Genomic DNA, 115,191 nt, shown 5'->3' with positions numbered 1-115,191 from the left:
AAAGTTAATACTACAACAAATACAACTCGAACAACAACCACAAAGGAATTTGTTTTTGTTTGTAAACCTTAGTGTCAACGTAAATGTAAACAAAACAAGGAAATGTCTATAAATTATTGGAATTTAAAAAACTAATATTTTTTCACATTTGATTGAATATTTTGGAAAACATGAATGAAAACTCGTTAAATTTTCAATTTGAATGTTTCCATATCATTCCACTAAATGCATAATTTCTCGCAGAAAGTAGAATACTTGCAAAAATGTTTCGGGTCGCTGGTAATTCATTGAAAAAAGAGAAGATGTTTCAATCATTTGCTTTTGAAAACAAAAAAGCACATGTTTATTAGGGCTTTATTCTTTTCAAGTTTAACAAAATACCACACATATTAACATATATTGTACCGCCTCTATAAGCGATGTTTTAGTGTGCGGCATGTCGTTCGGACCTGGAGGAGGTTACATGTCAATGATATGAAGCCGTCTTTATGGGAAATAGTTTTTTTTTCTGATGAATAAATTTGTTCTTCAAAAATATATATCCCTAATATACATCGAACATAGAAATAAATACATAAAATGTCGAATGGAATTTGACACTAACACTACAACCCAGTTCAGTCAGCTGGGTATTGCTGCTACCTTTTCTTGTTCTACCATGCCTGTTCGGTAACTTCCCAAGTAAAAAGTACTTGTAATTTCTTGCAAGTACTTGCAACTACAACAACTCAACAACAACCACATAGAAATTTTATTAATTTTCTCGTTTAGAGTTAAGCTTGATGATCGGAAATTATTTGCAAGTGAAAAAGGAAAGCCAAGGACTCGAACCCACATAGTCACCAAATTACGTTATTTCATTGGTGGTAAAGCAAATCTTCGGACTTATCGACTATGTAATGGCTTCTCTGTTCTAGAACTTATCGTTTTTCAAATGCAAATGTGTTTTGTACATTTACGCGGATACTTGGCCACAGAAATGTATTTTCTTCACGACAAACGCTTTTTTTGCGCTGCCTTTGAAGTTATGAGTTTTGGCTTTGAACGCTAACACGCCGTGACAACATTTTTTGATATGTTTTTAAGGACGTGGTTTCAAATCCCAGCCGTGCTCAGTCTGTTTTTTATTTTTTGAAATTTTGCCTGTAAGGGCGAAGATCATTTTTAATGATTTTTTATTAATTTTCTCGTTTGTTTTTGTTTGTAGACGTTAGTGTCAACATATATTTACATATGTATGTAAACAAAATAAGGAAATGCCTATAAATTATTGGAATTTAAAAAACTAATATTTTTTCACATTTGATTGAATATTTTGGAAAACATGAATGAAAACTCGTTAGATTTTCAATTTGAATGTTTCCACATCATTCCACTAAATGCATTATTTCTCGCAGAAAGTATAATTCTTGGAAATAAGTTTGGAGTCGCTGGCAATTCATTTAAAAAGGAGAAGCTGTTTCAACCTCTTGTTTTTGAAATCAAAAAACACATGTTTATTAGGGCTTTACTTTTTCAAACTTATCAAAATACCACACCATATTAACAAATGTTCTACCGCCTCTATAAGCGGTGTTTAGGTGTGCGGCACGTCGTTCTGACTTGGAGGAGGTTACATGCCATTTATGTGAAGAAGTCTTTATGGGAAATATTTTTTTTTTCTGATGAATATATTTTTCTTCAAAACATATACTTACTTACTTAGCTGGCCCATTACAGAACATTTGTTCTATAGGCCGAACTAAGAAGAGATCTCCATTCCTCTCTATTTGTTGCTTTGCACTCTGGAATACCGCGCCTTTTCATCTCATCATCCACTTGCTTGCGCCATGTATTCCTTGGCCTGCCAATTCTGCGTGCACCGCCATGTGGCATGTATTCATACGCCTTTTTAGCGGGTTCATCATCGCTCATTCTTATGATATGGCCTAGCCATCGCAATCGCTGCATCTCGATACGTTTAACAATATTGATGTCGTTGTATAGCAGATACAGCTCGTGGTTCATGCGACGTCGATATTCACCGTCAACGCAGATTGGTCCGTAGATCTTTCGAAGAATTTTTCTCTCAAACACACCAAGCACTGCCATGTCTGCTTGCGCAAGTACCCAGGCTTCGGAGCCATACATCAGCACGGGTAGTATCAGTGTTTTGTAGAGCGTTATTTTTGTTTGACGAGATGTGGCTTTGTTTTTAAACTGCTTACTTAATCCAAAGTAGCATCTGTTGGCCAATACAATTCTTCTTTTTATTTCACAACTGATGTCGTTTGTTGTGTTGACGGAGATGCCGAGGTAGACGAAGTCTTTTACTACCTCAATATTATAGGAACCAACTTCCACAGTCGGTCCGAGCTCAATGGACGCATTGCGCGTCGACACCATCAACTTGGTCTTCTCACCGTTTACCGCCAGACCCACTTTAGCAGATTCTCCTTCGACCTTTATAAAGGTATCAGTTACTTCTTTTACTGATCGACCCATGATGTCTATATCATCAGCATAAGTAAGTAACATGTGGCTATTGGTGTAGATTGTGCCACTTCTTTTGACGTTTGCCTCTCGTATAACCTTTTCTAGCAGGATGTTGAAGAGGTCACACGAAAGGCTGTCTCCTTGTCTGAAACCTCTTTTGGTACCAAACTCTTCGGAGAGGTTCTTTCCTATTTTAACTGAGGACCTCGTGTCAGTTAAAGTCATTTTACAAAGCCGGATGAGCTTTGCGGGAATACCAAATTCAGACATGGCTTGGAATACCTTTGAGCGCAGCGGGCTGTCAAAGGCTGCTTTATAATCGACAAAAAGGTGGTAGGTGTCGATCTGCATCTCTTGGGTCTTCTCCAGGATTTGCCGCAGGGTAAATATCTGGTCAATGGTGGACTTGCCAGGTCTAAAGCCGCATTGGTATGGTCCAATAATCTCGTTGACCAGTGGCTTTAGTCGTTCGCACAATATCCCTGACACGATCTTGTAGGCAATAGGGAGTAGACTTATGCCCCTATAGTTAGAGCATACAGTCTTATCTCCCTTCTTGTGGACGGGGCACAGGATACTCAGGTTCCAATCGTCGGGTACTCGTTCTTCCTGCCAGATGGTGCTAACTAGCTGATGAATACACCTTATCAGCGTGTCGCCTCCGGTTTTGAACAGCTCGGCTGGTAAGCCATCGGCTCCTGCTGCCTTATTATTCTTCAGCCGATTTATTGCTGTCTTTACCTCATCTTGGCTGGGCGGTATACATTCAATACCATCTTCTGGGATTGGGACTGTGGTATCTTCGTCGTCTTCGCTGCTATTGGATACCAACAGATTTGAAAAATGTTCTTTCCATATCCTGAGTACACTATCTGTATCAGTTACCAAATTACCTTGCTGGTCTCTACAGGAGGATGTGCCTGTACCAAAGCCATCAGTTTGATGCTTGACTCTTTGGTAGAATTTTCGGACTTCATTCTGGCTCCTGTACATCTCGATTTTTTCACACTCCCGCTTTTCCATCTCTCTCTTTTTCCTGCGGAAAAGACGTTTCTCCTCTCTCCTTTTCTCCTTGTATCTCTCTCGTGCGCTACGCGTTGCTACGGATTGTAAAGTAGCCTTATATGCCGCATTTTTCTCTTCGGTGGCAGCACGACACTCCTCATCATACCATGGATTCCTTGGTGGAGGTCTCTGGTATCCAAGTATGGATTTTGCGGCTGTTTGCATGGAGTGGGCAATGCTTTGCCATTGCGCTGATATGTTATCGGGATGAGGAGGGCTTTGATTAAGCAATTGGGCTAGTTGAGTGGAATATGCTGTGGCTATCTGTTGTGATTGCAGCTTACCGATGTCTAACTTTCGTGTTGTGTCTGTTCGTACTTTGTTTGCTACGTTTAAGCGGGTGCGTACCTTTGCTGCAACAAGGTAGTGGTCCGAATCAATGTTTGCGCCTCGGAACGATCGTACATCCAACACGCTCGATGAATGTCTTCCATCTATCACAACATGATCAATTTGGTTTCTTGTTTTCTGATCTGGAGACAGCCAGGTGCCCTTATGAATATCGAGATGAAAAATATATGTCCCTAATATACATCGATCATAGAAATAAATATAAAAAATGTCGTATGGAATTTGACACTAACATTACAGCCCAGTCCAGTCAGCTGGGTATTGCTGTTACCTTTTCTTGTTCTACTATGCATCCAGACATAGACCTCTCTACTCTTTTCGTCCTTCACAAAATTTCAAAATTTTTCTCAAAAGTTCAGTTTCAGAACATTTCTCCGACCGCTTTTACATTTTTTGTAACAGGTTGTCCTCACGGCCAATACATTACTTTTCGGGGAAGTGTTCATACCCAAGGCACATTTATAGAAGGTACTTCTACCTTCAATCAGCTGTATTTTTACTTTTTTTTGTAAATTTTGTTTTCAAAATGTAATAGGGTCTACTCATGAAATTTGAAACTTCGAAATTTGCTACCATAAAATACTTATTTTCATCCTAAATGTTTAATAAAAATGACCTACGACTGTTCTGAATGCTTTATGTTACAAATTTGTTATATTTTAGAGAATTTTCAAAATGTATTTATCTTTTTCCTGGGAAATTTTTTAGAACGACCCTATTATTCAATATTTTCTTTGACATTACATTTTCAATAACAATAATGTTGTTTTTGTAAATTTGTTAGTTGTTGTAATGCATGCATCTACCTTATATAAATGGGCCCTGATACTTCCTGAGATACATGGTACAAATACACAGGTAGCCGCATCGGCAATTGTTGGCAACATGAGATGTCAAAATTTGACATCAATTCAATGCAATTGACACATTTGGTCTGTTCCTGTACTGCAAGAATCTACTAATTTTTACTATTTTTTCCGATAACATAAAGGAAAACATGTTATCGTAGTAAAAAATAGTAGCTTCTTGCAGGTTCTGGAACAGAGCAATTATGTTACCATCAGCTGGCATGATAATGCTACCTGTATTATTGTACCATACTGAGATAATAGGTCTGTACGATAACTCAAAAGTTTGTGCAAATTTGTAAAAAAATTTTTACAAAATGCTGTTCGATAACAAACTTTTTCAGTAAAAAAGAAATGAGAAGTACTTGCAAGTAGTTGCAAGAACTTGCAAATACTTTTTACTTGCGAAGTTATCGAACAGGCCTAATACCATGGCACAATTTCACAGGTAGTGGTATCACACCAGCTGTTCGAATATGAAAAGTCAAATCCCTTTATAATAAAATTATTTTTGTTGTATATTCCCCAACAACATAAAGAAAGTTTTGACATAACATATTCAAAAATTTACGATGCCACTACCTGGGTAATTGTGTCATGGATAATACCCTAAAGGCCTGGGTACATAAGCTGCCTCGCCTGCTTACCTTGCTTGCTTCTGATAAAAGAATAAAAAAGAAAAGGGCAACCCAGTTCGAAATTTGCTCGGCCTTCTTTATTCTTTTATTTTTATTATGTCAGATATGAAGCAGGAAAGCAAGCAACCAGGCGAGGCAGCTTATGTACCCAGGCCTTAACGTCCTAGGCACATAAAAAGCATGGCATTCTTGCTGAAGTCATATCTGATAAAAGACTAAAGGACAAGTTCGACCTAATAAAAAGATTTCGGAATCACATTTGAATTAGGTGGAACTTGGTCTTTAGTCATTTACCAGATATGACTTAAGTAGCATGGCATTCTTGCTAAAGTCATATCTGGTAAATGACTAAAGACCAAGTTCGACTTAATAAAAAGATTTCAGAATCACATTTAAATTAGGTCGAACTTGGTCTTTAGTCATTTACCAGATATGACTTAAGCGTTCGGCACATACGGTGCGTTGAGCGTTGCGCTACAACAACCACATGAAAAAGTGTAAGTGAAGCCAAGTTTTTTGAAAAACAACAAGGCTGGCGCATTAAAGTTAAACATAATTTAACTTTTTTGGGACAATGCGTGTCCCAACGTGTCGCTAAACGGACCTTATGTGCCGAGGGCTTTAAGCAAGAATACCGTATTTCTTATGTGTCGAGGCCTTAAAGGCCTGGGTACATAAGGTGCCTTGCCTGGTTGCCTTGCTTTCCTACTTCATTTCTGACATAATAAAAATAAAAGAATAAAGAAGGCCGAGAAAATTTCGGACTGGGTTGCCCTTTTTTTTATTCTTTTATCAGAAGCAAGCAAGGTAAGCAGGCGAGCCATCTTATGTACTCAGCCCTTAAAACCCTATCCGGCACCAATTAAAATAACTGATGAGCACGATAACTAATTGGCCGAAACATTCGGTCCACTCCCTCTGGTACCTCCCACATACATTTTTACAAAAGTATAGTTTAAGAACATGGCTCAAAACGCTTTTGATTTTTTGCCAAAGGTTGTCCTGGCGGCAGCTTTTACGACGGTGCAATTTTTTGTGGGCAAGCCCACACTTATTTCGATAATGGCTAAATTGTCGAAAAAACCCCTGCCAAAGCCAACTGAAATTACTATCCGATAGCAATAGCTCTAAAAAATCCTATGGTGGAACATTGGAATTTGTTTTCTAGGGGAAGCCAATTGTTCCAGAGATATGATTCCGTTCGTCCACTACTTTTGTGCTATGCGAGTCCAAAATGTAGTTTGCCCTTGCGAATCTTTAGATATTCCTGTCTCTTTGCTGTCTATTGACAATCTGCTGACAAGACTGGAGATATTGGGATTCTGCCTCCCGAGTATTGTCAGTATGCGTGCAGGATCCACATGGGAGGCGGCACCCATGCAGACCGAATTCTTCTGCTGTAGATCTACATCACACTAAAGGCCTTGGTACATAAGCTGCTTTGCCTGGTTGCCTTGCTTTCCTGCTTCAATTTCGACATAATAAAAATAAAAGTATAAAGAAGGCCGAGCAAATTTCAAACTGGGTTGCACTTTTCTTTTTTATTCTTTTATCAGAAGCAAGCAAGGCAACCAGGCGAGGCAGCTTATGTACGTAGACCTTAAAGGCCTGCGTACATAAGCTGCCTTGCCTACTAACCTCGCTTACTTCTGATAAAAGAATAAAAAAGAAAAGGGCAACCCAGTTCGAAATTTCCTCGGCCTTCTTTATTCTTTTATTTTTATTATGTCAAAAATGAAGCAGGAAAGCAAGGCAATCAGGCAGAGCAGCTTATGTACGCAGGCCTTAACAAATTCCTAGTTGGCTTCGTTCCCAGAGTTCGTGCAAGTAAAAATTTGCAACGATTCCTTTGTCCCGGTCCACACTAGCGAGAATTGATTTAAAAAATTTCATGAAATTAGGCGTTCTTAGGTCCCCACTACAGCAATTTCATGATTTTACCCTACTATGGAACTCGATCTAGAAACGCCTAATTTCATGAAACTTTTTAATGAAATTCACGCTAGTGTGGACCGGGACTTATTTTCACAACAGATGACCTTAACTCCTCTGTAGAGGGCACCAAATTGCGTGTATTTCGCCTCAGACCACAATGTCATGTAGACAATCTTCGATAAGCAGCCATCGATTATCACTGATCTTCCCATCTTCCCCGAAGTTCCTCTTGTACTAATTTCCTTGCGACTCAGTTTAGCTCATGAGGCTTTCTTGGGAGTGGTATCTTTCCTCCTCTCCATCTCTTGGTAACAGGCAGAGGAGGTTGAAGGTCTAGGTTCCCGACTTGGGTTAGGTCTCTTATAGTACGTTTACATAAAACCGGATTTAACAAACCCACTGGGTTTCAAATGTCAACTTCCTTGCGTATACGTCAAATAAATCCTCATTAAGAAGGTTAACCCTGAAAAAGGCTATAATATAAACATGGCCTTAGCCTAGGGGTGCGGTTCCTTCGTTGATCTAACTATTTTTCACCATGGGTTGGTTTTGGTAGGAACCACACGCCCAGGTACAGAGGATGGTCCTGGGTCAGATTTTCCAGCTTTCTGTATTCCTAGTTTAAGCTTTTTTTTAGATGTATCCCCTTTTTCCTAACATTCTTCGAGGGGATTCCCTCTGTGCGTGGTGACAAATCCTACCTTTGAAGAAAGAAGTAAATTATTTGTGGGGCTTTGGGTCAAGTCAACGTCTTTCTTAGGTTGGCTTTGGAGGCTATGGAAGTCTACATTGACATTGAACTCAATTTTGCCTCTTCGGTAATCGAGATGAGAGAGTGCATAGTTGGGACAGGATTTCTCTTGGACAAGTGGGGGTGAGCACTTTCGAACTTGTTTACCACCTTGAGATTAATCCTGATTAGTTGGCAAACTCTCATATTCAAATGGATGTGCAGGGTTACAAGTTATTTGCATTGCTTAGCCTTGTCCGTCCCCAACTGAAGCTACCATCCGTCAACCGTAGGCTGCGTTTCTCTAGTTGAGGTTTTTTCAGAATGATTTACTATGGGCGTTGCGTTGTTGTCTTCGTTGGATTTTGGGATTTTTCCGGGTTTTTAATTGTTGAACCCATACGTCATAGATTAATGGCCCTCCAGTATCATGACAAGGACTTGACAACTTAGTCTATACTACGTTGAGACGTCCTGGTATCACCGAGGCTCCGTTCTAATAGAGTTGGTACCATAACTGCAAACATTGGATAGGCATGTGTTCGGCTGACACCCCGGCGTTGGAGATCTCTAATTTGTCACAATTCCCCCCACTCAACATTTCCAGAATATTGAGTAAAGGACATTGTGGATTTAATCCTACAAATTGCGCCTAGTTATCTGTCCCTGAGTAATCGGTAGGTAATTGGAATGAGGCCCCCATTTGAAATACCGCATTTCATAATCCAACATTCAAAGTAACGCTACAACTGCAATCACATTAATATATGATCGGGAAAAGCTTCTCTTGCGCCATTTGCACATATCCATTTGTACTATTTGCAAAGAGCGAGCCTGAATCGGTGAGAAGAAAAACAATAATAGTACGTTTATATAACCGGATTTAACAAACCCACTGGGTTTTAAATGTCAATTCCATTGGTTACATGTCAAATAAATCCTCACAAAGAAGGTTAACCCGGCAAAAAGTCTCTAATGTGTACGGAGTTTAACTTGTCAATAGCCAGCAATAACAAAGTCATGTTCATCCTCACACGATATGCTGTTATCTACTAGAGTTGTACAATCTAGTTCATTTGAAAGATCTAGTTCAATAGCTCAGCTCTTTTAACTGAACTAGTTCAGTAATCTAGTTCATAGTTCACTATCCAGTTCAATCATTCGGATCAGTAGTGGGATTCTGTAACTTTTTTTTCTACCGAACCGATATTGATAATTAACGAAAATTTTCGGTTGAATTACCGAAAGTGCTATTCTGTATTTCAATGTTATCGATACAAAAATTTTACCGACGAATATCGGTAGAATGACGGAATTTTAAAGAAGATGCAGGTCATTTCAAAATGGAATGAAAAAAAAATCACACTTTAAACGACATAATGCTTATTCAAAATTAACATAATTCAAAATTCTAATGAAATTATTTAAATCACAATTGTATATAAAATGATTATTTTTCAAATTACATGTAGAAAAATTCAAACTAAAAATTAAAAATCGTAGTTAAAACTATAAGGGTGCCACCGTGGTGCAATGTAATGCACTACCGCCTTGCACACAGAAGGTCGGTGGTTCGATTCCCCGGCCAGGCAACATCAAACATTTTTCAACGGTGGCAAAATACCCCTCAGTAATGGTGGCGACATTTCCTGAGTATTTCAGCCTTGTAAAACTTCTCTACAAGTGGTGTCTTTAGACGCGCCGTTCGGACTCGGCGATAAACAGTAGGTCCCATATCATTGAGCTTATATGAATCGGGGTGCACTCATTGATATGAGAGAAGTCTCCCTTGTCCCGTATGGGATGTTGTGGAACAATGTTGTTGTGTTAGTTAAAACTATAAATGTACGTTTACATATAACTATATTTAATTTATTTATTTTTTTTTATTTATTCCAGTGAATTTTTATTGTCAAATACATTGGGTATACGTACATATAAATTCACATAACCCGACAAGTTATAATGTAAACGTGGTGTAATATTCGACAAATTGGTTGAATTGTTTTTTGTTTTCAGAATTTTTATGATGTGGAGGGGTATTTTTAATAAGATCGAATATAGAGTGAAAAAGAATATGTATAATTGTAGCATTTAATATGTGTATTTTGAACAGGATTTTTTAAATTTTTTTATTGATCTGTTATTTCAGAATTACGTATTATCAGGGAATATGACGATCATGGTGATATTCTTTCTTTTATTGTTGATGCTAATCGAAGCCACCAATAAATTTTTATATGGGTAGAAACTGTTACGGAATATATCCTTAAACATATTTTGTTCGTACTGAAAATAGTTATTATTTTCTCAGAAATTGTTCGCGCAATTCTGGAGGTTTCCAAATGACCCCCAATTTCATCCATTATTTTATAAAATGTATCCATTTCCAATTCGTAAAGTGTCATACGCTTCCTATTAATTAGACTGAAAGTATCCACCATATGTCGCAGAATTTTCTTTTTTATGCGTAAAGAAACATATATCTCAGCTTACCTTTTTATTACCTTTTATTTTATTCCAAAATCATTTCTTAAAATATTGATTTTTATTGATTTTTTTGTTTAAAATATGAAAATTCTTTTATGTCGGTAGACTTAACGACTCCTTTTTTTTCATCGGTAACTCACCGATGATTTTCGATAATTACCGACATAAAAATCGGTAGAATTTGTATACAGAATAGCACTTACCGACAAATATCGCTAACTATCGACATTTGTCGTTAATTCCATCGGTAGAGAGTTACAGAATCCCACTACAGAATCGTTCACGGGCTCTTATCATTCGCTTGATACACCAAATAGGAACAAACATTAGAATAGTTAATTAAACTACAAAAATATTACATTTAGATAGTTTTATTCCATTCATAAAGAAAGATTGAGTTTAGAAAAAACCTCCTTCGGAAAAAATTGTAATTAGAATTTCATTTAAGTGGCTGGCAAAAAAAAAATCTTATAGCCCCGGCAAATACGGCGCGACGCACACGTCACGCGTTGAAACAACAACCACATGAAAATAGTGTAAGTGATGCCAAGTTTGTTCTTGAACTTTTCATGTGGTTGTTGTAACGCAACGCTCAACGGACCGTATGTGCCGCGGCCTTTGCGTTGTGCGTTAGTAGAAATTATAACTGCACAAAAGCTTTATGTATGTTTCTTGTTTTCCTTTTTTCTATCGATAATTGATTCGATATATCGGAAATTAAGCGCTCGATAAATCGGAAATTAAGCGCGTTACAACAACCACATGAAAAAAGTGTAAGTGAAGCCAAGTTTTTTGAAAAACAACAATATGGCTGACGCATTAACGTTAAACATAATTTAACTGTTTTGGCACAACGCGTGTCCCAACGTGCCACTAAACGGACCGTATGTGCCGAGGGCTTTACTTTCTTTCGGTCTGCGCTCTGTGAGCTATTGAACTATATTGTCTGATCTAGTTCATACGCTCTTTTTAATGAATCGTTCAATTGAACTAGTTCGTTCATGAACTATACAACTCTATTATCTACCCCCTTTATTTACCTGCCCCCTTTTATTATCGCTTACATACGTGTAAATAATATTATCCTATCCTATTATTTTCCTGTAATTATACAATTTTTATTTATACAATTTATTTAGTTTGTAACAAAATGCTTTGATATAGATTAAGTCTTACTTTACTATTTTTATTTTGTAGATGCAATAAAAGTCCCTGAAGATGGAATTCAAGGATTTTCGAAATATTGGAAAATAAATAAAGAAAAATTACGAAAAGACCTCAAGCTCGAAAAACGCTTCCTTTTATTAAAACATCAAAAGGTCGAAGAAAACAACTATAACAATAGGCCTAGAACTCAATCAATTAAGCGAACAAATAAACAATCCAAAGAAGTTTTCTCTTATTCCAATTTTATAACCGTAATAGGTATGTACCTTGAAATTTTGTGTGCTTTCACCTTTCTTAAAAGGCCTTTTTATTATTAATACCTGTTTAAATTCGCCACCTTTTACATTTATCTAGCCCCATACATACAGACAATTTCACATATCCAATATTTTTGTATCGCAAAGATACATCCCAAAACAAAACGAACAAGTCTCTCTCTGTATATATAAGTGGCGCGAGGCGGAGGCAAATCAAAATAACGAAAAACAAGGAGAACAAAAAACAACTTGTGCAGAAATGAGAGTGAGAGTTGTTATGTATATCTATTCGAAAAGGGTTGCCATTTCGTTAATAGGATGCATATAAAACGGGTATAATTAATAAATTTGAATTATGAAAAAGGAAAAAGACAGACACATAAAGGCCTCGCTACATAACCTGCTACATTTCTTGCTTAAACCATGGTATAAGTAAAGAGGTAGATTTAAATGAAAAAAATCTATAGAACCCTTGTTTTTCTTGAATTCCTAAAACTTCAAAATAAAAGCAACAATTGGGTTTGTTTACAATGCATTTTTTGAGCATTTTATTAAAAACGCGAAAAATGAATGAAGAGTTAAGTTTTCTCCACATAGTCGAGTTGAGAATATGATAAACTGATTGTTTCAATGCAAATCTCACCTATTTCTTCCATACAAATGGTCTAAAAACAATTTTAAAAATCATTGAATTCGATTGATTTTAAAATTGTTTGGTAAACACCACACACACATACACAGTTTGTTTATATTGTTTTGAAGTTTGAAGGCATACTCGAATGAAAAAAATTTAAATTGACATAAAGCTTTGGCTAACCTTTCTTATTAAACCATGGCTTAAACCGTTTTTGATAAAAGAACAAAAAGCGGAGGACAATCTGGCTTAAATTTGTCTCGGCCTATCTTTATGCCGGGCATACACTATTGGGCATGCAGGACAGCAACCAATGAACCCTTGTGTAAGTGTGTGATTGAATAGTGTGTGGCATTCCTTCAATCCATATTGCAAAAATGATGAATTTTCCTCCAGAACTCGATTTTGGGTTGAAGTTTTCCAAATTGTTAATTTCATCACAAATAATATTTGTTGTTTTCAAAAATTATTTGTTTGTTACTTGAAAAATAAACAAAATTCATCGGATTGAAAGGGGTTCTTTTTCAAAATCAAAACTATTTTGATTTCAATCCTGCCAAAACTACTCCCAAATACATTGACAAAAACTTCAAAATTTACTAATACTATTACAAATGCTGTCCTGCATGCCCATAGTGTATGCCCGGCATTATTCTTTCATCAGAAATGACTTAAACAAGAATGCCATGCTCCATATGTGTCGAGGTCTTAACCCCCCGTTTACACATGCATACACAGATTTCGTTCCGATTCCTAAACGATTTTTCGGAGAGGAAATAGTTCAGATTTTGTACCGATTTCAGAACGAATGTCGGAAAGAATTTTCCTTTCCGAATTTTCCAAGGATTTTCTTAAGATTTCGTTACGAAATCGGACCGAAATGGAGCCGATGTCGCTCCGACATTTCGTTCCGAAATTATGTCAACCACTTCATACAAATTTCGTTAAGATATCGTTACGATTTCGGATCAGATATCGGACGTATCGTCCGAATTTTGTTCCGATTTCTTTACGATGTCGGTACGATTGGTTTGCTGGGACAGTTCGAAAAATACCAATACACTCACACATATTCACTGCCACACCAACTAACAACCTCACTGCCGATAAAATTTCCTTGTCAGTAATCAATTGGCCTGTTCCAGTACTGGAAGAATCTACAAATATTTACTATTTTTTCCGATAACACAAAGGAAAAAATGTTATCGTAGTAAAAAATAGTAGCTTCTTGCAGGTTCTGGTTCTGTAAGTGCTTTGAAAGTAACTTCAATTTTTTAACGAACGTTTTCACATGCAAGTGTCAGTTCGAAAAAATTGAAGTTTCGACTATAATATGTATACACAACTGTCTGCAAGATGAAATGCCTTACTACTGGTACAGTTCTCGTATCCATATATGAGTCATTGGTAGCCTCCCTGTGAGGTAGCTGTAGATTAATTTGGTTGAAGTACATTTCTGGCATGAGTTTGGTTGTGGATTCGTAGTTAGTCGGAGACTAAAACATCTGGTATCTAGCTTCACCCCAGTGAATGAAAGACTTGCTGCAATTCGAATAAAAGCTAAATTCTTCAACATCAGCTTTATTCGCGCTCATGCTCCCACTGAAGAAAAGGACGAACAGACCAAAAATATATTTTACGAGCGCTTAGAAGAAACATGTGACCGTTGCCCTGCCCATGACATTAAAATCATTCTAGGCGATTTTAATGCCAAAATTGGAAAGGAGAATATCTTTGGCCCAACAGTCGGGAAATTCAGTCTCCACAGTGAAACATCTGACAATGGTATGAGGCTGATAGACTTTGCAGCTGCAAAAAACATGGTAGTTAGCAGTACCAGATTTAATCATCTAGATATACATAAGGGCACCTGGCTGTCTCCAGATCAGAAAACAAGAAACCAAATTGATCATGTTGTGATAGATGGAAGACATTCATCGAGCGTAGCCACGAGAGAGATACAGGGAGAAAAGGAGAGAGGAGAAACGTCTTTTCCGCAGGAAAAAGAGAGAGATGGAAAAGCGGGAGTGTGAAAAAATCGAGATGTACAGGAGCCAGAATGAAGTCCGAAAATTCTACCAAAGAGTCAAGCATCAAACTGTTGGCTTTGGTACAGGCACATCCTACTGTAGAGACCAGCAAGGTAATTTGGTAACTGATACAGATAGTGTACTCAGGATATGGAAAGAACATTTTTCAAATATGTTGGTATCCAATAGCAGCGAAGACGACGAAGATACCACAGTCCCAATCCCAGAAGATGGTATTGAATGTATACCGCCCAGCCAAGATGAGGTAAAGACATCAATAAATTGGCTGAAGAATAATAAGGCAGCAGGGGCCGATGGCTTACCAGCCGAGCTGTTCAAAACCGACACGCTGATAAGGTGTATTCATCAGCTAGTTAGCACCATCTGGCAGGAAGAACGCGTACCCGACGATTGGAACCTGAGCATCCTGTGCCCCGTCCACAAGAAGGGAGATAAGACTGTATGCTCTAACCATAGGGGCATAAGTCTACTCCCTATTGCCTACAAGATCGTGTCAGGGATATTGTGCGAACGACTAAAGCCTATGGTCAACGAGATAATTGGACCATACCAATGCGGCTTTAGACCTGGCAAGTCCACCATTGACCAGATATTTACCCTGCGGCAAATCCTGGAGAAGACCCAAGAGATGCAGATCGACACCTACCACCTTTTTGTCGATTATAAAGCAGCCTTCGACAGCCCGCTGCGTTCAAAGGTATTCCAAGCCATGTCTGAATTTGGTATCCCCGCAAAGCTCATCCGGCTTTGTAAAATGACTTAAACTGACACGAGCTCCTCAGTTAAAATAGGAACGAACCTCTCCGAAGAGTTTGGTACCAAAAGAGGTTTCAGACAAGGAGACAGCCTTTCGTGTGACCTCTTCAACATCCTGCTAGAAAAGGTTATACGAGAGGCAAACGTCAAAAGAAGTGGCACAATCTACACCAATAGTCACATGTTACTTGCTTATGCTGATGATATAGACATCATGGGCCGATCAGTAAAAGAAGTAACTGATACCTTTATAAAGATCGAAGGAGAATCTGCTAAAGTGGGTCTGGCAAAGCCACATCTCGTCAAACAAAAATAACGCTCTACAAAACACTGATACTACCCGTGCTGATGTATGGCTCCGAAGCCTGGGTACTTGCGCAAGCAGACATGGCAGTGCTTGGTGTGTTTGAGAGAAAAATTCTTCGAAAGATCTACGGACCAATCTGCGTTGACGGTGAATATCGACGTCGCATGAACCACGAGCTGTATCTGCTATACAACGACATCAATATAGTTAAACGTATCGAGATGCAGCGATTGCGTTGGCTAGGCCATATCATAAGAATGAGCGATGATGAACCCGCTAAAAAGGCGTATGAATACATGCCACATGGCGGTGCACGCAGAATTGGCAGGCCAAGGAATAGATGGCGCAAACAAATGGATGATGAGATGAAAAGGCGCGGTATTCCAGAGTGCGAAGCAACAAATAGAGAGGAATGGAGATCTCTTCTTAGTTCGGCCTATAGAACAAATGTTCTGTAATGGGCCAGCTAAGTAAGTAAGTAAGTACATTTCTGGTGATCAGTGATTATTAGGGCTATAACCAAAAAAATACCACCACATAGCCGTGTAGAGCATGGAAAACTATTATGAAACACGGTGTCAATTTTTCTCTATCGGGAAAAAAGTTTCCGCACCAAATGCATTGAAGTTCAGTAATGCATTTTTTAATTTTATCTGTTATAACAACATATTTGCTTTTCATTAAAATTTTTATTTTTTTGTAATCTAATTTAAAATCATTATCAAACCGTTCTGGATCAATTTGTTCTCAAATCGCGCCATTTCGGAGCATATTAGGAACTTTTGGCACTATCGCAATTTTTGATTTTTCTTTATAAACTCGTGAATTTTATGTTTATATTTTTTGTACCTATCGGACAAGAGAATATGGGGTGATTTGCAACGAATTCGCGAAAGTTACAGGCTGTTTTTGTTGACTTTGCCTGTGAGAATCGTATTTGTTTTCTACAAAAATACAACACCAGTGTGGGGAATTTTTGTCTTAATAACGAAAACGCGTTTCTAAGATCGATTCGGTGAAAAAAGTTCCGCACCGACTGCGATTACTAAAACCCTTTTGATATTTTTTTCCTTAAAATTTTAAATTTGCTTTGTTTGAATAAATATTTATAGAAAATAAATACAATTCTCACAGGCAAAGTCAACAAAAACAGCCTGTAACTCTCGCGAATTAGTTGCAAACGACCCCATATTCTCTTGTCCGATAGGTACAAAAAATATATGCATAAAATTCACGAGTTTATAAAGAAAAACCAAAAATTGCAATAGTGTCAAAAGTTCCTTATATGCTCCGAAATGGCGCGATTTGAGAACAAATTGGTGCAGAACGGTTTGATAATGATTTTAAATTAGATTACAAAAAAATAAAAATTTTAATGAAAAGCAAATATGTTGTTATAGCAGATAAAATTAAAAAATGCATTACTGAACTTCAATGCATTTGGTGCGGAAACTTTTTTCGCGATATAGAAAAATTTACACCGTATTTCATAATAGTTTTTCATGCTCTACACGGCTATATGGTGGTATTTTTGATATTTGCAAAAAAGTGCAAAAAGTTTTATCCCTAATAAAGACTCTTTCTAACTGTCCTCTATAAAGATTCCGTCCAATAATTGCCTACGAAAGGCAGCTTAATTTGGGAATACTCCTTGCTAACAATTGGTCTGTGGTATGTTCCAGAACTGCAAGAGTCTACAAATTGTAAAGGAAAAAATGTTATCGTAGAACAGAACAAATATTTTCCTTTATGATATCGAAAAAGTAGTAAAATTAATACAGCTTTGCTGTGTTCCAGAACCTGCAAGTTGCTACTATTTTTTACTACGATAACATTTTTTCCTTTATGTTATCGGAAAAAATAGTAGAAATTAGTAGATTCTTGCAGTTCTGGAACAGACCACTTGTTTCTGTATGTCGAAACCATGATACAACAAGTGAGAAAAGGCTATAGTCGGTACGGGGCCGACTATGTGATACCCTACACCACCACCACTAATATTTAATTTTATATTTGACTACTGTCGACATCACCAACATCAATAGGCTTCTATCTCTGTGAGAAAATTTCGTGATGATCCGATCAAAATTCCGACCTATAGTGTGATTGCAGAAAAAGTGGGAAAAAGGGATGCATTAACGACTATTGCGATATCTCTATTATTTGACTACCTACGCAAACCTACTTTGCATAATTTCAAAGATGGGATTTTCTACTTTCTTAGTCAGGCTTTGCTTTTAGAAGGTCCCCAACCAAAGGTGTGATATCCGTCATTATTATTAAAATCGCAAAAATTAGAAGTTGGGTTTTATTATCGACTATTGCGATATCTTCGTTGTTAGGCCCCCTACGACAACCTACGTTACATTGTTGTAAAGGTGCTATTTTATATATATTGACTTTTTCTCCAAATAAAGTTTTTGCTCATTCCGACCCCTAAATATTATCCGACCATCATCGAAATCAATAGGCTTCTTCCTCTGTGAGACCCTCATTAACCCTCGAAATTTCGTGACGATCCGATCAAAATTTGCGCCCAGTAGCGTGATTTCCAAAAAAAAATGGAAAAATGGGATGTATTATCGAATATTGCGATATCTCCGTTATTTGGTCACCTACGCCGACCTAGTTTGCATCATTGTAAAGGTGGAATCTTCTACTTTCATAGTCATGCTTTGCTTTTGGAAAGTCCACTGCCAAAGCTGTGATATTCGTCATTATAACTAAAATCGCAAACATGAAAATTTGGGGTTTATTTGCGACTATTGTGATATCTGCGTTGTTTGATCACCTACAAGAACCTACTTTACATTGTTAGAAAGGTGATATTTTTTGCTTTCATTGTCAGGTTTTGCTTTTGGCATACCCCTTATAGAAGCTGAGACATTAGCTTTGAAAAAAACGTTGACTTTTTATCCACATAAGTTTTTTGTCCATTCCGACCCCTAAATATTATTCGACCCTCACCAAAATCAATAGGCTTCTTCCTCTTTGAGATCCCCATTAACTCTCAAAATTTCGTGACGATCCGATCAAAATTGCGGCCTGTAGCGTGATTTCCAAAAAAATGGAAAAATGGGATGAATTACCGACTATTGTGATATCTCCGCTATTTGGTCACCTACGCCGACCTAGTTTGCATCATTGTAAAGGTGGAATCTTCTACTTTCATAGTCAGGCTTTGCTTTTGGAAAGTCCCCTGCCAAAGCTGTGATATTCGTCATTATAACTAAAATCGCAAACATAAAAATTTGGAGTTTATTTGCGACTATTTTGATATCTTCGTTGTTTGATCACCTACAAGAACCTACTTTACATCATTAGAAAGGTGATATTTTCTGCTTTCATTGTCAGGTTTTGCTTTTGGTATACCCCATATAGAAGCTGAGATATTCGCTTTGGAAAAAAACGTTGTCTTTTTATCAACATAAGTTTTTTGCCCATTCCGACCCCTAAATATTATCCGACCATCACCAAAATCAATAGGCTTCTTCCCCTCCGGGACTCCCATCAACACCCAAAATTTCGTGACGATCCGATCAAAATTGCGACCTGTAGCGTGATTACAAGGTTTAGATGGACAGACGGACAGACGGACGGACGGACGGACTGACGGACGGACACACATAGCCAGATCGACTCAGCTCGTCGAGACATTCATTTTAATATATATAAGTATGGGTCTACGACCATTATTTCGATGCGTTACAAACTTTTTGGCCAAAACCAACTTATAATACCCTCCCCACATAGTGGTGTAGGGTATAATAAGAAGGTAGCATTATCAGCCCAGCTGAAGCCCAGCTGATGGTAACATAATGTGTCAATTGCATTGAATTTATGTCAAATTTTGACATCTTATGTTGCCAAAAACGGCAGTTGCTGCTACCTTCTTATTGTATCATGGTCGAAACGAACATACATATGTGCGAATAAAGCACGCCCAACCTTTTGTTTGCTTTTCAAATTTGTTTTTTTTTTTTTGTTTTCAAGCAAAAGCAAAGGTAAAAATATTTCGATAACAAAAGTTTGGGCGTGTTTCATTCGCAGACATTTTCGTTTCGATATACAGAAACCGGCTGTTAGGGCCTGTTTCACTATGTCGAAAGAAAATGATTGCGAACGAAAAACACCTATACTTTGGTTTTCATTGCAATATTGCGTTTGCTTTAAAACAACTACAAGATTTAAAAATCATTAACGATTTTAGTTGTTTTTCTTTCGTTTTCATTTTCGTTCGACATAGTGAAACAGGCTGATAGATTCTTGCAGGTTCTGGGACAGAGCATCTATTACCTATAAATCGCCAATAAATCTCCACATACCAGACTTTCACATGGATTGGATTGGCAACCCCCCGTTATTGTAGTGGCAGAGAGCAAAAAACCCAATGTTATTGTTTTGCAAAGCCTAAATGTATCTGTGTGTGCGGTGGAGAGTATCTCATATGCGAAATGAAATGGTTGCCGCAATTGTTTTGTATTTCGAGCGCCGACTGCAGCGCGGCCAAAATGTTTGTTTTTTGCAAATGTTGGACTGACTTTTTCGGTTAAAACGCAATAAACCTTGAGAGGCATACGCAAACAACACACAGAAATATTAATAACGGTGGATATTTTGTGCGCTCGGATCAATTAAAAAAAGGAGAAATTTTATTTTTTAATTAAAAACCTCTCTAATAAATGAAGGAAAAAAATTAAATTAAATAATAACGCAAGAAATTAAACGGTTTAATTAAATCAAGAAAATAAATTAATTACGAAGTGCAGTGTTTACTTCAAAATAATTAGTTGAATTGAAATTATTTATTTGTGCATAAATTTCATTGCTACACATCAAGTGCGCGTTCGTGCGTGTGTATCTGTTTATTTGTATCTTTTTTGTATGTGCCATGCAATTCAAAATAAATATGGCTTAAAAATAATTAAATGAATACCGAAAAAAAATCATAACAATATCAAAGTAGCAGCAGCAGCGCACCAGCAACAACACCAAACGTCAACGAGACGACAACACAACCCATGTACACATATTCGCGGTTTTTACCCACCACACACCCCACTGTCACACAGTGGGTTGAAGAGCTTTCTGTCAATGTGTGAGTGAGTGGTGTGCGTTTTGTTTCAATGTTTATTTTTTTGTATATTCAACGTTTGATTTATTATTTGCTGTTTGGAAGAAAGAATTAAAGAAGAAGCATAAGCAAAAAAGAGTGCAAAATAATAACAGAGCGAATGAGCAAAGCAGAGCCACAAATTTCACACACAAAAACATCATATGTTCTCTCAGTTTGTTTGTATTGTGTATCTTTTGGATAATTTCTCTGTTTTGCTGTGGTGGGGGGAAGATCTGCATATCAAAAATACACATACCGTCATACAAAGTTAATAAAATAAAAAATATCTGTAATAAAGATAAACAATATTTAGTATATACATACATACATATGTATGTAAATTAAACTTAATAATTGTTAAAGTAATAATTTTAAAAAGGAGAAAACAAATGAAATATGAATTATTTATAGGCGATTGATGGAAGAAGTCTAGATGGAAGAATAAATTAGAATCGACTTATAGAAGACGGGTTTATACCTAGATAACTGATAGATGGAGTAATTAAAGGAAAGTGATAGAAAAAAGTTTTTAGGCGATTTGTCTTTGTAGCCGAAGAATAGATGGAGTCTTTATAGCCAGGTGATAGAATTGTGAGTCCTTAAGGATGTCTCAAAAAGAGCGTTTATAGCAGACTGAAAAGGACCCACTCAAGAATGTAAAGGAGCTTTTTAGGAGCCGGTAGGTATTTAAGTGACAGTATATTTAGGTGACTAATTGGAGCAGCCTTTAAAAGCGACTGATAGAATGTGATTCTGTTTAGAAGTATTTATAGGCGACTGATAGATGGAGCCCTTACAAGCCTCTATAGACGATTGTCCGTAGGAGTGAAAACGAGCCTCCAAAAAGGTAAAGGATCTCAACAGGCGTCGACAAAAAAAGAAGTGTCTTCAGGCAAAGGTATTCTCTACAAAAAGGGTTCTTACGAAGCACCCTTTCCCTGGGAAAGGTTCTTACGAAGCACCCTTTCCTTGGGAAAGGGTCTTACAAAGCACCCTTTCCTTGGGAAAGGGTCATACAAAGCACCCTTTCCTTGGGAAAGGGTCATACAAAGCACCCTTTCCTTGGGAAAGGGTCATACAAAGCACCCTTTCCTTGGGAAAGGGTCTTACAAAGCACCCTTTCCTTGGGAAAGGGTCTTACAAAGAACCCTTTCCTTGGGAAAGGGTCTTACAAAGCACCCTTTCCTTGGGAAAGGGTCTTACAAAGCACCCTTTCCTTGGGAAAGGGTCTTACAAAGCACCCTTTCCTTGGGAAAGGTTCTTACAAAGCACCCTTTCCTTGGGAAAGGTTCTTACAAAGCACCCTTTCCTTGGGAAAGGTTCTTACGAAGCACACTTTCCTTGGGAAAGGGTCTTACAAAGCACCCTTTCCTTGGGAAAGGGTCTTACAAAGCACCCTTTCCTTGGGAAAGGGTCTTACAAAGCACCCTTTCCCAAGGAAAGGGTCTTACAAAGCACCCTTTCCTTGGGAAAGGATCTTACAAAGCACCCTTTCCTTGGGAAAGGGTCTTACAAAGCACCCTTTCCTTGGGAAAGGGTCTTACAAAGCACCCTTTCCTTGGGAAAGGGTCTTACAAAGCACCCTTTCCTTGGGAAAGGGTCTTACAAAGCACCCTTTTCTTGGGAAAGGGTCTTACAAAGCACCCTTTTCTTGGGAAAGGGACTTACGAAGCACCCTTTCCTTGGGAAATGGTCTTACAAAGCACCCTTTCCTTGGGAAAGGGTCTTACAAAGCACCCTTTCCTTGGGAAAGGGTCTTACAAAGCACCCTTTCCTTGGGAAAGGGTCTTACAAAGCACCCTTTCCTTGGGAAAGGGTCTTACAAAGCACCCTTTCCTTGGGAAAGGGTCTTACAAAGCACCCATTCCTTGGGAAAGGGTCTTACAAAGCACCCTTTCCTTGGGAAAGGGTCTTACAAAGCACCCATTCCTTGGGAAAGGGTCTTATAAAGCACCCTTTCCTTGGGAAAGGGTCTTACAACGCACCCTTTCCTTGGGAAAGGGTCTAACAAAGCACCCTTTCCTTGGGAAAGGGTCTTACAAAGCACCCTTTCCTTGGGAAAGGGTCTTACAAAGCACCCTTTCCTTGTGAAAGGGTCTTACAAAGCCAACTTTCCTTGTGAAAGGGTCTTACAAAGCCCACTTTCCTTGTGAAAGGGTCTTACAAAGCCCCCTTTCTTTGTGAAAGGGTCTTACAAAGCACCCTTTCCTTGCGAAAAGGTCTTACAAAGCACCCTTTCCTTGGGAAAGGGTCTTACAAAGCACCCTTTCCTTGCGAAAAGGTCTTACAAAGCACCCTTTCCTTGCGAAAAGGTCTTACAAAGCACCCTTTCCTTGTGAAAGGGTTTTACAAAGCATCCTTACCTTGTGAAAGGGTCTTAAAAAGCACCCTTTCCTTGTGAAAGGGTCTTACAAAGCACCCTTTCCTTGTGAAAGGGTCTTACAAAGCACCCTTTCCTTGTGAAAGGGTCTTACAAAGCACCCTTTCCTTGTGAAAGGGTCTTACAAAGCACCCTTTCCTTGTGAAAGGGTCTTACAAAGCACCCTTTCCTTGTGAAAGGGTCTTACAAAGCACCCTTTCCTTGTGAAAGGGTCTTACAAAGCACCCTTTCCTTGTGAAAGGGTCTTACAAAGCACCCTTTCCTTGTGAAAGGGTCTTACAAAGCACCCTTTCCTTGTGAAAGGGTCTTACAAAGCACCCTTTCCTTGTTAAAGGGTCTTACAAAGCACCCTTTCCTTGGGAAAGGGTCTTACGAAGCACCTTTTCCTTTTTATAGAGGACTGAAAAGGACTCGGTGTAGAGAACTGAAAAGGTGTCTTTATAGAGGACTGAAAAGGCGCCTTCATAGACGACTGAAACGGAGACTTTAAAGATTATTGAGAAGGAGCAAAATTCATTTTTTTCACAACATTTTAAAATTTTAAAACCTATTTCTGAAGTTCTGCATGCCACCTTTTAAACTAATTACTGTTAACTTCCATATTGTAAAAATTCATTTGCATTGAATAACAAACATTACAAAACTCCAAGTAAAAGTGGGCGTTATTTTATGCACCTTTTAAACATATTGTTGTTATTCAATGTTGAATCGTTGAATCAGACGCGTCAAAGTCAGCGAGAGTCAACAAACTGAAAACATATAAAAACCAAAAAAACAATGTAACTAACCATTGCCAATGCTCTCCTCCCATCCTCCCCAACAGCAGAGATTGGTTAGTTGGTCTGTCTACTAAATGCTTTATGATACAACTTTAAAACCTTTTAGTGAAAATAACCAGGCAAAACAAACCCAAAACTACCCACCAGCCAATATCCATCCCCAGCATATCTCATCACTGTCATTAACAATAACGTTGCAAGCATCAACATCATCGTCGTCATCGCCATCACATCAGCAACATGAATAACGTAAAAAGGGATTATGTATTTTTAAAAACCAAACCATATTGTATATTGATAGTCATCAGTTCCAGGGCAAAATGGACTAAGTCCAAAGACAATAATAATAATAAACAATAATAGGTATAATTTTTGGACGATAAAATTCTTTATGACTTTCTCACAGATTTATACAAATTCATAGTGATTTGGGGGGAAAGTATTTGAAACATTTTGGATTTAGTACTTTTTGTTAAACATAAACATGTATTCCACGTATATAGATATAACTACCAATCTACAGTAATCCCCTCACCAAATGCACCTCCACGAAAATATTGACAACTTCAATTCAATAAATGGAAAAAAGTGTTGTAAACAAAATATCAACGACTTTTCTTTCCACTTTTATTTTAGAGCCAAAGTGTAAAACGTAACATAATGTCAACATCAATAATATTGAATAACATGCTCAATCAAATCAAAACCAATTATTGTGTTGCGAAATTTAAAAATAATCTCCACCTTTTAAAATGCTCTTTGAAATAAGTGAAAAGTGAATTAACAATAATAAAATATTAAGGATCTAATTTGTGGATTATAGAGAGAATTCAATAAAGTGTGGATATTTATATTGGATTACATTTTTGCGGAATTGCAGTGCATCGCTTCTGAAGGATATAAGGTAAGCAATATAGATTAAAAAAACAGCGATAAAATGTCCCAAAAGAGATATTTTATTTGTGGTGTCAATGATTTATGATCTTTTACTCTTCCTAAAGTGGGGTACTTACTTACTTAACTTCTCTCTCGCTTTCTGGAATACCTCGCCTTGTCATCTCTGCATCCACTTGTTTGCACCATCTATTATTTGGCCTGCCAATTCTGCGTGCACCACCATACGGCCCGAATTTATACGCCTTTTTAGCGGGTTCATCATCGCTCATTCTTATGATATGGCCTAGCCAACGCAATCGTTGCATCTCGATACGTTTAACTATACTGATGTCGTTGTATAGCTGATACAGCTCGTGGTTCATGCGACGTCGATATTCACCGTTAACGCAGATTGGCCCGTAGATCTTTCGAAGAATTTTTCTCTCAAACTCCCCAAGCACTGCCTTATCTGCTTGCGCAAGTACCCAGGCTTTGGAAATATACATCAGCACGGGTAGTATCAGTATTTTGTAAAATGTTATTTTTGTTTGACGAGTTGTGGCTTTTTAAAAACTGCTTATTTAAGCCAAAGAATCAGTGGATCAGTAAGGACCACGTAACATACCATCAAAACATTCTACAGGTAACAACGGGAGAGTCAAGGGATAACATTGTATAGGACCGTATACCTGAAACATTTGTAGCTGCCTCATGCGAGGCATTAATTCCAGACAGAGACTCGTGGATCGGCGGAAATCTAGCACAAATGCCGTCTGGAAACTGTTGTTATACAGACGGCTCCATGCTAGGTGGGAGAACGGGACTGGGTCTCTTTATTGAAGAACCAGAGACCGAAATATCTCTTCGTTTGCCGGATCACAATACGGTCCATCAAGCGGAGATCCGAGCGATCACAGAGTGTCTGAACTGTCTTAATGCCAACACGAGACCAACTACTGTAAACGTCCTTACGGACAGTAAAACTGCAGTTAAAGCAATAACATCCAAGACAGTAAAATCACAAACAGTCTTGGATTGTAAAAAATTCGATCAACAGCTATACTCAGCATGGCACGGTGCGTATAATATGGGTACCGGGACATGAGGGGAATAGAGGTAATGAGATAGCAAATTCTCTGGCAAAAAAGGGAAGGGAATTAGCAACCGTAAACTTAGCGAACGCAAAGCCACTAAACGCGTCTCGGCTAGAGTTAAAAATTTGGGCAAAAAATGCCCACTTATCCCTATGGAATAGAGAGGAATTAGGGAAAACCACAAAAATCCTATGACCAAAATGAGGAAAAAACTAAAAACCTATTGCTGGTAGGTAAAGCTGAGTTGAGTAGACTTACAGGTGTTCGTACAGGTCACCTGGGTTTACAAGCTCATCTGCAAAAAATTAATTGTGCAGACAACTGCGTATGCAGGGCATGCGGAGAGGATGATGAAACATTGGAGCATTTTCTCTGCCAATGCCCCGCTTTCGCAAACATCAGATCCCAGTTTTTAGGGAACGACACAATACCAGATCTTAATCAGGTAATTGTAGACGACCTAAAACAATTACGGGATTTTGTTAAGGGAACAGAGTTCCTTAAATAAATTATAGCAGAGTCCTCTTCTTCAAAAAACTTAGACTAGAGCGCACAACAGGCCTACTTCATGGCTTATGTGTATGTCCACCAGGACATGTGGCGATTACTCGCCCCTCTTTTCAACCAATTGGCCAATACAATTCTTTTTTTATTTCACAACTGATGTCGTTTGTTGTGTTTACGGCGGTGCCGAGGTATACGAAGTCTTTTACTACCTCAAAATTATAGGAACCAACTTCAACAGTTGGTCCGAGCTCAATCATTGCGCGTCGACACCATTAACTTGGTCTTCTCGCCGTTTACCGCCAGACCCACTTTAGCAGATTCTCCTTTTACTGATCGTTACTTCTTTTACTGCTCGTCCCATGATATCTATATCATCAGCATAAGCAAGTAAGAAGTGGCTATTGGTGTAGATCAGCCAAGATCACCCATATACGTTAACATGACTGCAACAACAACATACGTACTCTTTATTCTCATCTGTCGTGGTTTTGCAAAGGAAAGACACACTCAGAGAGACTAATGCACAAAATATTTTGAGTATCAATGGTGTAGATTGTGCCACTTCTTCTGAAGTTTTCCTGTCGCATAAACTTTTCTAGCAGGATGTTGAACAGATCACACGAAAGGCTGTCTCCTTGTCTGAAACCTCTTTTGGTACCAAACTCTTCGGAGAGGTTCTTTCCTATTTTAACTGAGGACCTCGTGTCAGTTAAAGTCATTTTACAAAGCCGAATGAGCTTTGCGGGGATACCAAATTCAGACATGGCTTGGAATACCTTCGAACGTTGCGGGCTGTCGAAGGCTGCTTTATAATCGACAAAAAGGTGGTAGGTGTCGATCTGCATCTCTTGGGTCTTCTCCAGGATTTGCCGCAGGGTAAATATCTGGTCGATGGTGGACTTGCCAGGTCTAAAACCGCATTGGTAAGGTCCAATTATTTCGTTGACCATGGGCTTTAGTCGTTCGCACAATATCCCTGACACTATCTTGTGGGCGATAGGGAGAAGACTAGTTGGAGCATAAAGTCTTATCTCCTTTCTTATGGACGGGACACAGGATGCTCAGGTGCCAATCGTCGGGTACGCGTTCTTCGTGCCAGATGGAGCTAACTATACACCCTATCAGAGTGTCGCCTCCGGTTTTAAACAGCTCGGCTGGTAGGCCATCAGCTCGTGCTGCCTTATTATTCTTCAGCCGATTTATTGCTGTCTTTACCTCATCTTGGCCGGGTGGTATACATTCAATACCATCTTCTGGGGTAGGATCTGTGGTATCTTCATCGACTTCGTTACTATTGGATACCAACAGTTTGGAAAAATGCTCTTTCCATATCCTTAGCACACTATCTGTATCAGTTACCAAATTACCTTGCTGGTCTCTACAGTAGGATGTGCCAGTGCCAAAGCCATCTGTTTGATGTTTCACTCTTTGGTAGAATTTTCGGACTTCATTCTGTCTCCTGTACATCTCGATTTGTTCACACTCCCGCTTTTCCATCTCCCTCTCCTTTTCCTGCCGAAAAGACGTTTCTCCTCTCTCCTTTTCTCCCGATACCTCTCTCGTGCGCCACTCGTTGCTACGGATTGTAAAGTAGCCCTATATGCCGCATTTTTCTCTTCGGTAGCAGCACGACACTCCTGATCATACCATGGATTCCTTGGTAGAGGTCTCTGGTATCCAAGTACTGATTTTGCGGCTGTTTGCATGGAGTGGTCAATTTTTTGCCATTGTGCTGATATGTTATCGGGATGAGGAGTGCTTTGATTAAGCAATTGGGCCAGTTGAGTGGAATATGCTGTGGATAGCTGTTGTGATTGCAGCTTACCGATGTCCAACATCCGTGTTGTGTCTGTTCGCACTTTGTTTGCTACGTTTAACCGGGTGCGTACCTTTGCTGCAACTAGGTAGTGGTCCGAGTCTATGTTTGCACCTCGGAACCATCGTACATCCAACACGCTTGATGCATGTCTTCCATCTATCACAACGTGATCAATTTGATTTCTTGTTCTTTGACCTGGCGACAGTCAGGTGTCCTTATGAATATCGAGATGCTTAAACCTGGTACTTCTAACCACCATGATGTTTTTTGCAGCTGCAAAGTCTATCAGCCTCATACCATTGTCAGATGTTTCGCTGTGGAGACTGAATTTCCCGACTGTTGGGTATTCTCCTTTCCAATTTTGGCATTAAAATCGCCTAGAATAATTTGAATGTCATGGGCAGGGCAACGGTCATAAGTTTCTTCTAAGCGCTCGTAAAATATATCTTTGGTCTGTTCGTCCTTATCTTCAGTGGGAGCATGAGCGCAAATAAAGCTGATGTTGAAGAATTTAGCTTTTAACCGAATTGCAGCGAGTCTTTTATTCACTGGGGTGAAGCTGGAGACCAGATGTTTTAACCTCCGACCAACTACAAATCCGCAACCAAACTCATGCTTTGTGTCATGGCAGCTATAATACAGTGCGTCGCCTTTAGGTGTTGTTGTGACGCATATACCAATCCATCGTATTTCCTGTATGGCAGTAATGTCGGCCTTGTACTTTTCAAGTATGGTAACATGGGGCGCCTTCGCCACGTTTTTTTCAAAATGTTCTCATATCGACATCATTAAAGTTTTTCCAAATATTATTCTTGGTAAGAATATTAGCATATCTTGACTATAAGTTTTGATATATAAATGATTATAATTTAGCTTTTAAAATATTATTTTTGAGAATTTACAAAATGTCTAAAAGGTGGCGAAGCCTCCCCACCCATGGGGTAGCTTCGCCATCGACATAGGACATATATCAACGGACTCTAAAACTGGAATATACCATACTTCCTCCTCAAATATCAACATTATGCATAAAAGGAATATGTTCTCTATTTAATAATAAAAAACTATTCTAAAATTTACAAAAAGAAACATATTTTAGTCGTTAATTGAAGTAGGTACCTTGAATTAAGGCGTAAAAATGAAATTTTTGCCAAATTAGATAGGTTTAGCACAATATTTGATTTTAACTTCACATTATAGCGTGGTATATCAATAGCATAAACAATTTAAGTTAAACCTGACATATTTCTCACACTAACCCACAACACCCCTATCATGGCGTAGCCGCCCCACCCCCTACATAGTTCATAATATGAATATATTGACATTTGTAATTACTTTTATCATGCAAATTATTTGGATTTATATTCTTCAGTAGTTGTCTATTAACGGTATAAAATATAATTTTGATATCACAAAAGGTATACAAGATATCACAAAATATACCTACCATGAATATTTTTCGCAATACCCCAAAAACATGAAACCGCCAGCATCAGCAATCATATATTTAATAGAATTGCCAATTATTGGGAGATGAAAGATCTTCGTTAAGCTCACAATTTTCCCTTTAAGGGCATTTCTCTAGCAGTTATAGTTATCCAGAAAATCGGCGCTGGCGAAGGCGCCCCAGTGGCGAAGCCGCCCCATGTTACCATACATCTGCCAATGTTTAAACTGCACCTTCTCTATAAAGAATGCGAACATTCCAGGTGCATATTCGCAGATCACGGTCCTTAAAACGTTTGCGGTGTTCGTCAACTTTTTCTTTTCTTTCGTTTTTATACCCTCAGCATTTATGCTAACGAGGGTATATACATGGTTTTAGACCCCAAGTATGTTTGGACGAAATCCGTTTCAGACAATTTGAAGTCGATTTAGCAATGTCCGTCCGTCTGTCAGGCTGACTGGTGCGCACGATAACTCTCGAACGGATCAACCGATTCGAACCACTCCTTCCGGTACCTCTCCCACAAAAGTTCTAAAATGTTCGGAAAATTTGTGCGCACGATAACTCTTTAAGAGAGTAACCGAATGCAGCCTTTATAGATGCCAGAAGGCAGTCTTTATAGACGCCTGAAGAAAGTGTTTATTGACTACTGAAGGGAGTCTTAAAAGACTACCGAAAGGAAGTCTTTATAGAGGATTGAAGCGAGTCTTAACAGACTGCAAATGACTCTTAGATAAGACTTTATAGACGACTGCAGGGACGTCTTTGTAGACGACTGAAAAGCGGGTCTTTATGAACGGCTGGAAATGATTCCTAAAAGAATCGGTGCCTTATAAGATGGAAATGACGTTTTGTTTAGAACTGTACACCGCTTGAGGTCTAGAAAACAGAAGTCCTCATGAGGTTATTTATAGTCAGCAGTAGAGTTGTGTCGTTCATGAACGAACCGGTTCCGTGGAACGATTCCGTGAAAAGAACGAACGGATCCGTATCCAGCACATTCGTTTATGTCGTTCATTTAGATCCCTGATGACCAAGACATTACTGCTTACAAAATTAGCAGCAGAACCACCATAATTAGTTTTACACACAAAATCTACTTACACCAGCTGCGTTAGCGCAAGCATCACAAATTTGTACACACAAAACAATCAATGATTCAGTTAGCTCATATCGTTCAGTAACTCATGTCGTTCATCTCGTTATGTTAGCTTCTCTGGTTCTCTTTGCTTCTTTCGTTCATATTCAAAATCACCACCACCATTTTTTGCACACAAACAAACACACACTAGCTGCTGACACACACAAAACAATCAACCATTCAAAAGAAAATGATTAACTAAAATGTTTTATTGAATGAAAAAGAGCCAACGAACGAATTGAAAGACCCGGATCTTTTTGGTGAACGGAATGAAAAAGATCGATCCGCTCAATGAACGAGATTGCCCAACACTAGTCAGCAGAAGACCTCTTTATGTATTCTTTGGAAAAGAGTAAACCTCTTGAGGCTTTCCATAAAAACCAGAAGTCCTCTTGAGTTCTTCCATAGACACCAGTAGGGGAATTCTGTAACACATTTTTTGAGTTACCCACAAATGTCGGTAAAATTAAAACGCAAAATTATGAATGAAAAGTATCAGTAAAAGTTGACAACTCTGTTGCTATCGGTAGGACTTAGCGACAGCTTTATTTTGGTTGTTAACTTACCGAAAATTTTCGTTAATAACCCAAATTAAAAGAATTTTAATTTTATCGATTTTTGTCGGTAAGTCAAGAAATGAGTTACAGAATTCTACTACAGAAAAACTCTTGAAGACCTCTTGAAGCCTTTTATAGAGAACTGAATGTCTTCTGAAGTCTTCCATGGATACCAGAAGCCGTCTCGAGGTCTTAAATAGACAAAAGAAGACCTCCTGAAGTCTTCTATAAGCAACAGAAGACATCTTGAGGTCTGCTATAGATTTCTTGAGGTCTTCTGTAGACAACGGAAGACGCCTTGAGGTCTTCTATAGACAACAAAAGACCGTTGAGAGAACAAAAGACCTTTCAGTCCTTCTATACACAACAGAAAACGTCTTGATGGCTTCTACAGCCACTACATGACCACTTGAGGACTTCTATGGATAACAGAAGACCTCTCGGGATCTTCTATAGATAACAGAAGATAATCTATTGACAACAGAAGACTTCTTAAGAGACTATTTGAAGCATTCTATTCCTTTCCGGTCAACATATCATCTTTGAGGTCTACTATACACAACAGAAGACTTCTTGAGCTCTTCTATAGACAGAAAACGTCGTGAGTTTTTCTATAAACTGTAGACCTTATTAGTTTAACTACAGACAAAATACCTCTTAAGGTGTTCTATAGACAGAAGAGCTTTTCTATGTACAGAGACCTCCTGAGCTTTCTATAGACAAAAAACCTCTCGAAATTCCTTTTGAAGGCATCGCAAGACCTCTTTAGACATTCTACAGTTAAATGAAGAAGACCTACGATTCGAAATCAAATTCTTTAGAATTAATGACATCCGTCCACATGTTGGGCGCCATTTATTTGTCATGTTACACATAGTTGTACAAATATATGTCGTAAGATGAAGATAATTGCTGAGACTGTCAGGGATCCGACATTTTACGCCATGCAGCAGTACAGAGACGTCTAATCGGTCGATACTCCAACTCCTAAGAACTTAAGATGAAAACTTCAACTAGGAAAATTCTGCTTTTTAATATTAGGTATTTGTTCACAGGACATTTAGGTTCTATTATTGTTATTGTTTTTTTTTTTTTTGTACTGTTATGGGCTGAGGGTATTTAGCTATCGACTGTTTATTTTTTCTCCTTTTACATTGAAGTTTCAAACATCCAGTGGCTCAGTAAACGAACCACAACAAAAAAATGATGACAAGGACAACTGTGACAAGTTATACACGACGACGAGTGCATAGAATTCCCTTACCACAACAGGCCACAAACTCAAACGAAGAACAACAGTTGCGCAAAGCATGAAAATAGAATGAAAACATCAATAACTTTGCCACTAAGTATCCGTGGAGTAGAGAGGTAACAGATAATAAATAACAAGAATATTTCCAATGAATATTTCAAAAAAACAGGGTGAGTCAAAAGGATACGCCGATCTTAGACGATTTTCAAGTCAATGAGAAAAGTCTTTAGATGGCAAGTGAAAGGAATACCTCTGCTGGCAATTGATATCAGTCACTATAGACAACTAAAAGCAGTTTTATATCGTATGTACGTTACCTTTCTATTGACGAATGAATGCTATACTTCCCATAGCGGGTGAATAAGAAGTCCTAATAAGGTGTTCTGTTGTTTCGTATAAAATGGAATATGGACTTACCTCCTGTATGGATGTCAGTGTGGAAGGAAAGATCATTAGGCATCGCATCCTAAAATATCAATGTCAAAGCTCACAATTTCCTCCCATATCTTCTGAGTGACTTTGCCCCATGGTCGGAATCCTCATAAGGCATGCAGACAGGTGTGATGTCAACTTCATTAAAATCAGAAAGAAGAATTAAATTGAAATTATTTTTTGGGAACACGGAAACGTCCTTGTCGCATTTACGCGATTTGCCGATCTCCCCATTAAGTCTTACGGTTGCGATGTCACCAGCTCTACTGATATTGCAAAGAAGTATTAATAATATTATTAAATTTATGGCTTCTTTCTCTAAGACGAATTGAAATCAAATATGTGCGAATTACTAAATTCTGACCTCACGTTGGGCGCCATTTATTTGACATGTTATTCATAATTCTAGAAATTTATATTTCGAACCCTTAAGGAAATGAAGATGATTACTAAAATTGTCATGAATCAGACATTTTACGACATTGCAGCTTTACCGATACAAACTCCTTTAATCGATCGATACCAGTAAAGTTTCCAATACCAAAATTGTAGCCCTCAAGAAAATCGAAAAGGCAGCAAATTCTTCTATAGGCAAGAGAAAACCTCTTGACAACAGACGACCTTGTGAGATATTTTTTTAGACTTCTTGAGCTATTCTATAGGCAAAACAAAATATCTCTTGAGGTTTTCCGTTGACAACTGAAGACAACATGAGGTCCGGTATAGACAACAGAAGACCTCTTGAGGTTGTCTAAAGATAATCGTGTGCTCTTCTATAAATAATAAGACCCTTGAGGATTTCTGTAGACAACAGAAGACCTATTGATGCCTTCTTTAGACAACATAAGACCTATTGAGATCTTCTATAGAGAACAGAAGATCTCTTGAGGCCTCCTACACAGAAAAAAAATCCGGCGATAAAAAAAAATTATCATATTGACGAAGTTCGATAAAATTGTTTGATCACAAAGTAAAATACAACTGATAAAATATTTCACATATTGACTAAAATATTTATCGATTTTTAGATTGAACTGATGAAATGGAATATGTGGAATATTTTGATAAATATTTTTGTCAATATGTGAAATATTTTATCAGTTGAATTTTTACTTTGTGATCAAATAATTTTATCGAATTTTGTCAATATGACAATTTTTTTATCGCCGGAAAATCGATAACTTTTGATTGAATCTTTGAATTTTTTTATCAAATGGCTAAATTTTTTTCTGTGTGTAAACAACAGAAGACCTCTTGAATTCTCCTATAGTCAATGACAATGACCTCTTAAGGTCATCTACAGGCAACATAAGACCGCTTTATGTGTTCTATAGACAGCAGCACTTGAGGCCATCAACATGCAACAGAAGACCTTTTTTGAAGACTTCTATAGACAACAGAAGACCTCTTGAGACCGTCTACAGACAACAGAAAACTTTTTAAGACCTTCAATAGACAACAGGAAACTTCTTGAAGTCTTCTATTGAAACAGATGACCTCTTGAGGTCTTCTATAAACAGCAGAAGACCGCTTGAGTTCTGCTATAGTCAATAAAAAAGTAACCCTTGAGATTTTCTGAGGTCTTCTACCGAGAACAGAATATCTCTTGAGGTCTCCTATAGACAACAGAAGACATCTTGAGGACTTCTATAAACAACAGAAGAACGCTTGAGTTCTCCTATGGACATCAGAAGAGATCTTGAGGACACATACAGACAACAGAATAACTTTTTTTGAGACTTCTTGAGGTCCTTTACAGACAAAAGAAATCTTCTTGAGTTCTTCTATAGTAAGCAGAAGATCTCTTTCGGTCTCCAATTCACAACTGATGGCCTCAAGTGGTATTCTATAGAGAGCAGAAGACCTCTTGAGACCATCTACAAGCAACACAAGATCTTTTTGAGGACTTATATAGACATCAGAAGACCGCTTGAGGTGTTCTATAGACAACAGAAGACCTACTGAGGTCATCTAAAGGCAAAAAAATGCCGCTTGAGGTGTTCTATAGACAACAGAAGACCTCTTGAGGTCATCTAAAGGCAACAGAAGACCTTTGAGGTCTTCTACAGACAACAAAAGACGTTTTATAGACAACAGAAGACGTCTTCAGGTACTCTTTAGATAACAGAAAACCTATTGAGGTCTTCTATAGACAACAGAAAATATCTTGAGGCCTCCTATAGACAGCAGACGACATCTTGAGGTCTTCTATAAACAACAGAAGACCGCTTGAATTCTCCTATAGTAAACAGAGTACCTCTTAAGGTCATCTACAGGCAACAAAAGACCGCTTGAGGTTTTCTATAAACAGCAGGAGACCTCTTGAGGCCTTCCATAGGCAACAGAAGACCTCTTGAGGCCTTCCATTAACAACAGAAGACCTCTTGTTGATGTCTTCTACAGAGAACAGAATATCTCTTGAAGTCTTCTATAGACAACAGGATACCTCTTGAGGCCATCTACAGGCAACAAAAGACTTTTTTAAGGACTTCCATAGACAAGAGAAGGCCACTTGAGGTCTTCTATAGACAACAGAATACCGCTTGAGGTGTTCCATAGACAACAGAGGACCTCTTGAGGCCTTCTATAGACAACAGAAAACGTCTTAAGATCTTCAATAGACAAAAAAAGACTTCTTGAAGTCTTCAATGAAAACAGAAGACCTCTTGGGGTCTTCTATAGATAACAGAAGACCTCTTGGGGTCTTCTATAGACAATAGAAGACCTCCTGAGGCCATCTACAGGCAACAATAGATTTTTTTGGACTTCCATAGACAACAGAGGACCTCTTAAGGCCTTCTATAGACAACAGACGACTTCTTGACTTCCCCAATTGTCATCAAACCACCATCGTATTAGACAAGTTCAGCGGCCGTCTGAGCTTGAATATATTTCATCACTGCTTCTAATACTCGGATTGAAATTCGAAATCAACATTTATTCTGTGGTCCTAGAGACCACTTTTCAGTTTATAATATCGGAATTGTCAATGTTTGTAAGGGTTATGTGTTTACTTACTTACTTAGCTGGCTCATTACAGAACATTTGTTCCATAGACCGAACTAAGAAAAGATCTCCAATTCTCTTCGTCCACTTGTTTGCGCCATCTATTCTTTGGCCTGCCAATTCTGCGTGCACCGCCATGTGGCCCGAATTTATAAGCCTTTTTAGTGGGTTCATCATCGCTCATTCTTATTATATGGCCTAGCCAACGCAATCGCTGCATCTCGATACGTTTAACTATATTGATGTCGTTGTATGGGAGATACAGCTCGTGGTTCATATGACGTCGATATTCACCGTCAAAGCAGATTGGTCCGTAGATCTTTCGAAGAATTTTTCTCTCAAACACGCCAAGCACTGCCTTATATGCTTGCGCAAGTACCCAGGCTTCGGAACCATACATCAGCGCGGGTAGTATCAGCGTTTTGTAAAGCGTTATGTGTTTGTTTTCTCTAATTTATTTTCGGAATGTTGCTCATTACACCTATTACGAACTCTTAGCTTTTCGAATAAAGCTGAATATGAACTCCCCGCTAGCATTGATTTCCGTGTGGAAGGGATGAGCATTAGCATACAGTATGACCTGGTGGGTTTGGATCCTCATCTGACATCATGTAGACAGATGATAATATTAGGGGTTACGTTTGTCATCCTTATAAAAATTAGAAAGAAAAACTAAATTGAAATTATATTTTGGGAACACGGATTTATCGTGCTGCTCGTTCAATCTTACGACCCACATTGGGCGCCATTTATTTGACATGTAACTCTTAATTCTAAAAATACATCTTGAACCCTATAGAAGACGACAGCTAAGACTGTCAAGAATTCCACATTTCGTTTGGATTACTGAGTTCCGACACCACGTTGGGCGCCACTTATTTGACATGTAACTCATAATTCTAAAAAATATCTTGGACCCTATAAAAGATGAAGATGATTGCTGAGACTGTCATGGATTCGACATTTCGTTCAAATTACTGAGTTCCGACCCCACGTTGGGCGCCATTTATTCGACATGTAACTCATAATTCTATAAAATATATCTCGGAACCTAAAGTAGACGTAGACTATTGTTGAGACTGTGATTGATCCGAAATTTTACGCCATGCTAGGAATTTCAGAGGCGAACTCGTCTAATCGATCGACACCGATAGAGTTTCCAATGCAAATATTCCCGCTCGTAAGGAAATTATCGCAAAAGGCAGGAAATTCAAAATGGCGGAAATATGAAAATCCTCGCCTGACTGAATTGTCGGTGTAAATAAGAACACATGGTGGAAGTTGTTGCTTTCTGGCCCCAACATTGGGCGCCTACAGTTTCATGAAAAAATCCGCATAAACCATTTTATCAGTTTTTTTACTCTTATTCAATTTGCTATTATTGAGTTCCGACCCCATGTTTGACGTATTCAGTTCCTTCTTAGTAAAGAGTCTTAAGTAGAGTTTTAAAGGTGACGTCCGGAATTAAAAACTTATATTTTTCTTTTAAGAAAAAAAAAAATAAGTCTAAACTAAGTTTATCTTCAAACATTTCCATCACCCTTTCCTTTAAATAAGAAACAAAAAAAGAAACAACAAAAACCATTATCATGTTATTGAGTAGCAGCAAATGACATTTATAACTCTCCCTTTTTACCGGTGAAAAGATACGAACACAGAGACCTCGCAAGTTCGTGCGATTTGTGTGTTGTTGTTGTAGTTATACATAACTGACGTGCCAAGTAATGCCAGGCAAAGCAACACAACAAAAAAGACCATCAGCAACAGCAAAAACAGCATCAACAACGAAAATATATCTATAAATTTTTACTTTGTAACAATCCTGACAGTTGAGAACGGTGAAAGTTTCTAGAACTTTGACAACGAGAGACCAACCAACAACAAACCCGCCACATACGAACAGCTGGTAAGGTAATAAAAACAAACAATAACGTTTGTTTTGAAGCAGAATTTTGAACTTTCTTCTCTGTTAAAATAACAACGTCAACGTTCGTTCGGTGGCAGCAACCAACGTCAACATTGAGTGGGCGGTGGGTTTTGTATGGGAATGACCATCAAAAGGGTGATTTGGTGATTTGTTTTATTTTCGTGCAGACCCTAAAAGCGAGAGAGAGAGGATATTAGAAAAGCTCTGCCGTGTTACTTTGCAGACCAAATGCTCTGTTGTGTCTGACTGTGTGGAATGTTTTTTTTTTTATTTGCATCTAATGTGTGTAGGTAGTAGACCTTTTGACGAGCTATGTTTGTCCTTTCTCAAACCTAAACCTACCTCAAACTCTTAACAATTGCACCCATACAGAGAGACTAACAGATAGACAGCAGCCATAGAGACATTATGGAATTTCATCATCTTATTGGAATAAATTATTCGATTAAAATGAAGGAAATTAAGTTTGTGTCCGGTTGAAGAGATGATTATTGTTTGTGGAGGGGATTATTTCGGAGCCATGACGCTAAGGCAAGGTAGCGTTTGAAATATAATATTGTTTTTTCTCTTCACAATATATTGAGAGAGCGTCCAATAGTCAACTAGAAGGCTCTATTAGACAATTCATAGGCCCCTAAAAGGCTTATAGCACCTTTGAATTGGCAATAGACTATTTATAATGCCCATCGGTAGTGGAAAAATGTCGCCGACGAAAACGGCATGACAACGTAGCATAGGTATGTGTATGGAATCAATTCCTTTCAAATTATGAGGTATTTGTCGATATAGCAAAGAAGTATTATATCTTAACCCACGTTGGGCGCCATTTATTTGACATGTAATTCATTATTCTAAAAACATATCTCGAACCCTCAAGAAGATGAAGATGATTGCTGAGACTGTCATGGATTCGACATTTCGAATAACTGAGTTTCTACCCCCATGTTGGGCGCCATTGATTTGACATGTTACTTATAATTCTAAAAATATATCTCGGATCATAAAAAAGATGAACATGCTTGCATTTCGTTAGAATTATTAACTTCCAACCTAACGTTGGGCACCATTTATTTCACATCATATTCATAACTCTAAAAAATAAATCTCGCACCCTAAGGAAGATGAAAATCAATACCAGTAGTGTCCCCAATGCAAATCTAGAGAGCAGGAAGCTAAAGTAGTGCAAATATTAAATTCCTCGCCTATCTAAATCTCCGGTGTCGGCTGCTGTCTCATCTTGGGCGCCAACAGTTTCTTTAAAAAAGTTCCTTATGGAACTGGAATTACTTAGAATTACCAGTTTCCCACGTTGTACGACATTTCTTTGACATGTAACTCATGATTCTAAAAACATATCTCGAACGCTCAAAAATATGAAGCTGATTGCTGAGACTGTCATGGATTCGGCATTTCGCCCCCATGTTGGGAACCATTGATTTGACATGTTACTTATAATTCTCAAAAATATATCTCGGATCATAAAAAAGATGAAGATGCTTGCAGAGACTATCATAGATTCATCATTTCGTTAGAATTTTTAACTTCCAACCTAACGTTGGGCGCCATTTATTTTACATCTTATTCATAACTCTAAAAAAATAAATCTCGCACACTAAGGAAAAGGAAAATCAATACCAGAAGTGTCCCCAATGCCGCTCTCAAGGATGTTATCGAGAAGGCAGGAGCCTAAAGTAGCGGAAATATGAAATCCCTCGCCTATCAGAATCGTCGGTGTCGATTTCTTTCTCATTTTGGGCGCCAGCAGTTCTTTTAAAAAGTTCCCTATAGGACTGTGATTAAACGCCGTTGGCACTAGAGCTTTTTGCCGAGTTAATCTTCTTTATGAGGATTTATTTTGATTGCAATGGAATTGACATGTGGGTTTATTAAATAGGATTATATGCAAATGCACCATTACTCTCCAATGGAGGAGATTTTATTTATTACAGCAAATGTATGACTTATAAGAGGCTTTATTCAATTTGCTAGTTATGAGTTTGTTCGAATTACTGAGTTCCTATCCCACGTTGGGCGCCTTTTATCTTACATTATACTCAAAATTCTAAAAATATATATCGGACCCCAAAGAATTTGAAGATAATTGCTGAGACCGTCATGTATTCGACATTTTACACCCTTGGCGTAGATCTTCCCATGCAAATATTGCCGCTCTCAAGGAAATTATCGAGAAGGTGGAAATGTGTGTGTGTAGTGGTGGAAGTGTGAAATCCCTCGCATGACTAAATGTCGGTGTAAATAAGAAGGCATGCTGGAAGTCGTTGGTCTCTGGTTCCATATTGGGCGTCTACAGTTTCCTTAAAAATAAATCTCTATAGAACTGGGATTACTCTCAATTGTAAACAATTTTCTTTCTTAGCAACAAATTCATGAGTTAAAGTTCATGAGTTCTGTTTGCTAGTTGTGAATTCGTTCGAATTAATGAGTTCCTACCCCCACGTTGGGCGCCATTTTTTTGGCAAGATACTCACACTTCTAAAAAATATATCTCGGACCCCAAAGAAGATGAAGATGGTTGTTGAGACTGCCATGGATCTGACATTTTACGCCATGGCAGTATTACAGAGACGAACTCGTCTAATCGATCGAAACCTATAGAGTTTCCAATGCAAATATTACCGCTCTCATGCAAAAATTGAAGAAGGCAGTGATAGAAATATAATTTCCCTCTCCTGTCTAAAACGTCGGTGTAAATCAGAACGCATGCTGCAAGTCGTTGGTCTCTGGCCCAACTGGGGCGCCTACATTTTCCTTTAAAAAATCACAACAACATTTTTTCAGTTTTAAGAGGCTTTATTCCGGCCTCCTGTTGGGCGCCATCTATTTGTATTTAATTAATTTTTAACATATATCACGCAAAGCTAGATATTTTTACTGTAAAATATTTGGATACCCTACTGAAGTTGCCTTCAGTAAGGTGTGATCTTACCCTCGAAGTAGTTTTTTAATTTTAATGGGATTTTCTAGGCGTAGTTTTCCCTTGTTCGTGGGAAACAGATTTTTGAGATAGGCAAAATATCTTTCTACCTAACACTTAAGGTGTAATTTTGACCTAACTCAAGACGAAACGCTTGCTGCAAGTTTTTGGCCTTGGGCCCCACATTGGGCGCCTGCAAACTTTTTTTTTTGAAATTTCCTATTAGACTGTTGTTATTTTCCATTGCTAAGAAATTTACTTTCCCAGGATTTATCCACATGAGATGGTTTAATCAATTTTAGAATTATGAGTACCGGCTCACTTTGGGCGCCATTCTTTAATTGTTTACTCTTGTTCGTTCAGCCAGATGAAGTTGTCTTTGGTAAGGTGTGTTCTTACCCTCCAAGTTATTTTTTGGTAGGATTTTAATAGTGGGGTCTATGATCAGTTTTTCTCTTTTTCTCTCAGCCTTTAGGGTATATAAACTTTAATATGATCGAAAATGTGCCTCATCGAAATAATGATTTTAGACCCCGAGTATATTTTAATAACATTCGTTTCAGACAATTTGGAGCCGATTTAGCGTTGTCTATCCGTCAGTCTGTCTGGCTCGGGTATGTCCCCCAAAAAGTAAAAAAAAAAATCCGCTAAACAGATAACTCTCGAAGGGGTAACTATCCTCCATATATTACTTCTTCCAGATCAAGTTCTCATAGGGGATAGATCGGACCGCGCCTTTGGATAGCTATGAAAAAATTTCAAGAATATTTGCAAAAGTTCGCAGGAGGTCTTCTGTTGTCTATTTGAGACCACAAGAGTTCTTTTTGTCTATCTATAGAAGACCTCAAGAAAAACCCCATGAGTTGTTCTGTTGTTTATAGAAACCTCTGTGTCTCAAAGACAATCTCAAGATGTCTTCTGTTGTCTATAAAAGTCCTCAAGAGGTCTTCCGTTGTCTATAGAAGACCTGTAGTGCGATTCTCTACCTCTTTTTTGAGTTACCGACAAATGTCGGTAAAATTAAAATGCGTATAATTTCGGTAATAAACGATATTATTCGGTAAGTTAGCGACCAATAAAAAGTAGTCGTAAAGCTCTACCGATAGCAATAGTGTTGTCAACTTTTATTTGCACTTTTCATTCATAATTTGGCGTTTTAATTTGACCGATTTCTGTCGGTAACTCAAAAAATGAGTTAGAGAATCGCACTACTGATGGGTTATTCTGTGTCCTATAGAAAACCTCAAGAACTGTTCCGTTGTCTATAGTAGACCTGAAGAAGTCACTTGTCGTCTATAGAAGACCACAAGATTTCTTCTGTTGTCTATAGAAGATCTCATGAGGTTTTCTGTTGTATATAGAAGTCCTCATGGGGTCTTCTGCATCTTTTAGATAACCTCAAGAGATCTTCTGGTGTCTTTAGTTGTCAGTAGAAGACCTCAGGAGATCTTCTGTTGTCTATAAAGCCCCTTGAGGCCTGTTCTATTCTGTGTTCTATAGAAAACTTCAAGAGGTCTTTAGTTGTGTGTAAAAGATCTGAAGAGGTCTTCCGTTGTCTATAGAAGACCTCGTGAATTTTCTGTTGTATCTAGAAGACCCCATGATATCTTCAGTTGTCTATAGAAGAATCCATGAAATCTTCTGTTGTCCTACAGAAAACTTCAAGAGGTATTTCGTTGTCTATAAAAGATCTCAAAGGGTCTTCAGTTGTCTATGGAAGACCACAAGAGGTCTTCCATTGTCCATAAAAGATCTCAAAAGGCCTTCTGTTGTCTATAAAGGACCACGCGATGTCTTCTGTTGTCTATAGAAGACCTCATGGGGTATTCTGTGTACTATTGAAAACTTCAAGAGGCCTTCTGCTGTCTGTTAAAGAAATCAAGAAGTCTATAAAAGATCTCAAGAGGTCTTTCGTTATATATAAAAGACCTCATGAGCTTTTCCGTTTTCTAAAGAAGGCCACATAAAGTCTTCTGCTGCTAACGAAGATCTCAGGAGATCTTCTGTTGTCTATAGAAGACCTCAAGAAGTCTTATGTTGTCTATAGTAGACGTCATGACTTCTTCTGTTACCTTAGGGGATCTCATGAAGTATTCCGTTGTCTATAGGAGACCTCCTGAGGTCTTCTGTGTCCTATAAAAAAATTCAAGAGGTCTTCTGTTGTCAATAGAAGATCTCATTAGGTTTTCTGTTGTCTATAGAAGTGCTCATGGGGTCTTCTGCATCTTTTAGAAAACCTCAATAGATTTTCTGGTGTCTTTAGAAGACCTCATGAGGTCTTCAGTTGTCAGTAGAAGACCTCAGGAGATCTTCTGTTGTCTGTAAAAGCCTCTTGAGACCTATTCTATTCTGTTGTTTATAGAAAACCTCGATTCCTATAGAAAACATCAAGAGGTCTTCTGTGTCCTATAGCAAACCTCAAGACGTCTTCTGTTGTCTATAGAAGACCTCAAGAGGTCTTCCGTTGTCTAAAAAAGATCTCAAAAGATCTTCCATTGTCTATAAAGGATATCGTGATGTCTTCTGTTGTTTATAGAAAACCTCGATTTCTATAGAAAACCTCAAGAGGTCTTCTGTGTCCTATAGCAAACCTCAAGACATCTTCTGTTGTCTATAGAAGACCGTTGTCTAAAAAAGATCGCAAAAGGTCTTCCATTGTCTATAAAGGACCACGCGATGTCTTCTGTTGTCTATAGAAGACCTCAAGAAGTCTTCTGTTGTCTATAGTAGACGTCATGACTTCTTCTTTTGCCTTAGCGGATCTCATGAACTATTCCGTTGTCTATAGGAGACCTCCTGAGGTCTTCTGTGTCCTATAAAAAAACTTCAAGAGGTCTTCTGTTGTCTTTAGAAGTTCTCAGGAGGAATTTTGTTGTTTATAGAAGATCTCAAGAGGTCTTCAGTTGTCTATAGAAGACCTTATGGGGTCTTTGGTGTCCTGTAGAAAACCTAAAGGCAACAAAAGTCTTTTGTTGTCCATAGAAGACTTCATGGGGTATTCTGTGTCCTATAGAAAACCTCAAAAGACCTCATTGGCTCTTCCGTGTAGTGTAGAAAACCTCTAGAAGTCTTCTCTTTTCTATAAAAGACAGCAGGTCTTCTGTTGCCAGTAGAAGACCTCGTGGTGTATTTTGTGTATATAGAAAACCTCAAGAGGTATTCTGTTGTCTATTGAAAACCTCAAGAGGTCTTCTGTTGTCTATAGAAGACTTCATGGGATTTTCTGTGTCCTAAAGAAAACCTCAAGAGATCACCTGTTGTATATCTTCTTCTTATTTGTCAACCCGTATTCGGAGGTTAGCGATCATACAATTAGAATTAAGGCCAGAACAGAATCAATCGTCGCTTGCTTCCCAAATGTCAAATTATAAAGGAATGCCAGAGCCTCCTAAAGGAGAACGCATGCGGATTTGCAAAGAGGCTCTGGTATTCCTTTATAATTTGACATTTGGGGAAGCAAGCGACGATTGATTCTGTTCTGGCCTTTATCTTAACTATTTGTTGATTTTATTATACAATTAAATGACATTTAGGAGGGTTGGCGTTTTTTATTTGGGATGATGACTTCTATTTTGTTTTTCAAAATAGTCAGGTCTAATCCCATAGTCACATTTTTTTAGAAATTTTTTTATTCAATTATCGAAAGGCTTCGGTTTCTGGAGGGTTCAAAAGACTTTGATCTTCTTGCAAACCCGTCCATTACTTAATGTTATTAATCCATGTTGTTTCTTTTCTTCCTCTTAGTCTTTTTCTTTCGATATTGTTTTGAATAATGACTTGGATGAGCTAATATTTTTAATAATTTTTAATTTCTCTTTCGTTGTCTATAAAAGACCTCAAAAAGTCTTCCATTGTCTACAATAGATTTCAAGAGCTCTTCCGTTGTATATAGAAAACCTAAAGTGTTCTTCTGTTGTTTATTTTTTACCGAAAGGATATATTTTATCCGTATTTTTAGCTTGAAGGTACTTAGCTGTAAAAGCCGCTTGATTCTTTTTCCTTGTTAACATGTACCAATAAATGTTACAGTTCCTTGTGTTGTTGTAGAATATCAACATTTTCTTTCTTGCAATCCGCCTCTGTATTCTTTTTATCCTTCAAAGGTCAAATACATACTTGTGAAATTATCTTCATATTTCCCCATTACCTTTCTATTATCAAGAGCTGCAATAACATCACCTCTGCGTTGTTTTCAATCGTTGGCAGCCTTTCTCTCTTTAAAATAGTGCTCTTTTTGTTTTTTTTTTAATTTAATCGAACTTAGAACTTATCTTATTAGTTAAGCCTCCTTTGAACTCACTCTCTAGAGATTGGTCTAATTCAATTAATTTATATTAAAAATTATATACTACATACATATGTATGTATATACATACAGGCAATATTTAATAGACACTTTCTAGACATTGTATTTAGTTTTGTTTTGTTGATTCTTGTTGTTATTCTCCAAATTCGCAATATGTGTAACATTGTTTGCTGTTGTTTACTTGTCTGGGGCTGGCTGGCGTTTGTGTATCTGGCAGCGTAGCCGATGATGATGATGACAACCCCAAACCGCATTCCCACGTTCAAGCTGCTGCTGTTGTAATATGTACCTCCTCTCCTATCATCTGCTGTTGTTGCTGGTGTGTTTGAGAAGCTCCCAACGCGCGCTCTTTTCATGACATTGACATTGAAAACCATTGACTTTGTTATTTTGCTTGTCTGTGTGTACTACCTTCTTAAATTTCGTTAAGATTTCTATAGTATTACATTTTATTTAGTGTATTTTTTATGTTTTGTTCTTCTCCTTTTTCTTGAAAGTTTTATGGAGTAGCAGTAGTAATCAGTACATTAAACATTTGGGTAATTCCTGACATTTCTTTTTTAGTTTTGTTGCTCAAAAACTGAAAATAAAATGTCAAGTAACAGTCATTTGAAAATGCGGTTAGAGGTGCAATGGTTGTGGCTTGGGGATGGTTCGGTGGCGCAAAATTCAATACCGAAACCGCACAAGTACACAACATTTTAAGTGGTTAATATTACATACAACATAATTAAAATGGACCTCCATTTTATTTCTTATGTATGCGTATAAAGGAAAGATTTGTGTAGATGATAAACTTCTTCTAGAAGTGTCAAGTATTAGATAAACGACCTTCCAAAGCCCTTCTACGAAGGTTTTTATCCTATATAAGATATGTGCCAAGAGATCTTCTGTGTTCTACAGAAGACATCAAAAAACCTTCTGTTATCTATAGAAGACCTCAAGATGCCCTCTGTTGTTTATAGAAGGTATCAAGAGGTCGTCTGTTGTTTACAGAAGGTTTCAAGAGGTCTTATGTTACCTATAGAATGCCTCAGGATGTCTTCTGTTGCCTACATAAGGCCTCAAGAAGTCTTTTTTATACATAGAAGGCCTCAAGAGGTCTTCTGTTACTTGGAGAATGCCTCAAAAGGTCTTATATTGCCTATAGAAGACCTCAAGAGATCTTCTGTTACCTATATGAGTCCTTAAGAATTCTTATTTCACCTACAAAAGGCCTCAAGATTTCTTCTGTTGCCTATGGGTTAGGTTTTAGGAAATGCGCGGCTGCTATGCTGGCAGCCACTCCACTCGGAGACCTTATGGTCCATTGTGATCATCCTGATTGTTCGGGGCTGTGTTGATTGGGGAGATGATTATTGAAGATTGCTATTGATGAAATGATTATTGGTGTGATATAGTTTTGATAGTTGTGTTGCAGTTATAGAGTTGATGTAGAAAGGGGGGTAATGACTTGATGACTGGTGTGTTGATGATTATTGTTAGCGTGATGATGGATATTGGTGTTTCAAGACTATGGTAGTGTTCGTTAGTTGTTGTAGAGATGATTATTGATGTGAAGAGTACGGATTCCGGTTTAAGATTGAGGAACGTTGTTTTGTGTAGAGGTGGTGTTTGTCGTGTTCTCAGTTCGTTGAAGCCATCTCAGGCTCTTGGCAAGGTGTAGCAGATGTGACGGCTCTGTTTGGCAGAATGCTGTTAGAGATTGGGTGGTGTGTACGCCCACGATGCGCAGTATTCTTTGAGTCTCTATTTCTTCCTCATCCTCGCACAGCCTACAGTAGTCAGCCGTATCGCCTTCTTCCCATCTGCACGTCATTGATCTTATTCTGCAATGACCCGTGATGATCTCCACTGCTAGCTTTAGATCGGATTTATTCATTGTGAACAGTGAGGCGGTTCTTGACTTGGACGGAATTGACCAAATCGCCCTTGATGTTCTGCAGCTTGACGTATTTTGTCATTGTTGGCAGAATTTAACCCGACATTTCTCTCCTATTTTTCTCCTGAAGTGGCACAGTGGTGGCTTGATGGAGTTGTCGATTTCAATGTTTTGTGGCTCCGATCCGCAGCGTGCCAGTTCGTCGGCTGCCTCGTTTCCCTCGATGTTGCAGTGCCCTGGGACCCAACACAAGGTGACGATTGATTTTAGTGGCTCCAAAGCGTGTTTGCAGTCCAGAACAGCCGCGGACTTGATATAATGGGACCTGAGTGATTTTAGGGCCGCTTGACTATCAACATAAATAGTCACCGGTCCAACTATGTCCCCTCTCATGTTGTTCATCAGTTCCGCGGCCTTTCTGATCACAAAAATTTCGGCATGGAAGACACTACAATATTCGCTCAACTTGTATGAAAGTCGTAGATCAAGGGAATTGCTATAGACACCTGCTCCTTTGCCTGTTTCCATCTTAGAGCCGTCAGTATAGATCTCTATAGCGTCTAGAGGTGGGCTACTGTGTGTCCAATCATCCCTTTGGGGTATGTGCACCTTTGTTGCCTCGAAGCACATTTGTGGTGATATATAGTCACTAATGTTCCCAGAGACCGTTGATAGTCCGAATCGATGTTGTATTGCAGTTCGTCCGTGCTCGGAACTTCGCCATGAACCTAGCTCGTTCAGACGAAGTACACTCATTGCTGCCAGTTTCTGCACTACAAGGTACAGTGTAGATCTAGTAGCACATTTAGGGCTGCTTGTGGAGTGCTCCTCATGGCACCAGTGATTAGTAATGATGCCGCTCTTTGGACGCTGTTCAGTTTGTTTAAATATGTCGTTTTGTTCAGAGCATTCCGCCATACCAGAGAGCCATATGCAAGAATTGGGCGTACAATGGTCGTATATATCCAGTGGATGACCGTTGGTCTCAGATCCCAACTCTTGCCAATGGAATTTTTGCAGGAGTATAGAGCTATTAGACCTCACTTGGTGCGCTCCTCGACATTCCTTTTCCACGTGAGTTGGTGGTCCAGAATAATTCCGAGGTATTTGGCTTCCGAAGAGATTTCAAGAGTAACTCCGTCCAGCACTGGTAGGGCGAATGGTCTGACCTTCATTTTGTTTGTAAACAGAACTAGCTCAGTTTTCGATGGGTTCACACCTAGTCCATTGTTGCGTGCCCATCTTGATAATTTGACTAGAGCTCCTTGCATAAGTTCTGATAGTGTCTGCGGAAACTTCCCGCTGAACATGTCTGTTGCCTATAAAAGACGTCAAGAGGTGTTCTGTTGTCTATAGAGGATCTGAAGAGGTCTTCTGTTGTCTATAGGGGCCTGAGTAGGTTTCCAATTGTCTTATTACAGTGTCTGTATGTACATTCGTTAGCCTAATGACTGAGGGTAAAAAAGGGAACTGCTCCAAGAAACCGCCATTAAAATGTAAACCCACTTCTAGGGTAGTCAGGAACTCATAATTCTTACACTGAATAAACCTTCCAATGGGGAGTAATTTCCGTTCTATAGGAAACTTTTAAGGAAACAGCAGGGTCCCAATTTGATTTTGCAGCCTTCTCCTTAATACCCTTAAGAGCTGCAATATTTGCATTGGAATCTCTACTGGCATCGATCGATTAAGGTGTGAACAGAATGAAATACGCCGCTTGTTTCACGCTCAGTTTCATGTCAAAGATTAAAAGCCAAGTACTACCTAATTCAAATGCTGTCTAATTAATTTGAATTAGGTAGTAATTTGCCTTTAGTCTTTTACATGAAACTGAGCGTGATAAAGCGGCGTATTTCATTGTGTTTCTACCTTTAGAGTTCGTTTCTGTAATGCTGGCATGGCGTAAAATTTCGGATCCATGACAGTCTCAGTAATCATCATCATCTTCTTTAAGGTTCAAGATATATTTTTTTACAATTGTGAGCAACATGTCGAATAAATGGCGCCCAATGTGGGGTCGGAACTCAGTAATTTGAACGAAATGTCGATTCCATAACAGCCTCAGCAATCATCTTCTTTAGTCACCGATATTATATTTTTAGGATTATACGTTACATGTCAAATAAATGGCGCCCAACGTAGGTCGTAAGACTAAACGAGGAACACGGCAAATCCGTTATAATTGGCAAGTACATTACCGAGTTCCCAAACTATAATTTCGAATTAGTTTTTCTTTCTAATTTTTAAAAAGATGACATTACAAACGTAACCTGTAATATTATCATCTGTCTGCATGTCTTATGAGTATCCCGAAACACCAGGTTTTACTGAAGGAAATTGCTAGCATTCACATTGCTATTTTAGGATTTGATGCTAATGCTCATATCTTCCATACGGAAATCGATACTAGCTGAATTTACCATATTCAATTTTATTCGAAAAGCTAAGAATTCGTAATAGGAGTAAGGTAGGAAATAGAGTTGTGCAAATTGAACTACCTAGTTCACAATCTAGTTCAATGGACACCGGTCGTTTCTTTGAACAAAATGCGTATACTAATTATTTCACGTTAGTTTGTATGATGTTACTCATACGTTTTTGAACTAGGACAGTGAACTAGGTCGTTCAATTGCCCAACTCTAGTAGGAAACATTCCGAAATTTAATTAGGAAAATCACATACCCATGACCCTTACAAACATCGGCAACACCGATATTACAAAATGAGGATTATATGAAAAGTGTTCCCTCTCTAGGATCACAGGATGAATGAGGATTTCGAGTTTCTATATAGTCCGTAAGAAGTAGTGATGAAACATATTCAAGCTCTGACGGCCACAGACCTGTTCCACCACGGTGGTTTGGCGACAATAGAGGAAGTGAAGAATTCTTCTGTTGTCTATAAAATACCATAATAAGTCTTCTGTTATCTTTACAAGGCCTCATGAGGTCTTCTATTATCTTTAGAAGACCTCAAGATGTCTTTTGCTGTCCATAGAAAAACTCAAGAGGTCTTGTGTTGTCTGTAAAAGGCCTAAAGAGGTCTTCTGTTGTCTATAAATGACCTCAAGATGTCTTGTCCATAGGAGATATCAAGATATTTTGTCTATAGAAGGCCCCAATAAATCATCTTTTCTCCGTGGAAGACTTCAGTTGTCTGCTTTTGTCTGTAGAAGACCTCAGGATGTCTTCTTTGCCCTATAGAAGGCCTTTAGAGGTCTATCGTTGTCTACAAAATACCTCAAGAGGTCTTGTTCATAGGAAATCTCAAAGTCTTCTGTCTATAAAACGCCCCAAAAGTCATATTTTCTCCATGGAAGAATTACAGTTGTCTTCTTTTGTCTGTAGAAGACATCAGGATGTCTTCTGTGCCCTATAGAAGGCCTCTAGAGGTCTATCGTTGTCTATGAAAGACCTCAAGAGGTTTTGTCATAGGAGACCTCAAGATATCTTAAGGTCTTCTACCTATAGAAGGCCCAACAAGAGGTATTCTGTTCTATATAAGGACTCAAGAGGTCTTCTGCTGTCTTTAGACCTCAGGACGTATTATGTTCTCCATAGAACGCCTAAAGAGTTCTTCTGTTGTCTATAGAAGGCCTCAAGAGTTTTTCTGTTCTTTATAGAAGGCTTTAATAGGTATTCTATTGTTTATAGAAGACCTCCGATGTCTAATGTGCCCTAAAGAAGGCCTCTAGAGATCTACGGTTGTCCATAAAAGACCTCAAGAGGTCTTGTGATAGGAGACCTCAAGAGATCTTAAGGTTTCTGTTCTATATATGAGGACTCAAGAGGTCTTCTATTGTCTATAGAAGGCCTCAAGAGGTCTTTTGTCCTCCATATAAAGCCTCAAGAGGTCTTCTGTTCTTTATACAAGGCTTTAATAGGTATTCTATTGTTTATAGAACACCTCCGATGTCTAATGTGTCCTAAAGAAGGCCTGTAGAGGTCTACCGTTGCCTATATAAGATCTCAAGAGGTCTTGTCATAGGAGACTTCAAGAGATCTTAAGGTCTCAAGGAGTCTCCTTGAGTCTCAAGAGGTATTTTTTTCTCTATATGAGGGCCTCATAGGTTTTCTGTTCTCTACAGAAGGCCTTCAGAGGTCTTCGGTTCGATAAAGACGGACTCAAGAGGTCTTCTGCTCTGCATATAAGGACTCAACAGGTCTTATGTTGTCTATGAAAGGCATCAAAATGTCTTCCATTGTGTATATATTATATACTCAAAGTCTGGAGTTTTAATTTAATTCAGTTTATTATTTCATTAAGAAGGATTGCGATGTACAAGTTGCAAGAGTAAACTTAGAACTAACTAGTAAAAAATAAAGAATGTAAAAAGAGAATAGAGTTGCCATCTGACAGATAAAATAAAAGTGATGTCAATATCGAAATTACATATATAACATCTTTCCCCTCTAAGGAGAGAATAAGACCCTTGGTCTTCGAACCCTTGTCGAGCGCCGCAAACCTTGACCCCGTTCCTCCACATTTGTAGCAGTTGATGATGGCGATGGTTCAGTGAATCCTAGAACCGGAGTGGATGACGAAGAAGCTAGGGTATCCTCATATGCCTGTGTTGAGACAGATGGAGTTGCAAAATGTTCGGTCTGCTCTAGCCCATTCTCTGGACTAGCAGTCTCCACGTTCTCTTCCTGTTGTTCGACTCCAGTTTCTTGTCGTTCGTCGGTGACATTGCTCGATACAGCTCCGTTGCTATATGGTCGACTCGCCAAGTTTTTCTTACTGTTGACTAGTGTGTGGCGACCGCAAGCACTAACATCATGCTGGTCTGTTCCCCGAACTTGATCGATATGTCTCCTATAATACTTCCCCTGGAACAAAATTTCATAGTGGACATCTCCCAGACGTTTAGTCACCTTGCCTTTAAGCCATTTGTTGATGCGTGGATTTCCGGAAAGAAAGTACACAATTTGATTCCTTTCCAGTTCTCTGTACTTACAGCTGTTCTTCAGGTATTGTTTGGCTGTCACTTTACTATTAGTTTCTTCTGGCCGCACTAGATCCAGACGTGTTCGTAGTTGGCGTCCTAAAAACAACTGTGCTGGCGACTGTCCTGTCGTAGAATGGGGTGCATTTCTGTACTGCCTCAGGAATTCGTTTAAATTCTCCTTCAGAGTCATTTTCGTTGTACACATAGCCTTTAATGCATTCTTCACAGTTTGGACACTTCGCTCTGCTTGGCCGTTAGTTGCTGGGTGGTAAGGGGCAGTGAATTTGTGATACTTCACGCCAATTCGTTGTATAAAATTCTTGAATTCTGCAGAAGAAAAATTTGTTCCATTATCCGAAACTAATATTGATGGCACTCCATATGTAGCAAACACTTCATCAAGCAATGTTATGGTTGCAGCTGCGTTCATTGATTTGGTAACCTTTACCTCCAACCATTTAGAGAATGCATCACTAATAATGAGTAACATCATTCCCTCAAAGGGTCCCGCATAGTCTATGTGGACTCGCTCCCACGGAGCATTGGGGTACTCCCAATGGTGATCTGTGCACTTCTTCGGAACATTTGCATATTTTGCACATCGCTCGCATTCCCTCGCAGTACCCTCAATGTCTTTGTCGATGCCGGGCCAGTATATAAAGGACCGGGCTATGCCTTTCATCTTAACCATTCCTAGATGGGCACCATGCAAATCTTTCATTAAATCGCCCCGAAATCTAGGAGGGATCACGATCCGGTGTTCGAACGTTAAACACCCAGATGATAATTTGTAGTTCATTTCTGGTGACTTGTAACCAGTTTTTGACAAACACTGTCCACTTTCCAATAACTTTACAATCTTACCAAGATGTGGATCCTTTCTCGTTTCCTGCGCAATTCGTTCGGCAGTTACTGGTAATTGATTAATTTGACGAATCATGAAACTGTCGAATTCATCAAAATCGTAAGCTGTGGCCTGACGAAGACCGAGCTTGTTAACTTTGTTTGATGGTGTTACTCGAGACAAATAATCGGCATTAATGTTTTCTTTCGAAGTTTTGTGGACCACCTCAAAATCAAAATTAGAAAGGAAGTCGGCGTAGTTTGCCATACGGGATATGCATAAAACAGGCAGCGTCTTACTCGGATGGAGAATTTGTACCAGCGGTTTGTGGTCAGTAATCAGAGTCCAATGACGGGCATACAAGTACTTAAAAAACTTTTGGACGGCCCACACTATGGCCAGCGCCTCTTTATCAATTTGCGAGTATCGTTGCTCCGTCGCGTTCATGGTGCGGCTCGCGTAAGCAATTGGACGTTCCTGTCCATTAGGCAGACGGTGTGACAGAACAGCTCCCAGTCCCGTTTTGCTGGCGTCCGTTGCAAGAAGAAGAGGCAATGCTGGATCATACGGCATCAGCACTTGTGGCGATATCAACATTTGCTTTATTTTTGTATATGCTGTATCTGTATTTTTATTCCAATACAACATACCTTTTTTCAAAACATCTCGAAGAGGTCTTTCCAGCGTAGACAGTTTTGGTATGAAATTCGAATAATACGACGCCTTTCCTAAAAATAGTTGTAATTCCTCCAACGTACTTGGTTTTGCCGCATGCATAATTGCTTCAATGTGCTTGTTGGATTTATGAATTCCTTTGGCGTCAATTTTGTGACCCAAAAATTCAATCGATGACGTCACAAACACGCATTTTTTCTTATTTAACTTAAATCCAAATTCCTTCAATTTGGATAAAGCAATCTCAAGGACTTTCAAAAGTTCATCTACGTCTCTGGCGAATACCAGGATATCGTCAAAAAAGTTAAGAATATTAGGAATACCCTGTATAGCCGTTTCCATTGTCCTTTGCCAGATGGCCGGAATGTTAGCAGCTCCATAAACTGCACGAGTTGGGCGTATCAGTCCGTGTGTTGGAGTATTCAGCGTCAGGACATTGGCAAATTCGTCGTCAAGGACCAAGTGTGAATATGCGTCAGTAATGTCCAAATGGGCAAACACGGTCGAGCCCTTCATCCTGTTGAAAATATCCTCCGCTTTTGGAATGGGATGTTCGTCTATTACCATCTGTGGATTTACGGTTGGTTTGTAGTTACCCGTGATACGTATACCTCCATTCTTCTTCGTTACTACATGTGTAGTAGATGCCCATTCTGAATATTCTACTCTTTTGTAAAAACCCGCTGCAATTTTAGCATCTATTTCTTTGGTATATGCATCCCGTAATGCGAATGGTATTTCTCGGGGTCTTGCAAATTTTGGAGTAGAATCTTGCTTTAACTGCACTTTAATAGGTGGACCTTTGAACTTACCCGCGACATCACTGAATATATCTTCATGTTTGGCTAATATCAGTTGTAGTCGTTGCTGTTGATGTTCAGACAGAATAGGTTTTCTTACTGATACGGAGGCTACCTTCTCTCCTGCCGCTGCTGACAACTCCGTCCCCACTGGTGTCTCTGTAGAGTCATGGAATAATTCTGCAAAATTTATTTCTCGAACAAAATGTGCGATCCACTCACGACCACACAACGTGTCAAATTCTCCATCCACTACATATAAGTTCAGCCTACGACTGGTTCTGCCTAAAGACACATTCACAACGGTCCGTCCGACGCACGTAATCTTGTGCCCTGTATAACTTGAGAATCGCCGGTCAGATTTTTTAACACTGGTGTCTGCTTAATATTTTTTAAATTCTTCAAGCTAATAATACTGCATGGAGCACCAGTATCCAGTTCCATATCCACTTTCTGGTCGTCTATCTTCATTGTGATCATTTTCCGATCGAATGGCCCTTTCGTTTTGACTGTTGCCACCAGATACGTATGTGCTTCCTCGCTCTCATCGGACGACACCGACTCATCTATCTGTTTTGTGCTTGCCGCATGTAAAACACTTTGCATTCTTGAATTTACAATCCTTCCGTACGTGTCGACCACCGCAACCATAACATCTCACCTCTGCCGTTTTATTCGCCTTCTGCTTGACACCATTTTTCGTCTTTACAGGTATAAATCCCAATTTGCATGTAGGTTCTGTCGTAATATTCTCGCCTGTATTTACTACAGTCGCTGATACTTGAGTTAACTCCCTTTCCGTGGCACACTCATATGCCTCCGCAAAACTCTTTGGTTGCTTGGCAATAATCTCGTCACAAATATTGCGAGATTCAACCCCGAATATCATTTGCTCTATCAGCATCCTATCCAGGAATGCCCCATACTCACATGATGCCGCTGCTTGCTTCAAGCGCAATGAAAAATTTGCCAAAGACTCCCCCACGTCCTGGCGTATCTGTCGAAATCTAAAACTTTCCGCATAAATATTTCTCCTTCCGTCGAAATGATTGATCAGTGTTGTTTTGATTTCTTCGTATTTCATTTCTTCTGGCTTCTTGGGACTAATTAGAATTTTGAGAGCTGTATTTAGCTCGGCACCCATGTGTACACGCGCATAATTATGATAATCTTCTTGCGCAATCTTGCTCAATTTCAACGCCCAATCGAATCTGTCGAAATAGTCTCTAACTGTTGAGCCATCTGCGCTTTTGTATTCGCTTATTGCAAAACGTGGTGGTCTCGTTGCATTTACAGTGAGTGTCAAAAATATTCGGTTTTCAATTTCACCAATAATAACACCTCAGTATTTTAGAAGCCCATACCCAATATTCAAAAAACCAAATACTTAAAAAAATGTTGGTCCTGTGGCAATTAAAAAATGTATGTAACATGGATCCATGGCAACCCTATAAGCGAGAATAACAAAGAAGAAGTTGTTAACCCTGTTTTCTATGCGTCAAAAATATTCGGTTTTTGTAACTTTTGTTAAATATTTTGGCAAAAAAGCGGCCAATATCGAACTTTTTCTGCAATATTAGTATAAATTTCAATAATTGCGAACAGAATCTTTGTTCCTGTGTGCAAAAATATCATATTTCATAGCAAATTATCAAAATTTAGGGCTAAGGAAAAACGTTATCCCAGAAAGGAGAAAACTGTTTATATTTTATTATAAAAACGGCAGAAACAAAGGGAATTTTTGGTTATTTTTGAATAATTAGTCGAATATAGTTGAAATAATGTGCAAAAGTCACGAAAATACAGAAATAATCGATTTCGTGAAACACATAAGCCAGTCAAACCAAGGACTGGGAGGGAAGGTGGAGGAATCTCCTGAAAAATTACGGCTAAACCGCCCTTAATTTTCTTGAAATTAGTCACCGAGGCCTAAATGACTTTCAGAAGATAAAAAATATGCACTTACATTCCAAAAAAATCGTAAGGATAAAGCCTTTCATGGCCTTGTAACACATCACACGCCATCGGCTTATTTACATTACCAAAAATCTAGTTCAAATTTCGCCTTGATGTACCTTCAAAACTTGATGTACATCAGAAACTTGGTGAAATGGAGTTAGTTTTGAATGCCTAAGCAGGAAAATCAGTATACCACCAAGTTTCCGGCCTTTCTGTGTACTCCAATACAAAAAGTACAAAGGAGCTTCCAGGAGATATGTATTTATCAAAGACTTATGATCTGTTACAAGGCCATGAAGGGCTTTACCCTTACGATTTTTTTGGAAAGTAAGTGCATATTTTCTATCTTCTGAAAGTCATTTAGGGCTCGGTGATCAATTTCAAGAAAATTAAGAGCGGATTATCCGTAAATTTCCAGGAGATTCCTCTACCTTCCATCCCAGTTCTTGGTTTGACTGGCTTATGTGTTTCACGAAATCGATTATTTCTGTATTTTCGTGACTTTTGCACATTATTTCAACTATATTCGACTAATTATTCAAAAATAACCAAAAATTCCCTTTGTTTCTGCCGTTTTTATAATAAAATATAAACAGTTTTCTCCTTTCTGGGATAACGTTTTTCCTTAGCCCTAAATTTTGATAATTTGCTATGACATATGATATTTTTGCACACAGGAGCAAAGATTCTGTTCGCAATTATTGAAATTTATACTAATATTGCAGAAAAAGTTCGATATTGGACTCTTTTTTGCCAAAATATTTAACAAAAGTTACAAAAACCGAATATTTTTGACGCATAGAAAACAGGGTTAACAACTTCTTCTTTGTTATTCTCGCTTATAGGGTTGCCATGGATCCATGTTACATACATTTTTTAATTGCCACAGGACCAAAATTTTTTTAAGCATTTGGTTTTTTGAATATTGGGTATGGGCTTCTAAAATACTGAGGTGTTATTATTGGTGAAATTGAAAACCGAATATTTTTGACACTCACTGTATGTCGTCTGACGTCACAGACTGCGGCCGCGATGTTTGCACCGCCTCCGTCACAGCCGTACGAATTGCATCCGCCAATGAAGCAAAAACTGCATTCATCTGCTCCTGGTTCATAGGGGGTTATCATGAACGAAATTTCCCCGTGAGTTTTGTTTTTCCGCCGTTGCAACTTAAGGGAGAAAGTGAAAAAATTCACGGGGAATTGCCGTTCATGATAACCCCCATAATGTCTGTCCACTTCTGACACCACTATTATATACTCAAAGTCTGGAGTTTTAATTTAATTCAGTTTATTATTTCATTAAGAAGGATTGCGATGTACAAGTTGCAAGAGTAAACTTAGAACTAACTAGTAAAAAATAAAGAATGTAAAAAGAGAATAGAGTTGCCATCTGACAGATAAAATAAAAGTGATGTCAATATCGAAATTACATATATAAGAGTATAGAAGACCTTAAGAGGTATTCTGTTGTTATAGAAGAACTACTCTGTTGATATACGAGACCTGAAGATGTCTTCTTTTGTCTATAGGAAACGTTTTGTCTATAGAACACCTCAAGAGTTTTTCTGTTGTCTATAGAAGGGTTTAAGAGGTCTTCTGTTGTCTATGGAAGGCCCCAACAGATCTTCTGTTGTCTATACTAGATCTCAAGAGGTATTATGTTGTCAATAGTAGACTTAAAGGGTCTTCTGTTTTCTACAGAAGGCCTCAAGAGTTATTCTGTTGTCTATAGAACACCTTTAGAGTTTTTCTGGTGTCTATGAAGGATCTAAAGACGTCTTCTGGTATTTATGAAAGGCATCAAGTAGCTTACTGTTGTCTATTGACAACCTCAAGAGGTCTTCTGTGGTCTAAAGAAGACTTCAAGTGTCTTTTTTTCTACAAAAGTCCTTAAAATGTTTTTCTGTTCCTTTTAGAAGGCGTCAATAGTTAGATACTCCTACAAATACATAAATAACACATGTTGAAGTAATAAAAAAAATTCCCGCCATATCGAAATTTTCGTCCCAGTTATGTTGGCAAAACCACAATTCTCCTTCAAAGTCCCATCTGTTTTATTTCTCCCACAAATTAATAAAGGAGAGATTTCTAAAGCAGGAGGAGGCATTGTGACTCACAAGAGAGCCCATGTGCTCTAAGTGAGCGTAAATTTGTTATCGCTCACAGCCTGTGTAGATGCTAACACGTTGTGAACAACAACAAATTTACGCTCGTTGAGAGCACAAGAGAGACCCAAAAATGTTCTCTGCCTCACTCTGTTCTAAAGTCCCCATTGCTGCGACATTCTCTTTTGGGGATTTTTCTCTCAAATCAATTGTCATGCAAAAATATACATATATGGGAGAGTTCGCTCTCTCTCTCATCGTGTTAATGCACTTTTAGCAGTTTGCAGTGAAAATTTTGCATTACAAATTTTCCGTTTATTTTCTTTTTTGGAGAGAGTAAGAAATAATTGCAGCGCTGTATATGCTATATATGTATTTACTCCCCCAAACGCAGGCAGTAAGTAACAAAATGCAACAACCGATATGAAAGTGCATTTCGTTGTCAGACAAACATCCTTCTCCCAGCGCCGCCATCATCATCATCTCCACCCACTCGATACATGCTTGGATGAAGGCATATTACAATAATGTTTGTTGTGGAAAGTTTGATAGATTTTAGGACCTCTTAAGCGGAGTACACATCAGCATACACGAATGACTGGCAACTAGGTGTATATTGCTAATATCAAGGTCGAGATGAATTATTATTTTTTTCTAATATTTAAAATTGAAGAAATTGAAAAATAATGAATCACCTGCCTCAACCCTGTCCGACATGTAAACCTGGATAAACAATACCGGCATCAAAACAAAGAAGTAAAAAAGGCTTTTAGGAAGCATAAAGGAATAAACATACATACATGGACGAACTTTCAACATTAGCTAAAGCCGCAGCATATAAAATCGCAATAGGAAGCCTCGTCTCGAACCTCAGCTGCAAGTGTAATGATGTCTTCTCTGAATTCTGAGCTCCTGTGGGACCCTTAAAAATCGTACTCCCTTTTGTCTTTTTAAACACAATTTTAAATTGCTGGAATTTGGAAAGTTATTTTACCTCACATTCCCATTGATGATGCATCTTTGCAATGCGTGGCAGCATACACACTTCTATATCTACATATCGTCACCATAAATGCCCGAAGACGTAACCCACAAAACCAAAACTTTACAGGAGAAGCAAAAAACGTTATACAATTAAAAACTCTTTTACGGAATATTAATCATATGAAGGCGGGTATATGGGATATTATCGATCATATACGAAGGGGAATAAGTAGTGAAACCAAAACCTATGAATTGCTTAGTTTCGAGATCCTCCATTACAACAAAATCTGCAATATAACCCCATTTTCCTAAATGTCATTTCTTGAATAGGATCTTTGTTTTTGAACGTAGAAGCTTGAAATTTTGCCAGAGCATGTATTTTAGCTTTATGTATCAGATTACGTCAAAAAACGAATTTCGATTTTCATGTCGGTTACGTCTTCGGGCATTTATGGTGACGATATATACAATTATAACGATTTGTTTAACAAGTAACGAGTGCACATATCTGCCTGCAACATAGTTGCCGTTCAGGTTTTGTCGGTTTAATTCCAGGTTAACTGAAGGTCGACAATTGCCTTCTTTTATTACTAAAGTACATACTTATGTTTGTAGATATGTATAGTAGTATGTTTGTATGTTCTTATACATACCGATGATACCTTTCACATGGCTTCACCATTTATCCTTACATGTTGTCATCGTCGTTCGTAAACCATCATTTTGTGGTTTGGTGCATAACTCTGTTTCCCGGTAATTGAATTGTGAAACATGATTTCACTGTTGGCTGCTGATTGGCCTCTCGCTTAATGCGATTTTTCACAGATATTGGGTCGGTTAAAGAATTTAAACAGCAAATTCATCATTTAAGATCCATACAATGTCTAGCATTTATAGAAGACTTTCTTAAGGTCTGCAAATAATACCAAAATTACAGTTTTTGGGTCATAAAGAGAAAGTCGATGGTGAAGGCCATAAAAGGAGGCTTTTTATATCTGTCCATTATAAAAAATAAACTCAAAACCATGTTTCTTTCATTCCTTTACTTCCCCGGAATAACAACTCCTTTGGTCAACTACATTGTACTAACTAGTTTAATTTATTGTGTTTACTATTGTTTTTCTTTTTCTTCATTCTTTCTTATAAATTGAATTATAAATTGAACATAAAATTGAAATCAGAAAATTAAATTTCTACAGGTTTTATTGTTATATATCTAGATAATATGAATGCCACCAGTATGGAGGCACAAACAAAACAAAATGCAAACGTATAAAATGATTCCTCGGTAAAGATATCGGTAAACGATGGTATATCACCATAGATCTTCTCGATGACAGCCAAAGTGCCGGTATGTTTGCTGCGTTTTACCATTGTTGTGCAGTGAAAGTTTTACTTCTTCTTTTGAATCTTTTTGCCTGCACCAGCTATCTTTTGTTTTTCGGCCTTGGTTAGTACCTTGCCGGTATCTTCTTCTTCAGGTGCCGCTGAGGAAATGTGACGATTACACAATTGCAATATTTCTAAAGTATTTAAATTGGAACTTAGCAGGCGAACGTCTTTTACTTTGAGTTTTTCTGGAATGATAGAATGAGAGAGAGAGACAGGAAAGAAGATTAGATATGCTGAATGTATTAAGAGAAATTTGATTCTGCCGTTTTTATAATAAAATATAAACAGTTTTCTCCTTTCTGGGATAACGTTTTTCCTTAGCCCTAAATTTTGATAATTTGCTATGACATATGATATTTTTGCACACAGGAGCAAAGATTCTGTTCGCAATTATTGAAATTTATACTAATATTGCAGAAAAAGTTCGATATTGGACTCTTTTTTGCCAAAATATTTAACAAAAGTTACAAAAACCGAATATTTTTGACGCATAGAAAACAGGGTTAACAACTTCTTCTTTGTTATTCTCGCTTATAGGGTTGCCATGGATCCATGTTACATACATTTTTTAATTGCCACAGGACCAAAATTTTTTTAAGCATTTGGTTTTTTGAATATTGGGTATGGGCTTCTAAAATACTGAGGTGTTATTATTGGTGAAATTGAAAACCGAATATTTTTGACACTCACTGTATGTCGTCTGACGTCACAGACTGCGGCCGCGATGTTTGCACCGCCTCCGTCACAGCCGTACGAATTGCATCCGCCAATGAAGCAAAAACTGCATTCATCTGCTCCTGGTTCATAGGGGGTTATCATGAACGAAATTTCCCCGTGAGTTTTGTTTTTCCGCCGTTGCAACTTAAGGGAGAAAGTGAAAAAATTCACGGGGAATTGCCGTTCATGATAACCCCCATAATGTCTGTCCACTTCTGACACCACTATTATATACTCAAAGTCTGGAGTTTTAATTTAATTCAGTTTATTATTTCATTAAGAAGGATTGCGATGTACAAGTTGCAAGAGTAAACTTAGAACTAACTAGTAAAAAATAAAGAATGTAAAAAGAGAATAGAGTTGCCATCTGACAGATAAAATAAAAGTGATGTCAATATCGAAATTACATATATAAGAGTATAGAAGACCTTAAGAGGTATTCTGTTGTTATAGAAGAACTACTCTGTTGATATACGAGACCTGAAGATGTCTTCTTTTGTCTATAGGAAACGTTTTGTCTATAGAACACCTCAAGAGTTTTTCTGTTGTCTATAGAAGGGTTTAAGAGGTCTTCTGTTGTCTATGGAAGGCCCCAACAGATCTTCTGTTGTCTATACTAGATCTCAAGAGGTATTATGTTGTCAATAGTAGACTTAAAGGGTCTTCTGTTTTCTACAGAAGGCCTCAAGAGTTATTCTGTTGTCTATAGAACACCTTTAGAGTTTTTCTGGTGTCTATGAAGGATCTAAAGACGTCTTCTGGTATTTATGAAAGGCATCAAGTAGCTTACTGTTGTCTATTGACAACCTCAAGAGGTCTTCTGTGGTCTAAAGAAGACTTCAAGTGTCTTTTTTTCTACAAAAGTCCTTAAAATGTTTTTCTGTTCCTTTTAGAAGGCGTCAATAGTTAGATACTCCTACAAATACATAAATAACACATGTTGAAGTAATAAAAAAAATTCCCGCCATATCGAAATTTTCGTCCCAGTTATGTTGGCAAAACCACAATTCTCCTTCAAAGTCCCATCTGTTTTATTTCTCCCACAAATTAATAAAGGAGAGATTTCTAAAGCAGGAGGAGGCATTGTGACTCACAAGAGAGCCCATGTGCTCTAAGTGAGCGTAAATTTGTTATCGCTCACAGCCTGTGTAGATGCTAACACGTTGTGAACAACAACAAATTTACGCTCGTTGAGAGCACAAGAGAGACCCAAAAATGTTCTCTGCCTCACTCTGTTCTAAAGTCCCCATTGCTGCGACATTCTCTTTTGGGGATTTTTCTCTCAAATCAATTGTCATGCAAAAATATACATATATGGGAGAGTTCGCTCTCTCTCTCATCGTGTTAATGCACTTTTAGCAGTTTGCAGTGAAAATTTTGCATTACAAATTTTCCGTTTATTTTCTTTTTTGGAGAGAGTAAGAAATAATTGCAGCGCTGTATATGCTATATATGTATTTACTCCCCCAAACGCAGGCAGTAAGTAACAAAATGCAACAACCGATATGAAAGTGCATTTCGTTGTCAGACAAACATCCTTCTCCCAGCGCCGCCATCATCATCATCTCCACCCACTCGATACATGCTTGGATGAAGGCATATTACAATAATGTTTGTTGTGGAAAGTTTGATAGATTTTAGGACCTCTTAAGCGGAGTACACATCAGCATACACGAATGACTGGCAACTAGGTGTATATTGCTAATATCAAGGTCGAGATGAATTATTATTTTTTTCTAATATTTAAAATTGAAGAAATTGAAAAATAATGAATCACCTGCCTCAACCCTGTCCGACATGTAAACCTGGATAAACAATACCGGCATCAAAACAAAGAAGTAAAAAAGGCTTTTAGGAAGCATAAAGGAATAAACATACATACATGGACGAACTTTCAACATTAGCTAAAGCCGCAGCATATAAAATCGCAATAGGAAGCCTCGTCTCGAACCTCAGCTGCAAGTGTAATGATGTCTTCTCTGAATTCTGAGCTCCTGTGGGACCCTTAAAAATCGTACTCCCTTTTGTCTTTTTAAACACAATTTTAAATTGCTGGAATTTGGAAAGTTATTTTACCTCACATTCCCATTGATGATGCATCTTTGCAATGCGTGGCAGCATACACACTTCTATATCTACATATATACAATTATAACGATTTGTTTAACAAGTAACGAGTGCACATATCTGCCTGCAACATAGTTGCCGTTCAGGTTTTGTCGGTTTAATTCCAGGTTAACTGAAGGTCGACAATTGCCTTCTTTTATTACTAAAGTACATACTTATGTTTGTAGATATGTATAGTAGTATGTTTGTATGTTCTTATACATACCGATGATACCTTTCACATGGCTTCACCATTTATCCTTACATGTTGTCATCGTCGTTCGTAAACCATCATTTTGTGGTTTGGTGCATAACTCTGTTTCCCGGTAATTGAATTGTGAAACATGATTTCACTGTTGGCTGCTGATTGGCCTCTCGCTTAATGCGATTTTTCACAGATATTGGGTCGGTTAAAGAATTTAAACAGCAAATTCATCATTTAAGATCCATACAATGTCTAGCATTTATAGAAGACTTTCTTAAGGTCTGCAAATAATACCAAAATTACAGTTTTTGGGTCATAAAGAGAAAGTCGATGGTGAAGGCCATAAAAGGAGGCTTTTTATATCTGTCCATTATAAAAAATAAACTCAAAACCATGTTTCTTTCATTCCTTTACTTCCCCGGAATAACAACTCCTTTGGTCAACTACATTGTACTAACTAGTTTAATTTATTGTGTTTACTATTGTTTTTCTTTTTCTTCATTCTTTCTTATAAATTGAATTATAAATTGAACATAAAATTGAAATCAGAAAATTAAATTTCTACAGGTTTTATTGTTATATATCTAGATAATATGAATGCCACCAGTATGGAGGCACAAACAAAACAAAATGCAAACGTATAAAATGATTCCTCGGTAAAGATATCGGTAAACGATGGTATATCACCATAGATCTTCTCGATGACAGCCAAAGTGCCGGTATGTTTGCTGCGTTTTACCATTGTTGTGCAGTGAAAGTTTTACTTCTTCTTTTGAATCTTTTTGCCTGCACCAGCTATCTTTTGTTTTTCGGCCTTGGTTAGTACCTTGCCGGTATCTTCTTCTTCAGGTGCCGCTGAGGAAATGTGACGATTACACAATTGCAATATTTCTAAAGTATTTAAATTGGAACTTAGCAGGCGAACGTCTTTTACTTTGAGTTTTTCTGGAATGATAGAATGAGAGAGAGAGACAGGAAAGAAGATTAGATATGCTGAATGTATTAAGAGAAATTTGATTCTATATAACCTCATCTATTATGTTGTCTCCAGGAAACCTCAAGAGCTGTTTTGTTGTCTCCAGGAAACCTCAAGAGCTGTTTTGTTGTCCCTTAAAGACCCCAGGAGTATTCTGTTGTCCCTAAAAGACCTCAGGATGTTTTCTGTTGTCTCTACAATACCTAAAGTGGCCTTTTGTTGTCCCTACAATACCTTAAAAGGTCTTCTGTTGACTCTGGGTACCTCAAGGGGGGTCCTCTGTTGTCTGTAGTAGAGCTCAAGAGGTCTTCTGTTGTCTATGGAACACATAAAAAGTTCTGCGGTCTACCGGAGATCTTTAGAAATTTTCGATTGTCTGTAGAAGACCCCAAGAGGTCTCTTATTGCCCTTAGATAACCTTAAGAGGTATTCTGTTGTCCCTAGACGACTTTAAGAGGTCTTATGTTGTCTCTAAAAATGTCATAGAAGACCTCAAGATGTCTTCTGTTGTCTAAAGAAGATTTCATGATGTCTGCTGCTGTGTATAGAAGACCTCAATAGGTCTTCTGCGGTCTATAGAAAACCCTCAAGAGGTCTTCTGCTGTCTATAGAAAATCTCACGAGGGCTTCTGTGTATATAAAATTTCTGCAGATCTTCTGTTGTCTATAGAATACCTCAATAGGTCTTCTGTTAACCGTAGAATATCTCAATAGCTCTTCTATTGTCCCTAGTTGTCTTCTGTTGTCTATAAAAGACCTCAGGAACTCTTCTGTCTACCAAATACATCAAGAGGTATAATGTCTAAATAAGACCTCAAGAGGTGTTCTGCTTGTAGATGACCTCAAGATCTCTTCTGCCTATAAAAGACATAGTCCTTTTTACCAATTTTTAAGGCTTGAATTATCCATTACCCCCACAGAGTTTGAATCTCATCTTCGACATCTTATTGTGCCCTTTTTATTTAAAACTGGCCTCGTCAACTTGACCGGATCCACGGAGACTACTCACAGCCTAAGCCTATATGAAGCGACGTGGTGTTTCTGACGCACTATAGCCGTTGGCATTACAGATCTTTGTATTTTGATAGCAGTCTTCGAAAGCAAACCAGTTCCATCAGAGTCAAAGACATTTATTTCTAGAAGTGGAAGGCATTTCTATTGGTTGAGATTATCAACTATATAACCTACCAATGACTTTTCCAAATTTGGGAGCAACGGCATATCTTTCCTTTACCGACAGTATTCGGAAAAATGTGAAATAATTACCACAGATAGTGCTTTTTATGCAGATTCTAACGCTGTTTGTTGGGGAAATATGTATACTTCCCGAGATATGGGCCTCTGAAGTTCCGAAAAATCCCTTGTTAAAGGTCGGCTACTTAGAGAAAAAAATTAATGTAAAAGAACATTTTATTCCCGTTCCCGAGATTGGCTCCTGTCCATAGGAGAAAGTCTCAAATTCCCAGCTGAAGGCCGGCTATTAAAAGAAACTTACGATTTTTGAAAAAAATTGCAAACTGTCGTTAAAGGAAATTTGTTCCGTTTGCTGATAAAGTTCCCTTCATCTGAATGTTTTCAGAAAAAAATCTACCACTTTCTAAATAAGTCCTATTAAAATTTAAAATATCAAAATGTAATTAAATTATAACAACAATTTTCAGTTTTACTCACCTTGTGCCGATTCTATTAAAGAAAATTTAACTTCTGCAGGCTGGCGATTGCATACAATATCAGTTTTCACCACACACTTGGGATTTGTTAACACCACTCTCGGAGTAGATAATAGAAAAAGGAATTCTCTAGAAAAAAAACGTATACATTAGGAAGATTGTTTACAAAATGTAAAAGTGGAAGAAGCCATAAAACTATTTTTAGATAATAAAAACCCCACAATTTATTTTTGTTTCTTTTTAGGTCATCATCTTCTTTCTATTGATTGCTGTTAACTAGGACAAGTAAAGGCCCCCGAGGCGGCCTTTATTGCAACTAACAAAAACAATGACCCCAACACCAACAAAAATGTCCACAGAACGAGAGCTGGCCAGTGGTGGGCCAGCTCAACTTCATAACCTACCAATGAATTTTCCAGATTTGGGAGCAACTTTAGCCGTGGGAATTATCAGTAAAGTATATGGTAAGTAGTTGAAGAAATACTGTTTCCAATTACAATTATAAAATTTTCTTAAAAAAATCGCTTTTGTTAAAACACCAATGCCGTGTGTGTCCACTTGTATTGTCTAGAATCTTTTGACAGTTGCTTTGGGGTAACATAAAAAGAAAATTTAGTTTTTCCTCCATATGTCATCGATTTTTATTGGCGCATGCGTTTTTCTTTCCCTCCCGTGCAATGTTGGGAAGGAAAAATCGGAAAATGCAAAACACCACCTCTTTCCGCAACCACCCCCACCCCACACTTATTCCTTACCTCGTTGATTTTACATTTTCGGCAAAGGGATCGAATGTGATTGTTACGCGATTAACACCGTTTAAATTAACACGTTTCAATTCTTTACCAATGGCCGATACAATACCCTGTGAACGTTTCAGGGCACCACTATAATAGATGGACATTTTTATTGTTTTCTTTTTTATTTAATTAATAATTTTGCAAAATTAACTTTTCGGTCTGCGTGCTGTTTTGTTTTGTAACTGGTTCGCTCTCTTGTCAGTGATGACACTTGCCTTGACATATGGTTATCGATAACGAAGGAATATTTGTTTCCTGGTTAAGGTACTTGGCCACACCTCAAATTTAAGCGGCTTTTACGTCTAATGTCATGTTCACATGAGCGTTTCAATTACGTTGTTCGCCTGTCGAACGACGTACACGAAATTACCCGTTTCCACGACACCATTCATAATTAACAGAAACATAAACAAAATTTCTTTCATTTTTGTTTCCTTTGGTCTGTTCCAGTACTGCACATTTCTACACATTTTTACTATTTTTTTTCGATAACATAAAGGAAGAATCGGTTATCGGAGTAAAAATGTGTAGAAATGTGTAGTACTGGAACATACCACTTGTTTCCACGTAAATTTGAACCGAAACACACATAAAATATACATTAAAAGAACAGGAAAAGCAATAGACTTTCCTTCAAATGTATATTCTATATTATACTACACACTTTTCATTCATTTTTTCCATAAATTCTAAATAATTTTGTAATTTCCATTTTTTTATAAATGTTTCTATTTTCAAAATTAAAGAGAGGGAGAGACATTTCAAAACAAATGCTCTGTTCCAGAACCTGCAAGAAGCTACTACTTTTTATTACGATAACATTTTTTCCTTTATGTTATCGAAAGAAATAGTAAAAATGAGTAGATTCTTGCAGTACTGGAACAGACCAATAGTTTGTGTATACAGACTTTCAGTTATTTGTTTTCTTTTTGTTTCTGATTTTTTCGCGATTTTGAACTTATTGACAAGAAATGTGTGTGGAATTAAGAAGGAAACATAACTTTTTTCCTTCCGCATCTATATAAAATGTTTAGTTCATTATTTTCCATTTATATTTTTTCTTTTTTCTAAAAATTTTTGTGTTTTCAACAAATTTTTCAATTTTGAATTAAGACATGTCATAAATAATTTTTTCGATAAATCCTCTCATTTGTTAGGGATGGGTCTTTTTTATTCGTCGGTCAGAGAGTATTTCTACTCGAACAACGTAGAAAAATCGTCGCTCGTTCATAGAATTTTGTGTGGGGAAATAAGTAATTTATTCGTAGTTATGGGTCCAACAACGAATAGAGAACGAACGACGTGTTCTGAGCCACCACCAACTTGTCAAAACTTTAGTAGACAATAATTGATGATCAAAAATCTTCTGATATAGGAGAACAATTACTAATGTAGTAGGAATAAAACTTACCATAGTATTTGTGAACATTTAAAAATGGGATTACCAAGCAGGACTATAGGAAAAATTTGGAGTTTTAATTAACTGACATAATTTCGCATATGCAATTATCTAATGAAGTGCGATATATATACTAGTTCCCAAGCTTTGCCTTCGTCTGCCACACGTGAAACGTAGCGTAATGGTTGAATGCGTGGGACTTCGGTAGACTCCTAATTTTTCAATGTATATAATAGGTCTAATAAGCTCAACTCGCAAGAGAATTAATTAAATGCGTCATTTATGTTGTTGATTCCATAGAATATCTGTCAAATAAATATCAAAAATTCCCAAACACCTGTTTTAAATGCAAGTGTAAAATGAGTTTAATGGAGCAAGGCTCGGATTTTTCGCACTTTTGGAAGAAATCTCATCAAAATTAGTGTACGTTTCACAACCTGCAAGAATCTACAAAATTTACGGCGTTTACGAAGTTTTACAATTTATTTTTATTGTAGAATTACTGCGTTGCATTGGCAGTAAAACATCCAAATCCAATGGAAAATTTACAATTTTCTTTTTAAGTTCGTTCTTTCACAATATATAAATATTTTAGCTCTGTTCCAGAACTAAAAAGTTTTTACAATTTAAACCACTTTTACACATTTTGCGTTCCCGTACACAAAATTTATATGAAAATCGTTTACGACTTTTACCACTTTATAAAGTACGGGAACAGGCCAACTGACAACATTGAAAAGCAGAAAATTTGCGTTCATTTTGGGACACATATGAAAGGTGGAGGATGTGAAACGATTGGTTTGTTCCAGCAATGCAAGAATCTACCCCACGATCAGTTTTGACTGTCAGTTTTGCTCAAATAATCGGTGGCTTGCCAGTGTGGCGGTTCATTTTTGTCAGTCATCAGGCAACCACAAAATATTTTGTGGTTGCTGGACGGTTGGACAGTTATCGATAATTGCGAAAAATCGACATCAAAACTGATCGTGTGTACTCCGCTTAATTTATACTATTTTTTCGATAACATAATGCAATCGAAAGTGGTAAAACTTGAAGATTCTTGCACGTAAAGGAACAGAGCTATTATTTATAAACACCACGATTATCATTTGCAAACCTCGACTTAACGCATTTTACAATTGCACTTAAACAGGTGTTTTTTGGAGTTTACGTCATTTATTTGACAGATATTGTATGGAATTGACAATTTAAATGATGTATGTTTTATAAAACATGTTATATGTAAAATGCGTTTAATTTGCTTCTCATAAACCACTTGTTTCGACAAATCAAAATAATTATTTGTTGTACTTTTCATTTTGGTTGTACTGCAGCCATCATGCCTGTTCCAGCACCTGCAAGAATCTTCAAATTTTTACTACGATAACAATTTTTCCTTTATGTTATCGAAAAAATTGTATAAATTAGTGGATTCTTGCATTGCTGGAACAGACCAATCGTTTCACATCCACCACCTTTCATATGTGTCACAAAATGAACGCAAATTTTCTGCTTTTCAATGTTGTCAGTATTGGTTTATATATTGTGAAAGAACGAACTTATAAAGAAAATTGTAAATTTTCAATTGGATTTGGATGTTTTACTGCCAATGGAACGCAGTAATTTTACAATAAAAATAAATTGTAAAACTTCGTAAACGCCGTACACATAAAAATCCAATGAAATTTGCAAGATAAAACGTGAAAATATTGAAAAAAGAAATGAAGTCGTGAAAAAAGTGAAGAAGAAAAAAGGCCAGCAAGAAGCAGCAATTCACACACACACAACCAAACCACGTACCGCCACCACCACCTTTTAGAAGAAAGAAAGAAAAACACAAAAACCACACGACGGCCAAAGAAGTCTCACCATCTTGGAAGCAAAAAGCAAGCAAAGCATACAATTTTACAAGAAAATTCAGCAATTCCAAGCGATTCTCCTCGACAATTACGAATTAAAATATATTTTTAAAGAAAGATAAGCATTTACATAAAGTGATTCTTAGTGTTAGATAATTATTAAAAAAAATATTTTTTAAACAAAAGAAAATATACAACACATAAGCCAGAAGAGAGTGTGTAATAAGAAGATATATTAAAAAAAACGTGCCTAAAATTGTGTTCTTCATTTGCTGCTGTGTTTCAAATACAAGGAAAAAATTTAGAAAAATTCTTCTAAGCCCCATAGAATTGTAACCAAAACCACAACAAAAAGTTGCCATTTGTGTAAACGAAACCAAACGAAAAATCCCAACAACAACAAATCAATTCTCTACAAGAAACAACAACAAAACAATTGATACAACAAAAGGCTGATCCACCAACCAATTCATTAGTTTATCAAAACAACCAACCAACCAGACGGAGATACCAAGTCTACTTATTCTATATAAATTCATCAAGAGTATTTAAAAAAAAGCTAACAAAATGTATCCCGTTGGACAACGTAAGTTCTTTATTCATCATCTGTTGGAGTAATATTTAAGATGATGGTGTACAAAAAGAAGGGGGAAACAAAAAGACAATGCAAGGAAAAATAAGTAATTTTTAAAGGAAGCTTGTGTGTAAACGTCATAGGTCATACGTGTGAATGTTCTTTCATGCACACACAAAACTTTGTGCATGAGTGTGTGTGCGTTGCCTTATTCATTGCATTTCTTGTTGGTGAAACTTGGCAGCACTTTATTACTTGCTGCTGAATGCACGAGGAGGAGATGTATACCTCAACGAAATTCATGTTGTTTTGTTGACATTTTTTCAACAAGTGATAAACAAAAATAAAAGTTTTGTTTTTGCAATTTGCAAAACATAACATGAAAATATTGTATTTTTTGCTCCCACAAATAGGTACAAATATGAGAAAGGTTAATTTGATAGACGTATACGGCCAAGTGACCAAGTAGGGTTAAAATAATTTCTAGAAATTTCTTTCAACTAACTACAGTAGATTTAGTAGGTTGTAACCCTTCGAAGCAGCCGCATTTCCAGAACTGGATGAAACCAAAAACGTACTTACTTTTAAAACAACAACAATAATCTGCTCAACTTTGCGAAAAGTGGGGATATGTGGTGTTGTTTGACTGGAAATTATGAATAGACATCGGATTTTGCATATTTTTCAAAAATGTAAATATAAATGCTCTGTTCCAGAGCCTGCAAGTAGCTACTATTTTTTACTACAATAACATTTTTTTCCTTTATGTTATCGAAAAAATCGCAAGAATTAGTAGATTCTTGCAGGTTCAGGAACAGAGCCAATTATTTTGATATTCTTATATCTTTGAATTTTTGAAAAAATATGCAAAATCCGATGTGTGTGAAAATTCGCCAATTTATATCTGCATTCGTTAAGCAATTTCCAATTGAGACAGTGAGGTTGTATCTCAGACATACTAGCCCTAATTTGCATAGGCCATTTCTTAACGAATTCATTGCCATAACCCCGTTTAAGTGGAGTAGGGACGAGATCCTTATGTCTCTTTCCGGTAGCTAGTTTGGTATTTATTTCGTTGCTATACCTGCTTGGTACTTTCTCATCTCAAATGCTGACTTTGAGTCCCGCTGTGTTTCGTAGCATTCCTGAAAATGCCTCCTATTTTTTTTGTTTTTTGCTTTAGGTTACTTACCATCGCAGTTATTTATCCGAACCATTTTAGGTCTGTGGAGAATTCTCCAAGGTTATGAGACACGCCTGACAATGCTTTCGGATAGAGAAACCCAACAATGTCCCAAACTTAAGAAGGATCTGAAGAAACCTCTGCTTGATATTGTTTTTCTATATCTACTACCCAAGATGTAAAATATCGAGAATAATCTGGCCGCTAATATCAGGAAGCACAACATTGTCTTTACTTTTTTTCCACCTCTTAAAAATGGAGATCAGAATTGGAACTGTCGCCAAAGTCACATACGATCCAGAAATTGCAAGTGAAAGGACACAAATACTGATTTCTTTTTGAGAATTGTGACAATTGAACATTTATTTTATCAGTGCTTTAATATTAGACACACAGACTAGTGCCTACAGTCTGGGTCCACAAACCATTTTACGTCAACCGAGTATCCAAAGATCTCCAGGATATAGAGACATACGAGCCACTCCAAACCTAAGGAAATTGCTCACTAAGATATAGAGATCAATCTTACCGATGTCAGAAAGCAAATCTTGTGCCTCCCTTCATTTCTTATTCAAACTGAGAACTGCTATCTAACCAAACCTCTGCCAATAGCCCAACTGATGAGAAAATTGGGCAGCTAAGTGCGAGATGTGCTTGTTCTAAAGCACAGGCGCTCCGAACATTTTAACCAGTGCAACATTAATTCGAACCATCTTTGGTCCACAGTAAAGGGCTTATCTGCTTCCAAAATAAGTCTTCCTGCTATCGCCTTCAATAACTTCATGTTCTGCCGTCAATTAATTGATCATCGATCTTAGCAGAACAAGAGTCGTTATGCGAAGATGCAAGAATCACATTTCTGACATCATGAATTCCACCCTTCCAAATGATATCACGCTAATTGCCAATTGCCTTAATGGTAGGAAAGCCTTTGCCTTATTCCAAGGCCAAAAGTCCAAATATCGGAAGATAAAAATTTTAATGCCACATGGCGTGGACATTTCACTCATTTTTCATTTTGTTCAAACATCTTCCGAATCTCCTCAAGTCACCAGCAAACATTTCGATGGTGTCGTATGCAGATGACTGTTCCATCATGGCATCAGGTGAAAATATTCATGACGTGTTGCTCAGATTTCCGACTATCTAGCCATCGTCGATAATTTCTTGTTTTGTTCCCTACAAAGCCATCCATTGCGGGGTCATTTCATCCATTTTGATCAAACATTATTTTGCGAAGCTCCTCAAGTCACCAGGAAACATTTCCATGGTGTCGTACAATTTCATCATGGCATCAGGCGATAACACAATCCTGTTTTATTCCCTACAAAGTCATCCGTGTCACATTTCACTTCCTGGTTTTCTCTTGAGTTCGTTTAAACACCTCTTGTGGTCCTCTAGAGACAACAGTAGACCTCTTAAGGTCTTCTAGAGACAATAGAAGACCTCATAAGATCTTCTAGAGACAACAGATAACCTATTGAGCTCTTCTAGAGACAACAGAAGACCACTTGAGGTCCTCTAGATACAAGAGAGGACCTATTGACGTCTTCTAGACGTATTGAGGTCCTTTAGATACAACAGAGGAGCTCTAGAGGTCCTTTAGGGAGAACAGAAGACCTCTTGAGGTCTTATAGGCACAACAGAAAACTCTTAGGGTCTCCTAGAGACAACAGAAGATGTCTTGAGGTTCTTTAGATACAACAGAGGACCTCTTGAGGTCCTCCAGATACCAGAGAAGATCCCTTGAGGTCCTCTAGATACAACACAAGACCTCTTGTTGTCTTATAAAACAACAGAAGAATCTCAGCGTCTCCTAGAGACAACAGAAGGGGTCTTGAAGTCCTTTAGAGACAATAGAAGGCCACTTGGGAGCAAGTTGAATGTAGTGGCTGGATTTGGAACTTTTTCCACAGAAACTTTTCAAAAATTAAATTTTTGTGGAAAATAGCCGGCCTTCGGCCGGGATTTAAGACTTTCTCCTATGGACAGATACTAAACAGGGCTAACGCGATCATAATTTTTTCAAAATTATTTTTTGTCAAAAATCATATGGGTTTTTCAGAATTTTCGAAAACTATATATCGGGAAATACGGACTTCCCGCACATGATTTTTATATTGGCGTAGTCAGCATTTCAAGACCTACCTGTGGACAAGATTTCAGAATTTTCTGAGTCCAGCGACTACATTCATCTTATGCCCAAAAGATCTCTTGAGGTTTTCTATGGACAACAGAAGAGCTCATGAGCTGCCATAGACTTGGCCAATGGATGTGGCGAGTATCCAACTTGATTCACACAAGTAATTATATACCTATTTTCAATATTTTTCCCTTCTTGTAATTATATACTTCAGGAAAGAACCCTCGAAGAAGTTCCTTGTCCACGGGATGTGGGGAAACCCATGCTGGGTATACCTTCCTTGATGGAATCTCCGCTACAGAGAACGCAGCAATTTTTGCCCCCTCCCAAAGGTCGTTGAAGCCATTAACGGTCTTCTTAAGGTACTCTTGCGAGCTCCTGTTGAGACATTTGATGACCTTAAATCCCTTCTGAAGGAAGGCACCGCCAAACTGACGTTCACCCTGATCTACCTCAGTGGACACAATGGCTCTACGAAGACGAGTATCGAAGAGCAACCAGTGACTTTCGCTGATTTTTCACGAAGGGGTCAGCTCTGTCGATGATTGCAACCAGGAGATCGTCATCGGTTGTCACTGTGGCCGTTTTGTCGTAGGGTTTCTTACGTCCTTGATCACGGGCCTTGGTAGCAGATTTTCCCGAGGAAATGGACCCCTTCTTAGTACTGGTGCTACTTCCCTTGGCTTTGCGATTAAGAACGCCAGCATAGAAGTCCGCCGAGCTGTTCTAACATAGAATATCCTTTTCTGATGTTTTTCGACCGAGACATTCGTTAAAGTTGATAACTATCAGCCTTATTCTGAACGTAAATCGTCCATGATTTTCTGTCTCTGCCGTTTCAACTTCAAGGATATAGTGAGATAACTCCCGTGGAATTTTCATTTAGAATAAGGTTGTATGTTTCTGGGAATTCCAGAAAATAAAGGTAAAAAAGGATGTCACACGAACATTTTGGAAAAGTAAGTGTCCCGTCTTTAATATGTGCATTGCACCGTGGTGCAATGGTTAGCACGTACGCCTTGCACTCAGAAGGTCTGCGGTTCGAATCCCAGGCCAAGCAACATCAAATTTTCAACAGTGGCAAAACTCCCCCTCAGTAATGCTGGCGACATTTCCTGAGTATTTAAGCCTTGAAAAAACTTCTCTACAAGTGGTGTCGTAAGACACGCCGTTCGGACTCGGCAATAAAAAGTAGGTCCCATATCATTGAGCTAATATGAATCGGCGTGCACTCATTGATATGAGAGAAGTCTCCCCTGTCCCATCTGGGATGTTTGTGGAACAATTATATATTATTGTTCTCCAGCGCGACGCATCATTCATATTGAGTTTTTCAACAACCGAAATACTTCGAACATGTGGGAAGGGTTTAGGGTTTGATCCGGTACAGTTTTGTAGAGCTATTGATCTGATAAACTGAAACACTGATCGAATTTGGTTGGATAGGATAGACAAGAAATTTAATTAACTGATTTACTGACCACTCAGTATAAGGTTTTGAGTTGCTATAAGGTCTTGAAGCTCAAAAAATGTCATCTGTGTGCGAGTATACGGACCTTGAAAAGAAAATTTTGAATTATATATCGTATTAATTTGTATATTATAGTTTCCAATTATCGCATTCGATATCGAATTATTTTTTTTGAACATGTACCAGCTTGATGAAAATTAAAAGTCCGACCGAATTACATCGATATCGAATGCCACACATGCCTCAATTAGCTCCACTTTGTCTTTTTGTTTCCCCATCCTCTGTACATTTCATATAAAGAATTTCATAAATGTTTAACCATTAATCACCATATTTTCTTCCTGTTCATCCATATGCACCATAATGTCTAATCAACCATAACATAACGGGGTTTAAATAAATATTTTTATTTCATTGTTTTATTTTTCTTTTAATAATTGGTTATTTTGTTTTTAATTTTTTTTTAACATTTTTTTGTTTGTTTTTTTTTATTATTTAACATTTTTTGTTTTTTATTTTATAATTTTTCTAATTTTATTTCTCAATTATAGAAACACAATGGACTACTCCCACGCACACAAGGCCTCAGAGCCCATCTCAACAGCAGACTAGCTTCGATACACTCACATGTAAATTATCTAATTTGAATATCCTTCTATTTCTTCCTACCTTTTTTGTCAAAATTGTCAATTAGAGTATTGAAATCTGAGTTGAGTTGTATCATTGAAGAAAAAAAAAATAATAACAAAGGTGGTGCAAGTAAAAACAAGGGCAATTTTTGCAATGTTGAAGGAAAGACAACCTTTTTGAAGGAAATTTTTTCAACATTGTAAACCTGTCATAATGGTCTGTTTCGCTATAAATCGAATTGGACGAAATTGAGCAAATGGCTGCAAAGATCACTTTTCGATTCAAAATAAAAATAAATGAACCGTTGGCAGTATCTCCATTTCGTTCTATTCGATTCATAGAGTAGTAGACCTCGCGTTTTTGTTCACCGCCTCTTTTTTCTAGCCAAGTTTTAAACTAACCCTCTAATAAGTGTTTTTCTTTTTGTTTCATTTTTAGTTTTTGTTGTTTAGTTTGTAAAATGTAATGATTTTCTTTCAACCGAGTTATTAAAACTAATTGTCGACTAACCAACCAACCTTTTCTATCTCTAGCTTAGTCAGTGTTCACACACGGCAGCCTTTCCAAAAGTAGCTTTAGATGTCGTTTACAGAGGCGATTTTTTTTTTTTACTCATTTGTAAAGGCTTCTGGCAGCTCATTAAATGACAAAACAATCCGCTGAGATTTGTGTTGCCAGGTAGCATTTCCTTTTGGGGTATAAAAAATGCAGCTTCTAGACGTATTGTTTCTAGTATGTAACGCTTTTTATACCCTCCACCATAGAATGGAGGGTATAATTTAATTTGTCATTCCGTTTGTAACACATCGAATTCCCTATAAAGTATATATATATATTATTGATCAGCGTAAAATTCTGTCCGTCCGTCTGTTGAAATCAAGATACAGCACGCAATTTTTAAGATAGATCTTTGTAATATGGTATAGAAGTTTATATTACTCCTAGGATGTTTGGTATTGCAAATGGGCTATATCGGCCCACGTTTTGATATAGCCTCCATAGAAAGGTACCACCTGATTTTCGGTATTTTGAAGGTTGTGGCCTCAATATCCCTCCGAAATGGCTAAAATTTGGTACTTGGTTTTCGTTGGGGTAATTTGTCCGTATAGGTCCACGCCTTCATAAAGCCACCATAGAACGGTACCTCCCGGTTTCCGGTATTTTGAAGGTTGTGGCCTCAATATCCCACCAATAGAGTGAAATTTGTTTTTAGTCTTCCATGGGGAGAAGCGAATTAATCAGCATAGAAGCGTACCCTCTTGATTTTCAGTATTTTGAAGGCTATTATCTTACGTGGCTATTATCTTACAGAAATATCGAAAATTTGGTATTATAGTCTTCTTTGAGTCTAAAAACTTTCCCCCAAAAATTTGTAGGTATAGATCGACGTTTTGATATAGCCCCCATAGAACGTTACCCCCCGAATTTCGGTATTTTGAAGGTTAGCCACATTGTTTTAACGTTATTTATGAAATTTGGTATTTAAGAAACTAATGACCTGTTTCTCTAAGACGATTCGAATACAAATTCGTTCGAACTACTACCAAACGTGTTTTTTTTTGAAAAATATTTGAATTGTTTTTATTTTCAATCAAACAAACATTTCCTTCAACAACAGAAGTTTGGTAGTAATTCGAACGAATTTAAATTCGAATAGTCTTAGAGAAACCGGCCATAAATGTTCCATTTTACTTCAATATATCTCGTGGTGGAGTGTATAACAAGTTCGGCCCGGCCGAACTTAACGCCGTTCTTACTTGTTAGTATTAAGAATGGGTTGAAGATTTATTTCTATACAAGAAGTGCATTTCTTCTAGAAAATCCTTTACAAAATATTCTGATGTCCTTCTTTCAATTTTCTTCAACATCGATGTCCTTCAGACGGCCTCTAAATAAAGAACTTACGGAAATACATTCTTCTGGAGCATTTTTCTGGAAAATCTTGGGATGTTCTTTTAAGTTAGATTACCTTTTTACGATTTTTTCTATATCTATAGCCTTCAGAGGATCGCCAAATATAGAACTTGTAGCCTTTTCTGATTTCCTACTTGGATGACAGTCAGATGTTGATGTTCTTTAGAGGATAATGTAACAGATATTCAGACCTCCTACTATATAGATAACTTTATGAGGGTCTCTAAGTATAAAAAAAATCATATCGTGGAAATCATGAAACTACAGAACTTTTAAAATTGACTTAGAAGTTTGAAAAACCGTTAACTCTATTTGAACAAAAGTGAAAACTATTTCTCAGGAACATCTCGGAAGAGCAAGTGGAGACTTCTTGCATATCAGTAGTGCTTCTCTATTATGACGATGAAGAGTCCAAACGCGAAACATCAAACCTATTATGAGATTGTCATGGCCGAAATATTCAGCAAATGTGGCTGAAGGGATTATGCACCGCCGTAAAATTATATATTATGAGAAACATTGAATCACTGACCTCTTGTGTGTAAGGAAGGCATGTTAACGATTGGACCATGTGATAAGCAATGGAAATCCAGTTATTCAGATGTGCAACGAGGGCTTGCATCACGGTGATACCCAAAAAGTTTATGGGATCTCTTTTTATGACCGAGTCCGAACACGATTTTTCGAAAAAATTGACTTTTCATTACCGAAACAACCAAAAAAATATGTGACTGGCATTTTGCTGATGGGTTTAGCCACCGTCGTATGAGAATCGAATCCAAACTTTGACAGATTGTGGATTGATGCATGGAGTATATACTAGCTCCAGTTAACTTCTCGGGGAGAGAGCAATATTGCAATATTCATCATAGCAATCATAGATAGATCTCGGAGTCGGTGTGGTGCTTCAATATAGAAATATTGTTAGTCATTTATTTTACTAGGATTGTTCTATCCCGATGCAAACATTTTTTAAGCAGAGCCTTTGCATCCTTGCAAACAAGCCACCTGATAGCCCGGAGGAATGTTTACTACTACGGTGGCTCCCAAAACGTACTACGAAAATGATGCCAACAAATGAAATCCAAATTCAATGGTGCAGATTAACAGCACGATGCGTAGCGTTTGCCTCTTCCCTCATCTTACTGAATTGTTGGATGTGGAATCAGAAATTCAAACTGAAATTTAAGTCTGCCTAAATACCCGTCCCTTATGAGGTCCACAGCCAGCCTAAAATCCATGCCTCCATTCTCCAGTTAGTTAGACTAGTACTGGTCCAGCCAGATGCAAGTAGGTGAAAGAAGCCTTGCTGGAAACACCTTTCTGGATAATATTTCAGATATGGAGACCACAGCAAGATTTGCCCTTCCCAAGTTTCACAAAGGCTATTAAGAACTTGAACAGCTCTGTCGATTATTGCACTACAGTGTGTTGCGTACTTGTGCACGTGCCTTAAAGGTCGCTTTCCCTGAGAAACCATAGTCTTCTAGAGCAAAGGCTGCAGAACTTCGGAATAACGAACCCATGTCACAGTTTTTGCTGTGAAGCTTTGTTATTTTTCTCATAAAACGGGTTTGAGCCGAGCCTATCCTGATGGCATCTGTGAGAGACTGAACAACTATTTAACCGATCTTACCACCTTTTTCCATTCGAGGAATATGCAGATTTCCGCCACAAAATCTACAGCCACTCTGTTCACCACATGGGCAGCGCAGTTTGGACGTGAGTTGAATGTCGTGGTCGACGGTAGCAGAATTCCGACCACAAATTGCCCTAAAATTTTAGGGGTCACATTCGACACTACATTCACGTCGTGCGCACATGCCACAGCTATCTGCGACAAGTTGAAAAGTAGGAACAAGGTCCTCAAGTCCCTGGCCGGCAGCACTTGGGGTGCAGATAAAGAAACCTTGTTGGCCACGTATAACGCGATAGGTCGGTCTGTGGTAAGCTATGCGGCTCCAGTCTGGTCCCCGAGATTGTGTGATTCGAACTGGAAAAAGATTCAAACTTGCCAGAATGCCGCCCTGAGAACGGCGAAAGGGTGCCTCCTCAAATCTTCAGTGGACCATCTACATGAGGAGGCAAAAATTCTTCCTGTAAAGCAACACAATGAGATGCTTTCGTTGCAGTACCTGCTTGGATGTTATCGTGTGAGCCATCCCGGGCCTACCCACAAGATGGTGAATCTTGTGGGTAGGCCCGGCCCATTCCGGGAGATCAGGAAGGATATTCATGCTCTAGAGGGAGAGGTCCAACGATACAGGAGAGAACCCCTAGATCAACAAGCATATCAAGCAGGATTGAATAGCATTCACACGGACGCAGATGCCAAGGCCTTAAGCAATTATAGTGTGAATAAAGTACTTGGAGTCCATCCTCCATCTATTGCAGCTGAGGAGCGTCAGCTGCCACGACAAACCAGAGTAGTTTTGGCTCAACTACGCTCGGGATATTGCAGTCGCCTAAATTCGTATTGGGCGGAAATCGATCGCGCCGTGCAAGACATATGCCCAGTATGCGGCATGGGCCCGCACGACACACAACACCTTTTTAACTGCCCCGCCAAACCTACCCATCTAACTCCAGTGGATCTGTGGCTACATCCCATCGAAGCAGCCACTTTTCTGGAACTGGAGATAAACCCAGAGCCAGATTGAAAAGAGGAACGAACATATAAACATAACAAAAAAACACTGTTACAACAACAAGATGGTCTCCCTTTACTGATGTCGTTTGGTTTAAGGGCAGTTCGCTTCAGTCTTCTTCATTCTCTTTTCGGTTTTTTCGGCTTCTGAGCAGACATTGACAGTGTTTAAGTCTGCTTGGATTCGCCTTCATTAGTCAATGATCATGTGGCATACTGTCCTTACAAGTTTCTTACCAACATGTGCCGATATCAAACCAGCTAGTGCTGGGCTTGTTGTCCGTGGAGCATCTGGGCCCATGCTCACTTCCTTCATGTTAATCTCATCTTCTCTAGTATACTTGGCTGGGATCACCATGGTGTCCAGCTCGATCCGGGTCAGATTGCGTAACATGTCCTCCGGGAAATGTCCTGGTTCTGCTCTTCTCGAAAAAATCTTTCCAATTGGTCTAGGAATTCTCTACTTTGTCGCTCTAACCTATCTTCAATAGTTTTTAAGAGTCCCGTATAGGTCGTTCCGGTCCAAAACTTCGATCCTGTCAGACATAGAACGGTTTGCACCAATCTTGGCTTTTTTATTGCCCATTGAGATCGCTGGTTCGTCATATTTCCCATCATTGGTTAACTTGTAGCAGGCGGTAGGTGCCAATGCACCTCACTTGATCTCGACGACAAATGGCTTGTGATCTCACCAACGCTTGCCGCTGGTATTGGGTTATTTCGGCCCTCTACCGTAACTTTATTCCGTTTATTTTTCTTCCTCATCGCAGTTGCTTAGTTAATGGTAACAACCCTTATCCGTAGAGTGGAGAGAAAAGAGGAGCAGACATCGATGTGGAGTTTATAGCCCCACAGTTAATGGCTCCTGCACTAACCTTGATTGCCGGTGTAGCAGAGGTCTGCGAGACGATCAGCCGTGACAGCGATGATTTCTTCGCAGCTGGTGGTTGCTCCTCAGAGGACCTCATCCTCTTCACCACTACGGGTTCGGGGGAGTTGGTCTCTGAGGTACCGCTAGGCTTTGAAGATGTCGCCACTATCACAGGCTTATCATCCCGTTTTGCGAGCTTCCCCCTGCCCAATAGCTGACCCACCTCCATCACCTTGTTTATAGGCTTAGAAGAAGGGGCAGCCGAGGGGTTTGGGAAGGCATCTGTTTTTCTGCGCCTGGTTTTTGACCTTACTGGCCTTTTGGACTGTGATTTTGCCAGGTCACCGGCGGCTTTGGTAGGAGGGCATTCTGTCGTCACTTCCATGTGGGTTACTACAGGATTCCCTCCCTCACACGACGTGGGAATTTCATTAACCGGAAAATCCTTAATCGTTAAGTGAGGATATTTTCTTTCGAACCTCCTCACAAACTTTAGGTTTTTCCGAATTAATTTAAATTCCCTATCGGTGATTAATTTGGGATCTTTGTTGACATATCGCTTGCAATATGAAATCGTAAAACGAGAGTCCTTTCTATCCATTGCCTCTTTGCTTGCGCTTTTAAGGTTGAAGGTTTTTGTGACTCATCCATGTTGTCCATGGTTGCGTCACACTCTCCGACAACTTCATCCACCGCAGTTTGCCTAAGAAGCAATGGTTTTTCTCCTGAACAAATTGGAGGAGCGACCTTGTCAGGCAGAAGTGGCGACTCAGCTTGACCGGCGGAGGGAATAATGGTGGTTTCCATTAATTCTTCCTCATTGGTTAAGGTTGAGTCATTTACCTCGTCGACCTGTTCGCCATCCAATTTTGTTGGTGAGAGAAAGTTTTCCTCAATTTTGGATAAGGGGACCCTACTTTGTCTATTTAGACTGTCATTGATAATGTCTAAAGTAGGGCTGTCGACTTTGCCCCTAGTTGGGGTACCACGCGAAGTGGAGGGGGAATTTACGAGAGAATTTATTTGCACTTGTGGCGGTGAAGACTGAGGGTGCCAAGGCATCCACACCAACATCAGTCGGAGTTTTTTGTTTTTAGGGGGTTTTTTTAAAAGTTATAGAATCAATGAGTTGCGTAGTTTACTGGAAGGTCAGGAGGTCAACCGTGGCATTGCCTCCTTACCACGGTAGGGGCTTGACAGAAAAACAGGTTCGTTATTCGTTGATTCGCCCAGGTGTCAACGAGGCTCCGTTCGAATACAATTTTAGGTACCCCACTGCAAACCTTAAACACCGATAGACACGAGTATTACGCATAACACCCCGGTGTTGGGGGATCTCTAATGGGTAGGAGATCACTACCTGGATAACCTTTGGTCAGTCGCACTTTCCCGTTCTCAAAAAGTCATGTAGAACGGAGCTCTGCTAGTCCGTTTAAGATGCCATGTCGAGTATCGAGAAATTGCGATCTAAGCCCCTGTATCGCGTCAAGATTGTTACCCCTGACAGGGGTATGCCTTATTTTAACCCACCCTATGAAAATCTAACTTAAAATTCCTTTTGTAATTATTCTTAATTTGAGCTTAGACCTGCGAACGAAAATGAGCAATAACCTTTTTCATAACCATAGAGGTGTTCTCCTGTATAATTTAGTCAATCTGTCTTGATTCTCAATGATAATACAACGTAGACAACTTTTTTTTGCATGTGTTTTGTTGTTCTTTATATGTAGTTACTTTTTGAGGTTATGCCTTAACCTATAAAAACAGACAAATTAATAATTCGATGTTTTTCGTTCTCTTTTAGCACCACCAGCACCTGGTTCATCTGTGAATCCCACCGCTGTAACTAGCCCAAGTGCTTCTATTGTTGCTGTAGGTGGTGCCGTCGGTGGAGCCTCATCCACTCAGGCAGCTGTTGACTCTGCATTAGGTGCTTCATCGACTGTGACGCCAGCAACAGCTGCTGCGGCTGCCACTCCCACTCAACCTGAACTGCCTGTATTTACATGTCCTCGCCGACCGAATTTGGGCCGTGAGGGCAGGCCCATTGTACTGCGAGCCAATCATTTTCAAGTTAGCATGCCACGTGGTTATGTACATCACTATGATATAAATATTCAACCGGATAAATGTCCACGTAAAGTTAATCGTGAAATTATCGAGACAATGGTAACGGCATATTCAAAAATTTTCGGTGTCCTCAAGCCGGTATTTGATGGTCGTAATAATTTGTACACTCGCGACCCGTTGCCAATTGGTAATGATCGTTTGGAATTGGAGGTGACATTGCCGGGTGAGGGTAAAGATCGTATATTCCGTGTAACAATAAAATGGATGGCCCAAGTATCGTTATTCAATTTGGAGGAGGCTTTAGAGGGTAGAACACGGCAGATACCCTATGATGCCATCTTGGCTTTGGATGTTGTTATGCGGCATTTGCCCAGTATGACATATACGCCTGTGGGTAGAAGTTTCTTTAGCTCACCGGATGGCTATTATCATCCTTTGGGTGGTGGTCGTGAGGTGTGGTTTGGTTTTCATCAAAGTGTCCGCCCATCACAATGGAAAATGATGTTGAATATTGATGGTAAGTGGGGGAGTACTTCCTTCCTTTTCCATGAAGTTATAACTTAATAATGCTTTGATTTCCATTACAGTTTCGGCCACGGCTTTCTACAAATCCCAGCCAGTTATTGATTTCATGTGTGAAGTCCTTGATATTAGGGACATTAATGAACAACGCAAACCCCTCACCGATTCGCAACGTGTCAAGTTTACCAAGGAAATCAAGGGTTTGAAAATCGAAATCACCCACTGTGGACAAATGCGACGCAAATATCGTGTCTGTAATGTCACAAGAAGACCAGCACAAATGCAATCGTAAGTTAGGCATAACGATATCTTACAAAGTCATTTACGATTGTGAAATGTATTTATTCTTCCTTTAGATTCCCTCTACAACTCGAAAATGGACAAACAGTCGAATGTACTGTGGCCAAATATTTCCTCGATAAGTACCGCATGAAATTACGCTTCCCCCATTTGCCATGTCTGCAGGTGGGTCAGGAACACAAACACACCTATTTGCCATTGGAAGTGTGTCACATTGTGGCCGGCCAAAGATGTATTAAGAAACTCACCGATATGCAAACCTCAACAATGATCAAGGCCACTGCACGTTCGGCCCCCGATCGTGAAAGAGAAATCAATAATTTGGTGAAGAGAGCCGATTTCAATAATGACTCATATGTCCAGGAATTTGGTCTCACCATTTCCAATTCTATGATGGAAGTTCGTGGTCGTGTATTGCCGCCACCCAAGTTGCAATATGGTGGTCGTGTTTCCAGCATGACGGGACAAGTTAGTATAACCATTTGTTAGATTTTAAACTATGTTTTTATGTATTCTTCATTCGTAGCAACTTTTCCCACCACAAAACAAGGTGTCCTTAGCTTCGCCCAATCAAGGTGTTTGGGATATGCGTGGCAAGCAATTCTTTACCGGTGTTGAGATAAGAGTTTGGGCCATTGCCTGTTTTGCTCCTCAGCGAACCGTCAGAGAAGATGCTCTGCGTAATTTTACCCAGCAATTGCAGAAGATATCGAATGATGCTGGTATGCCCATAATTGGACAGCCGTGTTTCTGTAAATATGCCACAGGGCCGGATCAGGTGGAGCCAATGTTTAAATACTTGAAACAATCGTTTGCCAGTTTACAATTGGTGGTTGTGGTATTGCCGGGCAAGACGCCAGTTTATGGTGGGTTCCAACAACAATTCTTTTTGCAGATAACAATTACAACACAAAAATCTATTTTTTTCTTGCAGCTGAAGTAAAACGTGTTGGTGACACCGTATTGGGTATGGCAACACAATGTGTCCAGGCCAAGAATGTCAACAAAACATCACCCCAGACATTATCCAATCTTTGTCTCAAAATCAATGTTAAATTGGGTGGCATTAATTCCATTCTCGTACCCTCCATACGACCAAAAGTTTTCAATGAACCTGTCATTTTCTTGGGTGCCGATGTCACCCATCCTCCGGCCGGTGATAATAAGAAACCCTCAATTGCTGCTGTTGTTGGTTCTATGGATGCTCATCCATCACGTTATGCTGCCACCGTACGTGTCCAACAACATCGTCAAGAAATCATCCAAGAATTATCGAGTATGGTTCGTGAACTACTAATTATGTTCTACAAATCAACTGGTGGCTATAAACCACATCGTATCATTTTATATCGTGATGGTGTCTCGGAGGGACAATTCCCCCACGTACTGCAGCATGAATTGACAGCTATACGTGAGGCATGCATTAAATTAGAGGCTGAATACCGTCCAGGTATTACATTTATTGTTGTACAAAAAAGACATCATACAAGACTATTTTGTGCCGAGAAGAAAGAGCAGAGTGGTAAATCGGGTAATATACCGGCGGGTACGACGGTTGATGTTGGCATTACACATCCCACAGAGTTTGATTTCTATTTGTGCAGTCATCAAGGTATTCAGGTGAGTTTGATTGTTGGACAAGTTTTTTGGAATAATTGAAGAACAAAATACAAAATTGAATCAATTGGTAATCTTTCCTTTGTTTTTTTTTTCCTTTTCCAGGGTACCAGTCGACCATCTCACTATCATGTACTATGGGATGACAATCACTTCGATTCCGATGAGCTACAATGTTTAACATATCAATTGTGTCACACCTATGTCCGTTGTACCCGTTCTGTTTCTATACCAGCCCCAGCCTATTATGCTCATTTGGTAGCTTTTAGAGCAAGGTAAGTTGAAGATTGCTTTTCAGAATACTGCTCTATATTATTACAGAAAATGGTAAAGTAAAAAAGCTAGGTCATTCATAGTTGGGTTAGTAAAATCTGATTCAAATCTGCCGATTTGGTTCCAGCTTTGCACATCGACATTTTTTGTCCAAACTTAGATTAAGAAGATAGGAAATGTCATTCTCCTACTGGCCCTTCTTCCAGGGAGGTTGATAAGAAAGGAGGTTTTGTGATGTGTTGAATCAGTGCTGTCTGAAGGTAGCCTCCAACAGAGCTGACACTCCACATATCTCTTCAACCTTGGAGATCTCTTGAACCCTCGATATGCTAGTGGCAACCAGCAGAGAGTAATCTCTAATGGATGTTTGCTCTTTTTTTCCTCTAGATACTGCGGATCATTTAGATCACCCGTGCACTAAAAATCGATCATGTAGTTCCCCTAAAATAAACTAAAAGAATAATGTTACGGTACAGTGCCTAAATAACCCAATACAAGCGGCAAGCGTTGGTGAGACCACAAGCCATGTTTTTGCCGATCTCTAAGGGCAATATACGACAGACAGGACCAAAGTTTTGGGCGGAGACGACATGTGCGGGACTCGTAAGACTATTGAAGATAGCTTAGAGCGGCAAAGTAGAGAATTCCTCGACCAGCTGGATAGACTTGTTCCAGAAAAACAGACGCAATCTGACCCTAACTGCCTCCACGGTGATCACGGTCAATTCTACTAGGGAAGATTAGAGTAACATGCAGGAAGGGAGAATGAATTCATATGCTAAACTGGCAGCAATCCCATGTGCCAGTTGATACTATATCGGTACATTCCGGTAACCGGTAATAAACTTCAGAGGCAGAATACAACAGGGCCATTGACTGAGATGGAAAACTCAAGAAGTCTCTAAGAACAGTCATTGACGCTAAGGACTGATCTGCCTGAGAAGTTAAAGATACAAAGCATTACAAACGTGCTGTCTTGAATCTTCGCCAAATTCGAGGGACGAAATTCGAATTTTCACGCAGAGCAAGAGGTCTTCTTCATAAGATATACCTCAGGTGCATGAGAAAAGAACTTAGCTTCATATACCTTGATAAGATTATACATTCAGACCCTGCAGCTGCTCAAACCAAATCATTAAAAGAAGCTGCGACGACAATAAAAAAATGCAATCCCACGGCAGCGGGTTCTTTCGTACCGGATTGACCCGAAACCATTAGCGGTATTCACTCATTGTGGTAGATTTAATTTTTTTTTTTTACAACTCTTGTTAATGTACTATATAACAGGGTTTTTTACAACGAAGTGTGAATGTCTTTTTTGTGAATATCAAAGCATCTTAACGTCGTCGTAAGTCTACTGTTTAGTTTCAGTTTTATTACACTTTTTTCATAAAAAATTGTTTTTTCTTGGCCTCCATTCTTTTATTCTTTTTATTTTTCCCATTTTTCTACCAATAAAACAAAACTCCGACATACATAAATAAAACTCACAACAAAGTGACGACACAACAATCAGCTGTTCTAACCCTTGGAATGTTTACAATACTTTTAGGTCGAGTAAATTAACAACCCTGTGGTAAATTAAACTTTCATGTATTTTGTTGTTGTGGTATTGTAAACACTTGTAAATCTACAATATTAACAAGATGTACAAGATCTACAATGCCACTTTACCAACATGAGTGAATACCGCTATTGTGTTTCGGCCAGCGGCTGCCAACCCAGCAAAAAACCTATGCTTATACGTAGGTTTCTAGCTGCTACAACAACAACAACAATAAAAAAAATGGAAAAGACAAAACCTACTTCCTGCAGCAACGTGGCTGAGTCAAATTCTGTTCCGAAGCCAATCCCAAACCAGAAAGGAATGAGAAGAAAGCTAAAGAACTTCCTCTAAACTTAAAGGCACCTGTAATGGAGATCAATTGATGAAGGCGTCTGCTTCTAAGCCCGACCCAAACCCGGAAGGCAAGCACAAAGCGGAGGGGCAAGGTGGTTGGGCCGACGGCCAAACCATAATCTTCTGAGAAGAAAACAAAAAAACTGTGAAACGGTTTCGCTCTTCCGACGGCCCTCAACCTTCGCCCAAGAAAACGATAATATCCCAGGCAGTCAACCCAGCGACCTACTATGCAGCTGTCCTTTGCCAGAAAGCCAAGGAGTAAAACCCCAGTACTGAGAAGGAAAAGCGACCACTGAGGATCATAAACAAGAGCGCAAAACCCTTACGCCAAACTCTATTAAAAAGGTTATATATTTTCGGTTAAGTGCAGTCTAAGGGCTATTTGATAGTTTTGAAATTTTCATCGAAGGTAGCTGATGACTACGATAACTATCGAAAGGAGTGATTACCGAAATTATATTGTGTTCTAAGTTGGTCCATTTTTATTTTAATACAAGGCCACAAGGTCTATAGAAGACCACAAAGTCTTCCAATAGAAGACCACAAAGTCTTAGCATAGAAGATCACAAGGTCTTCTTATAGAACACCACAAGGTCTTCTAACAGAATACCACAAGGACTTTTTATAGAATACAGCTAGGTCTTCCTATAGAAGAACACAAAGTCTTAGCATAGAAGACCACAAATTCCACTTATAGAATGCCTTATGGTCTTCTTATAGAAGAAATCCCACACAGTTTTCTTATAGAAGACCATACAGTCTTCTTTATCCAGTTTAAGAGCACTTCTCGGATCGAGTTGAAATATAAATAGCGGGTAGTCGTTGTCGTCATGACTTCAACAATATAACTTTTTTGCCAATACTTCCTGAGATGTGGGCTAAGAAATATGCCAATATTTAGGGCCACTTTTCATACAGCATTCTCACTAAAGAGTTTAGTAGTCTTTGTTGTAAAATTACGCTATAAATTTATTTACCATACTTCCTTGATACTATCCCGTTGTAGGCTGAGGGTATTTAACTGCCGGCTTGGTCTTGAAGGAACTCAAATTTTTACCATCCTCCCTCACGATGAACCCATCAATTTAATTCACATTTTTCCTTTATATATATTTTTTTTTTCAGATATCATTTGGTTGAAAAGGAACATGACTCTGGCGAAGGTTCCCACCAAAGTGGTTGTTCTGAAGATCGTACACCCGGAGCAATGGCACGAGCCATTACTGTGCATGCGGATACCAAAAAGGTTATGTACTTTGCCTAAATTGATTTCATTTTTATACTTTATTTTGAATTCTAAAGTAAAAGCTACTCCCCAAGCAAAGCGAATGGAGAGCTATAATCCCCCCAAAACTCTCCAGTCTCTCTCCCATTCTCTCAAATAAACAAAAACAAGAAAATACACTGAGAACCCCCTCTTATGAAAGAACAAAATGCCAAAAAACAAGAAAAAAGAACTTACACGAAATTTTTCCAACAAAAAAATCTTCTATTAAGAAATGTGAGCAAACTAGCAAAGTAACCCACACATACACACAATACTACAAACACAAATCAAAGCATTTTTAAAAAAAGCTAAAATTACACAAAAAAATACAAAGTGACAACTATCAATCAAGTGAGAACAAAAGAAAACAAAAAACAAATACGTTAATTGCAAATAACTGAAAAGGATCATCTCTTTCTTTTTGGAGACATATGTTAGATAATAATAATTATATTCTAATTATTAATTCATTTATTTTAATGAAGCAACAAACAACAAAAACCAAGCAAGAAAAAATACAAAGAAATTATTTATAATTTTCCCTAGAACTGTAAGTTTTATGTTTATTTTATAATATTAATACATAATAATAAAAAATACTAGCTTTTAAACAAAACAAAATATCGAGAAAAACATTGAAAAGAAATCTTAAAAAATACGGATTTGCTGAATATTGAGAAATCAAACATAAGAAACTTGTATATGATGAGAAAAAGGTTTTCATTAAATCTTGCAATTCTATGCAATATCTGGACTATCTAAACAATAAATTTACAAAACAACAACAATATATGTGAGAAAATATTTAACTTAATTTTACTTGAAAAGGGATCAACATTTAGAAAAAACTATAAGTGAAAACGAAAAGGCAAAAAAATACACAATTTAGTAGTTTTAAATGTTCATTTTTTATTTAGTTTCAAATATTAAAAAAATGTCTTTCCCTTTTAAATTTGAATATGTTTTTATTAAATTACTCGTAAACAACCAAAGCTTTTACTTAGAAATTTTTGTTTGTTTGTTTTTTTTTTTTAATTATTGCGTTTTTCTTTCTCCTGTCCATATTTACATTAGACAAATTTCATTGCGGCAATTGTCAGTTTTTGTGTGAGAGGATGTTGAGAGGCAAATGCTTACCATATGCCTCTCCTCTCTCTCATTCAAACCGCCAATTGCCGCAAGGAAAATTGCCTAATATAAATATGGACTTAGGAAGAAAATACGCAACAAATTTGGAAAATGCATAACATTTTGGAAGATGTTATTTTACTGTTTCTTTGTTACATAATTTCATTTCATCCAATAACCACAGCTACCTACTAATAACAATAGTGAGGCATCAAACTAAAGTTAAAACAATAGATGGATGTATAAGTGAAAAGGGTTAAAGATCCTCATTTGCTTTGGAATTAAGCTCAAAATTTTCTTGATACCAAAATTAACTTAATTCCTCCTCGTCTGGTAATTAGCAGAAGTCTTGGATTCCTGCTGCTATAAATAAAAATAATGGAGATTGCGTTCGGCGTAGTAGACATCAACTATACATATAATTAGGAAATCACTAGAATTTTACTGAGGGATCTAGCCTCTGCCGAAATGAAGTGATTTGCCAATTTCGGTCGTTTTTTTTTTCGTAGTAGATGAATGACAGTTTCGTGGGTTAAAAGATAGACTAAATGTAATTCAAACTTTTTTACAGAAAATATCGAGCATCCTTCTAAAGTTCCGGAAATTAAAAAACAGTTTGAAGAAATTTGAAGAAATGAGTTTTACACTATGCTTGGTTCGATTCCCAGACCATATAACATTATATTTTGAAAGGCAGCAACAAATACCCCTTCAGCGTAATGTAGTCGACATTTCCGAAGTGTTTCAGCCACGTGGAAGTTCTTTAAAAATGGTGTTTTTCAACGGCACCAAAAATACCCCTTCCGCATAATGTAGTCGAAATTCATGAGTATTCAAGCCATGTAAACCTTTTCTACAAGTGGTGTCTTAAGACACGCCGTTCGGATTCTGTGGTAAAAAGTAGTTCCAATATCATTGAGCTAATCAGGGCATTCAAGAATAAAAATTCAGTGTGGATTTTTATCCTTTTCCCTAATTTCACAATTTGGGTTATTCTGAACGAAAATTCCCCGTGAGTTTGTTCACTTTCTCCCTTAAGTTGAAACGGCGGAAAACCAAAACTCACGGGGAATTTTCAGTCAGAATTACCCCTTAATTTGTATACCCTCAGCATTTATGCTAACGAGGGTATATACACTTTCATACGGGCAAAATGTGCCTCATCGAAATAATGGTTTTAGACCCCAAGTATGTTTGGACGAAATGTGTTTCAGACAATTTGGAGTCGATTGAGCAATGTCTGTCTGGCTGGCTGGAGCGCACGATAACTCTCGAACGGATGAAACGATTCCATTCAAATTTTGGCTTTGGTAATATTTTGCCCAAACTTAGTTTAAGTTCGAAGATGGGCAATATCGGTCCACTCCTTCCGGTACCTCCCCCACAAAAGTTCGGAAAATTTGTGCGAACGATAACTCTTGAAGGGAGTAACCGATTTGGTCCATACTTTGCCCATCGTAAAATGTGTACCATACTTAGATAATGTTTTAATATAGACTCAATCGGTCCACTCCTTCGGGTACCTCTCACACAAAATTTCGGAAAAGTTCAGTTTAGGGCCATCTCCCGAATCGCTATGATTTTTGTTTTAGAAACTTGTATTCACTGCCCTTCACACGACGGTACAAGTTTCATCAGGGGCAAGTCCATACTTCCTGAGAAAATAGCCTGAAAGTGGCAAAAAACCCCTATGACACCGAGGTGGTTGGAGCGCAAGAAAACTCTCGAGCGGATCTGCCAATTCGGTCCAAAATTTGGCCTTAGTAATATGTTGTTCAAACATAGTGTAAGTTTGAAGATAAGCCATATCGGTCCACTCCTTCAGGTACCTCCTCACAAAAGTTCAAAAATATTCGGAAAATTTGTTCATTCGGTAACTCTTGAAGGGAGAGGCCGCATTGGTCCATACTTTACACATCCTAATATATCTACTAGATATAGATCAGGTTCAAATATGGACTATATTTGTCCACTCCATCCGGTACCTCCCACACAAAATTTCGGATAAGTTCACTTTAAGACCTGCTATCGAATCACTTTGATTTTTGTTGAAGCAACTTGCATTCGCTGCCTCAATTACGATGGTAAACGTTTTTTCAGGGACAAGTCCATACTTCTTGAGCAAACATCCCGAAGGGTTTAAAAACCCCCTATGGCACCATATGTGGCGGTCGGAGAGCACGATAACCGATTTGGTGCAACATTTGGTCTTCGTCATATTATATCCAAACTGAGTTTCATGAGGCAATACCGGTCCACAACTTCCGGTAATTCTCCCCAATATTGAAAAAATTTCACTAAAATGCTCGGACGATATTACTTGGATGGGGCAACCAATTTGGTCCAAACATTGGATCTCTTAATATTTTGTCAAAATTTAGTTTAACTTCTAAAATGGTCCATATCGGTCCTCCCTAAGGGTACCTCCCCCACAAAAGTTCAACATTTGTGTCTTAGTTCAGTTAATTCCTTATCCACATTTTTGTCAGCAAGTTCAAATGTCCAAAAAGGGCCACAAAATTCTGAAGAGACCTTAAATACATTCGATATGTCCGTAGGTGAAAGTTTCACTTTACATTGGCTGAGGGTATATATCTGTCGGCAAAGCCGACTGACACTTTTTTACTTCCCAGCAAAAAGTTTGCCTCCAAAGAGGCAGTTAAATGATATGTACAAGTGATCGGGAAGTGCATCAAATTATGCATTTTCACTCATGATTTTTACAAGAGCGTGACTACTGAAAGAGGCACTCCATTGCACTGCATTTTAACTGACCCGTTGGCACTGCATTTTAACTGACCCTCTGGCACTGCATTTTAACTGACCCTTTGGCATTGCATTTTAACTAACCCTTCGGGGTAGAATAGGATGCAGTCCAAAGCACGTGTTTTTGTGCAAGCCATTACAAAATATCCCAGAACAAATAAAATGTATTTATTATTTGTGGAGAACAAAAATATTAAGAACTTTATTACATTAACACAAATTATGAAAATTCTCCATTGAATTCAATCGCAAACATGCGTGTTTCCTCCACTCTCTATTTAATCCAAGCTGAATTGATTATGCTTCATCTGCTATTTGGGTTTGATATTGTCTTGCCATCACCAGTTAAGATTTCGACATGTACTCCAACAGCACTACATTGGGAAATTTTCTTCTCGTGAGTTACCGGAAAAATGTTCACAAATTAAATATTTTGTAGTTTGTATTAGCAAATTTTTGGAAATTTTATCTTGCTTATTTCTTTTTATAAAATGTATGCCGCTGCCTGTAGAGATGTATACACTGATTTATGAACGTGTAGGGATCTCTAACAACTGCTAATAAAATGTAGCGAACGGAGTGCCTTTTTCACGACTCCGTTTGGACTGCATCCGGATGCTGTTAAATTGTGAGGAATTGGAGTGTCTTTTTCACGACTCCGTTGAACTGCATCCGGATGTTGTTAAAATGTGACAATTGGATGTGATTCTTTGGATTGCATCCAAATGCGGTTAAAATGTGAGGACTGGAGTGCCTTTTTCACGACTCCGTTTGAACTGCATCAAAACATGCCGTGAAAGAACTAGTCCACATTGCACTACTTCCAATTTATTTTGCTGGGTTGTTTATTTCCATATTTATGTCAATTTTTGACATCCTAAGATAAGGTCAACCAAGATTCCCAAAACAAAAACATTTTTTACATGTAACCGTTTTTTGCACCTGGTCATTGGAGGACGTTTTAATTCAGACACATAACCTAATTATACCCCCCAACCTTAAGGCGTTACGTTAAAAAATTCGACGAAGTAACAAGTATTTTTGGACGAAATCCATCCTGTCGGTCTGTCTGATTAGGTGGTGCTGGAACGGATCAACCGATTTGATCCATTCTTTGCACCTCGTAATATTTTGTACAAACTTATATGAATTTTGAAGATGGATCATATCGGTCCAATCTTACTAGTACCTCCCCCATAAAAGTTAATTTTTTTCGCTAAATTCGTGCGCATGATAACTCTCGAGGGGAATAACCCATTGGATCCAAACTTTGCACATCGTAACAAAAAGAAATCGAATACGATTATTCCTTTGGGTACCCCCACAAACACTTTCACATTTAATCGCGATAGTTGTAGCAGGATGTACTTGCGGCCATTATTACGACGGTACCTCCCAAACAAAATTTCAGCCGTTTTGAATTTTTTTTAGAAAGGAACCAAAACTGGCTGGCAGGGCATTGCCAGCACCAACTAATTTAGGATTTGCTCCAAGAAGGTCTATATCGGCCAAAACCTTCGGGTACCTCCCTCACTAAAATTCGCGTAAGTGCAGTTTAAGGTCTTTTGATTTTTTTTACCGAAGGTACTTCTTGTGACTTTGATTACAACGAAAACTCCAGGCAATTCCATGCTTCATAGCATTATGGTCTAAAAATTATCCGTTGACCAACTAAAATAGTTGGTTGACACAATAACTATCGAAAGGTACAATATTTGCAAATCGTAATATTTCTCTCAAACTTAAATCAAATTCGAAGATAAACTATATCGAAAAACTCCTTCCGGTAACTCTATCATAAAAGTTCAAAATATTCGCTTAAGTGCAGTTTAAGGGCGTTCGAAAATAGTTTTGAAATTTATACTGAAGATTCTCCTACGATATAACTTTTTTCCTAGGCAAATCCTTGCTGTCTGACAAAATTACCTAAAAGCTCTAAAAATCCCAACTAAAGTGGCTGGTGGCCACGACTCCTTAAATTAGATGCACTTTCAAAATGGACTACTTCGGTCCATTTATTTAGATGCTTTCTCTGCAAAAGTTTAAAACTTTCGTGCTTTAATCCCAATCAAATTAATTGGCAAAAAGTTCCCATTTATTTCCCAAGAGTTCCAAAATGCCTTCTATTTTTGTCGGCAAATTCCGAAAAAGACCACAAAATTCTGAAATCCCTTAAGTTCACAAGTTGTGTCCATTTATCGGGTATGTTCTGAGACACACTTCACCTTTCTCTTCACGCCTCAAGCCTTTTGTCCACCCCATCTACTCCTATTTTTTTCGACTTTCTTGGGGCTAAGATTCATAAGGGTATTTAAAAAGAAAAGTACCTACCCCCTTATTCATCCATAAAATATTCGAAAAATATGCCGAAATGGGGTGAACAAAATGCTTGAGGCGTGAAGTGAGACGTGAAGTGTGTCTCAGAACATACCCGTATAATAGGGCGAGATTGTGAAAGTGAAAATTCTCCCACAAGTGAATATTTATAATTGGACTGGATATCTCAGAAACTAGTTGGTGCAGTGGGTATTTTTGGGGACCTCGTTCCATGATAACCTTATTCTTGAACCCTGGGCAAATGATTTTGATATATAAAAAATCTAAAGGCTTTTAAATGCTTTTCATATAGTTCTAAGTGCCAATATTTTTGTTCTTATCGATCCATCATAAAACAACACAAAATAATTTAGAAAAAAAAAAAACAATACAACACAACATAGTGTAGTTAGTAGTGCATATATACAAATATTTTGTTTCTTCCACTTACCTTCCACCCAACAACAACACCAACTACACAAGCATTATGATCATCATCATTATCCACAATTAAACAAATTTGTTTTATTAGAAATCACTGAAAAATACAATTTGTTATAAATTAAGTTTATAAACATATACATATATTTAAGTTAATTTAAGTCAAACGAAAAAAGCCAATATATAACGAAAGCCGGAGCAAAAGGGAAATCCCTTAAAATTGTAATTAAAAGTAAATTTAATATAAATCGATTATTAGTTTTTAAATGTAATATTTCTTTTTAAATGGTGTACGGGTTAATTTTTTTTAAATTTTTATTTAATTCTTTTACTCTCTACATATTTTTCTCTCTCTTGTTTTTCTTCTTATAATCTTACAAAGAATGCAAGCTAACACACGGAGTATGTAATGCTAATTATAATTTTATTTAATAATTTAATTAAAAAACAAACACAAAAAAAAAAACAAATAAGTAATTCTTAACAAACAACAACAACAAGGACACAGTTCAAGTTAACATTTGATTTTATTATTTTAAATAATATCTAAACTAAAGAAACAAACAAGCAAAAAAGAAAATAAACAACAAATACTTATACATTATAGCTTTTATTTTCAACTGAAACATGCATTGAAGAGGACTTTACTTTAGGCATCCCAAATTTGGAAAAAAAAATCAAATTAAATAAATTATGCCACTACTATATTTGAAAAATTGAAAGAAAAGTTTCTAAAGAATATTTTTTAATGTAAGTTTAGACATAAAAATGGGCTTTTTTTGGAAAAATGTGACATCAGCTTCCCTCATGGTAAAAGTTTCAACGGAGTGAACTGTCCACTGTGCATTGATTCGATAGAAGAACAGCTTCCAATTTTCTGCGGCTACACATTTGTAGACATTTTGACGTAAGAGAATGTAAGTTTAATAATACCTTCTGACAGAAAGTCACCAAATATGTCATCCTTTGTAAATTGTGGTAAAATCCTTTCCCCCTTTTTCCTTCCTTCCAACATATGCATGTTTCAGTTATTTATTTTATACATTTACTACTCTAAGCAGCCATTTAATGCAACATTTTTTAGTTCTTCTTTTTAAATTCACAATAATTTTAATATAATTTTAATTCACACATTATTCTTATTTTATTTTTATAAAAAAAACTGCACTACACAAGGGATTTTTTTATTATTATTAATTTAATATAGATGATTCTTAATGTATATTAAAAATAAAAGAAACAAAACAAAATATCAAAAAAAAAAAACACTGAGGACATATATTTACTCCAAAAATAAATATATATTTGATGCGGAAAACTACAAAAAATACATTAATATAAGAAAACAAAAACATCTGTACCATTAGTTTTTTTTAGTAGATTTAGAAATTTTATGTTGTTCCCCATTATGTGATTTTTAAAGCTATATCAAAATATTTTAATTTTAATAAAAATGCCAATTTATTTTTCTTAACAGTTCTTTTTTTAATATTTTTCATTTATTTTCTTTAAATACTACTCTATAAACAAAAAGGAAAAATATAATCAAGCTTTGTTGAACATTAATGTAATTCGAATGAGCAAAATTTGTAACAGTGCAGTCCCTCGGATTTTTTTGTTTTTCGAAATTTTAAGAGCTGCAGCCACCAAAAACAGTACAGACTTCTCTGAAGATAATAATGAGAAGTTTGCTTGTTGAATTGAGAGTGAAGATGAAGAAATTTCCGGGTAAGATAGGCGTCTTTGCCATGACAGAATTTATGCTAATTCGTTCCCCTTTTATTACTGTGTCCTGGAACCCAGCTAAGTTTAGCAATATTTCGTATATCTTACATACGCTTTCTGTAATCAAGGATAGCTTGCGAGTTTATGGTCCATGACTTGAGAGCCTTTAGGGATATACACGGCTCCGATAAAACTGGGTTTTAAATCCTCTAAGCACTCTGCTTTCCTGGTAACAAAAATCACTGCTAGAAAGACGCTACAGCTAGGGTTAACCGATTAACCTTATATGAGTATTGCCTTAATAGACACCGGCGCCAGTGACTTCCTCCTTCTTGGATCCCCATTTAATATTTTGTCAGACCGTCCAGAAGATAATTACCTTTAGTCTAAATACCTTCGCTTGGAATTATTACTGAGGGTGAGTCAGACCCGAAAGAGGGTGGCATATACGTGAGACTTAAAGTCCATTGTATTCATTTGCTTCGCTTATTATGGTACGGCTCACAGTGGTTCAGAATCGTTTTTTCCTGGTCAAAATTCTGTAACTTTTGAACGGATAGAGATATATTCATAATTCTTTCAGACGAATTATAAGCGGTCAAGATTGGTCTGGAAGTTGCAGAGAAATTCAAGGTCAAAGTTAAACTTTTGAGTTTTTTAACTATTTTTCATCAAAATATGAGTGTTTTTGTGGTTTTTATATCTTCCTATGTATTAAAGATGGTCAAACACCAACAAATAAACAAAATAATTACTAAAAGAACTAAAAAAAAAAATTGAAAAAATTCGAAAAAAGTTTTTTTCAAAAATTTGTAAAAAAAAATTTTTACAAAAAAAATTTTAATTTTTTCAAAAATTAAAAAAATTCTCCTTGGGTTTTAATAAAACTTATATAACTCGTATAAAAACTCATATGCTCAAAAAAGTTGTAATTTGTGTCAAAAAACTGTAATTCATATGGGAACAGTATAGAAAACACACATATTTTTACACATGTAATTTAAATAAATTGAAAAAAGTGTTAAACGGACGGAACGGGACGGGTACAAAAGTATAAATGGGCTGGAAGAGGAGACTTTCGGGCATCTTTCCGTGAAAACAGAACTTTGTTCCATGTTGTTCCACAAAAGTTCTAGTCCACTAAATTTGGAATTTCATAAAATTTAGTACCCGAGGAAAAATAAAATAGATCATGTTGTGTAAACGCTTTTACAGGCCACAATCCTACCTACCTTACCAAAAAACAATGAACACAATAACTGTTATAGTTTCAGAGAAATAGCTTCGTCTTTCTCCAGAAATTTGCAAAAGTGATGTATTTCCCAAAAATGGGGAAAATGCTCGTCTTTAGGGCACTGCCGACCAAGAAGAGAGCACACAAAATGTTGAATATTGGCAACTTTTGACAGTGTGTTAGTAAGGTTTTATGCACGTATGCTGCAAAACAAAAACAAATCAAAACATTTGCTCTCTGTTGTGCGCTTTTTTGTTGCTTTCGGATCATGTGTGTGTGAATAGCCGAAAAACTTTGTAACTTCAACAATACCAAAGAACGGCATTGCTTTAGGGGCACGCCACGCCCACACCTTCCAATATTTGGGCCTAATTTTTTGGTTTCCTTAGTTTCAATATGTTTACTATCGAATCCCATATAGAAATTAAATATCTTTGACAAAACAAAATTTTGATTTTTGGCCAGGGAAATCGATTCCTGAACCATTGTGCGGCTGGTATCTGGATTGTTTACATTGATTTCTGAAAATAATAATAATGACAAAAACGTCACACTCAGCATATGGATTCAATAAATAAAATAAATAAATAAAAAATAAATAAAATTATGCCAATCATTACTTACCTATTATACTCTGGGTTGAGCCTTACCAGCTCTTTGAACTTGTCCTGCGAGATTTTATCAAATTTATCCGGCTTTAGGTGTTCTTTCAAAGTCCGGAGCGCACTTGCCATCATCGAGTATGCCTCCACTGGCGGAGCTACCGCAGTAACTACAACGTGTATTTCTTTCTGGAGATGCCTGAAGGCAGGATCTCCAGACGTGCGCTTAACTTCCTCTTCCTCAGCGGACCTGACGGAACCGCGACCCCTAATCTGGATCCGACACTTTGTCGTTTCCTCCAGCTTCTTCAGTGTCATACCTTTCGGTCCCAATAATTTCCCCTTAAAATTAAAATTAGAAAATTCCGCTGTGGGCACCGAGACTATATGCATTAATGTTGTGTATTTGTTTTCTGATAGGACATTTATGGCATCATCGGGCCTTCTTCCAGCCCCATATACTCGATCAATCGCTGTTAATAAATAATTTACAAATAAATGGAATAATGTACAAATAAACAATATTTAATATGAAAATGGTGGACACCAAAAATTTATTTAGAGACCGCCTTCATGATAACATGAAAGCAATATTACACTATTCAGAACAATTTTTAAAATAGTATTACATGTAGAAACATTTCATACATTTTAAAGCCGGATTTTCATAAACAATCTGATCCAATCTCAACAGTGAGCCATGTAACAAAATTCATTTGTCTCGGGGCAGTCAAAATTGGTGTAGTATTACACTGTGCAACATGTTTAAGGTGATCTTGTGCAAACAATTCGAACTGAGGATTTTTTGAATGTACAGACCCAAACGACAAGAAACCCTAGTCGGGTTTTGTTGTGTCAGATCCAGCTCGGATTTTATGGCCCCATATAAACTTGGTTAAATATAGAGTTTTTAAAGAAATTCGGGGCTATATTATATCTCTGAAACCAATGTGAATCTTCTTCTGACCTCTGAAGCAAATTTGTAGATAAGGACAAGAATAAAATATTTGGAGAAATAATAACTCCAAAGACTACATTTATTGCCTCAAATTTCAAAATATATGCAAAAATTCCACAATTTTTATACATTTCGCACCATATCTCCAAAACCGTTAATTTTATCTGAATTTTTTCTTCCCTGGAATGTAATACACAACCCTGCAGTACATGTTTTGTTGTAATTGCCTGTATCCCATTGTTTTCAGTACATTTTCAACGACGATTTAATAAAAAATGTCAATGTAGTGAAATCCGAAATGCGAGAATAAACTGTTGGTGTGAACTGTGTTTGAAATACGTGTTGTAAAAGATATGATGCAAAATACCGCTGAAACAACATGAAGTAAGCATTTTAGAGTTTCAGTATGTTCTAAAGAATTGTTTGGAAGATTTTTGCAAAATGTTGCTTGGTTCAACTCCAAATAGTTTAGCCGATACTGACCCGAATTTCAGCAATTATGTAAAATTTTCTATATTTTATAGATTTTGATGCTCTAGATGGAGTTTTTCTCCTGTGGTTTTTTCAAAAGATACGTTCTACTAGTTTAGGGCTACAACATTGCTTAAGGCAGCAAGGCCAAATTCCTATTCTTTTCTGAGATAAAGGCCTGATAAATGCTAAAAAGTGTAGATTTAGCCCGGTTTAGATGAGGCCATAAAATTCGCGTATTTGAGTAAGGTATTTATGTACGCACGCAATTCAATTTAGTTAAAGCCTTGTCGATTCCATTGAATGAAGGTTACTCTGAACGAACACTCTCCGTTAGTTTTTACAACCCGGGGCCTAATTACGTGATTCGATTCGATCGAGAATTTGCTCGTGAATAAGTTTTCGACACGATAAAAAATCGGTTTGACAAGACTCGATCGAAAACGTTCAAGCAATGTTATCGATTTTTTCGATAGTAGTCGGTAATCGATCAGGTAATCTTCAGGGAATATTATGAAGGTAGACGCCAAAAAATGTGTTTATTTTAAAACAAAAACTAAAAACCAAAATTATGAATGAAAAAATGTACATATTTGTGGAATTTGTTGAACAATACATTTGAATAATAATTTCGGAATGAAGCAGTGCTAAGAAAATTATTTAATTTTTCAAAAAATTTTGACATTAGGTCTGTACTTGTTTAGGTTTGATACATTCCAACTCAACTTCCCGAGCTCAGTCGATCACGGATGCTGATTGACATCATCGTGCATCACCTCAGCAAGTTCCCTCTGCGGAGACCGTAGAGTGTTGATGCTAACGAGCGGTGGTTGTTGAGTTTTCTCTCATTGGAATATGTAAATGTAGTAGTATAAATCGACTCAGATCCTCTGCGATGTTTAGATGAGGGAGGGGAAATCCATAGGTTTTTATTGAACGATAGCTCAGGATACCGTTTGATGAGCAATGGAGGGAGAAAAGAACAAGAAAATAAAACTCAAGCAGTATCAGATTAAATATTAAAGATATGTTGGTTTATTGATGTATTTTCTATTTAACAACAAAGATTACCTTGTAATCTGGGGTGGCGACAGAGGCCGGTTAGTAAACAACAAAGATTACCAAGTGTAATCTGGGGTGGCGACAGAGGCCGGTTAGTATTAACGCGAGACGGTTGGTTAATACGCGAAGTTAACTATTCAACGGTTGATCGACAAGTGAACGCAGAGATTCTTGCAATCGCAGAGGATTGCAGCGATCGCAGAGGATCTGAGTCGATTTATACTACATTTACATATTCCAATGAGAGAAAACTCAACAACCACCGCTCGTTAGCATCAACACTCTACGGTCTCCGCAGAGGGAACTTGCTGAGGTGATGCACGATGATGTCAATCAGCATCCGTGATCGACTGAGCTCGGGAAGTTGAGTTGGAATGTATCAAACCTAAACATTCCGCCTCCCATGCTAGACCAATTGTCTAGCATTTTATACCAAAATTGGAATATAATTGACTTAAAAGTTAGGAAAGAACGTAAAATCAGATTCCTAAGTGAGCTATAGTTCAAATTATAGAATTCAATAAGTGACCGATACAAAAGTATGATGATTGGATTTATTTAGCAATTTAATTTTCAAGAAATAGTACGAGCAATTTTTCAACAATTGGTTAGTGGCCGATTTCCAATATCTTTTTCAAGGTTAGGTACCTGATGCAGGTGGAACTGAACCGGTAAGAATGTATCCGAAAATAGATTTTTGAGCCAACAACGAATCTAAGACAAATTTAGGCGGTTCAGCTTCGAGTATTTTAGGATATAGATCAGCGCCAAGTAGCAAATCTATTGGGCTGTCATCAAAGGAATCTGCCAATTCGAGATCAGGAATCCGAGACTTCAATTCCGACATAATTGAAGCTGAGAGAGATTTCCGCTTGACTTTAGACAGAACTAATGCCGATATTTCAACTAGTTTGGAGGAGTTTTTGGGAGAGGACAACTTAAGAGAACAAGTTTCTCTTGGTGTGCCAGAATTAGTTTTATTTGAACACAATGAGTCAGATCTGGCAGGGTGAGTAGGCAGGTCAATTTTCTTTTTAAACTTGCTAGTGACAACGGAAAATTTTGAAGTTGGGTCTATAATTGCTCGAGCAGTATGTGTTTTGCCGTTATGAATAATATTCACTTTAGCGGTTCCTAGGAGGACTTTACTATTTTTAAATCTATCAGTATCTGGCTGATTGCTTTTGTGTTTGTGAGAAGAGCGGGTCGACATAGTACACTTAGACTCTCGACTTTTGACATTTGTAAAAGTCGGAGAAGTGCATGGCAAAGTAGAACTGCCTGGAGGGTGTCTGGGCTGCGACAAACCATAACTGGGATCTCCACTTTTGACATCAGTAAAAGACGGAGACAGTTTTGATGTGGCCGGAGCACTAACTCTTCTTACTTGTGGCCGGTGGAGAAGGCTATGATGCCGTTGTTTACACCAGTTGCAACAACGTTTGCTCTGGCAAGATTTAACTATATGACCACGAGATAAGCAATTAAGGCAGCACTTATACTTTTTAACAATAAAGAATTTGTCCTCAAATGACAATTTATTAAACCGTGGGCAGAGACGCAGAACATGACTCTGATCAGGACAAATTACACATGAAGTATTCGACAATGAATTAATAGACCGAGGAGGCGATACATTTTTAGATATTTGTACCGAGAACAAATTATTGGGAGTGTTGGATGGGATCAGATTTTTAGGGGGTTTAGATGCTTGATTGCTGCAAATATTTTGAATACACATTAACGTTTGTATTCTATCTGTGAGGAAAGCATCTAAGTCCTTCCATGAAGACAAAGAAGACTTGTTTTTGATGCTTTGCTCCCACAGAGTCAAAGTCAATTTTGGCAACCGCTGCAAACAAATACAAACAACTATAGGATCCCAATGATCCGTGATGACTTCATAGACAGTCATTGCAGCAAGGCAACTACTAATCCCACGCTGGATAGTTTTCAAACCCGAAACTGTTTCTTTATCGAAAGAGGGGAGATTGAACAATTGATTTAAGTGGCTATTCACCAGAATGCGCTTATTGTCGTACGTATTCGACAAGGCTTTCCACGCTAAGGGGAAACTACAATTGGTGAGTGGAAATCTCGAAACGATTTCCCGAGCCTCACCAGAGGTTTTCTGTAATAAGTAGCACAGACGTTCTATGTCAGAAAGGCGCACATTTTTGATGTACAGAGTGGAGAATAGATCACGAAAAGATGGCCAAGACATAAAATCGCCAGCAAAAACATCAATGTCGATTGGTGGCAATGGTAAGCTGTGGGTATCGACAGGTGATGTGGAGTTAGAAACAGGGTCACTAGAGCAATTGCAAGGATTGCAAAAAGTTTCAGGTGGAGCAGGTACGGAGGGAGAAGTAGACTGCACAGGAACAGGTAAGACAGTTGTGTCCAATAACAAATTAGATGGGGGTGCTACATTCAACAAAACACTAGGTGGAGAACTGTTATGCATATTAGAATTGAGAGGAGGTGGTGAGATTGGTGGAACTATAGCAGGTGAATTAGGGACAGTGCCTGAAGATTTAAGGCGTTCAAGATGGTGGTTAATTGTGGACATACACCGAATATAGGCTATGTAGGATGTACCATATTTTTCCTCAACGACATCAAAAACATCAGCCTGTGCAGTCTCGGATGTCGTGAGGTAGTTTTTGCACTCATCATAAGCGCACTTGACTTTGTGCCACAATTTTTGAAATTCTGAATTGCGAATTTCGAGAGTGAAGACATTATATGTGGACTCATCAATCCGTTCAAAGGATGCTACACATTTCAAAAATATCTCCGAAGCTCTAACAAAACGAGTGTGTGGGGTGACTGACATTTCGAAGTTTAAATGCACAAATTAAGGGAAATATACAATTGAATATGTAAAGAATGTTGTAAAAAGGATATTCAGTTGAAGCACAAATTGCTATAGCTCAAAGGAAATAAGGTATTTCCACAAAAACCTCCTCCTGTGATGATATTTGAAATTAAAGTAGGGCGAAATAAGAGAAAATTTAAAGAAACTTCCTCAGAGCGAACAAGAACTACTTCAATTTGGTCAAAATGCAAAAAAGACTCAAATATACAAAAAAAACTTATATGGTGCTACCAAGTGTAGGGTGTATGATATGGTGAGACAAGCCAAAGGTAGGAGAATAGAACAAACGAATGTCTGTTTGGTTGGCGATGGACGATCTGTACAACAAATAAACCAAAGGAATGAGAATTTGGATGGAGTGTTGTTATTGCAAATTTGCCAATGCAAATTTTCAAAGGGTTTTAAAATAAAACGAGAAGGAATAACAACGCCAAATATTTTGGTGGGAGATGATCGTAATAACAAAGTAAACCAAACGACAATATGTGACTGTAGGCAATGTGTGTTGTTATTGTAAATTTGCCAATGCAAATTCTCAACAAAAGGGCTTCGCTAGAAAAGGCCTTGGGGAATAACAACAACAATAACAAACTTTCAAATGATCAAGAAATAAGAAGATCGATGTAGAATCAATGTGTGTTATAATTTAACAACTCGAGAGCATGAGTTATTGGAAGTTAACGATGTTGTTATTGCAAATATTACAAAATATATTTGCAAGTTCTCAGTTAAAGTGAGAATAGCCACAATTAGTATTTTACGAAGTAACAACACCGAATGCTCCGTACGATCAACGCGACGTTGGATGATCACTACAACGACAAAGTATTTGCAAATTTAGCAACAACTAAGATGTTTTGTAGTGGGCAAAGCTAGTATTAACACAAGAAGTGCTAATATGAGTCGACCAATATGAACTTTTTAATTTTTTTTTAAAACAAAAAAGGGCGATTGGAAGTAATGAGAGTTCGTTGTTATGATGAGACAAAATTGTAAGGAGCAAATCAAACAAAAATAACTACGCCAAATGATTTGTACGATCAACGCGAAGTCGGATGATCAGTACAACAACGATTTCAACAATTTGTGTGGACTGTATTGTATGGTGGGGGAATGAAGGCAACGAATTTAATGCACTCGCGTAGGGAGATTGAAATTCGACCAATGATTTATTTTGATATTAATTCTCAAACGGAAAATGAACCGAAAAATACTAACACTCGCGGTAGCTCACTTTTTATTGAAATCTGAGTTTACGTACCTGGTGTTAGTATGGTGATTTGTTGATGTAATAATATCAATGATATGTGGAGTGAGATGATCCAATGATTTCTCCGTGCAAAGCAACCACAAAACTTTCAATTCTCGTTCAAGAGAGGGGGAACAACGACAAAGCTGACTTCAATCCGGTTCGTTTGGACCAATGTTTAGATGAGGGAGGGGAAATCCATAGGTTTTTATTGAACGATAGCTCAGGATACCGTTTGATGAGCAATGGAGGGAGAAAAGAACAAGAAAATAAAACTCAAGCAGTATCAGATTAAATATTAAAGATATGTTGGTTTATTGATGTATTTTCTATTTAACAACAAAGATTACCTTGTAATCTGGGGTGGCGACAGAGGCCGGTTAGTAAACAACAAAGATTACCAAGTGTAATCTGGGGTGGCGACAGAGGCCGGTTAGTATTAACGCGAGACGGTTGGTTAATACGCGAAGTTAACTATTCAACGGTTGATCGACAAGTGAACGCAGAGATTCTTGCAATCGCAGAGGATTGCAGCGATCGCAGAGGATCTGAGTCGATTTATACTACTACATTTACATATTCCAATGAGAGAAAACTCAACAACCACCGCTCGTTAGCATCAACACTCTACGGTCTCCGCAGAGGGAACTTGCTGAGGTGATGCACGATGATGTCAATCAGCATCCGTGATCGACTGAGCTCGGGAAGTTGAGTTGGAATGTATCAAACCTAAACAGTACTATAACCCAAAAGTTTGTACAAATTTGCACAAACTTTTACAAAATGCTGTTCGATAACATACTTGTAAAGTAAAAGAGAGCGAATTTGGAGACAATTGTGAGAGAATTTTAGAGAGTTTTGCTTACAAGTTTTTGCAAGGAAAATTTTTCTTGTAATAATTTGCAAGTTTGATCAGCTGATTGAAATTCGAATGCTGTGTGGCGGACTTCTTGACAAAAATATAAACAAACGTTTGGTTATTAAAATAAATAGAAATAAAAAAGGGAAAGATATTAATGGGCCGATTCCGTACAGCGAGGCGAGTCGTGTCGCGTTGCCGAATGCAATTTTTCGATTCCGTATGGCAATATCGCCTGACGTCGTCAAATTTTGTCGCCGAAATGTTCATTTTCCGGCGACAACAAATTAGCTGTCGCCGTACATTTTTACTAACGAATAAAACTAAAATAAAATAAAATAAAAATAACTTGTTATAGACGATTATTTTCTATCGCTGTACGTAGTGCATTTTTTAAATTTTGTCACAGAGACGATAGACGACGCGACATGACTCGCCTCGCTGTACGGAATCGGCCCATAAATAAATTTTGGAAAACGATAATCTAAGTAAAATAACTTATTTTATAGTTTGTGGTGACTATCTTTTAATTTTATTACTTTTTTTATTTAATCTTTTCCGCCAACTTCTTCTTCTTGTTTATCAAATCAGCTGACTTCTTGCAAGTGTTGGCAAATTGCTGTTCGATAACAATCTGCAAATTCTTAGCTTCGAGAGAGTAAAATTAGTGGAGAGAGGTTACTGAGAACTTGCTGAGTACTTGCAAGTACTTTTCACTTGCGAAGTTATCGTACAGACCTATTGTTGTAACAGATTGCTAATACATATCTACCTTAATAGTTCTCTCTCAAAAGAAATGAGAGAAAATTTGGTGGGTTTTTTTCGTTAGGCTCTCTGAGAGTGTTTTTCCTTTGGTAAACAACGGCGGATGTATTCTATTAAATGTTATTCACCTATAAAAATGCTATTAATATTAAATATTTATTTGCGGGAATGCTTACTTTTTTTAAATTATTTTTAAAGATTGCAATCAGTAAATTTTGGATAATGAATGCATACATTTGTATACATATATTGTTTTTAATTCTAATTTTATTACCATTTCTCAAACGAGTGCAAAGGACTTTTCCCAATTTTGCTTGTTATTTTGTGTTAACTAATTTTATTTTTCTTCTACAAACCGACAACAACAATTTTTATATTTTATACAAAAAGACATTAAGAAGTCTTTCATTTTGTTGGTTTACGATAGGCAATTTAGCTACGAGTAATTTCTCGCAAATTTATGCTCAATAACTTTATAATTTTACTCGATAACGAATATTGTCATCCCAAGTTTGAGTACTCGGTTCGAAACAACTCGATATCGAATCACATAATTATGCCCCTGTTTCTGTATGTCGAAACAAAAAGGTGTGCGAATGAAATACGCCCAAACTTTAGTTTTCGAAATATTATTACCTTTGCTTTTGCTTCAAAACAAAAACAAATTTGAAAACACACACACGAGTTTGGTAGTGTTTCATTCGCACACATTTTCGTTTCGACATACAGAAAAAGGCTGTTATTTTCCGCCATTTTAACTAAAAGGGGAAAGTGAGAATACTCACGGGGAATTTACGTTCAAAATACTTGTGAAATAAATTACGTATTTATAGCCTACAATATCTGTGAAATAAATTTCGCATTTGCCTCCAAATACTGGTTTTATGTGCAAGTGTGACTTATGTTTAATACAGCGTACACAAATTGTAAAGTAAACTATAAAGTTGTGAGCTGTTGTATGCCTTTTGAAGTAAGGGAACGCATTTCGAGTAAAAAGTGGTAAACACTGGAAGCCTCTGTCACGTAACTATGGCTGACTTCCGATAAATTTCGTAAAATTTGTCTAGTATGGAACTCGATTTAAGAACGCCTAATATCATGAGATTTGTTCCATGACAACAAAGTCCCGGACCCAACAAAGCAACTGACGTTTCGAAAATTAGCCTATGTTGTTATGACATTGTAACACGACGTTAACTCCATCTAGTGAAAAATTTTATGTTTATATCTTTGCTCAATATAACGGATATCTCCCAATTTTTAAAAAAATTATCCACATAGAATTTTGATTTCCTCATGTAGTCTTCACATACATAGCGAATTGTTTGTAATTTCCAAAACTACACCAAATTAGTTTGTAAAAGAACAGAAAATATCAAAACCACCACATACCAATTAGCTAAAACTCAAAACACTCCAACAAATTTATCAACTTCCACCTGAGTTTTCCGCTTAAAAACACCGTGACCTCTTTATTTGAAAACAAAACACATGTTAATCCCAAATATATGTATATCACATATAATTATAATTTTAAATTTTATGGTTATTTTTACTTTAATTTTTAATATTCATATCAATTAATTTGTAATGCGCAATTATTGCTATATTAAACGGCATTTACACTAGAGCTTATTATATAGCGTAAACTTTTTATGAAAAATAAATGCCAATTAGATTGCGATAAAAACAAGGGATATAGTAATTAAGATGCAACCCAATTCTAAATGTTCCCTAGTTGTGATTTCTCCACTTTTACTATCCTCCCCTAAGAAAAAGGAGGCGCGAAAAATGGGATTTTCCTTAATTGCCGACAAAAATGTTTTTGCACTGGCATCTAAAACGAGTATTTGAGACGAATGCGTCATTTATTTGACAGGAATTCAAGGAATTGACAACTTAAATGGCGCATTTTATTAAAATCTGTTTAATGTAAATGCGACTTTATATAATGATATCATAAACACCTTTTATTGTTGCCTATTTAAACTTTTCTTTTGTATTTTGGCTCCTTCAAGTTCATTTAAAATCAGGCGAATTTGTAAAAATGAGAAATTTTCCCCTTTTGTACATTTAGAATTGGGTTACATGATAATAAGCCCTAGTGTAAATGTAATCTTAGTATTCTTATAGAAAAATTGATGGGATTACAAAAATTGACAAATTATCTCGTTGTTCGCATAAATAATGGCAATTCTCAATTGCCAAGACTTCACGAAGAGCAAATGAGCTCTTCTCTATTGACACAATTTTAAGTAATATAAATTCTCTATAAGAATTCCCAATAGGGAAATTATACTATGTTTACATTTACGAAATCCACTCGATTTGAACTGTCAATTCCATTGCTCAAACGTCAAATGAAATCCAATCGATTTCAGACGAGTTTTCATTTGACGTATACACAAAGGAATTGACAGATGAAATCGAGTGGATTTCGTAAATGTAAACATAGTCTTAGTCTTTCTTCCATAGGTAATGATATTTCATTAAACTTTTGATCATTTTGCAATTGTTGTGTAAGAGATTTATTTGTCAATTTCCTTAAAGAATACTAACAACAACACAAAACTCTCTAACTACAATGAAACTTATCGGTGTCATCATCAATTAACAAACAAAACAATTAAAAAATGCTTATTATTATATTGTAGTAGCAAAATATGTTAAATTAGATTTAAATATATACAAATACATATATTGAAACAGTAATCCAAAAAAATCATTCAAATTTATATATAAAAAAGGAATTGTTAATATCAAAAAGATCAGCATATTCCAAAACGACGAACATTAACTATAATTGTAATTATTTTCAAAATGCCGGGAAAATATTTAAATAACTAAACTAAAAGAAAACCTATTATATTTATAAGTAAACAAAAGAATTAAACACATTCAATATATTAACACTCTAATGATAATGAAAAGCAAATGGATTCAAAATACATAGTACATAAAACTCAATGACATAAATACAATTAGTTATATAAGGACCTGAAGATATCCTCCACAGAAGACAACAACAAAAACTTATTTAAAAAAGGAAAGTAAAGGTATTGGTAGATAAAATAAATTATGAATTGAATATTGAAACTCCATGAGGAAGCTTAACTGACAGTTCAATTGTCACTATAAAGACTTATCATGATAATCAGCAATAATGAATGTAAATGCATTATGAAAGGAGTTGGCTTTTTAGGACAAAGAAAGAAAATAGTTCTTAACCAAGGACTTTTCAGTCCAAATTTTAAACTCTTTAACACCTATTGGATTGTATTTTAAATAATAATCATTTACACTAATACTACCAATTCGTTTACTTTCTTTTGTTATAAGTATTTCGTGCTAAATATATAATTCACATATTCATGTGTATGTATTTAGTCACGAACTTTAAAAACGATATATGGGAATTATTACTCTGTAAACTTTTGGTGATCTGCAAATTTTTGTGTGTAAACAATGTTTTTATTTTTATAAATTTAACAATAAATTATTTATTCTTTTCTTTTTTTTTTGGTGAACTCTTTTTATAGTGAAAATAATATTAAAACACATTAGCAAAAGTATTGAAACCAAACTAAAAAAATCACCAATAATTGACACAAATCAATCAAAACAAATTAAATCGTTCGTTACATTATTGTAGTTTATGAACAAACACAAAAATATTCAACTCAAATGAAAGGCAAAAAATACATAAAATTTATTATGAAGAAAAATGATATACACATTAATTATATACATATACATAAATGTATACAAACATTATTGTATTAAAAATAAGCAAAAACAACAGAACATATTCATGTAATGAATCAAATAACTTCTCTCGATGTAATGCAAAACAACAAAATGTGAAAATCAACAAAAACAATAAAATAATATAAATAAAATTAAGTAATAAAAAAATGCTGACTAATAATTTTATTTATTGGGATTTGAGTTAATTTCTAAAGTTTAAAATATGTAAGTATTAACATTTCCATAAATTTTTCGACACTTTTCGATTTAGTGTTTACTGTGCCCAGTAAAATCAGGCACTAGCGCTGGTGTTTATTGCGAAAATCCATTAACATTAGCTGTAGCCTCTTTCAAGCAGAGATTCTTGCTGTCAGCAAACAGCAGAGTTGGTTAGAGGACTTGAAACCAGTAAGACAGGACCCGGGGCTATATACATACATATGTCGATAGTCAGGCGGTCCTTAAGGCACTCAAGTACTGGACCATAAACTCGCGAGCTATCCTTGCTGTGTTCCAGGACATAGTAATATAAGAGGAAACGAGTTAGTATCTATATACTTTGCACGTATCCCTCTACCTACACACAAGAAAACGCAGACTTTTGCTCCTTTTTGATATAAGGGAACGCTTTTCGAGTAAAAGTTAGCAATACTGAAGATTCTTGTACCTAAAGGAACAGAGCTAGTGATAACAATTTTATGTCTTGGTAAATTCGAGATTCTCTGTAATGATTTTTTTTATTAAACTGTTAAAGTTAAGACAACTCAAATTTGCACATGTCGATTTTTGAGTTTATAAGTAACAAAACCTTCTTCTTAATACAGTACGTATACATTGTACTATTATTAGTACATATAGTGGATTTAAATTAGGATATCTTTTTACGTGACAAATTGTAACAAATGTTACTAAATGCTGTCTTCTTACACAAACGTTCAGTAAAAGAAAGCGAAATGAGAGAAAAATTTTGACAGTTTGTTTGCTGAGAACTTACTTAATGCAACATTTAGCAAGTTCGATCAGCTGTTGTTTAATCATCTGCTAATGGTCAGCTGCTCAATGTTTATCTGATTTTTATAATATTCAGCTATATTTATTATTTTATTAATCAATTATTTATTTAACCTAGAATTGCAGAAGTTATTCATTGCTTTGAAGTTAGTTTTTTTTTATACATTGGCGCTAATGTTTTCGTTTTGATAATCAACTGTTACCTTGCTATAGTGATAGAGAAAAATCCTTCTTGCTCTCTGAAAAGAAGTTACTGAGCAAGTCTTATGTTTGGTTTACATTCGGCGTCTTTTCGTGATTTCGAAAGTGTTTCGTGATTTCGCGCAAAATCAAGCAAAATTTATCATGATTTCGCATACAAAAATGAAATCATCTCATTTCGTGATTTCAGCGAAATCAAGATCGAAATCACAGTACACATGATATACAACCCTGTTTTTGCCTAAAAAAGTACCAAAAGTTGCAACACTTTTCACGTATCACAATAAACAAGGTAGATGGTAAATTGCTGCAACAAAAAATTTAGTATCAAAATTTGTAAACAATGTAAAAAATATTAAATTACTTTGTTACAATGCCATTTTTCATTGTGTCCCCGTACTTTTTTAATGGTAATGTTAGAAAAAAGAGCGAATTGTCAAAAATTGCTTCCCCATAAAAATTTCTAGAAATATACGGGAACGGAAAAATGGCGGAAATTGCAAAAGCTCCAGTAAAAATGTCAAAATCAACGTATCAGCTATCGTATTTAGATGATAATGAGAATGTTGCTAGTTTCTACTATGCCAAAATTGTATGGCAGAAAACAGGAGAATAGGGCGTTATTCGGCGCTATTTTGGTTTAAAGAGAAGTACAAGTCTTGCTAGATTTCTTAGTACGGTAACGCATTTTTAGCACTAAACGGGAAAACTGCTGCAAGGAGTAATATTTTGCAAGTTCTGAACACAACTTTTATCTATCAAAATTTATTATTATGATGTCTCAACGATAAAATCATTTTTATATATTTTCATTTGTTAGTGCTATACACAATTAATACGATATATAGATAGTTTTACGATAATTTTCTAAATAAAGTTGTAAAGTTCTATATTGTCGTATATTTTTGATGACTAATTCAATTTACAACAACTTGTTTTGAAAATTCATGTTCGATCAGCTGCGCATATGCATCTACCTTGATCATTGTTATATGTTTGAAATCAAGAAAAAAAAATAAGTGTAAACACCGGGGTGTATTTCAGGATTTCGTGAAATCCAGTGGATTTTAGAGCGCAAGTGTAAACTTGGCATTACTAAAAAATGAAAAAGACACAGCTATTGTCTATTCCAATGCATACATGCCAACCGCTAATGGGTTCTTTACACGATATGTTTTTTTACATATGAGCTGTCACTTTGCATATATATTTTGTATGGGAGAAGTGACAACTCATATGTAAAAAACATATCGTGTAAAGTACCCATAAAGGCTGTACTGTAAACATGGTACAATTACTAAGGGGTAGTTTACACTATATGTAAATGTCATATGACATGAAATTTTTCATCGCTATATATTCGCTAATATGTGTAATATTGGAGATTTTCCTTACGCCATCTACTCTGTGCGTCCACACCAGCAAAAATGTAAAAACTACGTCTCCACATTGCCTCCATGAGTAAATATGGAATGTTTTTATTTCGTGTCATATGACATTGATAGATAGTGTAAACTACCTCTAAGGTAGATGCCTCAGCCCAGCTGATCGAATCTAAAACGTCAAAAAACTAGGAATTCGCCATGAAAAATCAAAACAAAAAACCATACGATTCGGTAAGTGTACCGTGTCATGTGAAATGTCACGTCGCAAAGATCAACGATACATCATCCAGTAATTGCAAAATGGCAATCACTAAACTACATACGACTCTGCAAAAATTGGATTATAGCAAACCTGAAGTTGGTTGCAGTTTGCATAGTGAACAGAGAAACAGAAGAATTGCAAA

The 115,191-nt window shown here is 37.4% G+C and overlaps 5 protein-coding genes across 19 annotated transcripts; 1 reads left to right on the top strand and 4 right to left on the bottom strand.

The window, feature by feature from the left end:
* Positions 1-20,126: 20,126 nt before the first annotated feature.
* On the top strand, positions 20,127-90,607 carry AGO1 (protein argonaute-1). 14 transcript variants are annotated; one of them, XM_073990508.1, is made up of 11 exons: positions 20,127-20,727; positions 20,884-20,996; positions 24,616-24,883; positions 66,791-67,010; positions 83,839-84,621; positions 84,692-84,914; positions 84,983-85,394; positions 85,453-85,792; positions 85,861-86,546; positions 86,649-86,818; positions 89,845-90,607. In XM_073990508.1, exons 4-11 carry the CDS (start codon positions 66,875-66,877, stop codon positions 89,981-89,983), a joined length of 2,889 nt encoding a protein of 962 aa, XP_073846609.1. In that variant the 5' UTR covers positions 20,127-20,727; positions 20,884-20,996; positions 24,616-24,883; positions 66,791-66,874; the 3' UTR covers positions 89,984-90,607. The 14 variants fall into 14 exon arrangements, with proteins under 14 accessions (XP_073846609.1, XP_073846603.1, XP_073846611.1 ...); XM_073990516.1 differs by lacking the exon at positions 20,884-20,996 and adding an exon at positions 76,524-76,601 and having other exon boundaries at positions 20,243-20,802; XM_073990507.1 differs by having other exon boundaries at positions 20,263-20,727; positions 20,888-20,996.
* On the bottom strand, positions 60,557-61,079 carry LOC141406114 (uncharacterized). Its single transcript, XM_073991194.1, has one exon. The coding sequence runs from the start codon at positions 60,852-60,854 to the stop codon at positions 60,666-60,668; it is 189 nt and encodes a 62-aa protein (XP_073847295.1). The 5' UTR covers positions 60,855-61,079; the 3' UTR covers positions 60,557-60,665.
* LOC141405799 (uncharacterized) lies at positions 64,345-64,642 on the bottom strand. Its single transcript, XM_073990521.1, has one exon. It carries the CDS (start codon positions 64,640-64,642, stop codon positions 64,454-64,456), a length of 189 nt encoding a protein of 62 aa, XP_073846622.1. The 3' UTR covers positions 64,345-64,453.
* On the bottom strand, positions 64,454-67,553 carry mRpL53 (mitochondrial ribosomal protein L53). The gene is made up of 3 exons (XM_073990520.1): positions 67,302-67,553; positions 66,548-66,675; positions 64,454-64,845 (listed from the first exon to the last, which is right to left on the bottom strand). The coding sequence occupies exons 1-3, from the start codon at positions 67,445-67,447 to the stop codon at positions 64,661-64,663; spliced, it is 459 nt and encodes a 152-aa protein (XP_073846621.1). The 5' UTR covers positions 67,448-67,553; the 3' UTR covers positions 64,454-64,660.
* An 8,111-nt stretch (positions 90,608-98,718) lies between the features above and the next one.
* LOC141405797 (KH domain-containing, RNA-binding, signal transduction-associated protein 2-like) lies at positions 98,719-100,725 on the bottom strand. 2 transcript variants are annotated; one of them, XM_073990519.1, is made up of 3 exons: positions 100,221-100,725; positions 100,092-100,117; positions 98,719-98,864 (listed from the first exon to the last, which is right to left on the bottom strand). In XM_073990519.1, exons 1-3 carry the CDS (start codon positions 100,589-100,591, stop codon positions 98,836-98,838), a joined length of 426 nt encoding a protein of 141 aa, XP_073846620.1. In that variant the 5' UTR covers positions 100,592-100,725; the 3' UTR covers positions 98,719-98,835. The 2 variants fall into 2 exon arrangements, with proteins under 2 accessions (XP_073846620.1, XP_073846619.1); XM_073990518.1 differs by lacking the exon at positions 98,719-98,864 and having other exon boundaries at positions 99,878-100,117.
* Between the last annotated feature and the right edge of the window lie 14,466 nt (positions 100,726-115,191).

Source organism: Musca autumnalis, unplaced genomic scaffold, assembly GCF_047663935.1.
Source record: "Musca autumnalis isolate F117 unplaced genomic scaffold, ASM4766393v1 scaffold_5, whole genome shotgun sequence".
Taxonomy (NCBI): domain Eukaryota; kingdom Metazoa; phylum Arthropoda; class Insecta; order Diptera; family Muscidae; genus Musca; species Musca autumnalis.
Note: the sequence above shows the minus strand (reverse complement) of the source record. Positions and strands in the feature narration are given on the sequence as shown.

What these genes read in the sequence shown, in the direction of transcription:
- LOC141406114 (XM_073991194.1), bottom strand. Translation starts at nt 60,854, where the DNA reads ATGGTAAAACGCAGCAAACATACCGGCACTTTGGCTGTCATCGAGAAG.
- LOC141405797 (XM_073990518.1), bottom strand. Translation starts at nt 100,591, where the DNA reads ATGCATATAGTCTCGGTGCCCACAGCGGAATTTTCTAATTTTAATTTT. An exon ending in CTCAACCCAGAGTATAATAG is followed by an intron (nt 100,118 to 100,220) that starts GTAAGTAATGAT and finishes TATTATTTTCAG; the next exon opens with AAATCAATGTAAACAATCCA.
- mRpL53 (XM_073990520.1), bottom strand. Translation starts at nt 67,447, where the DNA reads ATGTCCATCTATTATAGTGGTGCCCTGAAACGTTCACAGGGTATTGTA. An exon ending in GAAAATGTAAAATCAACGAG is followed by an intron (nt 66,676 to 67,301) that starts GTAAGGAATAAG and finishes TTTTTTTTCTAG; the next exon opens with AGAATTCCTTTTTCTATTAT. An exon ending in TTTAATAGAATCGGCACAAG is followed by an intron (nt 64,846 to 66,547) that starts GTGAGTAAAACT and finishes CTATCATTCCAG; the next exon opens with AAAAACTCAAAGTAAAAGAC.
- AGO1 (XM_073990516.1), top strand. Translation starts at nt 66,875, where the DNA reads ATGACCCCAACACCAACAAAAATGTCCACAGAACGAGAGCTGGCCAGT. An exon ending in AGACCAGCACAAATGCAATC is followed by an intron (nt 84,915 to 84,982) that starts GTAAGTTAGGCA and finishes TTCTTCCTTTAG; the next exon opens with ATTCCCTCTACAACTCGAAA. An exon ending in TTGGTAGCTTTTAGAGCAAG is followed by an intron (nt 86,819 to 89,844) that starts GTAAGTTGAAGA and finishes TTTTTTTTTCAG; the next exon opens with ATATCATTTGGTTGAAAAGG.
- LOC141405799 (XM_073990521.1), bottom strand. Translation starts at nt 64,642, where the DNA reads ATGGTAAAACGCAGCAAACATACCGGCACTTTGGCTGTCATCGAGAAG.